The sequence below is a fragment of the Scyliorhinus canicula genome, chromosome 13 (assembly GCF_902713615.1).
Source record: "Scyliorhinus canicula chromosome 13, sScyCan1.1, whole genome shotgun sequence".
In the NCBI taxonomy this organism is placed as follows: domain Eukaryota; kingdom Metazoa; phylum Chordata; class Chondrichthyes; order Carcharhiniformes; family Scyliorhinidae; genus Scyliorhinus; species Scyliorhinus canicula.
In genome coordinates, this window is record NC_052158.1 from 11,327,657 (window position 1) to 11,469,632 (window position 141,976).

At 48.7% G+C, this 141,976-nt stretch overlaps 1 protein-coding gene across 1 annotated transcript; it reads right to left on the bottom strand.

Annotated features, from left to right (window-relative positions):
• Window positions 1-853: 853 nt before the first annotated feature.
• On the bottom strand, window positions 854-107,624 carry LOC119976479 (nuclear factor 7, brain-like). The gene is made up of 14 exons (XM_038817016.1): window positions 107,110-107,624; window positions 106,926-107,021; window positions 106,599-106,832; window positions 106,049-106,071; window positions 86,395-86,510; window positions 74,542-75,089; window positions 70,007-70,084; window positions 61,796-61,799; window positions 47,160-47,632; window positions 46,974-47,069; window positions 46,647-46,880; window positions 45,764-45,786; window positions 41,307-41,422; window positions 854-1,495 (listed from the first exon to the last, which is right to left on the bottom strand). Exons 1-14 carry the CDS (start codon window positions 107,518-107,520, stop codon window positions 945-947), a joined length of 3,003 nt encoding a protein of 1,000 aa, XP_038672944.1. The 5' UTR covers window positions 107,521-107,624; the 3' UTR covers window positions 854-944.
• Between the last annotated feature and the right edge of the window lie 34,352 nt (window positions 107,625-141,976).

Genomic DNA, 141,976 nt, shown 5'->3' on the forward strand with positions numbered 1-141,976 from the left:
ATTTAATGATGAACGATGTCAACTTGATATAAAAACTGTTTCTATTCCAGTGGTTCTCAGATTGTTTTGTTTAAGGAATCATTTTACAAATGTAATCATGGATCCCCCAGTGTAAATTATAATTCTATATAATAATCATAATAATCTAAAATGAATAGGTTCCATTTATAGAAAACATTAATAATGTTTTGATAAAACAGGTAATTACATACCAGTGAGTTAAAGATTATTCCTCTGATGAGGACAGGGATGAGACAAACCAGAGATAAATGATAACTGAGACTCCACTAACATTCTAGTGCAGCAACTGAACTGTTTTTCATCTGGTTAAACATTATCTGTCAATGTCTTACAAACCCCATCAGTTCACACATCATGGTCAATACAGACAGACTGTCAAATCATTTACATCAGTGTCACATCATTTACATCTTTAAACTGTCTCAAGGCAGCTTCCTGTTTTAATGTAAAAGAAAAACTCCCCGAAACCCGATGTTCCTTTATTCCAATTTAATTACAGATTACCCACTGGAACATGACATTCTGGACAATATTTACAGACCTGTACAAACCCAGTCCAGTTTGTTAGTGTTATTTAATCACACAAGGAAGTTACACGATTGAAACACGGTGAGAATTTGAAGTGAGTCAAACTGACAGATTTATCACAATTACAATAAGCAAACCAACTGAAGTTAATATGAACAGAGAATGATGGAAATACTCAGCAGGCCGGGCAGCTGGATAACGGCACTTACTCACTGCCTGAGCCCAAACTGAAGACAGTGAGTATCACAGCAGCAGCTGGTCTCCCGCCCCCCCCCCCCCCCCCCCCCCCCCCCCCCAGTTTGAATCATCCGCACCCCCTGTGACTGAGACCCACACCCAGCAGTTTACAGCCGGCAGGAAGCAGCGAGACGGTGTGAAATTATGGGATGGATCTGTTAGTGATCTTTAATCCCGCAGATTGTCAGCGGGGCAGAGGTTTTCCTGTCAATATTCCATCCCGGAAAGAAGATGGGAAAGATTCTCTCAGTGAAAGTGAGGGTGAAAGTGTGGAGATGGGACATGTTGTCCACATTGTAAAATGACACCTGTCCCCCCTCATAGTCCAGGAAAACCCCAATCTTCCCGGGATTCACATTCAGGGTGAGGGGGGTCCATGAGGGGGAGGTGCCGGCAAAATAACCAATTCCGGGAAACAACCCCAAAATCCAGAATCCAGACTCAGGGTTCAGGGAGATTCCCCCTTTCCTGTTCACAGACTCTCGGGCCACTCCCAGACACCACCAAATCTCACCCCCCACCTCCACCTCCCAGTAAGGACTCCCTGATGTGAATCCTTCTGATCCCAGGACACATTCCCAGAAATCAAACCTCTCCGGGGTGTCGGGGAGCGGCTGCAGTTTGTCTCCGAGTCTCACACTGGTTGGGTCCTCAGACAGGATGAGCCGGGGATTGGCTGTGTTCAGATCCAGAGTCAGAGAGGCTGGAGCTGGGGAAAGTTAAAATAACACAGTCAGTGATTTAGAGAGGGAGGGGGAGAGAAGAGAGAGGGAGGGGTAGAGAGGGACAAATGGGGTAGGTGAGGAAGAGAATGGTGAGGGGGCGGAGGGGTCAGGTTCAGAGGAGAGGAATCAGAGCAGCAGAGCCAGGGAGTGGGTGAAGGGAGAGAGCAGGAAAGGAAAGAGAGAGTGTGAGAATGGAGTGAAAGTGAGGCAGAAGTGGGTAACGGAAAACTGGAGGGTTTGAGAGTGTGGAAGCCGGATTACAGAGAGATTGGGAGAGGGTTGAGAAATAAAGGGTGTAGCAGGGAGAACAGGAAGTGACAGGTGTTGTGTTAACAACAAAGGCTGCTATTTCATAGATTATCATAGAATTTACAGTGCAGAAGGAGGCCATTCAGCCCATCGAGTCTGCACCAGCACTTGGAAAGAGCACCCTACGCATGGTCAACACCTATCCCATAACCCAGTAACCCCTCCCAACACTATGTGCAATTTTGGACACTAAGGGCAATTTATCATGGCCAATCCACCTAACATGCAGATCTTTGGACTGTGGGAGGAAACCGGAGCACCCGGAGGAAACCCACGCACACATGGGGAGGATGTGCAGACTCCGCACAGACAGTGACCCAAGCCGGAATCGAACCTGGGACCCTGGAGCTGTGAAGCAATTTGTGCTGTCCACAATGCTACCGTGCTGCCCGCGATTTGATGCAGTCTTAACTAAAGGATGCTCCAGACTTTGAAATGAGTTCAACGTGTTTATTGATCTATTGACACAGTTCTCAAATGAGTTCGACTCTCTAGAAACTCAGCCTTGTACTAGCTTGCTCTGAGCCACGTGCTGGGGTGTGATGCTGTTGATCACCCTGTCTCACTCTTTGATGTCAGTCTGTGGAAAGAGGCAGGGTGTGAGTGCAACACCGGGACGTGATCAGGGTTGGGCAGGTGTAAGGCTGGAAGCGTCGTCCGCAGGTTCATCAGCAGTTGAACTGTCGACATGCCAGTGGACAAGGGTGTCGCCCGGTACACCAGTAGTGCAAGGTGTATGTCAGAAACAGAGTCCAAGGCCTTGTGAATGAGGTGTTTAACGATGTGCACCCCTTTTTCCATTGGACTGTGGATAGTGCGGACTGGAGGTGACATGCTGAAATTGTAGCTCTTGGCAAACGTGGTCCAAGGTTAGCATTGACTTATTCCACGCGAATGGAATAAGTTTGTTGGCAAACGTGGACCATTCACGACTGTGGAAGCACGGGCCATTGTCGCTCATGACGGTGTTTGGGATGCCATGCCATGAGAATGTTTCTTTACACGCTTTGATGACAGTCTGTGAGGTGAGGCATGGCAGCTTCAGCACCTCAGGATAATTCGAAAAATAATTGATGATTAAGATGTAGTCGCACCATTCGCGTGGAATAAGTCAATGCTAACAGAGAGGTCTCTAGGTCATGTGGTTGGAGCGTCTCCTTGCTCTATGCTGGTTGGAACCTCTGACAGGTTTCGTAGCTCAGGACCATGTCCGTGATGTCCTGGTTGATGCCGGGCCAGTAGACAGCTTGCCGGGCCCTGCGGCTGCACTTTTCTACGCCCAGGTGAGCTGTTTGATCTCCAGTGGGTCACTGGGTGAGCTGACGGAGCGGGACGATGCATCGGGGATGATGAGCTCCTTGCCAGGTGTGTACGGCAAATTGAAATCATACCTCTGGAGTTTGAGCAGGATTCTCTGCAGGCGACGTGTCATGTCGTTCAGGTCCTTTTGGATGATGTGGACCATCCGTCTCGACAGTGAATGTCGGCAGGCCGTAGACATAATCATGAAATTTGAGGATGCCGGTGAGAAGACCCCTTCTCAATCTGCGCATATCTGGTCTCAGTGGGTGTTATTGCCCGTGACGCGTATGCTGCTGGTACCCAGGAAGATATGTCGCCTCTTTGAAGCAACACGGCCCCAATGTCATCCTGACTCGCATCTGTGGATAGCTTGGTCTTCCGGTCTGGGTCTCGGAAGGCCAGGATGGGTGCATGGTGAGCTTGGCTTTCAGCTCCAGCCACTCTGTTCGGTGCTCCGTCTTCCACTCAAAGGCAGTTGATATTTTCACCAGGTTGCGCTGTGGTATGTGTGGCCAAATTCGGGATGAACTTGCCAAGAAATTGACCATACCCAGGAAGCGCAGTACTGCCTTCTTGTCCTCAGGGTCTATCATTTTCTCGATGGCTTTGACTTTGTCTGTATCCGGGCGCACACTGTGTTGTGAAATCTGACCGCCCAGGAAATTCAGCGTGGATGTCCAAAAACAGCACTTGGACCTGTTTAGCTTGAGGCCATGTTCATGTATGCGTTGGAATACTTTCTTGGGTCACGACATATGTTCTTCTGATGTCATGGACCAGATTATGATATCGTCAATGTAGACATGAACCCCTTCTATTCCTTCCATCATCTGTTCCTTGATGCAATGGAATACCTCTGATGCCGAGATTATGCCAAATGGTATTCGGTTGTAGCAGAATCTGTTAAAAGGCATGTTGAAGGTGCAGAGCCTTCTGCTGGATTCTGCCATCTGAAGGTGTCCAACCGACACACACAAGCAAACTTACACTTCGAGATTATCCGCTCCAGGCTGAGAAACCCAGCCATATCGCTAACCCAGGTCTCCACATTCGGGGGTTTTGAGTCTCTCCAGATTAACAAGATCCGTCTCCGGGCTACCAGGGAGGCAAAGGCCAACACCTCGGCCTCTTTCGCTTCCTGCACTCCCGGATCCTCTGACACCCCAAAGATCGCTATTACTGTACTCGGCTTCACCCGCGTGTCCAAAACCCTGGACATAGCCCTCGCAAAGGCCTGCCAGAATTCTTTAAGTGCCGGGCATGCCCAGAACATATGGACGTGGTTCGCTGGACTCCCTGAACACCTCGCACAACTGTCCTCCACCCCAAAGAACTTACTAATTCTCGCCGTCGTCATGTGAGCCCGTTGCACCACCTTAAACTGAATTAAGCTGAGCCTGGCACATGATGAGGAGGAATTTACCCTGCCCAGGGCATCAGCCCACAGGCCCTTATCTATCTCCTCACCCAGCCCCTCCTCCCACATGCCCTTCAGTTCCTCCACTGGGGCTTCCTCCGCCTCCTGCAGTTCTTGGTATATGCCTGTCACCTTCCCCTCTCCTACCCAGATGCCAGACACCACCCTGTCCTGATTCCTACGCGGGGGTAGCAGCGGAAATGTCCCCACCTGTTTTTTGAGAAAGTCGCGGACTTGGAGGTATCTGAAGGCGTTTCCAGGGGGCAGCCTGAATTTCTCCTTCTGTGCCTCCAAGCTAGGGAAAGTCCCATCGATAAACACGTCTCCCATCCTTCTAATGCCTGCCCTGTGCCAGCTTTGAAACCCCCCGTCTATCTTGCCCGGAGCAAATCTATGATTGTTCCGTATCGGGGTCCAAACTGAGGCCCCCTCCACTGACCCCAGACCCTCAGTGCCGCCGTCACATCGGGCTTGTGGTGTATCACCTCAGCGTTTTATATGTTTCAATAAGAATACCTTTCATTCTCCTAAACCCCAATGGGTATCGGCCCAACCTGCTCAACCTTTCATCATAAAATAACCCCTTCATCCCAGGAATCAGGCGAGTGAACCTTCACTGAACTGCTCCAGATGTGACCGCATTAAGGATTGCTGCAGCAATAATTGTATATTTTTATATTTTATTGCAATAAACAACAACATCTCATTTACTTTCCTAATCACTTGCTGTATCTGTGGACTAACTTTTTGTAAATCTTGCACCAGGACACCCAGATCCATTTGCAGTTCTGCAGTTTCTCTTGACCCAATACCAGAGCAGATCCCCAAATTCATAACAGTCCGGAACAATAACCCCCAAATTTGGTTATTTTTTGGTTAAGGACCATTAAACCTTTTTGTTAGTTGACCTAGTAAGAGAATAAAGTCAGAAGATTCCAGGACTTGAAATCACCAAAAGCAATTTGCTATTCATGGGTCATCAAAGCAAACAGTCAATACTCGCTATCTTATACTCTCACATAAAAACAATAGGGAAACATCATTAACAAGAAAACTTTGCTGGAACACACCAAAAACCCTGGGCTGGATTCTCCGATTCTGAGACTAAGGGCTGGATTCTCCGATTGTGAGGTTAAGTCCGGAGGAAGTGTGTAGTTTTACGATGAAAAAACTCGGCAAAGCCCCAGCACCGATACTCCGCCCCGGTGAGGGGTTAGCAGCCGTGCCACGCTCGGCCTTCCCGGTATAAACACCCGGAGAATTGCCAGGTCCGTGGCCGCACATCTGCCCGGCGATGACCTGCAGTAAGTCGCGCTGTACAACATGGCGCCGGCCGCGCGCGGACCTGGAGTACCAGTTAGTGCCCCCCTGCACACCCCCCCCCCCCCCCACCCACCACCCTTGCACCAGCCCCGCTGACGCCTCCCCCGGCCAGCGGGACGGCTCCCTCCCCACGAATGTGACGGCGCTGGACACAGTCCGCAGCCGCAACGCGAGGTTGACGAAACCTCAGAGCACACGTGGCCCACGCAGTTGGGAATCGGTCCATCGGGGCAGAGTATCGGGGGAGGGACTTAGGGTGAAGTCCTGAGGCCGTGCCAACGGCGTGCGGCGTACTCATCGATCACGCCGCTTTGGAGGGGGCCGAGCATCCGAAAACAGGCGCCGCCACTGATTTCAGCGGCAAAAGGGATCCAATGGCTGATTACGATATCGGCGTCGGGCAATGTAGAATCCCGCCCTAAGTGTTGACACCAACGGAGAATCCGTGGACTTCCACGACAGAACAATCGGCGCCGCACCTGCACCGATTCTGCTGCTATTAAGGGGCTCGCACCGGCACCACGTGGAACACAATTGATTCTAATGGAAAATGGTGTGGGATTGGCCGGCTCCGATTTGACACTCAGGAGGCTGACAAGCTGCAGCCGCACAGAAACAATTCTCCCCCACCCCCGACACACACCATCCCAGCCGTGGAGGAGAGTAGGGCGACCCTTTACCCCGGCCCGGGAAGAAGGCTGCCAGCCGCCGCTGTTCGTCGTGCCTGGGTACAGGTGGCAGAGAAGGTCAGCGCCGGGGTCAACATAGTCCGGACCGGCCGGCAGTGCAGAAAAATCTGCACAACCTCCTCAGGGTGAGTAGGCAGCACTGTGCCCCTGGCATTACCCTGCCCCCCCAACCCAGGAGAAGGCCACACAAAAAGGCCGGGAGCGGGCGAGGACAGGAGGGGAACCATGAGACTTGCGGCCCCTCACCATGGCAGAGCAGAGGGCCCTGGTAGTGGCCAGCGGCCCGAGGAATGGGCGGTCGCCGAGGTGGAGTGCAGCCACGGGCGAGGAAGTGAGACCCCACTGAGTTGCAGATCCATGACACCTGTGTGAACACCACCCCCACTGCCACCCCCACCCGCACCCAAACCCCCACACCACCCTCACCCCCAACCACACCCCCCCGACCCGCGGTCTATTCATGCATTTTGACTAGTGTGTTGCAAGTCCTGCTGGGGATGGAGTGGGTCTACTTGGCGTCCCCCGCCCCCAGCCAGTGCCACAGCCGGAGCCCCCGAGTGAGCCGGGCAGTGATGGGAGCAGCTCGGACACCAGCCCTCCGGCCGACCCCAGGATACACCAGAGCTCGGGTCGGAGGATGACACTGACTTCCCGTCACAGCGTCTCCAACACCCTCCACCATCCCAGAGACACTCACCTCGGCTGGGCATGTTAGTGAAGAGGCTACTGAGGCTAAGGACGGGGTCGTGTTGTCTGTGGGCTTCATGTCGCACAATCTGGCTCAAAAGGATTTGCTGATCCTCAGTATGTCAGACTGCGATGATTTCACTGAACCGACTTCTTCTTTCAGGCTGTTGATCACAGAGCTCTCTCTCTCTCTCTCACACACACACTCTCTCTATCTCTATCTCTCTCTGTCTCTAATTCTGACTCTCACTCTCTCACACTCTTTGTCTCTGTCTCTGTCTCTCACTCTCTCGCTCTCTCTCGGTCTTTCTCTCTCTCTCTCTCTCTCTGTCTCTCTCTTTGTGTCTCTATCCCTCTCTGTCTGTCTCTCTCTCTCTCTCACTCTCTCTATCTCTCTCTGTCTCTCTGTCTCTCCCTCTCTCTCTGTCTCTGTCTCACTCTGTCTCTCTCTCTGTAACCTGTGGAAGATGAATCGTGAGCAGAGTCTGGAATGAATGATAATCTTGGAGCCTCTGCAGCAAAGAGCGAGTCATGCTGACTCTTCACCTCTTGGAGACCCTCTTTGATATTGACCCCGATCATCAGCAGCAGGAGCAGATTCTATTTGCTTTTCTCGAGTCCGGACATTTCCTTTTGTCTCTCTCACCATTGGAACATCTCTAAGGATGAACAACATCTCGATTTTCCACTGGACTGCTTCCCCAGGCACCAGGACCTCAAAGAGGAGTTTCAAAGGCTTGCTCTCTCTCTCTCTCTCTCTCTCTCTCTCTCTCTCTCTCTCTCCCCCCCCCCCCCCCCCCCCCCCCCCCCCCCCCCGGTCAGTGTGTTATACATGGGAATGGACCAAAGTTAATGAATTGAGTAAATTAAGCTAAATAACATTAATAACAATGTCCGAACAGGCCCGATTTTCCACAGATCCAACAAAGTCCAAGCTGCCCAGTGTAGACAAGGTGACCCTGGCTTCCCCTGATAACAAAGCTGGAGGGAGGGTGGGGATTGCTCCCTTACCATCCACCTTCAAGGCCATTCTGACCTGCCGTTTGCTGGTCCAAATCCAATCCTGCCTCACAGGCAATGACCCAGGTTCTTCAGGCAAAAACTCAGCGCTTACTTCTGACACCCTCCACATAAACTATTTGGAGTGATTTACGTTTCAGAATCTTCCAGATTAACACAGTAAACGGAGCAGTGAGGAGACCAAAATGACTCTCAGAACTTACTACCCAAATCCCACCAAACCCTCTGCATTTATGCAGCAGCTGCAAAATATGTATCCAGTGTTCCCACACTGAACACAAGAAGAAGCTTCATTGTCGACACAAACTGAAGACATTTGATGCAGATGGGAGTCAATACAATCTTGATCCTCCCCTGGATGGTGAAGCCCCACCCAGAGGAACAGTCTGTAGAATGGTTGAATCACTAGCCTGAAGGTGAGCTCTGGAAACTCCATCGGAAATGATGTGAGGAGATCATTTTCTCTGTGTCCTGCCCAATAAACTTTATCAATAATCTTTATTATTGTCACAAGTAGGCTCACATTAACATTGCAAAGAAGTTATTGTGAAAATCCCCTAGTCGCCACACTGCAGCACCTGTTCGGGTGCACAGAGGGAGAATTCAGAATATCCAATTCACCTAACAGGACGTCTTTCGGGATTTGTGGGAGATAATCTGAGGACCCGGAGGAAACCCACGCAGATACAGGGAGAACGTGCAGACTCCGTACAGACAGTGGCCTGAGCCAGGAATCGAACCTGGGACCCTGGCGCTGTGAAGCAATAGTGTTAACCAGTGCTGCCCCAAACAACATCATCAAAACAGAACACTTCATCATTCTCACAATGCTGTTTCTGGGATCTTGCTGTTCACAAATTAGTTTCCTCACTTCCTACATTACAAGAGTGACTTTTCCTCAACAATATTCCACTGGTTCGGGGCTTCCGGTTGCGGCTAGGTGGAGCTAAGCCGCACGTTCGGCAGCTCCCGCTAGAAACGGACTTTGGGGCTCTTTTCAGGGCCCCCAACGGCGCTTTTTCGATGAATCCCGACGTGGGAAGGGGCCTGCAGTAGATCCCCAGGGTTCTATGGTCCGGACCAGGAGTGGGGTGAGCAGAAAAGCGGTGGCAGCGCCTCTGGAAAAGCGGGGGAAAGAAAACAAAATGACGGCTGGTGGAGCCCTCGAGGAGTGGAGGCAGTGGGCAGAGGAGCAGCAGGAGACTATTCGGCGCTGCTTCCAGGATCTTAAGGTGGAGCTGCTGGAGTCGCTGAAGGCTACCACCGGTAAGCTGCTGGAGACTCAGACAGCCCAGGGGACCGCAATCCGGGAGTTGCAGCAGCAAGCCTCCGAAAGGGAGGAAGAGACCGCGGCCCTCGCGGGGAAGGTGGAGATGCACGAGGCGCTCCACAAAAAGTGTCAGGAGCGATTCGAGGAGCTGGACAACAAGTCGAGGTGGATGAATTTACGGATCCTGGGCCTGGCGACCTATGTGGTCATCTTACTGAACTCGCTGTTGGCTGCTGGGTCCTTCCAGGGGCCCCTGGAGTTGGAGGGGGCCCAGAGAATACTGGCCAGGAGGCCCAAGCCGAATAAGCCGCCGCGGGCGGTGCTGGTGCAGTTCCACCGGTTTGTTGACTGAGAGTGCGTGCTTCGGTAGGCCAAGAAGGATCGGAGCAGCAGGTGGGAGAACACGGTAGTGCGGATCTACCAGGACTGGAGTGCGGAGGTGGCTAAGCGGAGGGCCGGGTACAACCGGACGAAGGCGGTGCTCCATAAACAGGGTGTGAAGTTTGGCTTGTTGCAGCCGGCGCGTCTGTGGGTCACCTACAAGGACCGCCACAATTACTTTGAGTCCCCAGAGGAGTCGTGGGCCTTTGTGCAGGCCGAAAAATTGGACTCAAACTGAGGGTAAGGGATGGGAGTCTTGTATGTAAATGCAACTGTGTCTTTTTTGGAGGGAGGGTTCTTTGTTTCATGCGGGATGATGTCTTTGTGTCTTTTGGTGTGGGTCTGGTGGACGGGTTCGGGCAGGGAGGTGCATTGGGAGTGCGGGGAGCTGGCGGTGGGGACCGGCAATGGGAGTTGCCCTAGAGGAGGCGGGGTTGGGCAGGGCGAAAGCCCGGGCTTTCCTCTGGTTTCCCGCGCTGCGGGGTGAAAGGGGCGGGGTCGGGGCTGAGAAGCGCGGGCCTTTGCTGGTTGTTACTTTCCCGTGCAAGAGCCGGGGGGGGGGGGGGGGGGGGTCTGCTGATGGGCACAGAGGGGGAGGAGTAGCCCCACGTGGGGAGGGGTCGGAGGTGTGGCGGGAGTCACCGGGTCAGCAGAAGTTAGCTGGCTCACGGGAGTGCTATGGAGGGGGGGGGGGGGGGGGGGGGGGGGGGCGTAGCTAGGAGGGGTCCTAGCCTTGGGGGGGGGGGGAGTTGCTGCCGTGGGAACAGGCCGAGCGGGGGGCGCTGGCCAGTGGCGGGCAGGGGATGGGTTATGGCTAGTCGGCAGGGGAGGGGGACGGGAGCTCTCTGATCCGGCTAATAACCTGGAATGTGAGGGGGCTGAACGAGCCGGTCAAGCGGGCCCGGGTGTTTACGCACTTGAAGGGGCTGAAGGCAGATGTAGCCATGCTCCAGGAGATGCACCTGAAGGTGGCGGACCAGGTTCGACTGAGGAAGGGATGGCTGGGCCAAGTATTCCATTCAGGGCTGGATGAGACAAACCGGGGGTGGCTATCCTGGTGGGAAAGATCCTGTTTGAGGCGTTAAATGTGGTGGCTGACAGTGGCGGGAGGTATGTGATGGTGAGTGGTAAGCTGCAGGGGGAGCGGGTGGTGCTGGTGAATGTTTACGCTCCAAACTGGGACGATGCGGGGTTTATGCGGCGCATGTTAGGCCGCATTCCAGATCTGGAGGCGGGGGGCCTGATCATGGGGGGGATTTCAACACGGTGCTGGATTCCCCATTGGATCGATCCAGGTCCCGGACAGGCAGGAGGCCGGCGGCAGCTAAGGTGTTGAGGGGGTTTATGGATCAGATGGGAGGGGTGGATCCCTGGTGGTTTGCAAGGCCAAGGGCCAGGGAATACTCGTTTTTCTCCCATGTGCATAAGGCCTATTCCAGGATTGATTTTTTTTGTCCTGAGCAGGGAGCTGGTTTCGAGGGTAGAGGATGCTGAATACTCTGCCATAGCCATTTCAGATCATGCCCCGCACTGGGTGGACCTCGGGCTGGGGGAGGAGAGGGACCAGCGTCCGTTCTGGCGCTTGGAGGTGGGGCTGTTGGCAGACGAGGAGGTGGCCGGGAGGGTTCGGGAGTGTATCGAGAGGTACCTTGAGGTCAACGATAACGGGGAGGTTCGAGTGGGGACGGTCTGGGAGGCATTGAAGGCGGTGGTTATAGGGTAGTTGATTTCCATCCAAACCCATAGGGAGAGGGGAGAGCAGAGGGAGAGGGTGAGATTGGTGGGGCAGGTGGAGGGACTGGGGGCGCCGATTGAGCTGGAGGAGCTGGTTAAAGGGATATGGAGCATGCAGTCAGGGAAGGCACTGGGGCCGGATGGGTTTCTGGCTGAATTTTATAAAAGGTATGCGGACATGTTGGGCCCACTGTTGGTTCGGACCTTTGTAAAGAGGCAAGGGAGGGGGGCGCTTTGCCCCAACTATGTCACGGGCGCTGATTTCCTTGATCCTTAAGCGGGACAAGGACCCTCTGCAGTGTGGGTCATATAGGCCAATCTCGCCTATGTTGACGCCAAGTTGTTGGCAAAGATCTTAGCTACCAGGATAGAGTATTGTGTGCCGGGGGTCATTCACGAGGACCAGACGGGGTTTGTAAAGGGAAGGCAGTTGAATATCAACATACGAAGGCTTCTGAATGTCATTATGATGCCGGCTGCGGAAGGGGAGGCGGAGATAGTGGTGGCATTAGACGCGGAGAAGGCCTTTGATAGGGTTGAGTGGAGGTATCTGTGGGAGATGTTAGAAAGGTTTGGTTTTGGGGAGGGGTTTGTCAGTTGGGTGAGGTTGCTTTATGAGGCCCCGATGGCGAGTGTAGCCACGAATAAGAGGAAGTCGGAGTACTTTCGGCTGCACCGGGGGACGAGACAGGGGTGTCCCCTGTCCCCCTTGCTCTTTGCGCTGGCAATTAAGTCCCTGGCCATGGTGTTGAGGGAGTCGGGGAACTGGAGGGGCCTGGTGCGGGGTGGGGAGGAGCATCGAGTGTTGCTTTATGCGGACGACCTGTTGCGGACCCAGTGGGGGGGAATGCCGGAGGTGATGAGGATTCTCAGCGAATTTGGGGGCTTTTCGGGGTATAAACTCAACCTGGGTATGAGCGAGCTGTTCGTGGTGCACCCGGGGGGATCAGGAGGAGGGGATTGGTAGGCTCTCACTGAAGCAGGCAGGGAGGAGTCCAGGTGGCTAGGAGATGGGGGGCTCTGCATAAGCTCAACCTCACAAGAAGTTTAAGAGGTGGAATATGTTACCGCTGTCACTGGCAGGTAGTGTGCAGTCCGTCAAGATGACGGTGCTCCCGAGGTTTTTGTTCCTGTTCCAGTGCCTTCCCATCCTTATCCCGAAGGCCTTTTTTAGGAGAGTTAACAGGAGTATTACGGGATTTGTATGGGTGCATGGGACTCCGAGGGTGAGAAGGGTGTTCTTGGAGCGGGGTAGGGATAGGAGGGGGCTGGCACTGCCCAACCTCTGTGGGTATTACTGGGCTGCCAACGCAGCGATGGTGCGTAAGTGGGTAATGGACAGGGAAGGGGCAGCATGGAAGAGGATGGAGATGGTGTCCTGTGTGGGCACGAGCCTGGAGGCGCTGGTAACGGCGCTGTTGCCGCTCCCTCCAACGAGGTATACCACGAGCCCCGTGGTGGGGGCTACCCTCAAAATGTGGGGGCAAGGGAGACGGCATAGGGGGGAGGTGGGGGGCTCGATGGAGACCCCGATACGGTGGAACCACCGGTTTGTTCCAGGGAGTATCGATGGTGGATTTCTGGGCTGACACAGGGTAGGTATTAGGAGGTTGAGGGACCTGTTTGTGGATGGGAGGTTCGAGAGTCTGGGGAGATAGAGGGGAAGTTTGGGCTCCCCCCGGGGAACATGTTTAGGTACATGCAGGTTGGGGCGTTTGCCAGGTGGCAGGTGGAGGGGTTCCACGTGGGGTACGGCATAGGGTGCTCTCGGGGGTGTGGGTTGGAGAAGGGAGAATTTCGGATGTATACTGCATAATTGAGTAAATGAGGCCTTGGTGGAGGAGCTGAAGCATAAGTGGGAAGAGGAGGGCAAGACAGGTGTGCTAGGTGCTCGGGGAGCCCAGCGAACCACGCCCATATGTTTTGGGCATGCCCAGCACTGGGGGAGTTTTGGAAGGGGGTAGCAAGGACGGTAGAGCCGGGAGTGCAGGAGGCGAAAGAGGCCGGTGTTCTGGCCTTTACGTCCCTAGTAGCCCGGCAGAGGATCTTGCTTCATTGGAAGGATGCGAGGCCCCCAAGAGTGGTGGCCTGGATCAATGATATGGCGGGGTTCATTAAATTGGAGAAGGTGAAATTGTCCCACAGGACATCTTCCCAAATTGCAAACCCGTGGGAAAGTGGACAGTGATATTGTTGTGAAGATCAGCCCTCAGAATGGACTGGGCCTCTGAGCAAATTCACAGAGTGAGCAGCGGCTTCACTGGTTCACTACCTGCTCCATCAATGGAGTCACTCAAAACATCAACCTCACTCAATCCAAACTCCCTATTCTAGATTTAAAACTATACCTACTTTGATCGGTACTCTGTGACTGTATTAAACCTGTGGATTTTTACATTCTTCCTTCTGTTTTGACCCATGAACATTTAAATAAGATCACCACACTCCCTCCCTTATCCAGTGCAGACTCACAGTTTCTGCAGCCCCTCCTCTTGATGAAGGTGTCCAATTCCACCAACCAGATTCTCTGTCGTTTAATTATCATAGAGTTTACAGTGCAGAAGGAGGCCAATCGGCCCATCGAGTCTGCACCGGCTCCTGGAAAGAGCAGCCGACCCAAGATCAACACCTCCACCCTATCCCCATAACCCAGTAACCCCACCCAACACAAAGGGCAATTTTGGACACTAAGGGCAATTTATCATGGCCAATCCACCTAACCTGCACATCTTTGGACTGTGGGAGGAAACCGGAGCACCCGGAGGAAACCCCCGCACACACGCGGAGGATGTGCAGACTCTACACAGACAGAATACAACCTGGGACCCTGGAGCTGTGAAGCAATTGTGCTATCCACAATGCTACCGTGCTGCCCAACTTGTTTAACACTAGCTCTCTAATGTCTGGATGCCTTCCCGATAAACAATGATAAAAAATGTTCCCCAAAATGACAGACGGGACCAGTCCTGTCTCCTCGTCAAATTGGGTTTCCCATCCTGAGATTGGTGCTCTATTCCTCTGGTTATACAGATCCCTTCACTGCTTTGACACACGGAGCTGATGGCTTCATTTGGGAAGATGTCCTGTGGGACAATTTCACCTTCTCCAATTTAATGAACCCCGCCATATCATTGATCCAGGCCACCACTCTTGGGGGCCTCACATCCTTCCATTGGAGCAAGATCCTCCACTGGGCTACGAGGGACGCAAAGGCCAGAACACCGGCCTCTTTCGCCTCCTGCACTCCCGGCTCCACTGTAACCCCAAAACGGCTCCACTGTAACCCCAGACACTCATCCAGAGGAACCCACAGAGAGTAAAATATGAGAATGGAGAGGCTCCCGAGGATTAACAACCGACAAAGTGAATATTTAATCTGGGACCTTGGAGACCCTTTAGTCCCTTCACAACTGGATTTAAAATCAGGAAAATTAATAGAAGAGTTTTACCGGGGTTAATGGAGTTGATCATTTCTCTCCACGCTGTGTACTGTAAAGGGCCTTTGAACTTTCCGATAGACAGGGCGGCAGCAAATACTGAGAGTGTGCAATGGTCATCACTAATCCTGGATGTTAAAAAAATGGAATAAATTTATTTTTGTTAGAAGAATTTAGAACATATGCAAATGGTCACGTTTTCAGCATTTCTGATGATTGCGAAAATGTACAAAGTGGAATATTAATCACGTTTCTATAACTGAGAAAGGGATAACTTGGAAATTCAAAGACAGAGAATGGAAACCCCCATGTCCTGAAAAAGGTTCACAGTCTGATAACATATTAGTTACCGGGATATCACAAATCACAGGGGAAGAGAACCATTTAGCCTGTCCACTTGCTGTTTTACAAACAAAGTTTATAGAATAAAGACAAAGGTTGAAAACATCTGGAACTTAATGTTCAACCCTTAATAACTGATCCCACAACCCGCCGAGAATCCTGCTCTCCTCTACTGGCATCTTGAATATCTCTGATTTTAGTCACTCCCCCATTGGGAGCTGAACATTCAGCTGCCGAGATCCTCAGCTCTGGAATTCCCTCCCTGATCCTCTCCCTCTCTCTCTCTTTCTTCCTCAATCACTCTCTCTAAGATCCACCTCCGTTATCCGTATTAATATTTCCTCATGTGTCTCTGTCAATTTGTGATATTTAATGCTCCTGTGAACCTCCTTTAGACTTTATATTACATTAACGGCGCTATATAAATACAAGTCTTTGCTGTTGTTGTTGTTAAGGACACAGAGCCAGTTTATATTACAGAATAAAAATAGAACTCGTTCCCCCTTTAACGTCTGACTTTCTCGGGTTGCTCAGGCTCCATGCAGGGACATGGATGACCCATTCCTTGGATACATCAACCGTGCGGCTCTCTCAGGGTCAGTCGGAAGGTCACAGACACTAACAGCGAACATCAGGCAAGTGACCACTTCCAGCCTGGGAACCAGGTTGTATTATTTACGATTGTTCACCTGAAGAAGGAGCCGTGCTCCGAAAGCTCGTGTTTGAAACAAACCTGTTGGACTTTAACCTGGTGTTGTAAGACTTCTTACTGTATTATTTACCTGACATCTTGTCATTTATACAATGTTGTAGAACAGTTATGGAACATCTAATACTGTCTAATAACGGACATAAAGATCGTTATTATAAAATACTCGGCAGTGAACTATACGCCGCATTTTCATGGCCCGATGGACGACCATTTAAAGTTATGACAACCAAGAAATAAATCTAGAAGAACACTTTACTGAGTTATTGTATCAAATTGCAGAGTTTCAGTCAAGAGCATGTCCTACCTTCTCTTCCGACCAGCTTCCTTCTGAAAGAAATGAATGAGGAACAGTGAGGATGACAGTAACAGATTTCAGGAGGAGTTAGACAGGCTGGTGAAATGAACAGACTCAGAGCAGATGAAATTTCACACGGAAGTGGAAAGTGATGGATTTTGGAAGGAAGATTGTGGAGAGTCAAATAAACTGGAACTGAGCATCAGTCCCGCTCACAGACACAGTGACTCTCACACACCGTACCAGACACACCCACACACTCACAACATGGAACTGGAACTGGATTACAATGGGAGTTCCAGGAGAAAATTAAACTTGGGCAAAAAATAGATCCAGAAAATTTATTCTCAGGAGGTTAAAGGTATTCCCGGGAATCTGCAGACAGTTTGGGAGCCGTCAGTTCCCAACTGCAGAACCGTTCAGGAAGGGAAACAATTTCAGTTTAATTATGTTTATATTTATTCAGTAACTTCTATAATTAATTCGCAGTTATCACCAGTTACTTTGTGACTGTGAAGTTTCACTGAACTGACCCGCAATATCTTCCCTCACCTTCAGAAATATCAGCTCGTCTTTTTGCTCCATCTGTTTCTGCAACTTGTAGAGTTTCTCCTCAATAGAATTCAAATTCTCCTGAATCTCTCGAAGGTTTTTCTCCATTGGTTCTAGAAACCTCTCCTCTTCTTCCCTGAGATCTCTGAGTAAACGCTGCTCTTTCTCAGTGAGAATCTGGTGCATTTTACTGAACTCGGATGTGATGTGGGTCTGCAGACTGCTCGACTGTTCCTACCAATTGTAATGTGAAACATAATTAATGTCCCGCGATAAAGGGAACAAAACTAACCGAGATCCCAGAAAATCAGCACCTTACCCTAACTTCAGAAATCTTCCGTGTCTGTTTCAGTTCCGTTTGTAGAACCTCCGATTTCTTCATAGTGAGAGAAACTAAGGAAGATTTCAGCTGATCCTGGATTGGGAAATAAAATTACAGAATGAAAGTGTTAGATCATGAAAATGTGATAAAACGTATCGGTTTATAAAATATTTTCCCTTTTACCTTGTAGATTTCAGCAGCTTCTTTAATCTGCAGGAAGCGGTGCTCTCTGTGTTCCCCCGAATCTCTGCAAATCACACAGATCAATTTCTTGTCAGTTTCACAAAACAGCTTCAGTTCTTCCTGATGTTCCTCACAGTGAAGTTTACTTTCCTTCTTTTTCGGATTCAGCTTTAGTTTTCGAGTTTTCTCGGCCAGATTCCCGAAGGCCCGATTTACCGTGAGGTTTATTTCCGGAAATTCCTCTCTACATTTTGGGCAGGAGTTTACCTCCTTTTTTTTCCAACACTGGGAGATACAGGAGTGGCAGAAGTTGTGTCCACAATCCAGTGTTACCGGATCAGTGAAGAAATCAAGACAAATGGGACAAATTGTCTCCTCGGTCAAACTCTGGACCTGCTGTCTGAGAGCCATGTTCACACTCAGCACTTCCTGATTCAAACTGCTTTCAGTTTCAATCGGTTTCTGGAACATACCTCTTCATTCGCCTGGGGAAGGAGCAGTGCACTAGCTTTTAGTGTTTGAAACGAACATGTTGGACTTTAACCTGGTGTTGTAAGACTTCTTACAGTGCTCACCCAGTCCAAAGCCGGCATCTCCACATCATACAGTTTCAATGTTATTGCGCTGCTGACTCGCCTGAACAACTTCACGGAGTGATCAGGAGATTGTATCAGAGCATTTTAACTGTATTGCTTAAAACACACTGGTCTATTTCCTCTCGAATTTTTTTAGTCTTTGACTATGCAGTATTTTGGGAAACTTACACTTTAAATTACAGACGCACTTTATCCTCTTAATTTGAACACAACTGAATATCCCACTTCCTGATTGGACTTTACACTGACCCTTATGTACAGATAAGCAGATCTGGCAGCATCTGTGGAGAGAGAAACATAGTTTATGCTTGCAGCTGGGACCTTTCATCAGAACGGAGAAAAGTTAGAAATATTGGGATTAATGTCAGGGTGAGGATCAGATCCAGAGTCTGGATGAGGGTGAGGGTTAGGGTGAAGGTTACATGTTAATGTCAGATATTTTGAGGAAGTGAAGGGGATTACTGTTAGGGTGAGGGTTAGATGGTAATCTTATAAATGTTGGGAAAGTGAAAGGGGGAGGGTGGGAAGAAGAACAAAAGGGAAGGTCTGTAATAGGGTGGAGAACAGGACAGATTACAGGTTTCATAATGAAAGGCCAGAGGGACAAGGAAGAAAAAAAAGGTGAGACTAGAGAGGGTGTAAAATACATATTAGCAGCCTCTCAAATACAAAGTAAAGTAATTAAGAAAAAAAGTGAAAAATAAATAAACCAACCGAATGAACATGTGGAGAATGAGAGCAGAGATTGTGATCTAAAATAGTTGAACTCAGTGTTGTGTCAAGAAGGCTGTAAAGTGCCCACTGGGAAGATGAGGTTCTGTTCCTTGAGTTTGTGTTGAATTTTATTGGAACACTGCAGCAGGCCAAGGACAGAACGTTCAGAGTGGGTATAAGGTAGAGAATTAAAATCACTGGTGAGTGGGATCTCACGATCATACTTACAGTCTGAATGGAGGTGTCTGTAAAACACTCAGCCAGGCTTTGTTTAATATCCCCAGGGTAGAGGAGACACATCCTGAACAGCAAATACAGGATATTTAATTGAAATAAATATAATTAATCAGTGTTTCATTTGGAAGGAGTGTTTGGAACTTTACACAGTGAGAATGGTGGATGTTAAAAGGCAGGTTTTACACCTTCTGCGTTTGTAATGAAATGTTCTGTATGTGTTGGTGTAACTAAGTAATAAACTACCTGAAACGCTAACTGTGTTTGTCTCTCTACCGATGTAGCTCTGTCTCTTTGTCTCTCTGACCTGCATTTCCAGCATTTTCTGTGTTTATTTCAGATTTCCAGCCACGACAATATTCTGTCCTGGCTTTTCCCGGTGTCCTGGACCACACCAGCAACCACCCCACATTCCCCCACCAACCACCCCCTTCTCTTCACTCCAACTCTCAGCAAGCACCACCGAAGAGAGACTGACTGGTCATTCGTGTCATTATTACTTTGTGTGTTGTTTATGTGAGTAAAATATTTGCTGCGTTTTCATGTAAACTCAAACCTTCCACAGTTACAAAGAGCACGGCTGCCACCTGCTGACAGAATGTCGGTGCTGCAGGAAAGAATTCCCCATTAAAAACAGCCCGAGAAATGGGGAGTGTCTTTGAAGGTTCACAGACACGATGGGCCGAATGGTCTCTTTCCATTGTGACATCATATTGTGATAGTTGCGTCACTGAGATTCGGATCGGATCAAATCCACATTTTGAAAGTTGACTTAATTCAATCCCATTATTTGATTGTATGTTTGATGACCATCATTGGGAAAGGTCAGTTATAAACTGTCACGTTAATATACACAATGTTGTGACAAATGTCTATTCATTAGGATCACCTATTCCTGTGTCAGAGTTGATAAATGCGGAAGCTGTTTCTGGATTGTGCTACAAAAAATCAATCTGATTGACCTCTGGGCATTTTTGCACCAAGAGAACGATTTAAGTACAGGAATGGGAGAAAACAAGTGATTGGATAACTGAGGAATCGGATGGGATCGCTCTCAGTCTTGGCATCAAATCTCTGCTTTGGGAAGGTCTGCTGCAGTCCTCGTTTGTCGCTGCCTCTGGGTAAATATTTACAACGGGAATCTGTCTGCAAATATAGAGAACCCACACTACACCTGAAATACGTGTACAGTTCTGGTCTCCTTAATGAAGGAAGGAGATATTTTCCTTGCGGTGACAATGGTCTAGGCTGATTTCTGGGGAGATTGTTCTTGCAGAAGAGAATGAACAGTCTGTCATTGTTACAAAGAGCACCGCTGCCCCCTAGTGCCAGAGTCTATGTGTTGCAAGAAATAATTCCACATTAAACACGCCCATTAACATTTCCTGTCTTTGAAATATCACACGCAAAATGGACCGAATTGTCTTCTTCTATCCGGGATCACGCTATGATTCTGATACTGTACTTGGATCTGACCAAATCCACACGTTGAAAATTAATTCCGTCCAATCTAATGTTTGATGAAGCTTTCCCTGATCATCATTGGGAAAGATTAGCTGGAAAGTCCCACACTGAAATTCATAATCACGCGGAAATTATTTACCAATTAAGATTTTCCATCAATGTACCAGGTTCGATAACTGCTTTACTATTCATCTGGCTTTGATTTGAGCCACAGTAAACAATTGTGCCAACAGGGCGATTGTGGGTGGGTAATAAAAATGCTGCCCAGCCAGCAAAACCCGTGAGAAAATGAAAAGGGACCAGGTTTAACCCCTCAGGTCCCTGACCAGAATCCATCCAGCGCTGGGCTTCACAAGAACATTGCAGCAGGCCAAGGACGGACACGTGGACATCTGTGTAAACAGTGCCCTGCAGTAAAGTCTATGTAAACAGTGCCCTACAGTAAAGTCTGTGTAAACAGTGCCCTACAGTAAAGTCTGTGTAAACAGTGCCCTACAGTAAAGTCTATGTAAACAGTGCCCTACAGTAAAGTCTATGTAAACAGTGCCCTACAGTAAAGTCTATGTAAACAGTACCCGGCAGTAATGTCTATGTAAACAGTGCCCTACAGTAAAGTCTGTGTAAACAGTGCCCTACAGTAAAGTCTATGTAAACAGTGCCCTACAGTAAAATCTATGTAAACAGTGCCCTACAGTAAAGTCTATGTAAACAGTGCCCTACAGTAAAGTCTATGTAAACAGTGCCCTACAGTAATGTCTATGTAAACAGTGCCCTACAGTAAAGCCTATGTAAACAGTGCCCTACAGTAATGTCTATGTAAACAGTGCCCTACAGTAATGTCTATGTAAACAGTACCCTACAGTAATGTCTATGTAAACAGTGCCCTACAGTAATGTCTATGTAAACAGTGCCCTACAGTAAAGTCTGTGTAAACAGTGCCCTACTGTAAAGTCTATGTAAACAGTGCCCTACAGTAAAGTCTGTGTAAACAGTGCCCTACAGTAAAGTCTATGTAAACAGTGCCCTATAGTAAAGTCTGTGTAAACAGTGCCCTACAGTAAAGTCTGTGTAAACAGTGCCCTACAGTAAAGTCTATGTAAACAGTGCCCTACAGTAAAGTCTGTGTAAACAGTGCCCTACTGTAAAGTCTATGTAAACAGTGCCCTACAGTAAAGTCTGTGTAAACAGTGCCCTACAGTAAAGTCTGTATAAACAGTATCGCACAGTAAAGTCTGTGTAAACAGTGTCCTACAGTAAAGTCTATGTAAACAGTGCCGTACAGTAAAGTCTATGTAAACAGTACCCTACAGTAAAGTCTATGTAAACAGTGCCCCACAGTAAAGTCTATGTAAACAGTGCCCTACAGTAAAGTCTGTGTAAACAGTGCCCTACAGTAAAGTCTATGTAAACAGTGCCCTACAGTAAAGTCTGTATAAACAGTATCGCACAGTAAAGTTTATTTGAACAGTGCCCTGCAGTAAAGTCTATGTAAACAGTGCCCTCCAGTAAAGTCTATGTAAACAGTGCCCTACAGTAAAGTCTATGTAAACAGTGCCCTACAGTAAAGTCTATGTAAACAGTGCCCTACAGTAAAGTCTATGTAAACAGTACCCTACAGTAAAGTCTATGTAAACAGTGCCCAACAGTAAAGTCTATGTAAACAGTGCCCTACAGTAAAGTCTATGTAAACAGTGCCCTACAGTAAAGTCTATGTAAACAGTGCCCTACAGTAAAGTCTATGTAAACAGTGTCCTACAGCAAAGTCCTAGAATACAGTGCGCCGTTTTCATTTCCTTCTATAAAGTAGTTCAGATAGTGTTGTTGGGCTCATTCCTGGACTGGAAGGTTTAACATATAAGGAAACGGAGACCAGATTGGGTTTTATTCTTTGGGGTTTAGAATAATAAGAGGGGATCGTTTTGAAAAGTATAGGATACTGAGGAAGTTTGACCGAGCAGAAAGGAGATTTTCCCCATGGGGGAAATCAAGAAGTAGAAGCCATGGGTTCAAAGTAAGGGGTGATCCATTTAAGGTGGAGATGAAGAGGAATTTCTTCCCTCAGGAGTCTGTCAGTGTTTGGAATTCTCTGGCCTAGACAGCATGCGCCAATAGAACCCACTTTGTTGTGTTAAAAGTTGCAGCGAATTGTTTGCTTTCCCCCAGCTCCAGCCTCTGTGACTCTGGATCTGAACACAGCGAATCCCCGGCTCATCCTGTCTGAGGACCGGACCAGTGTGAGACTCGGAGACAAACGGCAGCCGCTTCCTGACACTACGGAGAGGTTTGATCCATGGCCCTGTGTCCTGGGAGCAGAGGGATTCACATCAGGGAGACATTACTGGGAGGTGGGGGTGGGGGAGAAGACCGAGTGGGAGCTGGGAGTGGCCCGAGAGTCTGTGAACAGGAAAGGGGGAATCTCCCTGATCCCTGAGGCCGGATATTGGACTGTATGGCTGGATTCTGGAAGCAACTATTTTGCTGCCACCTCCCCCACTGATACTCCTCTCAATCTGAGTGTGAAACCCAGAAACATTGGGGGGTTTCCTGGACTATGAGGGGGGACAGGTATCATTTCACAATGTGGACAACATTCCCATCTCCACACTTTCACTAAGAGAATCTTTCCCATCTTCAATCCAGGAGAGAATGTCGAAGAGGAAAACTTTGCCCCGCTGACAATCTGCGGGATTAAAGATCACTCACAGATCCATCCCATAATTTCACACCGTCTCCCTGCCTCCTGCCAGCTGTAAAATGCTGGGTATAGGTCCCAGTCACAGGTGGAGAGAGAAACCAGGTTAACATTCCGGGTATAGACCCTGTATGGGAACTGGGAACTGAAAGATCAGCAAGTACCTCTGTAGGGCTGGGGGAAAGAAGGAGAGCGAGAGAAGAAACAAATAGAAGCTCAATTGGAGACAGGAACTTACTGGGTAGAATGAGCTGTGAACTGCTGGAAGCCGGTGACCTTCCTGCCTGTAATGTTGCTCCACAGGCGGAAGGTGGCGATACATCACCGTGTTTGACATGAATCAGTTCAGTGATTCTCAAACTGGGGTCCGAGGAGTCTTTCCAGGGGGTCAATGAATAATTTCTCCAGAAGGCAAGGAAAAGAGTGAGCGGGGTGAGAAGAGAATAAGAATGGCATGTGATGTTGGGGTGCGAGTAGGAAATAATAGGACAAAATTCCAAGCGATCCGATCGTTGCAATTTCCCAGGAGTTAGTGTTCGTTCTGCATTGAGCAGCTGTCAATATTTCCACCCCAAACCTCCCGAATCCTCTCCCTTCTTCACGGTGATGGACATTTCACTGTCATGGTTTTCAGCGGTGAGTCTCACATTGACTTTCAGTAGGAGGGGAGGGGAGGGGAGGTGGGAGACCAGCTGCTGCTGTGATACCCGCTGTCTTCAGTTTGGGCTCAGGCAGTGAGTAAGTGCCGTTATCGAGCTGCCCGGTCTGCTGAGTATTTCCATCATTCTCTGTTTATATTAATCTCCAGTTAGTTTGTTTCCAGTAATTGTGATAAATCTGTCAGTTTGAGTTCAAATTCTCACCGTGTTTCAATAATGTAACTTCCTTGTGTGATTAAATAACACTGACAAACTGGACTGGGTTGTACAGGTCTATAAATATTGTCCAGAATGTCATGTCCCAGTGGGGAATCTGTAATAACATCGGAGAAAATGAAACTCGTGTTTATTGGTCATGTTTCCATTAAAATAGGAAGCTGCCGGGAGACGGGTTAAATCAGTGAATAGCGTGGGACTGCTGTGAATCCTGATTTCCAATCCATTGAATCGATTCGGTCTGTGTGAAAAAAATCAATTCAATGGATTGAAAACCAGCATATTCTAACCCCATTAAAAACAACCCAATTGGCATGTATTCGAATGTTAGTGGAGTCACAGTTATCATCTATCTCTGGATTGTCTGCTCTGTCTCATCACTGTCCACATCAGAGAAATAATCTTTAAATCATTAAAATATAGTTACCCGTTTTAATAAAAGTATGATTGAGCTATGTACATGAACTCCCTTCACATTATGCCTCGTGTTTACCATTACATTTTATATGGGTGGGGAGTTCACGATTGCTAATCCATTGCAAAGAGAATTTTCAACTTAGTAAATCTCAGAATCGCTGGAATAGAAGCAGTATTTTTTCTATAAAAGTGGTTCGGTCCGTAATTAAATTCAATCAGCAGAAACTAAACATGTTGTTTGTTTGATTGCAAATTTCTCCAGAGCTTGCAGCTAGAGCGAGGGCCCTATCCGAACTCAGGTGGGTGGTTTGAGCCGACAGCTGGAGTAAACAGTGTGATGTGAATTGGGACTAAAGTTTGCTCTGGTACTTCAGTCCTCGCCACCTCGGGTAGGGTTCCTGAGATGGGCAGTGGGAACACCCGCCTGTTACAGGGGCAAACAAATAATTAGTTCCGAAGGTGGTCAGTCAGCTTCTGTATCTGTACAAGCTCCGCGAGCGAGTTATGGAGAGATGATGCTTTCTGTCAAGGCCGGATCCTTCAAGTCAGCTCCACGTACAAGCGCTGTGCTCAGTGAAACATTCCCACCTACACTGGCCCAGAAACTAAAACAAAATACATCAGAAAGCTCATTCTGTCCAGTAAATTCCTCTCTACAATTGAGCTTCTATTTGTGTCTTCTCTCTCCCCCCTCCCCCCAGCCCTACAGAGGTCCTTGCTGATCTTTCAGAAATCTGAGAGGGGGATGGTGGAATCCTGCTCCAATCTTTCTTGGATACAACGGGCTGAATGGCCTCCTGTGCATTCCATACCGTGATCCGGATGTAACGGATCAAATCCACATCTTCAAAATTCCATTCAATTCCATAGTTTGATTATGATTTTATGGAGATCATTGAGAAAGATTAGCTAGAAATTGACACATTAATATCCGCAATGTTGTTCCGTTCAATTACTGAAACTTAAACAAAAGTATTTTTGAAAATTTCGTCCTTACTCCTGATTCTGAATCCTTCCATCTCACCCCTAACTCAGGGCCGGATTTTCAGAGCCTCCGCCTGGTGTAAACAGAGCGATAGTCGGCTGGAGATGACACTAAAGTTCCCACTGATGTTTCAGCCATGAGCGCATTGAGCAGGATCCAGGGATGGGCAATGGGAACACCCGCTTCTTTCAGATTGGAAACCTCTTAGAATAATAAAGTCAGACACGGCAGAAGACCATTCGGCCCCTCCTGCCTATTCAGGCTTTTTAGAGGGGCTGCCCAATTAATCTCACCCACTCATTTTTCGACAGACTTTTGACTTTCGAGTATTTATCCGGTTTCTCTGAGAAATCTGTTCTCGATCATTTCAGAAAATAAATTCCAAATCACATCACACTTCCAAAAAACATTTCCATTCACCTTTTACTCTGAATCTGTCGTTTTGTTCCCGACGCTTGGTAACTGAGGTCAGTTCCTCCTAATTTACTCCATAAACCCTGTTCACGGTTTCAAACATCTGTATTAAATTTCCCCTTACCTTTCTCCGCTAGAAATAAAACCTTGGGCTTCTCTGGGCTCTGCGCATCCCGCCTCTCTGAAACCATTCTAATCAATCTCTCCAAAAAGTTACTTTGTTCTCCATCCATTGATGGGATGTGGGTATCGCTAACATTTATTGCCCATCCCTGATTGATGTGGGTCTGAAGTCACATGTAGGCCAGACCGGGTCAGGATGGCAGATTTCCTTCCCCAAAGGACAATAATTCCTGCCATAGCCGCCCTCCTCATTCTGTCTTCAGCCAGAACCTACTCTCTCTCACATCTTCTAGTCTCTGTTCCCATGGCAATGTAGTTGGCTCTGCTTGTTGTTCTGTTTAGGTCAAAAAGCACAAAAGGAGGCCATTCAGCCCTCTGAGTGCAGGCATCACTTCTCTAGAGGAATTCAATTAGTCCTATCCTCTGTCCCAACACTATCTTCGAAGGTCTTTTTGATTCAATAATTTAAGGTTTTAATCTTTTATGCAGGTTTATTTCACTGAAATCTCCATCAATTTTCCTTGGAAATCAATACTTATCACTCACACTCCCATTTACAATCATAGAATTTACAATGCAGAAGGAGGCCATTCGGCCCATCGAGTCTGCACCGGCTCTTGGAAAGAGCACCCTACCCAACCCCCCCACCTCCACCCTATCCCCATAGCTCAGTAACCCCATCCAAAACTAAGGGCAATTTTGGACACTAAAGGCAATTTTATCATGACCAATCCACCTAACCCGCACATCTTTGGACTGTGAGAGGAAACCGGAGCACCCAGAGGAAACCCATGCACACACAGGGAGAACGTGCAGACTCCGCACAGGCAGTGACCCAAGCCGGGAATCGAACCTGGGACCCTGGAGCTGTGAAGCAATTGTGCTAACCACTATGCTACCGTGCTGCCCTAATGGGTTGCTCCTGAAATCACTCCTGCATCTTTTGCCCAATCCTTACATCTCTCTCTGCTCGTGATTGCAATATCATATTTAAGGAACAGCTTTTTTTGTTGACCTGACCAAAACCTGTCAGAATGATGCACACATTCATCACCTCTCCCCTGAATCACATTTTCTCCAGACAAATCATTCGGGTAAATCTGATTTGCTCCCTCACAAGAGCCCTCACATCCTTCCTCAGGTGTGGTGACCAGGATTAGCTGTAATATTCTAATGTTGGCTAACTTTTCATTTATTAGGTATATTATCTCTGACCATTCTTAATTCTCCCACTTCTACTACTACCTCCACTTTGCCACGACAATGGTGTTAACCTTTGTTAATACAAAGGTAAAAAAAAGTACAACAGTTAAAAACAAAACAACCAATCAATTTGGTCTGGTGCATTTAACATGTCCCAACATGCTTCACAGGAATTTATAAAACAAAACATCTAATTGAATCACAAGTGGAGAATAAGTTAAACCAGGTATGTGGATTACATTGGAGCTTTATATAATATATACATTTCTAATTAAGTATCTGTCCCAGTCAACCACTACAGTGAATGAAAGAGAGAACTCCCAGATACCCCAACACCCTGAATATAGAGATGTTTCATCTGGCTGCAGTGGCTGTACCCAAACAGTAGGTGGTGCAAGTGTTCCAGAGGCCGGGCCATCTTCAAATTCATTTGGAGATCCAAGATGGACCGGGTCCGAAGAGACATAATGTACAAGCTTCTAGATAAAGGAGGGAGGAACGTACCCAATGCCGCCCTCATCCTGATGGCCACCTTTGTGTGTAACTGCATCAAGCTGTGCGTAGACCCCGGGTATGCAAACACCAAGTGTCACTACATACTGAGGTTCTACCTGTCCCCGGTGTTACGAAGGATGGGCCTGGCCTCATTGCCGCGGAACGCTCCAAGCAGTTGGACCGTGCCGTACCACCTGTCCTTCGTGGAAATTTTTTTGAAGAAAAACACCTTTGACCACAAAGTAATGAAGCAGTGGTCAGCACGTAATGTCCTCGAGACCCTCAGAGAAAAGGAGACTGTGGAGGACGTTGGATGGTTCCCTGAGCAGACTGTCAGAGTCATCTGGCAGAATGCCTCATCACCAGAACTTTCAAACAAGCACCAAGACCTAGCTTGGCTGGTGGTGAGAAGGGCCCTCCCTGTCAGATTCTTCATGTACACCCGAAGGCTCAGCACCGTTGCACGCTGCCCTCGGAGTGGATGTGGGGAAGATGAGACAGTCACACACCTCCTTGTAGAATGTGCCTTTGCAAAGCAGGTCTGGAGTGAGATAGAACATAGAGAACATAGAACAGTACAGCACAGAACAGGCCCTTCGGCCCTCAATGTTGTGCCGAGCCATGATCACCCTACTCAAACCCACATATCCACCCTATACCCGTAACCCAACAACCCCCCCCACCCCCCCTTTAACCTTACATTTATTAGGACACTACGGGCAATTTAGCATGGCCAATCCACCTAACCCGCACATCTTTGGACTGTGGGAGGAAACCGGAGCACCCGGAGGAAACCCACGCACACAGGGGGCGGACGTGCAGACTCCACACAGACAGTGACCCAGCCGGGAATCGAACCTGGGACCCTGGAGCTGTGAAGCATTTATGCTAACCACCATGCTACCCTGCAGTGGTATCTGTCAAGGTTCATCCCGAGCAGCTCTGTAACACTGGACTCTGTGCTCTACGGACTGTTTCCAGGGACACACACCGAGACAAATATCAACTGCTGCTGGAAGGTCATCAGCTCGGTGAAAGACGCTCTTTGGTCTGCCCGAAACCTGCTGATCTTCCAGTGCAAAGAACTGTCCTCGACCGAGTGTTGCAGACTGGCACATTCCAAGGTCCAGGACTACGTGCTGAGGGACGCACTCAAGCTTGGGGCAGCTGCTGCCAAGGCGCAATGGGGGAAGACCACAGTGTAAGGTCTTACCAGCAAATGTACACCGAGGGGTTGGAAACAGTGTAAACCCCTCCGTCCGGGGTTCTTTTTTTCAATACCGCAATGTATGAAAGAAACAAAGTAATGTAAATATTTAAGAAAGAACTGTAACTTATAGTAGGATACGGGTGTAACGTTATCCCAATTGAATTGAAAACAAATGAATGTAACTCAGACGGAAATGTACAGTCAAGGCAATTTGAAATGTTCTGTAAAGATTATGATAAATTTTATGAATAAAGTATATTTTTTGAAAAAAAAGTGTTCCAGAGGCTGCCCTCTTTCCTCGGCCCTGTTTGAGTGCTGCACAGAACCTTTTGCCAAGTCCATCAGGAAGGATCCGGGTATGAGAGGAGTGACGATCCCAGGCAGCGGAGGCGTGCAAGTCAAAGCCTCCCTGTACATGGACGACGTCGCCGTCTTCTGCTCGGATCCCGCGTCTGTACGCAGGCTCTTGGACACCTGCAACCAGTTTGAACTGGCCTCAGGAGCCAAGGTAAACCGCGGCAAGAGCGAGGCCATGTTCTTTGGAAACTGGGCCGACCGGTCCTTTGTCCCCTTCACGATCAGGACAGATTACCTGAAGGTGCTGGGGATATGGTTCGGAGCGGCAGGGGCATGCACAAAAAACTGGGAGGAATGCATTGCTAAAGTAAAACAGAAACTGGGCTGGTGGGAGCAACGCTCCCTCTCCATTGCGGGCAAAACCCTGGTCATCAGGTGTGAGGTACTCTCGGTGTTACTGTACGTGGCGCAGGTCTGGCCCATCACTTGGACCTACGCCGCAACAGTCACCCGGGCCATCTTCAAATTCATTTGGAGATCCAAGATGGACCGGGTCCGAAGAGACATAATGTACAAGCCTCTAGATAAAGGAGGGAGGAACGTACCCAACGCCGCCCTCATCCTGTGTGCAGTTGCATCAAGCTGTGCGTAGACCCCGGGTATGCAAACACCAAGTGTCACTACATACTGAGGTTCTACCTGTCCCCGGTGTTGCGAAGGATGGGCCTGGCCTCATTGCCGCGGAACGCTCCAAGCAGTTGGACCGTGCCGTACCACCTGTCCTTCATGGAAAAGTTTTTGAAGAAAAACACCTTTGACCACAAAGCAATGAAGCAGTGGTCAGCACGTAATGTCCTCGAGGCTCTCAGGGAAAAGGAGACTGTGGAGGACGTTGGATGGTTCCCTGAGCAGACTGTCAGAGTCATCTGGCAGAACGCCTCATCACCAGAACTTTCAAACAAGCACCAAGACCTAGCTTGGCTGGTGGTGAGAAGGGCCCTCCCTGTCAGATTCTTCATGTACACCCGAAGGCTCAGCACTGTTGCACGCTGCCCTCGGAGTGGCTGTGGGGGAGATGAAACGGTCACACACCTCCTTGTGGAATGTGCCTTTGCAAAGAAGGTCTGGAGTGAGATGCAGTGGTATCTGTCAAGGTTCATCCCGAGCAGCTCAGTAACACAGGACTCTGTGCTCTACGGACTGTTTCCAGGGACACACACCGAGACAAATATCAACTGCTGCTGGAAGGTCATCAACTCGGTGAAAGACGCTCTTTGGTCTGCCCGAAACTTGCTGATCTTCCAGTGCAAAGAACTGTCCTCGACCGAGTGTTGCAGACTGGCACATTCCAAGGTCCAGGACTACGTGCTGAGGGACGCACTCAAGCTTGGGGCAGCTGCTGCCAAGGCGCAATGGGGAAAGACCACAGTGTAAGGTCTTACCAACAAATGTACACCGAGGGGTTGGTAACAGTGTAAAGCCCCTCGGTCCGAGTCTTCAATACCACAATGTATGAAAGAAACAAAGCAATGTAAATATTTAAGAAAGAACTGTAACTTAAAGTAGGATACGTGTATAACGTTATCCCAATTGAATTGAAGACAAATGAATGTAACTCAGATGGAAATGTACAGTCAAGACAATTTGAAATGCTCTGTAAAGTTTATGATAAATTTTATGAATAAAGTATATTTTTTGAAAAAAAAAGTGTTCCAGATTACTGCTTGATGTGTTTAGAGACATCCTTCACTGAGATGCACTATTTTAAGCAAACAGACAGACTTGACAACAGAAGCAGAGGAGATATGAAGAGGGTGGAATATGCAGCAAGTTATAATCTGTAAAACTCTGTTTGAAGGAGGGGGTAGCAGCTTCAACAGTAACTTTTAAAGGGAATTGAAAGGATATTTGAAGGTCAACATTATTGTAGGGCCAGCTGGACAGCTTTTCAAAGAGCTGGCATGGACAGGACGGGCTGTGTAATCTCCGACACGGTTTCCCATCTGAAACAGGAGGTAGATGCCGCTGTCCATTCAGAACCAACCCTCGGTGCTGAGGGATGAGGGGCCAGTGGAAGCATTCGCTTCACTTCAGGGTGAAAATCAATACGTTTGTACAGGGCAGTGTGGCACTGAAAACAGGCTGAGAAGATACACATAGGCCAGGAACAGAAACTGTCTCATGAGACCCTGGCTGGAAACGATACTGGCCATCAGCAAAAGCACCCAAATCAAGGCACAAGGGGCTGGTTTAGCACAGTGGGCTAAAGAGCTGGCTTGCAATGCAGAACAATGCCAGCAGCGCGGGTTCGCGGCCTCTCCAAACAGGCGCCGGAATGTGGCGAGTACGGGATTTTGACGGTAACTTCACATTGACAATAAGTGATTATTATTATTAAACCTGTTGCTGCTATATGGATTTTCATTACCAACTCCAAGTCTATGAATATGGAACGAACTTCCAGACACAGGTGATCAACTTTGCAGCAGGACGAAGAACAGACAAAAGAAGCCATCAGACTGCTCAATGAGCTGATGGCTGGTCAGACCAGTGGTGGGCAGATACATCTGACTCAATCCAAGCTTCCCAGCATAAGAAAGCAGCAGCGAACAGATCTTGAGCAATAACCTGGCAGTTGCCCAGGCACAACCATCGCAAGAAGAAAGGGCCCTGGGTCTAGAACCCAGAGAAGACATCAATATCGAGTGATCGCAGCCCGTCAGCCTCCTTTACTAAGTGCGGCTAAAACCCAAAGCTCAGCCGTGAGTCAGAGTCATATTTTCTTGAGGAATAGAATTGTGAATAAAATTGTGTTAAACTGTGAACCTGGTTTGTCCTTTGTTCATGCGCAAATAAGGGTCAAACTTAGCAAAACTTTTGAGTAAGTAAACTGGTCGAATACTTCAGAGGTTTTAAAGGTACAACAGCAGGAATTTCCTAAACAGGTTTAAACGCTAGAGTCTGGAGACAGCAGAAAATGAAACATACATTTTGCTTTCATGCTCTGATTTAATCAAGAAAAACATCAGACCTTTTTCAAATAAATCGTTTTTTTGTCCAGTTTAACAACAGCGTTGGGCAGTTGAACTATTTGAACCATCTGCACCCCCTGTGACTGAGACCCACACCCAGCAGTTTACAGCTGGCAGGAGGCAGGGAGATGGTGTGAAATTATGGGATGGATCTGTTAGTGATCTTTAATCCAACAGATTGTCAGAGGGGCTGAGTTTTTCCCGTCGTTATTAAATCCCAGAAAGAAGACGGGAAAGATTCTCTCAGTGAAAGTGTGGGTGAAAGTGTGGAGATGGGACATGTTGTCCGCATTGGAAAATGACACCTGTCTCCCCTCATAGTCCAGGAAAACCCCGATCTTCCCGGGATTCACACTCAGGGTGAGGGGGGTATCAGAGGGGGAGGTGGCGGCAAAATAACCACTTCCAGGCTCCAGCCCCACAATCCAGAATCCAGACTCAGGGCTCGGGGATTTTCCCCCTTTCCTGTTCACAGACTCTCGGGCCACTCCCAGACCCCACCAAGTCTTTTTCCCCACCTCCACTTCCCAGTAATGTCTCCCTGATGTGAATCCCTCTGATCCCAGGACAAAGGGCCAGGGATCAAACCTCTCCGGGGTGTCAGGGAGCCGCTTGAACATTGCCTGATAATGGAAGAATATGGAGCTTCCGAGTCTCACACTGGTCCGGTCCTCAGACAGGATGAGCCGGGGATTCGCTGTGTTCAGATCCAGAGTCAGTGAGGCAGGAGCTGGGGGAAAGTTAAAATAACACAGTCAGTGATTTAGAGAGGGAGGGGGAGGGAAGAGAGAGGGAGGGGTCGAGAGGGGCAAACGGAGTAGGTGAGGAAGAGGATAGTGAGGGAGGGGGAGGGGTCTGAGGAGAGAAATCAGAGCAGCAGAGCCAGGGAGTGGGTGAAGGGAGAGAGCAGGAAAGGAAAAATGAAAATTGAAAATGAAAATCGCTTATTGTCACGAGTAGACTTCAAATGAAGTTACTGTGAAAAGCCCCTAGTCGCCACATTCCGGCGCCTGTTCGGGGAGGCTGTTACGGGAATCGAACCGTGCTGCTGGCTTGCCTTGGTCTGCTTTCAAAGCCAGCGATTAGCCTTGTGAGCTAAACAGCCCGGGAAGAGAGGGAATGTGAGAATGGAGTAAAAGTGATGCAGAAGTGGGTGATGGAAAGCTGGAGGGTTTGAGAGTGTGGAAGCCGGATTACAAAGAGATTGGGAGAGGGTTGAGAAATAGAGGGTGTGGCAGGGAGAACAGGAAGTGACAGGGAGTGTAGGAGGGTGTGAGAGACTGAGGTGGAGGAGTAGAGACAGCAGGTTAGCAGGGAGAGTGTGAGGGTGAGAGAGAGAGTGCAGAGGAATAAATGCAAAAGTTGGAGAGTGTGAAAAAGAGATGAGGGGAGGTTCCCAACAGTAGGAAGGTGGGGGGGAGGGGGTTACTGGGAGGGTAAGAGAGAGAGTGGGGGAGAAAATGTACAAGATGGGATGAGAAAGAAAATGAAGGGACGGGGGAAATGCGAGGGGGGAGGGAGAGCGCAGGAGGAGGGGAGGGTGGAGGGAGAGGTATAGCGGAATGATGAAGGAAGAGGGAAGGAGAGAAATGGAAGAGAGAGTGTGGTTAGGCGGAAGAGAGAATGGAAGGGGCTGAGAGAGAGGGTGGGAGGGGGAAAGGAGATAGAGAGTGGGAGGGAAAGATGTTAGATTGAGCAGAGGGGAGAGTATGAGTGCGTGGCAGGGAGCGAGAGATTGTGGGAAGGGCAGAGGTAAGGAGAGCGGATATGAAGCAGAGAGAGAGCGTGTGTGGGAGTAATAGGCTGTGAGGAACAGGGGAGAGGGAAAGTGCAGATGGAGGGAAGGAAGGAGGAGAAGAGGGAGTGACCCGAGCCAGTCAGAGTGTGAGGGACAGGAGTGGACACAGTGAGATAGCAGGATAGTGGGGTGAGAGAGAATGTGAGAGATGGAGGAGAGATTGTGAGAAGGAGAGTGGGAGGGGAAAAGCAAGTTTTGGGAGAGAGGGTGAGGGAACAGAGGGAAGGAGAGAAAGAGCTGGAGAGAGAGCGGGTGATATTCCCGCTGAGCAGCGTTTCGATGTCACTGCACAGGTTGTACACAATCCCAGTCTGTAAGATACCAGACATAAATTACATTACAAGAACACAAGAATTAGGAGCAGGAGGAGGCCATTCGGCCCCTCGAGCCTGCTCCACCATTCAGTAAGATCATGGCTGATCCGATTGAATATATTTCATGACCCAGTCACCACTGCTCACTGGGGAAGAGAATCCCAAACACTAACAACCCTCTGACAGCAAACAAATTCTCCTCATCTCAGTCTCAAATGTCAGATCCCTCATTTTTAAACTGTCCCTTCATGCTCGACTCCTCCACAAGGGAAACATCCTCTCAGCATCCACCCTCTCAAGTCACCTCAGCGTTTTATATGTTTCAATAAGATCACCTCTCAATCTCCGAAACCCCAATGGGTATCGGCCCAACCTGCTCAACCTTTCATCATAAGATAACCTCTTCACCCCAGGAATCAGGCGAGTGAACCTTCTCTGAACTGCTTCTAATGTAATTATATAATTTAATAAATATGGAGACCAAAATGGTGCAGAATACTCCAGATGTGACCGCATTAGGGATTGCTGCAGCAACAATTGTATATTTATATATTTTATTGCAATAAACAACAAAAGAAATAGATAAACATGGTTAACAGGAAATCTTTGCGGTCACACACCAAAAACCCTGGGCTGGATTCTCCGATTCTGCGGCTCTGTCCGCAGGATCCGTCTGATCTTACGACCAAAAAGTTGCCGCCTCCCCCGCACCGATCCTCCGCCCGATGAGGGGCTCACAGCCTCACAGCATAAAGCCGCCGGCTTTACCTGCCAATACGGACGCAGAATTGCCGGGTCCGTGGCCACGCATGCGTACGCGGCGGCCGCTCTGCACAACATGGCGCCGGCTGCGCACGGACCCTGTCTGCCAAAACCTGCCGCCCGTAACCCCTCTCACCCCCCCCGGACCAGCCTCCACCAATCCCCCCAACCCCCACTGAAGCCCCCCCCCCCCCCCCCCCCCCCCGCCAGCAGAAAGGCTCCCCCTGCCCCCACCCCCATTACTGTGGGATGCTGGACACAGTCCGCAGCCGCCACACGAGGTCCCCGAAAGTTGTGAGGACACGTGTCCCACTCCGTCGGGGACTCGGCCCATCGGAGATGGAGCATCGGAGGAGGGCTTCAGGTAACGTCCTGAGGGCGTCCATATGGCGTGGGACGTACTCCTCGAGTCCGCCGTGTTTGAATGGGCGGAGCATCGGGAAAGCTGCGCCACCCCTGATTGCAGCGTAAAAATGGATTCTCCGGCCGAACGTGATTTTGGCGTCGGCAATCGGAGAATCCAGCCCTATAAGCGTTCACACCAACGGAGAATCCGTGGGCTTTCACGACAGAAACATCGGCGCCGCACCTGCACCGATTCTGCTGCTATTAAGGGGCTCGCACCGGCACCACGTGGAACACAATCGATTCTAATGGAAAACGGTGTGGGATTGGCCGGCTCCGTGATTGACACTCAGGAGGCTGACAAGCTGCAGCCGCACAGAAACAATTCTCCCCCCACACACCATCCCAGCCAACAAGATGGCTGTCAGGGGAGCGGCACCAAGGTTCACGGACGCAGAGCTCGAGACTCTCTTGGACACCGTGGAGGAGAGTAGGGAGACCCTGTACCCCGGCCCGGGAAGAAGGCTGCCAGCCAACACCATTCGCCGTGCCTGGGCGCAGGTGGCAGAGACGGTCAGCGCCGGGGGCAACATAGTCCGGACCGGCCGGCAGTGCAGAAAAAACTGCACAACCTCCTCAGGGTGGCCAGGGTTAGTCGGCAGCACTGTGCCCCTGGCACTAACACACGCCCTTCCCCACCCCAGGAGAAGGCCGCACACAAGTGCCGGGAGTGGGTGAAGACAGGTGGGGGACCAAGAGACTTGCGGCCCCTCACCATGGCAGAGTAGAGGACCTGGAAGTGGCCGGCTGCCTAGAGGAAAGGGAGGTCGCCAAGGTGGAGTTCGGCCACGGGTGAGGAACTGAGACCCCGCTGAGTTGCGTTTCCCCATGACTTGTGTGTGAACAAACACCCCCCCCCCCCCCCCCCCCCCCCCCCCCCCCGCCGCCACTTCAGAGGGCAGGCCGATCCCAGGCCGTCCAGACGGGTCTTCTGCTTCTGGAACCGACAGTCCCATCGATAGTGGAGATGCAGTCACAGAGCCAGGGACTACATGAGGGGATGTCGGTGAGCATCCAACACCTGCAGGCGCAGGTGGAGGAGTCCAACCGCGAGCAGGAGCAGGAGGTGGTGCCGACCATGCGTGTCACCCAGGCCAACACCGCGGTGGAGGCATTGGGGGCAAAGCTTCCATCTAAGGATCGGCATGCCCAAGGCCTGGGGCATTCTGTGTAGGCGCTGGCCGAGGCCCAGGACGGTTTGCTGCCCCACAGGCGACCATGTCCCAGAGCCACCTGGAAATTGCAGCGGCGTTCCTGAGCATGGCCCAGTCACTGCAGGCCATGGCTGGGAACGTCAGCAGCATTGACCAGTCACTGGCCAATGTGACGCAGACACAGAGGGAGGTGGCCCAGTCCCAGAGGGAGATGGCTCAGTCACTGGCTGAAGTGGCACAAACCCAGAAGGTGGTGGCACAGTCAATGGGTGATGTGGTGCAGTCCCAGAGGGAGATATCCACCTCCTGTGCTTTCCAGCCACCAGCTTGCAGACCCTGGTCGAGACCAGAGCGGACCTCGAGGACTGGCACTGCCAGGTGCCGTCATCCACCCCACATCTCCCCCATCCCCCCACCACCCCCCCCCCACCCCATCCCCCCCCCCCCCCCCTCCCCACCCCATCCCCTCACCCCTGGCCCCATCAGTCCCACAGTCCCAGCTCCTCAGCTGAGCTGCTGCCAACAACTGGAAGTGAAGGAAGGAGGTCCGTGGGGATCAGTGTGTGGGAGGGGTAGGAGAGAGAATGTGGGATTGAGGGGTGTGGAACAGCAGAATGGGGAGAGGGATGGGATGGGACGAGGGAAGGGAAGACAGTGGGACAGAGGATGTACAGGGAGAAGAGCATGTGTGAGATGGCGAGGAGAGAGCTGTGGGTGGTGGGCCGAAGGGGTGTAGATGGAGGGGAGAGAGGGCAGAGGAATGGGAGGTGAGGGAGAAAACTGCAGCGAAAGGGGAGGTGGCTGGCAGCAACTTCTGGATGAGTGGGAGGGCAGAGAGAATTAGGGAGCAGAAGGGGAGAGGAATAGAGGAATGGAGAGGGGAAGGGTCTAAATAGGCTGTGGGTGTGGAGAAAGCAGGGGTGGGAGACAGTGATGGTGAGTTACTTTCTTAAACCTCTGCAGTCTATGTGGTGTAGGTACACCCACAGTGCTGTTAGGGAGAGAGTTCCAGGATTTTGACCCAGTGACAATGAAGGAATGGCGATATATTTCCAAGTCAGCACAGTGTGTGGCTGAGAGGGGAACTTCCAGGTGGTGGTGTGTCCAGGTATCTGCTGCTCTTGTCCTCCTAGATGGTAGCGGTTGTGGGTTTGGAAAGTGCTGCCTAAGAAGCCTTGGTGAGTTTCTGCTGTGCATCTTGTAGATGGTACACTCAGCTGACTTTGTTTGTCCTTGTTAGAGGGACTTCATGTTTGTGGAAGGGGGAGCGATCAAACGGGCTGCTTTGTCCTGGATGGTGTTGAACTTCTTTAGTGTTGTTAGAGCTGCAGATAAGCTGACAAGACACTGGCAGTGGGGGGTTAACAGAGGTAATGGAGAGGTAGAACTAGAGTTATCTGAAAACTGTCCCTCTTTCTGTGGGTGAGGTTACTAAGTGGCAGCAAGTAGATCAGGAAAGGAGGTGATCAAGGATAAAATGTGTGAGAGTCTCCTAGGGAGCAGTATGGAGGTGAGAAGTGAAACTATTGCTGGAGATACTCTGGCTGTGATAGAATCGGCAAGTGTGGAACCAAATACAGACAGAGCAACAGAGTCGGACAATGGATAGTTTGGAGGAGAATGGTGGTGTTGACCATGTCAATGTTTGCAGAGAGGTTCAGAGGGATGAGGAGGGATGATGGATTATACTCGTTATGTGTGTCATTTATTGGGACCATTCTGGGCTGTGGTCGGGATGAAAATCTGGTTGCTGTGGTTCAAACATCCACGTGCAGAAAAATTGGACATTTATTTCAGAAGTGATCATTTCTGGAAGACTTTGTAGAAGAATGTAAGGTCAGAGAACAATTATAAATACAGAGGGATCAAGATTGGGGATTTTGAATTGGGGCTTAAAAATCTGAACAGGAATTTAACAGGAGGTGACAGCACAGGTACAAGATCGGAGAGAGAACACAGCCCTGTCTGACTCCAGATTTAACGGGAAAGTTTTTCAGTTTCAACACATTGATTGAAATTGTGGTATTTTCGTTTGGAGAGAGCAGTTGGATCCATTTGCAGATTTGCTCCTCAAACTTCATTTTGGAGAGCATATTGACCATGTGTGTGTGTGATATTCTGTTAAAGGCCTTCGCCTGGTCCAAGCTGATGAGGCAGGTGTCTACATCCTGACCCACATATAGGTGATTGTATCCCTGAGGAGCACAAGGCTATCAGAGATCTTCCTTCCGGACACAGCAGAGGTCTGATCAAAGTAGATCACCAACTCTAGAGCAGACTTGACTCGATTGATGACCTTGGGCAGAATTCTGTTGTCCATGTTAAGCAGTGAAATGTCACCAATTTCTAATTCCTCTCTCTCCCGTTCCACATGTTGACGTTGGCGCGTCATTGCAAGGCCCTCCCACAATGCTTCACCCCCAAGGGGCCGAATTCCCGACCGCGCGGGACAGGTGTGGTGTCAGCGGTCGAGAACCCAGCATGGCTGCTGAGGACTGTGACCAACATCGCTGGGGGTGTGGGGGTGTGGGGGGGGGGGGGGTGGCATGTTGTCTGAGGGCTTTTCTCTCTCTGTCTCTCTATCTCTCTGTCTCTCTCTGTCTCTGTCTCTCTCTGTCGCGTTGGGTCATTTCACGTTGGGTGTCTATGCTCCCCCCCTCCCCCGCCACCACCCCCTCCCCGCCCCTCCAACCCAGTTGCCTGCAACTACAGATGTTCAAGGTCTCTGTCAGGGGCACACGGGAGACAGGCGGGAATGTGGTGTGGTGAACATGGGAATGATGCTAAGTTAATGAATTGAGTAAATTAAGCGAAATAACGTAAATAACAATGTGCGAACAGGCCTGATTTTCCACAGATCCAACAAAGTCTGGGCTGCCCAGTGTGGACAAGGTGACCCTGGCTTCTCCTGATAACAAAGCTGGAGGGAGGGTGGGGATTGCTCCCTTACCATCCACCTTCAAGGTCATTCTGACCTGCCGTTTGCTGGTCCAAATCCAATCCTGCCTCATAGGCAATGACCCAGATTCTTCAGGCAAATTTGACACTCTCCACATAAACTATTTGGAGTGATTTACATTTCAGAATCCTCAAAATTTGCACAGAAATGGAGATCAAAATCACACACTATACTTACTACTCAACTCCCATTAATATTACCAAACCCTCTGCCTGGGTTATGTAGCAGCTGCAGGTATCCAGTGTTCCCACACTCAACACAAGAAGAAGCCTCATTGTCAACAAAACTGGAGACATTTGATTCAGATGGTGAGTCAATGCAATCTTGATCCTCCACTGGATGGTGATGCCCCACCCAGAGGAACAGCCTGTAGAATGGTCTAATCTTCTGAATTCTCCCTCAGTGTACCCGAGCAGGCGCCATAGTGAGGCGACTTTGGGATTTTCACAGTACGTTCATTGCAGTGTTATTGTGACACTAATAAAGATTATTATTATTTATCACTGGTCTGAAAGTGACTGCCAGAACACACATCCAAAATTATATTAGGAGTTCATTTTCTCCGTGACCTGACCAATATTTATACCACAAACAACATCATCAAACACAAAACTTCATCATTTTCACAATGCTGTTTCTGGGATCTTGCTGTTCACAAATTGGTTTTCTCATTCCCTACATTACAACAGCGACTGTTCCTCAACAATATTCCACTGGTTCGGAAGCATTTTGGGTCACGCTGCGGAGATGAGAGCAGTTTATAAGTTCAAGGTCTATTTTTCCCCTATTTTGTAATGATTTCTCTGTGACCAGGAGATGAGATTTTTCTTACTGCTGCTCACCGCTCTTTTCCCTCTCTCACCCCCGCTGTATATTCATGTCACCCCCACCTCCCTCACCAGACTCAGAGGAGGATTTCCTGTCTCCTGTCCCCTCCTCACAAACCACAGAACATCTTCCCACACTGCAAACCCGTGGGAAAGTGGACAGTGATATTGTTCTGAAGATCAGCCCTCGGAAATGGACTGGGCCTCTGAGCAAATTCACAGAGTGAGCAGCGGCTTCACTGGTTCACTACCTGCTCCATCAATGGAGTCACTCAAAACATCAACCTCACTCAATCCAAACTCCCTATTCTAGATTTAAAACTATACCTACTTTGATCTGGACTCTGTGACTGTGTCATTTTTACATTCTCCCTTCTGTTTTGAACCTTGAACATTTCAATAAGATCACCACACTCCCTCCCTTATCCAGTGCAGACTCACAGTTTCTGCAGCCCCTCCTCTTGATGAAGGTGTCCAATTCCACCAACCAGATTCTCTGCCGTTTAACACTTGCTCTCTAATGTCTGAATGCTTCCCGATAAACGATGATAAAAAATGTTCCCCAGAATGACAGACGGGACCAATCCAGTCTCCTCTACAAATTGGATTTCCCATCCTGAGATTGGTGCTCTATTCCTCTGCTTATACAGATCCCTTCACTGCTTTGACACACGGTGCTGATGGCTTCAGACACTCACCCAGAGGAACCCACAGAGAGTAAAATATGAGAATGGAGAGGTTCCCGAGGATTATCAACCGGCAAAGTGAATATTTAATCTGGGACCGAGGAGACCCTTTAGTCCCGTCACAACTGGATTTAAAATCAGGAAAATGAATAGAAGAGTTTTACCGGGGTTAATGGAGTTTATCATTTCTCTCCACGCTGTGTACTGTAAAGGGCCTTTGAACTTTCCAATAGTCAGGGCTGCAGCAGATACTGAGAGTGAGAGAGAGTCATCATTACTCCTGTATGTTAAAAAAATGCAATAAATTTCTCTGTTATATTTCAGAACGTACGTAAATGTTTTCAGCATTTTTGATGATAGAGAAAATGTACAAAGTGAAATATTAATAACGTTTCTATAACTGATAAAGGTGTAATTTGGAAATTCAAAGGCAGAGAATGGAAACCCCCATGTCCTGAAAAAGGTTGACAATCTGATAACAGATTAGTTACCGGGATATCACAAATCGCAGGAGAAGATGAATTGTACACCGCTATAAATAACATTGAAACAGAATACCCGGAGGCCTTATTCATCGTGGCCGGTGACTTCAACCAGGCCAACCTAAAGAATGTACTGCTGAAATCCCACCAACACTTCTCCTGTCCCATCAGGGGCTCCAACATCCTTGACCACTGTGACACAAACATCAACGGTACCTACCAATCCATCCCCACATTGCACTGCTGAAAATCGGACCACAAGACAGTGTTCCTTCTCCCTGCATACAAGCAGAATCTTAAGCGGGAGAATCAGGTTAAGAAGGTTGTGTAATGCTTGTCCGAGGCAATGGAAGAATCTATGTGACTGGGCGGCATGGTGGCACAATGGTTATGCACTGTTGCCTCACGCGCTAGGGACCCGGGTTCAAATCCTGCCTTGCTGGACTGTGTGTGTGGAGTTTGCACTTTCCCCATGTCTGCGTGGGTTCCCTCTGAATACTCTAATTTCCTCCCACTTTCCAAAGATGTGCAGGTTAAGTTGATTGGCCATGCTAAATTGTCCCTTAGTGTGCAAATGTTAGGTTGGGTTTTGGGATTGCACGGGGGTGGGCCTGAGTCGATTGCTCTTTCAGACGGTCAGTGCAAACTTCATGGGCCAAATGGCCTCCTTCTGCGCTGTAGGGATTCTATGATTCTATGACTGCTTGGAGTCAGTGTATTTGTCCTGATTCAAGAAGTCAACGGTCAACCTGGACAAGTATGTCACCACCATCACAGACTTCATCACTAAGTGTGTCGAAGATTGCGGGCCAAAGAAGGTAGCACGTGCGTTCCCCAACTGGAAACCTTGGTTTAACTGAAGTCCAGGTCAGAAGCATTAAAGACGGGCGACCCTGACCTGTACAAGAAAATCTATGAACGACCTCTGCAAAGTCATCAGGGCTGCCAAAAGACAATGCCAGACTAAGCGAGAGTCACAAGCTAATGACGGACTCTCGCCGGTTGTGGTAAAGCTTAAATATTATAACAGGTTCCAAGCAAAGCCGAGTAGAATCTCCAGCAAAAGAACACCCTTCTCTGATCAACTCAATGCATTCTATGCTCTTTTCGAGTAGGAAGCCAACAAACCATTGTCAACTGCCCCAGCAGCCTCGGACACACCCATACCGACCGACACAGCCTCAGGAGTCAGGGTGGCTTCTTGAAAGTGAACCCACGGAAAGCAACAAGTCCAAATGGAGTCTCTGGTCATGCACTCAGATCTTGGATGAACCAACTGGCGTGCGTGTTCACGCACATTTTCAACCTGTCCCTACTCTGTTCCAAGGTTCCGTACTTCTAGAAGATGACAACCATATGCTAAAGAAGAACCGGGCGACATCCCCAATGACTACCATCCAGTGGCCTTGACATCGATCATTATGAAGTGCTTTGAGAGGTTTGTCATCAGACACATCAGCTCCATACATCCGGACTGCCTTGATCCACTGCAATTAGCAAACTGTCACAACCAACCACTGCAGACGATATCTCCCTGGCCCTACACTCATCCCTGGAGCATCTCAGCAACAGAGGCTCCTATTCATTGACTGCAGCTCCGCCTTCAACAGCATAATCCCAGCCAAGCTCATATCCAAACTCCAAAACCTAGGAAGTGGCTCCTCCCTCTGTAACTGGATCCTTGACTTCCTGACCCATAGACCACAATGATACCTCCTTCATGATAGTCCTCAATACCAGGGCCCTGCAAGGCTGCGTACTTAGCCCCCTACTATACTCTTTGTACACACATGACTATGTGGAAACATTCGGCTCCAACTCCATCTACAACTTTGCTGATATGACCGTAGTGGGCCAGATCTCAAACAACGATGAGTTGTATGTGATAGAGAACCTAGAGGCATGATGCAATGACAACAATCTCTCTCTCAATGTCAGCAAAACTAAGGAGCTAGTCATCAACTTCAGGCAGCAAAGTGTTGAACACATCCTTGTCTGTATCAATGATGCCAAGGTCAGCATGGTGGCACCGTGGTTAGCATTGTTGCCTACGGCGCTGAACACATGAGTTTGAATCCGAGCCCTGGGTCACTGTCCGTGTGGAGTTTGCACATTCTCCCCGTGTCTGCGTGTGTTTCACCCCCACAACCCAAAAGATGTGCAGGCTAGGCGGATTGGCCACGGAAAACTTGCCCCTTAATTGGAAAAAAAAAATTGGGTACTCTAAATTTATAAAACAAAAAAACTCAATGATGCCAAGGAGGTGATGGTTGAAAGCTTCAAATACCTGCATGTACACATCACCAACAATCTGTACTGGTCCACCCATGTCGACGCTACAGCCAGGAATGCACAACAGTGCCTATAATTCCTCAGGAAACTGAAGAAATTGGGCATGGCCACATTGACTCTTCCAATTTATAATTTAAAACAAAAATAAATTTAAAGTACAGGAACCAATTCTGTATTTTTTCCAATTCAGGGGCAATTTAGCATGGCCAATCCACCCAACCTGCACATCTTTGGGTTGTGGGGGCAAAACCCCGCAGACATGGGGAGAATGTGCAAACGCCACACGGACAGTGACCGAGGGCTGGGATTCGAACCCGGGTCATCAGCGCCGCAGTCCCAGTGCTAAACACTGTGCCACATGCCACCCCTTACTTTCCCAATTTTTATAGATGTACCATAGAAAGCATTCTATCTGGCTGTATCATAGCTTGTTATGCCAACTGCTAGGCCCAAGACCGTAGGAAACTAAAGAGGGCCATGGACGCAGCCCAGTCCATCATGCAAACCTGCCTCCCATCCACTGACCCTGTCTACACCTCCTGCTGTCTTGAGAAAGTGGGCAGCATTATCAAAGCCCCTCTCCCACCCAGATTATTGACTCTTCCAATTTCTTCCATCGGGCAGAAGATACAAAAGTCTGAGAATGCACACTAACAGATTCAAAAACAGCTTCTTCCCTAATGTTAGCAGACTCCTGAATGACCGTCTCCTGGATTGACCTGATCTTTCTACACATCTTCTCTACAGTTATAGCACTGCACGCCATATGCTTCACCCAGTGTCTATGTCTATGTATTTACATTGTGTATTTATCATATGTCCTGTGTTTGACATGTATGGGATGATCTGCCTGGACTGTACACAGAACAATACTTTTCACTATACCTCCGAACACATGACAAACATCAACATTGTAGAACAAAGACAAAGGCTGAAAACATCTGGAACTTAATGTTCAACTCTGTAATAACTGATCCCCACAACCTGCCAAGAATCCTGCTCTCCTCGACTGGCATCTTGAATATTTCTGAATTTAGTCACTCCCCCATTGGGAGCTGGACCTTCAGCTGCCGAGATCCTGAGATCTGGAATTCCCTCCCTGATCCTATCTGTCTCTCTCTGCCTCTCTTTCTTCCTGAAACACTCTCTCAGAAATCCACCTCCGTCATCTGCATTAATATTTCCTTATGTATCTGTCTGTCAATTTGTGCCTTTTGACACTCCAGTGAACCTCCTTTAGACTTAATATTACAATTAAGGCACTATATAAATACAGGTCTTTGCTATTGTGGTTGTTAATGACACAGAGCCAATTTAGTTTTAATGTCTGACTCTCTTGGGTTGCTCAGGCTCCATGCAGGATCATGTATGACACACTCCTTGGATACATGGACCATGTGCCTCTCTTAGGGTTAGTCAGAAGGTCACAGATACTAACAGCCAACATTAGACAAGGAAACACTTCCAACCTGGGAACCAGGTTGTATTATTTCCCTGGTGTTATCTCTTATGCAAGATTGCAGGAAAGTTATATAAAATCTAAGAATGTACAACTGCTTCAAGAAAAGTTACTATCAAGCAGTTGTCATAGAATCATAGAATTTACAGTGCAGAAGGAGGCCATTCAGCCTATCAAGTCTGCACCGGCCCTTGGAAAGAGCACGCTACTCAAGACCCATGCCTCTACTCTATCCCCCTTTATGTTATGTGTGAATAATGAATGGAATTGTTGACGCCTGATGGACAAACCTTTAAAATTATGAGAACAAACAAAAAAGAAATCGATGAAAATATTTTATGGAATTATTTTAGCAAACTACAGAGTTTCAGTGAAGAACATGTCCTACCTTGTCTTCCGACAAGCTTCTTCCTGAAAGAAATGAATGAGGAACAGTGAGGATGACAGTAACAGATTTCAGGAGGAGTTAGACAGGCTGGTGAAATGAGCAGATGAGATTTCACACGGAAGTGGAAAGTGATGGATTTTGGAAGGAAGATTGTTGAGAGTCTAAACTGGAACTGAGCATCAGTCCCGCTCACAGACACAGTGACTCTCACACACCGTACCAGACACACCCACACACTCACAACATGGAACTGGATTAAGGGAGGCAGTGGCATAGTGGAATTGTCACTGGATTATTAAACCAGTGACCCAGAGTAATGCTCTGGGGACTAGGTTCAAATCCCTCCACAATAAATGGTGACATTTGAATTCAATAAAAATCTGGAATTAAAAGTCTAATGATGACCATGAAACCATTGTCAATTGTCCTAAAAACTCAGCTGGTTCACCAATGTCCTTCAGGGAATGAAATCTGTTGTCCTGACCTGGACTGGCCGATATGTGACTCCAGACCCACAGCAATGTGATTGACTCTTAACTGCCCCCTGAAGGGCAATTCGGGATGGGCAATAAATCTGGCAGAGTCTGCGATGCCCACTCCCATGAACAAATTTTTAAAAAGGTATTTCTTGGACAAAATTGAACTTGGGCAAAACAAAGCAAGTGTGAAGATGAAGAAAACTCATTCTTAGGAGGTTCCAGGAATCTGCAGACAGTGTGGGGGTGTTAGTTTAGAGACAACAGCAGAACCCCTCAGGATGAGAAACAACTTTCGTTTAATTCTGTTTCTATTTTGTCAGTAAATTCTATAGGTATATCACAATTATCACCAGTTATTTTGTGACTGATGTTTCACTGAACTGACCCGCAATATATTCCCTCACCTTCAGAAATATCAGCTCGTCTTTTTGCTCCAACTGTTTCTGCAACTTTGAGAGTTTCTCCTCAATAGAATTTAAATTCTTCTGAATCTCTCGAAGGTTTTTCTCCAGTGGTTCTAGAATCCTCTCCTCTTCTCCCCTGAGATCTCTGAGTAAACGCTGCTCTTTCTCAGTGAGAATCTGGTGCATTTTACTGAACTCGGATGTGATGTAGGTCTGCAGACTTCTCGACTGTCCCTACCAAATGAAATGTGAAACATGATTAATGTCCCGCGATAAAGGGAACAAAACTAACCGAGATCCCAGAAAATCAGCACAGGGAGACCTTACCCTAACTTCAGAAATCTTCCCTTTCTGTTTCAGTTCCGTTTCTAGAACCACCGACTTTTTCGCTGTGAGAGAATCTAAGGAAGATTTCAGCTGATTCTGGGATTGGGAGAGAAAATCACAGAATGAAAGTGTTAGTCCTTGAACATGGGAAGAAATTATCAGTTTAAGGAATTTGTTCGCCTTTACCTTGTGTTTTTTGACAGCTTCTTTAATCGGCAGGAAGCGGTGCTCTCTGTGTTCGCGCGAATCTCTACAAATCAAACAGATCAATTTCTTGTCAGTTTCACAAAGCAGCTCCAGTTGTTCCTGATGTTCCTCACAGTGAAACTCTTTCCGATTCAATTTCAATTTTCGAGTTTTCTCGGTCAGATTCGCTAAGGCCCAATTTATGCTGAGGTTTCTTCCCGGAATCACCGCTCTACATTCCGGGCAGGAGTTTATCTCATTATTTCCCCAACACTGGGTGATGCAGGAGCGGCAGAAGTTGTGTCCACAATCCAGTGTTACCGGATCAGTGAAGAAATCAAGACAAATGGAGCAATTTGTCTCCTCGGTCAAACTCCGGACCTGCCGTCTGGAAGCCATGTTCACACTCAGCACTTCCTGTTTCAAACTGCTTTCAGTTTCAATGCTATTGCGCTGCTGACTCGCCTGAATAACTTCACCGAGTGATCAGGAGATGGTATCAGAGAATTTTAATTGTATTGACTAAAACACACTGGTCTATATCCTCTCGACCTTTTTTAACTTTGAGTAGACACTATTTTGGGCATTTTGAATTCGAAAATAGCTTTACCTCTTAATTTGAACACAACTGAATATCCAATTTCCCAACTGTACTTTACACTGTCCTTTATGTATACATTGAATTCTCCTGGAGCTATTCGCAAATGATCATTGGCTCCTCAGGGTTTACTTCAATTATTTTCCTTTCCCAGTTTTGTCCCGTTTCACCCCAGAACTGTCTTTCACGGTGAGCATCTTTCCCGGAGATTCTCTCTCTCGCACAGGCTCGGCTAATCTTCATGAATTCGGCCTTTTCAATCCGGGTGCGAACTCCCAGCCACATTCCTGTGTGTTTAACCAGATAGACTTTAACCTCTAACTGCTCATATCACTCAGATCCCGACAGAATCCATTGTCTATGAGATTCAGCGATATTTAACAAATCCAGGCAACCCTATTCCCAGAATGGGTTCCTATGGAATCTCCCTCTCCCAAAGTCTGTCTCCATGGCGACATGAATCACGCGGCCTTGTATTCAACCGGTTCTGAATTGCGCTCCCAAAGCAATCTGATTGCCCTCTGCGCGTTTTTTTTTTGCCCCAAAAAACGATTTAATCTCAGTAATGTCAGAAAACAAATAATTGGAGAATGCATCGGATTTTCAAAATTAAGTTGATCCAATTCTGTGACCATCATTAGGAAAGATTCGCTGGAAAGTCCCACACTGAAATTCACAATCATTCCGAAATGATTTGCCAATTAAGATTCTCCATCAATGCACAAGGTTTGATAGATTCTTCACTATTTACCTGGCTTTGATTTGAGCTACAGAAAACAATTGTGCCAACAGAGCGATTGGAGGTGGGGAATAAAAATGCTGCCCAGCCAGTAAAACCCGTGAGAAAATGAAAAGGGACCAGGTTTAACCCCTCAGGTCCTTGAACAGAACTACATCCAGCAGCAGCCTCCTCCCCCTGTCTCAACTTCTTACTTTGAGCAGCTTCTCCTGGATCTCAACACACTTCATCCAAACAAAAGGCACTGCTATGGGGACCTGGGTGGATTCTAGTTATTGTTTTACAACATGTGCTGTACTGTTCTACTGTTCTATATAGAACATTCCTTGGTCCAGTCCTACTCCCTCCCTCCCCCCTCTTCCTCTCTTTCACACCAGTTCCCGCTTCCCCCCATTCTCGGTGTCTGACTTTCCCGCGGCTTCTGTCTCACACGTTAAGATGCTCATTTTCCCATCATCTGGATCAGGTTTTTGCACCCCTGAAATATATTTCCTTCAGTAACTCTCAAATGTTCAGTGTTTTTTATTAGCTGTTGGGTAGCCTCAGGACTGGATTTAAAAAACCGCTGCTTCGGCCCCGGAAATCCCATCTGACAATAAACTTGGTGATAATTTGGAGATGTTTCCTGTGTGTTTTGGGCAGGAATGACGTGAACAGAGGAATAAGAAGATGAAGAGCACAATGTAATGTTGCAGTGTGGGTGTGTATCAGTGTGTGTAATGTTTGAATGGAGCTGGCGAATCAGTGGGACTCAGGATGACAGAATGTGGCGAGAAACTTGAATCAGCTGAATTTGGGACATTGTCACTTTCTGAAGCCCGGGGCTCCGAGGCCTTTCCCGCGCTCCCCTCCCCAACTCGCGTGCTTCCCACCACATGATGCTATGCTGAGTACAGCCCCCCCCCCCCCCCCCCCGGTGACACTTCCTGATCCTCCAATCAGTGCCGCGCTTCTTCCCGCTCTCTCTCTGACTCGGGCTCCTCGCGCTCTGACCTTGGGCTTGGAGGTCAGCGCGCGGCCGGAGCTTTTCCTCCCGAGCGGCCGCTTCCCCCCTCAGCCGCATCGTGGGCGCTCATTAAACTCTCCCTTCCGTACGAGGCCAACAGTTCCTAATGGGATGTCCAGTTTGACTCCATTCCATGGCCTCCTGAGAGTTTGCACCAAGGATGCAATGAGAGGTCTGGAGCCCAGTGCTCCTCGAGGAAGCCAAACTGAACATCTGCCCGAGCCGGAGCAAAGAGCTGAATTCCTGAGGTGGAGTGAGAGTGACTGCCCTGAACATCAAGGCAGCATTTCACCCAGTGCGGCATCAAGGAGCCCCAGCAAAACCCAACTCAATGGCAATCAGGGGGAAACTCTCCATTGGTTAGAGTCTGGATTATTTCTCCAGGAACATTACCATCAAGCTGCTAAAGTCCCTTTTCTGGAAAGTCCAGCCAGAGGATCCATCCTTCCAGCACCTACCCTGGGTCAAACCCCGTGATAAGTTGGTGTTTTAGTTGAACTCCGGGGAACAGATGCTGAATCTATTCATTCTCTTCTCAGGGAACAATTTTCAGCTGAAATCAACTTTGAAAATGTGGATTTGATCCGATCCGAATCTCAGTGACGCGACAATCACAATATGATGTCACAATGGAAAGAGACCATTCGGCCCATCGTGTCTGTGAACCTTCAAAGACACTCCCCATTTCTCGGGCTGTTTTTAATGGCGAATTCTTTCCTGCAGCACCGACATTCTGTCAGCAGGTGGCAGCCGTGCTCTTTGTAACAAAAAATGACTTGAGTTGACACATGACGAGTCTCAACACATCCCAGAAACTTACTGCATCCGCAATGAATTACTCACAAGTACAGGAGCCGCCTATAGGAAAATGCAGGAGCACCTTTATACACAGCAAGATCCCACAGAGCGATAAACAGATACATAAGAAGTGAACCCCTGGTGATGCTGGTTGAGAGAGGAATGTTGTCCAAGACATCGGGAGAACTCCCCTGCTCCTCTTTACCGTGGGATCTGAAACACCCACCTGAGATTTAATATCTCTCCCGACGGACTGAGTTGGTCGGACGAAGATAGGAACAGGAGTGGGCCATTCAGCCCCTCGATTCTTTTCGACCTTTAGAGTAGATCATAGTTGAGTTTGTCCCAACTCCATTTACCCACATTAGCTCCATAACCCGTGATACTCTGGGAAGCTCCAATTGTCCCAGCATCTGCGGGTGGAGAGAGTTCCACATTTTTCCTTCACTAAAAGTGGAGATGACCTTTTTCTGAAACCTGAAACATTAATTCACTCAGCGCCCTTATTGCTGAGTGAGAAGAGAGTGGGATCGATCCCACTCCACACACGTCAGCACATAACCGGAATTGGAGGGATCTCGCTGATCTCAAATCAGCTCAGCGACCCCAGGAGCGGTGAAAGAAACTTTGTTCTTTGCTTCCCAGCAGATAAAACTGAATCTCACATTTCCCTCCCCTCTAAAGATTTTGTCTGTGCGACATAGAATATTCCATCAGAACATAAGAACACAGGAATTAGGAGAATAAGTCGGCAATTCAGACCTTTGAGCCTGCCCCGCCATTCAATCAGATCATGGCTGATTTCCCAAAGTCTAACCTGTGACTACACATCAGACCTGGTCCTTCGTGCACTTTGGGACGTCAGAGAGTGGTGTAAGATGCTACATAAATGCAAATGTTTCTGACTCATAAATAAGATTGAAGGTTATAGGTTAAATACCTCTAAACAGAGGGCAGCACGGTGGCCTAGTGGTTAGCACAACCGCCTCACGGCGCTGAGGTCCCAGGTTCGATCCCGGCTCTGGGTCACTGTCCGTGTGGAGTTTGCACGTTCTCCCCGTGTCTGCGTGGGTTTCGCCCCCACAACCCAAAAATGTGCAGAGTAGGTAGATTGGCCACACTAAATTGCCCCTTAATTGGAAAAAATAATTGGCTAATCTAAATTTATATTAAAAAAAAGTCCCTCTAAACAGGACTTCCGGTGGTGGCGATGACGTAGGAAGCCACACATTTGGGAGCTCCCGTTTTAAACGGACTTTTCAGTTCTTTTCAGAGCCCAAAACGGAAATTTTTCGACGTCTCCCGGTGGGGGAAGGTGTGCTGAACGACTTTCCCCGCAGTCCATGACTCGAACACGGAGTGGAAAGGGGGAAAAATTGGCAGCAGCTCCCCAGAAAAAACGGGGGTAGGAATCCAAGATGGCGGCCAGCGGAGCTCCAGAGGAATGGAGGCTGTGGGCCCAGGAGCAACAAGCTGCTCTCCTGCGCTGCTTTACAGACTTCAAGGCTGAGGTACAGAGCTCTCTGCAGGAAACGAACAGAAGGCTGTCGGAGATTCAGACGACCCAGGGTGCTGCCATCAAGGAGTTGCAGACGCAGGCCACTGAACGAGAGGAGGAGGCCGTGGTCCTCGTGAGTAAGGTGGAGGGGCACGAGGCACTCCACAAGAAGTGGCAGGAATGCTTCGAGGAGCTTGATCACCGCATGAGGCAGAAAAACCTGCGGATCTTGGGCCTTGCGGAGGTGTCGGACCTGACAACCTACGTGGCTACGATGCTGAACTCGCTAGTGGGGACCGGGTCTTTCCATCTGCCCTTGGAGCTGGAGGGAGCACGCAGAGTACTGGCCAGGAGGCATAAGGAGAATGAACCCCCGCGTGCGGTGCTGGTGAGGTTCCACCGGTTCAGTGATCAGGAGTGTGTGCTGCATTGGGGCAAGAAGGTGAAGAGCAGCAAGTGGGAGAATGGGGTAGTACGGATCTATCAGGATTGGAGTGCAGAGGTGGTTAAGCGGCGGACCGGATTTAATCGGATGAAACAGGTGTTTTACAGGAAAAAGATAAAGTTCGGAATGTTGCAGCCCGCCCCTGTGGGTAACTTATTCGGACCGGCATTATTATTTTGATTCCCCGGAGGAGGCGTGGGCCTTCGTGCGGACGGAGAAACTGGACTTGAACTAGGGGTTGGGGATTGCGGGGTCGGTTGTAATATTTTAGTGCTGGATTCTGCTGTTGCTGTGTTCTCTTTTTTTTGTACTTTTAAATTTTGATATGGTTATTTATGGGGGTGTTATTCTGTTATTTTTTTTGCTGTGTGGCATTGTTTGAGTTTTGTATCTTGTGGGGAGGGTCGGGGGGTTTGTTGTATTCTATGTCTGGTTGGGGGTATGGAGTGGGGCTGGTATTTGGGAGCTGTGTCAGAAGGGTGTGGTGGGGCAGTGCAAAAGTGCGGGCTTTCCTCTGGTTTCCCGCGCTGCGGGGCTGGGGGGGCGGAGACAGTGACGGGGGAGACGGGGCCTTAACTGGTTCTTCCCTGTGCTGGAGCGGTGCCTGGAGGAGGGATAGATTGGGGGATGATCCCACTTTTGGAGGGGTCGGGTTATTGGCGGGATTTCCGGGGTCAGCAGAAGTTAGCTGACCCACGGAAGTACAATGGAGGACGGTTCGCGGCTGGGAGGGTTCCTAGCCTAGGGGGAAGGGGAATACCGGGTTGCTGCTGGTAGGGTCAGGAAGGAGCTGGTGGGGGCTGGGGGGGGACAGAGGTGAGGTGCTGTCGCTGTGGGGACTGGGTCGGGCAGGGGGTGCTGGCCTGGGGCGGGCAGTCGACGGGCTTTGGCTAGTCTACGGGGGAGGGGGGGCGGGACGCCCTCTGATCCGGTTGGTCACCTGGAATGCGAGGGGGTTGAATGGGCCGGTGAAGCGGTCGAGGGTACTGGCTCATCTGAAGGGGCTAAAGGCAGATGCGGCAATGCTTCAGGAGACCCACCTGAAGATGGCGGACAAGGTCCATCTGAGGAAGGGATGGGTGGGGCAGGTTTTCCACTCTGGGTTGGATGTGAAGAACCGGGGAGTGGCGATTCTGGTGGGGAAAAATGTGTTGTTTGAGGCATCGGAGGTGGCGGCGGATAAGGGGGTTAGGTATGTTATGGTTAGGCTACAAGGAGAGAAGGTGGTACTTGCTAGTGTAGCCACCTAAAATGGATGCTGAGCTACAAAATAGGTCAACCGCTAAGACTGCTGGGAAACAGACAGTTTAGCCAGAACAGCAGTCTGCAAAGAGCAGTTTGCATTCTGCAGCAGCAGAAAACCAGTTTGGGCTCAGGTGAAAAGACCTTAGCTAGGTGCAAATGGCAAAACGCTTTGCATGCTAATGAGGCGATCAGACTTGAACACCCACACAATAGATACATTTGGTTCTGAATGGACACATTCTAATCAAGGCCCAGACATCGAGGCACCAGAAACCTCCAAACAAAAGGACATAAGAAACGCCCCCTCCATCACGGAGACCCCCTCGCATTGGGGAATTAATCCAGTATCGATAAGAAATTGATCCAATAGGTAGAGCCCGCCCGAGAAGAGGGAAGGACAATGGAACCCCTATAAAAGATAGGGACCTCGTGTTGTCCGGTCTGTTTTTGTGCTCCGACTACCTGTGATCCTGAACTTGACTCCTGACTCCAGCCGTTGAGCACCAGCCGCCGAACCGTAAGTGCCAGTACGACGCTCGCTACGCGAACTAAGCCCGCTAGAACCCCAGTGACCAGAACGCTTGCTGAAGGTTGCAGCCTCAAGACCAGGACGAAGGCCTCGTTCCCTGACCTTGCCTGTTCCTGTTAGATAAGTATTCTGATTACTTTAGTTTAGTCATAGCTTAGTCTCTTAGTGTGTGCATGAATATTTATTATTACTGTATAATAAATATTATCGTTTGGACCTTACTAATCGGTGTATCGTCTTTATTACTTTGAACTTGACCTTGGAATACTTGTGACGTTGTCTATACGGCAACTGGCGACTCCTAAAGCTGAATAATTACATACAACAGAGCCTAGTAGTGTTAAGCACACGTCGAATACGGAGGCGTGTTAATACACTCCAATAAACGCGTTTTACGCCCATAGTAAAACGTGCAACACTAGTGTGTATGCCCCAAATTGGGACGATGCGGGCTTTATGAGGCGTATGTTGGGACGGGTCCCGGATCTGGAGGTGGGAGGTCTGATCATGGGGGGAGGGGACTTTAATACGGTGTTGGATCCTTCACTGGATCGGTCCAGCTCTAGGACGGTAGGAAGCCGGCGGCGGCCAAGGTACTGAGAGGGTTTATGGACCAGATGGGTGGGGTGGATCCATGGAGGTTTGTGAGGCCGAGGGCACGCGAGTACTCTTTCTTCTCCCACGTACATAGGGTCTACTCTCGGATAGACTTCTTCGTGGTGAGTAGGGGACTGATTCCAAGAGTGGAGGAGGCCGAGTATTCGGCCATTGCAATCTCCGACCACGCTCCGCATTGGATAGACTTGGAGATGGGAGGGGTGCGGGACCAGCGCCCGTTGTGGCGGTTGGATGTGGGGTTGTTGGCGGAGGGGGAGGTGTGTAGGAGGGTCCGGGCAAGTATTGAGGGGTACCTCGAGGTGAATGAAACGGGGGAGGTTCAGGTGGGGATGGTCTGGGAAGCCCTGAAGGCAGTGATTCGTGGGGAGCTGATATCCATCCGGGCACACAGGGAGAGGAGTGAGAGGGATAGACTGGTGGGAAAGATGCTGGAGGTAGACAGGAGGTAAACAGAGGCACCAGAGGAGGGACTGTTGGGGGAGAGGCGCAGCCTGCAGGCTAAATTTGATTTGCTGACCACTAGAAAGGCAGAGGCACAGTGGAGGAAGGCACAAGGGGCAGTGTACGAACATGGTGAAAAGGCGAGTAGGATGCTGGCTCATCAGCTCCGCAAGCGGGATGCGGCTAGGGAAATTGCTGGAGTGAGAGATAAGAGTGGGAATGTGGTGCGGAAGGGGATAGAGGTGATTGAGGTCTTCAAGGACTTTTACGGGGAACTGTACCGGTCGGAGCCAACGGGGGAGAGGAGGGGAATGGAGAGGTTCCTTGACGGGCTTTCTTTCCCGAAGGTGCAGGAGGAGAAGGTGGAGGGGTTGGGTGCGCCGATTGAGCTGGAGGAGCTAGTTAAGGGGATCGGGCAGATGCAGTCAGGGAAGGCTCCGGGGCCGGATGGGTTCCCGGTGGAATTTTATAAAAAGTTTGTGGACCTAGTGGGCCCCTTGCTGGTGTGGACCCTCAATGAAGCATGGGAAGGGGAGACTTTGCCCCCGACGATGTCGCGGGCGCTGATCTCGTTAATTTTAAAGAGGGACAAGGATCCCAGCAGTGTGGTTCATACAGGCCCATATCTCTCCTCAACGTGGATGCTAAGGTGCTGGCAAAAATCCTGGCCACCAGGATAGAGGACTGTGTGCCACGGGTTGTGCACGAGGACCATACAGGTTTTGTGAAGGGAAGGCAGCTGAACACGAATGTGCGGAGATTGTTGAATGTCATCATGATGCCGGCAATTGAGGGGGAGGCAGAGATAGTGGCGGCGCTGGATGCGGAGAAGGCCTTCGATAGAGTGGAGTGGGGGTACCTATGGGAGGTGTTGGGGAGGTTTGGATTTGGTGAAGGGTTCATTAGATGGGTAAGGCTGCTATATGAGGCCCCGATGGCGTGCGTGGCCACGAATGGGAGGAGGTCGGTGTACTTCCGGCTTTACCGAGGGACCAGGCATGGTTGCCCCCGGTCCCCCTTGTTGTTTGCACTGGCAATCGAGCCGCTGGTGATGGCGTTGAGGGATTCAGAGAGGTGGAGAGGCTTGGTGCGAGGTGGGGAGGAACATAGGGTGTCGTTGTATGCCGATGACCTGTTACTATATGTGGCGGACCCGGTGGGAGGGATGCCGGGGGTGACGGAGTTGCTAGCTGAGTTTGGGACCTTTTCAGGTTATAAATTAAATTTAGGCAAGAGGGAGATGTTTGTGGTGCACACCTGGAGACCAGGAGGAAGGAATTGGTAGGCTCCCGCTTAGGCGGGCAGGGGAGAGCTTTAGGTACCTGGGGGTGCAGGTGGCCAGGGACTGGGGGACACTTCACAAACATAATTTCACCAGACTTGTAGATCAGATGGAGGAGGAGTTCAAGAGGTGGGACATGCTGCCATTATGTTGGCGGGGAGGGTACAGTCCGTCAAAATGACGGTGCTTCCAAGGTTCTTGTTCCTCTTTCAGTGCCTGCCCATCTTATCCCCAGGGCCTTCTTTAGGAGAGTGACTAGCAGTATTTTGAGCTTTGTGTGGGCACGTGGGACTCCGAGAGTGAAGAGGGTGTTCCTGGAGCGAGGGAGGGATAGAGGCGGGCTGCGCTGCCCAACCTTCTGGGGTACAATTGGCCGGCCAATGTGTCAATGGTGCGTAAATGGGTGATGGAGGGGGGAGGGGTGGCATGGAAAAGAATGGAGATGGCGTCATGTAGAGGTACGAGCCTGGGTGCCATGGTAACAGCGCCGTTGCTGCTCTCCCCTAAGAGGTTTACCACGAGCCCGGTGGTGGCGGCGACCCTAAGAATCTGGGGACAGTGGAGACGGCATCGGGGGGGAAACAGGGGGCTCGATGGAGGCTCCACTGGGTGGCAACCATCGGTTCATCCCGGGGAACAAGGATGGGGGATTTAGGGGGTGGCAAAGGGCGGGCATCAGCAAATTGAGGGACCTGTTTATTGGCGGGAGGTTTGCGGGCCTGGGGGAACTGGAAGATAAATTTGGCCTTCCCCAAGGGAACATGTTCAGATACTTGCAGGTAAAGGCGTTTGCTAGGCGACAGGTAGAGGGATTCCCCCTGCTGCCCTCGTGGGGGACGATGGACAGAGTGCTTTCAGGGGTGTGGGTCGGAGAGGAGAAGGTGTCTGACATCTATAAGGTAATGCAGGAGGTGGAGGAGTCGTCAGTGGAGGAGCTGAAGGCTAAATGGGAGGAGGAACTCGGGGAGCAGATAGAGGACGGGACTTGGGCGGATGCCTTGGAGAGAGTCAACTCTTCCTCCACATGTGAGAGGCTTAGTCTCATCCAATTTAAGGTGCTGCACCGGGCCCACATGTCCGGGACTAGGATGAGTAGGTACTTTGGGGGTGAGGACAGGTGCACCAGATGTTCGGGGAGTCCAGCGAACCACACCCATATGTTCTGGGCATGCCCAGCACTGGAAGAATTCTGGAAGGGGGTGGCGGGGACGGTGTCGAGGGTGGTTGGATCCAGGGTCAAACCAGGGTGGGGACTCGTGATTTTTGGAGTTGCGGTAGAGCCGGGAGTGCAGGAGGCGAAAGAGGCCGGTGTCCTGGCCTTTGCGTCCCTAGTAGCCCGACGAAGGATTCTGCTACAGTGGAAGGATGCAAGGCCCCCAAGTGTGGAGGCCTGGATCAGTGACATGGCGGGATTTATAAAATTGGAAAGGGTCAAATTTGCCCTGAGAGGATCAATACAAGGGTTCTATAAACGATGGCAGCCTTTTCTGGACTTCCTGGCTCAAAAATAGGTATCTTGGTCAATAGCAGCAGCAACCCGGCAGGGGGGGGGGGTTCCTTATTGTTGTGTCTATTCTGTAACTTTATATTGTGTTAATTTGCGTTCTTGTTAAAATGCTGTGTTGTTTCTGGAGGTGGGGCGAAGGTTTATGATTGTTAATATTATTGTTATTTTTGGTATTTTACTATGGTGCATTATTGTTGTATGAATTCAAAATTTTTCAATAAAAATTATTTCAAAAAAAAAAAATCCCTCTAAACATCTTCTCAGTCCCAGTAATCTAACATCTCTCCTTGACATTTATAGTATTTTGTGTTTTAATGTGAGCGGCTGCTGTCATGAACACAATTCAGTTTCTGCACCTGGATCTCACACCGAGTTTCCCAGAGGGTTTGTAATCGGCAGCAAGTTCAGACTGGAGAAAAATGTAATGAAATCTCGATCCCACCCATCTCCACCTCCTCCCTCTGTCTGTCTGTCTCTCTCTCTCTCCAGTGTCAACATTTCTTGGAGCTCAAGCCGTCCCAGTTGGATTCAGTTCCTCTTCGTGCGCTAACACTGTTTCCCCCTCACACTGTGCTAGGTTTCATGTTCCTGTGTGAGACACTCAACTTATTTAATCAAATTAGTTATTGCTATAATTCCCCCAAATATTGCAGTGAAATTCATCAGGAAATCATGGAACTGAAGTTGCTGCTGTGGGAAAGTAGCAGGTAAAATGCTTGAGTCTATTATAAAGGATGTAACAGGACACTTCGAAAATATCAATGGAATTTGACACAGGTGAACATGGATTTCTGAAAGGGAAATAATATTTGATAAACCTCCTGGATTTGTCGAGGATGTAACCAGCAGAATAGGTGAAGGAGAACTAGTGGATGTGGCAAATTTGGCTTCTCAGAAAGTTTTTGATAAAGTCCCGCATAAGAGGTTAATGTGGAAAATTAAAGGACATGGGATTTGGGTTAACATTGACATGAATTGAGAATGGGTTAGCAGACAGCAAACAGAGAACAGAAATAAATGGGTCTTTTTTTGGAGTGACAGGCGGTGACTGTGAGGTGGCACAGGGATCAGTGCTTGGACCCAGATTTTCATCATATATCGTCTTCAGCAATCACTCGGTAACAAGTATCATTGTCCACCTAAAAAGTTACTGGTCATGGGTTCTGTGGGTCGTTGAGTGGCTGAAGAGCCCGATCCTGGAGCCACACCTTCAACCGTACACTTTGCGTTATTTCCAGGAAGTGGGATCGGTCCTGGGATTCTAAATCTATGGTATTCCTTTCTCCGGCTCCTCTTCCAGTTCTCCTCTTGGCATTGGGTGTCCTCAAATAATTGTTTCCCATCAATCAGGAGCTTCCTCCAAGTCGGTCTCTTCTGAGCAAATCTCCCAGGTGTTGTTGTCTCTGTTGCATTTCTTTAGGGAAGCCCAATGAGGAACCAAATGTCATATTTCCATGTTTACTGATAACACGGAACTTGGTGGGAATGTGAGTGGTGAGGAGGATGTGAAGAGGCATCCAGGCTGGAATGGGTCAAATTTGCCCTGAGAGGATCAATACAAGGGTTCTATAAACAATGGCAGCCTTTTCTGGACTTCCTGGCTCAAAGATAGGTATCTTGGTCAATAGCAGCAGCAACACGGGGAGGGGAGGTTCCTTATTGTAGTTTCTATTATGTAACTTAATATTGTGTTAATTTGCATTGTTGTTAATATGCTGTGTTGTTCATGGAGGTGGGGCGAATGTTTATGATTGCTAATATTATTGTTATTTTTGGTATTTTATTGTGGTTCGTTATTGTTGTATAAATTCAAAATATTTCAATAAAAATTATATTTTAAAAAAAGAGGCATCAAGGCGATTTGGACAAGTTGAGTGAGTGGGCAAATACATGGCAGCTGGAGTCTAACGTGGATAAGCGTGAAGCTCTCCACTTCAGTAGGAAAAACGGAATGGCAGATAATTATTGAAATGGTGACAGATTGGGAAACATTGATGTACAAAGGGTCCTGTAATGTTGTTGCACAGTCGGAAGGTAGTGGATAATCACCGTGTTTGAGATGAATCAGTGCAAACACCTTTACTGCCGAGCCCTGTTATTAAAGTATAAAACAGAAGCAGCATCTACTCTGAAAAGAGGGTTTGATGTGTTATTACATCCCAGAAGCCTCACCAGGACCTCACGGTGGTAAAGGACAGGCGGTGGGGAAACTCCACCACTGAGCACTCAACACCGTAATCCTTCCTTTTGGGGAAAATGTATCAGTCAACCACTGAGATCACATTGATGGAGAAATTCTGGCCCACATCTCTTATCTCCAACTCTCTCTCCTGTCGGTTTTATAAATAAATTCCACAGGTGAATCATTACTGTCTGATTTACTTCAATTAGTTAGCAAATGTTTTCAACTTTCCTCATGTTCCACACATTTCTTACTCTTTAGTAATACAAGTGTGCTGTGGTGGACGGCTACGTGGAATTGGGGAGCTTGTGATTTGCAGGGGGTGAGTGGATATCTTGGGAGGAAAGGTTAATCGAGGCGGCATCTTGGCACAGTGGTTAGCACTGCTGCCTCACAGCACCAGGGACCTGGTATCCATTCCAGCCTTTGGTGACTGTGTGGAGTTTGCACGTTCTCCCCGTGTCGGCGGGGGTTTCCTCCAAGTGCTCCGGTTTCCCGCCACAGTTCAAAGATGTGCAGGTTAGGTGGATTTGCCATGTTCAGCATCTGATGATGTGCAGGTTAGGTGGGGTTACAGGGATGGGGCAGGGCAGTGGGCTGAGGTAAGCTGCTCTTTCGGAGGTTCGGTGCAAACTCACTGGGCCAAATGGCCTCCTTCTGCACTGTCGGGATTCTGTGGAGGTTTGACCTGTATCCACTGAAGATTAGAAGACTGAGAGGAGAACCTATTGAATAATATAAGATCCTGAGGGGACATGATGAGGAGGATGGTGAAAAGATGTTCACACTCAGGGGAGCGACTTGCACTCGGGTCACAGTTTAAAAATAAGGGGTCTTCCATTTAGGACTGAGACGAGGAGAAACATTTTCTCAGAGGGTCGCTCGTCTTTGAAACTCTCTTCCCCAGAGAGCTGTGGAAGCAGAATCATTGAATATCTTAAAGACAGAAATAGACAGACGAGGGAGTAAAAGGATAATCGGACACAGACAGGAATGTGGAGTTAAGTCCACAATCAGATCAGTCACAATCTCATCGAATGACAGAACAGGTTTGTGGGGCTGAATGGCCGACTACTGATTTGTATGTTTTTATGTTCCTCATCTCAGTCCTAAATGACTTTCCCCTTATCCTGAGGCTGTTTCCCAATGATTGAAATTCCCAGCCCAGAATCCTGTATGTTTCAGTGGGATCATCTCTCATTCTCCTAAACTCCAGAGAGTTTTGGCCCAATTTACTCAGCCTATTATCACAGGACAACCGTCTCAGAGCAGGAACCAACTGACTGAACCTTCACTGTGCTGACTGATCAATCGCTGAGAGCAAAATGTTTCTTTCCTCTCTTCTTTCTGAAACATTTTTCATTATTATTTACATTCAAATCCAAGAATCAAATAAAAGTCACCATTTCATTTATTTCTCATTTTAAGTTAGTCGGAATAATATTTACGTTCTTATCTGTTATTCAGTAGATGTGGTCACTTGAGGAGTTTCTGGGTTAAATAAGAGAACAAGAAAAGATCTCAGTCCCGGGTTTGAGAAGGTCTCTGACACGTCTCCATTCTCCATACTGGGTGCATCCTTTAAATGCTCCCAGAGACAGACTGCCTTCTGCTGGGATTGGCTGATAGTCTTCTTCACTAATTATGTAAATATTAAATATTTAATAACAGAAAATAAAACAATCACTTCAATCTGTTACTTTATAATGTTGCTCAGTTATGTTTGGAGAACGTGCCGTCAGATGTACTCTCCTGAAATAAACAAAAACACAAATGTTAACACACAGTAAACTGATGGCCGTCCACAAATAGAGTAAAAAATCCTCGACTTTCCATTGTGAAAGAAGACGAGAGTCAATAGTAAAATGTTCAGCAAATTGCTGATCTCAGCTGCCAAGAAGCTGAAGGGAAAGTTTTGGGACTTGGACAGGAGTGGGTGTGAATTAATGGAAGGAAGCGATTGGAAATCTAATTAGAAAAGGTGGGTAAATAATACAGGAATAATAGAGTAAAGGTTCAGTGAAGTGGATGGGCTGGTGCTCAATACTGAGGGTGAATCACTGGAGAACTGTGACAGGGATTTTTACCGACAGGCACAGGGTCAGCAAGACACAGAAATAAGTGCTGGGGAAACCCAAACACAGAAAATAATAGAGGATGTACTGACGCCAGGAAGAACACTTGTAAAGACAGCAAGAGAGGCACAACAATGTGAAACCACAGGAACAGGAGGAGGCCATTCAGCCCCTCGAGCCTGTCCCATAACTCCATTAAATCAAGAGACCCAGCTGTGGAGAAGGTGATAGTTCAGAACCCAGAGAACGTGGTTAGGATAAAGGTGGAGTTGGGAAGGTGCAGGGAGATTCTGGCTGTGGGTAGTGATTGAAGATAAATGACAAAAGGTACTAAGGTCCTGTACAGCTGAAGGAGTAAATGACAAAGGAAGAAATGTTGGGAATTATTCTGGAAATGAGACCCAGACCTCGCAGGAGTGAAATGAGGAAATATTTCAAGTTAAAGAGGGTGGTAGAAGTCTACAACTCCCTTCCCCAGATGGCAACTGATGCTGGATCAAACTGAGTTTCAAATCCGAGATAGAGAGATGTTTGTCAAGCAAAGGTTAATGGGAAAGGCGAGTATCTGGAGTTAGATCGTAGCTCAGCCAATGTCTCACTGAAAGACAGAACAGGTTTGAGGGTTAAATACCTCCCGCTGCTGTTCTTTCAGGAGAAATTTGTATTTTGATGTTTGTAGGAATATTTAGGGAAAGTTTCAGAAATTAAACTAATCTCAGAAGTTTATTTAAATTCGAAAGAATCATAAGAATAACATTGCAGCTAAGTGGCAAATAATCTAAACAGTAAACACTGAACTAATAAATAACGATAATGAGACACATCATTTCCCACCGTCAGGATGACCAGTGAAGATAGTCTGTCCTCTCCCACAGTCGATCACTGGTGAATTTTAAAAGCTAGAACTTCAAGAAGCTCCGTTAACAGCTCACCACTGACGTGAACACGGTTAACAGGGTCCTGAGTGTTCTCCTTGTGTCGACATTGCTGTTGGCATCGCAACTGCACATCTAAATACTTTTTCAATGTTATGAGGGTCTCTGCCTCCACCATGTTTTCAGGGAGTGAGTTCCAGACTCGCACCATCGTCTGGGTGGAAAGGTTTTCCTCACATCTCCTTTGAACCTGCGTGGCAAAACTTGGTTCCAACTCCATCTACAAGTTTGCTGATACGACCATAGTGGGCCGGATCTCGAATAACGACGAGTCCGGATACAGGAGGGAGATAGAGAACCTAGTGGAGTGGTGTAATGACAACAATCTCTCCCTCAATGCCAGCAAAACTAAAGAGCTGGTCATCGACTTCACAAAGCAAAGTACTGTACACACCCCTGTCAGCATCAACAGAGCCGAGGTGGAGATGGTGAGCAGTTTCAAATTCCTAGGGGTGCACATCACCAAAAATCTGTCCTGGTCCACTCACGTCGACGCTATCACCAAGAAAGCACAACAGCGCCTATACTTCCTCAGGAAACTAAGGAAATTCGGCATGTCCACATTAACCCTTACCAACTTTTACAGATGCACTTTAGAAAGCATCCTATCGGGCTGCATCACAGCCTGGTATGGCAACTCCTCAGCCCAGGACCGCAAGGAACTTCAGAGAGTCGTGAATACCGCCCAGTCCATCACACGAACCTGCCTCCCATCCATGGAATCCATCTACACCTCCCGCTGCCGGGGGAAAGCGGGCAGCATAATCAAGGATCCCTCCCACCCGGCTTACTCACTTTTCCAACTTCTTCCATTGGGCAGGAGATGCAGGTCTGAGAACATGCACGAACAGACTCAAAAACAGCTTCTTCCCCACTGTCACCGGACTCCTAAATGACCCTCTTATTGACTGACCTCATTAACACTACACCCTGTATGCTTGAACCGATGCCAATGCTTATGTAGTTACATTGTATATCTTGTGTTGCCCTATTATGTATTCTCATGTATTTTCTTGAATTTTGTTTAATTACCTTTTCTTCCATGTACTGAATGATTTGTTGAGCTGCTTGCAGAAAAATACTTTTCACTGTACCTCGGTACACGTGACAATAAACAAATCCAATTCAATCCAAAACCTTCTGCCAATTACCTTAAAGCTATGCCCCCTGGTCATTGATCCCTCAACCAAGGGAAAAGTTATTTCCTGTCCACCACCCATCCCCTTCATAATTTTATACATTTCAATTATGGTCCCCCTCAGTCCCCTCTATTCCAAGGAAAACAACCCCAGTCTATCCAATCTCTCTTCGTAGCTACGGTACACAGCACGGTAGCATTGTAGGGCAGCACGGTAGCATTGTAGGGCAGCACGGTGGCATTGTAGGGCAGCACGGTGGCATTGTAGGGCAGCACGGTAGCATTGTAGGGCAGCACGGTAGCATTGTAGGGCAGCACGGTAGCATCGTGGATAGCACAATGGCTTAACAGCTCCAGGGTCCCAGGTTCGATTCCGGCTTGGGTCACTGTCTGTGCAGAGTCTGCACATTCTCCCCGTGTGTGCGTGGGTTTCCTCTGGGTGCTCCGGTTTCCTCCCACAGTCCAAAGATGTGCAGATTAGGTGGATTGGCCATGATAAATTGCCCTTAGTGTCCAAAATTGCCCTTCATGTTGGGTGGGGTTACTGGGATAGGGTGGAGGTGTTGAACTTGGGTCGGGTGCTCTTTCCACGAGCCGGTGCAGACACGATGGGCCGAATGGCCTCCTTCTGCACTGTAAATTCTATGATCTCCAGCCCAGGCAACAGGCTGGTAAATCCCCTCTGCACCCTTCCAATGCGATCACATCCCTTCTGCAATGTGGATTCCAGAACTGCATACAATACTCTAACTGTGGCCTAATCAATGTTTTATACAGTTCCAGCATCGCCTCCCTGCCTATTAAACTCTAAACTTCGCCTGATAAAGGGAAATATACCACATGCCTTGTTAACCACTGTATCCACCTGCCCTCCTACCTTAAGAAACCGGTGTACATGCACACCAAGGGCCCTCTGATCCTCAGTACTTCCCAGGGTCCTGCCATTTATCCTGTATTCCGTTGCCTTGTTTGTCCTGCCCAAGTGCATCACCTCACACTTATCCGGATTGAACTCCATTTGCCACTGTCAGCCCATCTGACCAGTCCATCTATATCCTCCTGTAATCTAAGTCTATCCTTCTCACTAATTACTGCCCCACTAATTTCCGTATCATCCGCAAACTTACTGATCAACCCGCCTGCATTCAAGTCTAAATCTATGTGTAAACCACAAACAGCAACGGCCCCAACACTGATCCCTTCGGACCCTCCTGGCTTCCAGTCAGGAAAATACCCCTCGCCCATCATCCTCTGCTTCCTGCCACTCAGCCAATTCTGGATTAAATTTGCCAAATGTCCTTGGATCCCATGGGTTCTTACACAATAAACGGTAGAACTCTTGTGAGTACTGACAGGCAGAGAGATCCGGGCGTGCATGCGCATCGATCACTGAAAGTGTCAACGCACGTGGATAAAGTGGTGAAGAAGGCATACGGCATGCTGGCCTTCATCGGTCGTGGTTTCAATATAAAAATTGGCAAGTCATGTTGCAGCTGTACAGGACCTTAGTTAGGCCTCACTTGGAATATTGTGGACAATTCTGGTCGCCACACTACCAGAAGGATGTGGATGCTTTGGAGACAGTACAGAAGCAGTTTACAGGGATGTTGCCTGGTTTCCAACTCCATCTACAAGTTTGCTGACGAAACGACCATAGTGGGCCGGATCTCGAATAACGACAAGTCAGAATACAGGAGGGAGATAGAGAACCTAGTGGAGTGGTGCAGCGACAACAATCTCTCCCTTAATCCCAGCAAAACTAAAGAGCTGGTCATTGACTTCAAGATGTACACATCCGTCAGCATCAACGGGGCCGAGGGAGAGATAGTTAGCAGTTTCAAATTCCTTGGGGGTGCACATCTCCAAAAATGTGTCCTGGTCCACCCAAGTCGACGCTACCACCAAGAAAGCACAACAGCACCTATACTTCCGCAGGACACTAAGGAAATTCGGCATGTCCACATTAAACCTTACCAACTTTTGCAGATGCATCATAGAAAGCATCCTATCTGGCTGCATCACAGCCTGGTATGGCAACTGCTTGGCCCAGGACAGCAAGAAACTTCAGAGAGTCGTGAACACCGCCCAGTCCATCACACAAAACTGCCTCCCATCCACTGACTCCATTTACAACTCCCTCTGCCTGGCGAAAGCTGGCAGCATAATCAAAGACCCCCTCCGACCCGGCTTACTCACTCTTCCAACTTCTTCCATTGGGCAGGAGATACAGAAGTCTGAGAACAAGCACAAACAGACTCAACAACAGCTTCTTCCCCACTGTCACCAGACTCCCAAATGACCCTCTTATGGATTGACCTCATTAACACTACACCCTCTATGCTTCATCTGATGCCAGTGCTTATGTAGTTACATTGTATACCTTGTGTTGCCCTATTATGTATTTTCTTTAATTTCCTTTTCTTCCCATGTACTTAATCATCTGTTGAGCTGCTCTCAGAAAAATACTTTTCACTGTACCTCGGTACACGTGACAACAAACAAATCCAATCCATGGAGGGCATTAGCTAGAGGAGAGGTTAGATAAACTCGGTCTGCTCTCACTGGAACGACGGAGTTGAAATGCGATCTGATAGAGGTCTACAAGATTATGAGTGGCATGGACAGACTGGACAGTCAGATGCTCTTTCCCAGGGTAGGAGAGTCAAGTATTCAGGGACATGGTTTTAAAGTGTGTGGGGAAAAGTTAGAACAAATGTCCGAGGCAAGACTTTTTACACGGAGGGTGGTAAATATGTGGAATGAGCTGCCTAGGGAGCGGGTACGATAGGGCATTTAAGAAACATCTAGACAAATATATGAAAGGGTGGGAATGGAAGGATACGGACTCCCTAAGTGCAGACGGTTTTAGTTTAGGCAGGTACCATGGTCGGCGCAGCTTTGGAGGGCCGAAGGGCCTGTTCCTCTGCTGTATTGTTCTTTATTCTTACCTTCGGGATCAGTCTCCCATCTGGAATCTTATCAAAGTCCTCGCTGAAGTCCAAGTAGATTACGTCAGATGTATTGCCCTCTTTGAAAAATTCAATAGTTGGTCAGACATGACCTCCCCTTAACAAAACCCATGCTGACTTTCTTGATTAATTCCTACCTCTCCAAATACAGATTAATTCTGTCTCTCAGAATTACCTCCAAGATGTCAGACTGGCTGGTCTGTAGTTTCCTGGTTTATCCATTCCTCCCTTGGTGAATAATGGGACCACATTGACTATCCTCCAGTCCTCTGGCACCTCTCCTGTTGTTAGAGCAGAATTGAAAATTATCGGCAGCACCCCTATTTCCTCCCTTGCCTCATTCAAAAGTCTGGGATACATTTCATCTGGCTCCGGATATTTGCCAATTTATAAGTCTGCCAGACCACTCAGAATCTATGTCAACTTCTTTTTATCACAGTCTTTCTCCCTGATTTCTGTACCCGCACCGTACCTCTCACTCGCGAACACTGACACAAAGTATTAATTTAGAACCCTACCTATGTCCTCCCGCTCCACACACAAATAACCATTCTGGTCCTTAATGGGCCCTATGCTTTCCCTAGTTATCCTTTTACCCTTAATGGATTGTAAAGCAACCAAGGATTTTCCTTTATTTTACCTGCCACTATCCTTTCATATTCTCTCACCTATAAAGTTCCCACTGGCACATTCTACATGTCTTGAGGGCTTCTGCTGTTCTGAGCCCTCGCTATCTACCATAAGCCTCCCTTTTACTTTTTACCCAAAGCCGTACATCCCTCGAAATCCAGGGTTCACTGGATTTGTCAATCTGGTACAATTATTCACTGGATTTGTTGGTTCCACCCTTTTTCTTTATTGGAACATGTTGGCCCTGCACTCTCCCCATTTCCTTCTTGAATGTGTCCCACTGTTCAGTCACAGATTAATCTAAACTTGTCCAGTCCAAGTCCACTCTGAACAAATCATTTCCGATCTTATCAAAGTCGGCCTGCCCCCAGTTTAGAACTTTGATTTCAAAATAATTTCCTACCTGCTCTTTCAAACATGTCCTGGCACCTTCAATTACATGGACACTAAGGTCCCTCTGTTCCTAAACCTCCTTTACAGTTTCTCCCTTTTGTTAGGCTGTCTCTCTATATTCTTCTTACCCAAATAAATCACTTCGCACTTCTTTGAATTGAACTTAATTTGCCACTTGTCTGCCCAATCCAATATGTCAATGTTCCTTTTGAAGTTCAAGATTATCCTCATAACAGTCGGCAATGATTCAAATCTTTGTGTCATCTCTAAATTATGAAATCAAGCCCGAGACACTAGTGCCTCAATCATTAACATATATATCAGAAATAGCAAGGGTCCCAACACAGACCCCTGGAGAGCGCCATGGTAGCACAGTGAGTAGCACTGTTGCTTCACAGCTCCAGGGTCCCAGGTTCGATTCCCGGCTTGGGTCACTGTGTGGAGTCTGCACGTTCTCCCCGTGTCTACATGGGATTCCTCCGGGTGCTCCGGTTTTCTCTCACAAGTCCCAAAAAATATGCTGTTAAGTAATTTGGACATTCTGAATTCTCCCTCCGTGTACCCCAACAGGCACTGAAATGCGGCGACTAGGGGCGTTTGTGCCGGGGAGGCGGGGTGCTCTTTATGAACTCCATGCTTTCTCTTTAAGTCCATAACAGTGCACTTGACAGCAAGACAGTGAATCACTATTAAGAGTGGGGATCCTGGCTAAATGTTCCCATTCTTAAACTAGGGATACTGAGGCTAACTTTAGTACATCAGCTCAGGACAAATCAAACTTATATTTTTGGAGTTCCAATCAGTCTGTTTCATGTCACAGACATGGAGTCTTTAGTGGAGGTGGAACAAGAAACAGCAGCAAAGAATTTGAATCCACTTTCTCAGACTAATTCTGTCCATTGTATTTCTTCATTTCTTTTAAAAGAGAATTTTTCCTCAAACTCCATGAGTGTAAAAGACACTGAATCGTTCTGACACAACATTCTGTACAGTTCAGGGCAGTGAAAACTCCTAAAGAATGTGTTCTTTATGATTCAGGTGTTGTGAGAAAGACATTCCCCCTTCCCCACACAGCCTCAATGAAAAGGAAGCCCCTCTTACCTGGGCCTGTTACCGGGTGGACAATTCCTCCTTCTCCCAGTATCAGCTCCCAATCTGATCTCCCACGATCACGTGCCAACGCACGTGGATAAAGTGGTGAAGAAGGCATGCGGCATGCTGGCCTTCATCGGTCGGGGTTTCAATATAAAAATTGGCAAGTCATGTTGCAGCTGTACAGGACCTTAGTTAGGCCTCATTTGGAATATTATGTCCAATTCTGATCGCCACACTACCAGAAGGATGTGGATGCTTTGGAGAGGGTACAGAAGCGGTTTACAAGGATGTTGCCTGGTATGGAGGGCATTAGCTATGAGGAGAGGTTAGATTAACTCGGTCTGCTCTCACTGGAATGACGGAGGTTGAGAGGCGGCCTGATAGATGTCTACAAGGTTATGAGTGGCATGGTCAGAGTGGATAGTCAGATGCTCTTTTCTCAGGTAGGAGAGACAAGTACTCGGGGAAATAGGTTTTAAAGTGTACGGAGAAAAGTTTACACAGAGGGTGGTTAGTACATGGAATGCGCTGCCTGGGGAGGTGGTGGGGGCAGGTACGATAGTGGCATTTAAGGGACATCTAGACAAATTATATGAAAGGGTGGGAATGGAAGGATACGGACTCCCTAAGTGCAGACGGTTTTAGTTTAGGCAGGTACCAAGGTCGGCGTGGCCTTGGAGGGCCGAAGGGCCTGTTCCTGTGTTGTATTGTTCTTCGGTCTTACCTTCGTTATCAGTCTCCCATCTGGAATCTTATCAAAGTCCTCGCTGAAGTCCAAGTCTATTACATCAGATGTATTGCCCTTTTTGAAAAATTCAATCAAGTTGGTCAGGCATGACCTCCCCTTAACAAAACCATGCTGACTTTCTTGATTAATTCCCACCTCTCCAAATACAGATTCATTCTGTCTCTCAGAATTACCCCCAATATGTTAGACTGGCTGGTCTGTAGTTTCCTGGTTGATCCATTCCTCCCTTGGTGAATAATGGGACCACATTGACTGTCCTCCAGTCCTCTGGCACCTCTCCTGTTGCCAGAGCAGAATTGAAAATTATTGCCAGCGCCCATATTTTCTCCCTTGCCTCATTCAAAAGTCTGGGATACTTTTCATCTGGCTCCGGATATTTGCCGATTTATAAGTCTGCCAAACCACTCAGAATCAATGTTAACTTCTTTTAATCACAGTCGTTCTCCCTGATTTCTGTACCCACACCGTCACTTTCACTAGCAAGCACTGACACAAAGTTTTCATTTAGAACCCTACCTATATCCTCCCGCTCCACACACAAATTACCATTCTGGGCCTTAATTCTTTCCCTAGTTACCCTTTTACCCTTAAATGGACTTGTAAAGCAACTCAGGATTTTCCTTTATTTTACCTGCCACTATCCATTCATGTTCTTTCACCTATAAAGATCCTTTTTGCACATTCTGTACACCTTGAGGGTGTCTGCTGTTCTGAGCTCTCGCTATCTGTCATAAGCCTCCATATTTCTTTTTACCCAAGGCCGCTCCAAATACAGATTAGTTCTATATCCCTCGAGATCCAGGGTTTACCCTTTTTCTTTGTTGGAACATGTTGGCCCTGCACTCTCCCTATTTCCTTCTTGAATATGTTCCACTGTTCAGTCACAGATTAATCCAAACGTCTCCAGTCCAAGTCCGCTCTGAACAAATCATTTCTGATCTTATTAAAGTCGGCCTGCCCCCAGTTTAGAACTTTGATTTCAAGATACTTTCTTAACTGCTCTTTCAAACATGTCCTGGCAGCTTCAATCACTTACTTATATGAACACCAAGGTCCCTCTGTTCCTAAACTTTCTTTATAGTTTATCCCTTTATTTTAGACTGTCTCTCTGAATTCATGGGTTTCCTCTGGTTGCTCCGGTTTTCTCCCACAGTCCAAAGATGTGCAGGTCAGATGGATTGGTAATGCTAAATTGCCCTTTGTGTCCAAAAAAGGACAGGTGGGATAGGATGGAGGTGTGGGGATAGCATGGAGGTATGGCCTTAGGTCGGGTGGTCTTTCCAAGGGCCGGTGCAGACTCAATGGGCCGAATGGCCTCCTTCTGCACTGTAAATTCTATTATGATTCTATGATGATTCTTAACAAAATGATTTACTTCACACTTCTCTGAATTGAACTTAATTTGCCACTTGTCTGCCCAATCAAATATATCAATGTTCCTTTTAAAGTTCAAGGCTATTCTCATCACAGTCGGCAACGATTCAAATCTTTGTGTCATCTCTAAATTATGAAATTAAGCCCTGGACACCAGTGTCTCGGTCATTAACAGACATCTCAGAAAGGCAAGGGTCCCAATACAGACCCCTGGAGAACTCCACTAAAAGCCTTCCTCCAAACTTCAAAAAGCCATTGATCACAACTCTCTGCTTTCCCTGTCATCTAGGAATATTTGAACTTTAAAAGAAGTAAAGAGATTTCCCCTTCTACGCTATGGGACACACTGAAACTAATCGTTACAGAGTGAGGCACAGGGAGGCGGAAGTTGGCGGACACCATCTGAGAGGTGGACCGCCAAAACTCGATCAATCAGACACCAGAACTGCTGGCAAGGAGGAAGATGGGAGTTTGGGTTTCTGTGCACAGAGAGGGCGGTGCGCTGGCTGCAACATTCATGCTGGGGGCGGGAGGGGTGCTCTTTATGAACAGGGCACTTGACAGCAAGACACTGAATCACTATTAGGAGTGATGTGGAGATGCCGGCGTTGGACTGGGGTGAGCACAGTAAGAAGTCTTACAACACCAGGTTAAAGTCCAACAGGTTTGTTTCAAACACGAGCTTTCGGAGCACGGCTCCTTCTTCAGGTGAATGGAAAGGCTTGTTCCAGAAATGTTTATATAGACACAGTCAGAGATGCCCCGGAATGCGAGCACCTGCAGGCAATCAAATCATCAAAGATGCAGAGAGAGAGGTAACTCCAGGTTAAAGAGGTGTGAATTGTCCCAAGCCAGTTCAGTCGGTAGGCCTCTGCAAGTCCAGGCTTGTTGGTGGGGGCCGAATGTAATGCGACATGAATCCCAGATCCAACCGGGACCAATCCACCTCCGTATTACCCGGAAACCCGCCTCTCTCAATCCTGGTGTTGAGGACGAGCGACCAATCCGCTTCTCCAAACCAGTAAACCCGCCTAATTTGCTGACTGACTGGAATCTTAACCAATCAGCATTCCTACTGCTCGGAAACCCGCGTCTCTGACTTTGAGTGACGCGACCTCTGCCCAATCCGCTTCCCTATTCTCCGGAGACCCGCCCCCACACAGTGACAGACGCAAACAACATGTTGAGTTTCTGCTTCTCGGATGTAATGATGAACTGTGTAAACTTTGAGAAAAACAAGTTTTCTCAGATTGTTTTGTCTTGTTTAAAGAATAATTTTACAAATGTAACCATGTACCGTCCAATGTAAATTATAATTCTATATAAGAACCACAATATGAACAGGTTCCATTCACAGAGAACATGAATAATGTTTTAACAAAACAGGTCATTACATACTAGTGATTTCAGGATTATTTATCTGATGTGGACAGTGATGAGACAGAGCAGACAAACCAGAGATAAATGATAACTGAGACTCCACTAACATTCTAGTGCAGCCACTGAACTGCTTTTCATCTGGTTAAACATTATCTGTTAATGTCTCACAAACCCCATCAATTCACACATCATGTTCAATACAGACAGACTGTCAGATCCGTGTTCACAGCAGTGTCACATCATTTACATCTTTAAACTGTCTCAAGGCAGCTTCTTGTTTTAATGTAAAATAAAAACTCCCAGAAACACGATTTTCTTTTATTCCAATTTTATTACAGATTCCCCACTGGGACATGACATTCTGGACAATATTTACAGACCTGTACAAACCCAGTCCAGTTTGTCAGTATTATTTAATCACACAAGGAAGCTGCATTATTGAAACACGGTGAGAGTTTGAAGTGAGTCAAACTGACAGATTTATCACGATTACAAGAAACAAACCAACTGGAGATTAATATAAACAGAGAATGATGGAAATACTCAGCAGGCCGGGCAGCTGGATAGCGGCACTTACTCACTGCCTGAGCCCAAACTGAAGACAGTGAGTATCACAGCAGCAGCTGGTCTCCCACCTCCCCTCCCCTCCTACTGAAAGTCAATGTGAGACTCACCACTGAAAACCATGACAGTGAAATGTCCATCACCGTGAAGAAGGGAGAGGATTCGGGAGGTTTGGGGTGGAAATATTGACAGCTGCTCAATGCAGAACCAACACTAACTCCTCGGAATTTAGACAAAGTGCAACAGTTAAGATTGTTTCATTTCATTTCCTCTCTTGTGTTTCTCTATCATTCTCTCCCACTGTCTGGAAAATTATTTTTGAACCCCCTGGAAAGACTCCCCGACCCCAGTTTGAGAATCACTGAACTGATTCATCTCAAACACGGTGATCTATCGCCACCTTCCGCCTGTGGAGCAACATTACAGGCAGGAAGGACACCGGCTTCCTGCAGTTCACAGCTCATTCGACCCAGTAAGTTCCTCTCTACAATTGAGCTTCTATTTGTTTCTTCTCTCTCCATCCTTCTTTCCCCCAGCCCTACAGAGGTACTTGCTGATCTTTCAGTTCCCAGTTCCCATACAGGGTTTATACCCGGAATGTTAACCTGGTTTCTCTCTCCACACCTTTAAACACTTCAGGCTGTCGAATGTTTTGTTCATTTCCAACCCCTGGTTTGTGAGTGTTTCTGATTCTCCTGCCTGTTCCCTATTGATTTTGGTTCTTTTCATTTTGAATTTTCCTTCGTACTTCCCTGGGTATTATTGAATTTTCCTGCTCTTGGATTTTCTCCTTTGTCATTTCCTTGCCATTGGTGATCAATCTCACCCTAGTTCCACTTCCCTGCCCCTCTTAACGTTCAATTTCCCACCTGGAGTCCCGGAGACCCTTAGTTTATTTCGGTCTGTGTTTTAATTCTCCACCGTCCCTGCGCTTTCATTATTCTCCATCATCTTGGGGATTTTAATCAATTTTCCAGGAGTCACTGGAAAAGTTACCGCGTGTTTGTTGCTCCTCACCGAGTAAGGAAACAAAAAACAAAATGACCAAAACATTATTGTCACTCAGCTGTAATCACCCTGAGCTCAGGAACCATTTGAACCATCCGCACCTCCTGTGACTGAGACCCACACCCAGCAGTTTACAGCTGGCAGGAGGAAGGGAGATGGTGTGAAATTATGGGATGGATCTGTTAGTGATCTTTAATCCCGCAGATTGTCAGCGGGGCCGAGTCTTTCCCGTCGTTATTCCATCCCGGGTTGAAGATGGGAAAGATTCTCTCAGTGAAAGTGAGGGTGAAAGTGTGGAGATGGGACATGTTGTCCGCATTGTAAAATGACACCTGTCCCCCCTCATAGTCCAGGAAAACCCCGATCTTCCCAGGATTCACACTCAGGGTGAGGGGGGTCAGTGAGGGGGAGGTGCCGGCAAAATAACCAGATTCGGGAATCAGCCACAAAATCCAGAATCCAGACTCAGGGCTCGGGGAGATTACCCCTTTCCTGTTCACAGACTCTCGGGCCAGTCCCAGCCACCACCAAGTCTTCCCCCTCACCCCCACCTCCCAGTAATGTCTCCCTGATGTGAATCCCTCTGATCCCAGGACACATTCCCAGGGATCAAACCTCTCCGGGGTGTCAGGGAGCCGCTGCTGTTTGTCTCTGAGTCTCACACTGGTCCGGTCCTCAGACAGGATGAGCCAGGGATTCGCTGTGTTCAGATCCAGAGTCAGAGAGGCTGGAGCTGGGGGAAAGTTAAAATAACACAGTCAGTGATTTGGAGAGGGAGGGGGAGGGAAGAGAGAGGGAGGGGTAGAGAGGGGCAAACGGGGTAGGTGAGGGAGAGGATAGTGAGGGAGGGGGAGGGGTCAGAGGAGATAAATCAGAGCAGCAGAGCCAGGGAGTGGGTGAAGGGAGAGAGCAGGAAAGGAGAGAGGGAGTGTGAGAATGGAGTGAAAGTGAGGCAGAAGTGGGTGACGGAAAGCTGGAGGGTTTGAGAGTGTGGAAGCCGGATTACAGAGAGATTGGGAGAGGGTTGAGGAATAGAGGGTGTGGCAGGGAGAACAGGAAGTGACAGGGAGTGTAGGAGGGTGTGAGAGACTGAGGTGGAGGAGTAGAGACAGCAGGTTAGCAGGGAGAGTGTGAGGGTGAGAGAGACAGTGCAGAGGAATAAATGCAAAAATTGGAGAGTGTGAAAAAGAGAGAGGGGATGTTGGCAACAGTAGGAAGGTGGGAGGGAAATGGGAGGGTAAGAGAGAGAGTGGGGGAGAAAATGTACAAGATGGGATGAGAAAGAAAGTTTAGGAGGTCGGGTCGGAGGATGACACTGACTTCCCGTCACAGCGTCTCCAACACCCTCCACCATCCCAGAGACACTCACCTCGGTTGGCCATGTTAGTGAAGAGGCTCCTGGGACTCTCTCTGGTGCTCAGCACACAGCTGACCCGGTACAGCAGGTGGAGGTCGGAGCCCCCGAGGGGGAGGACGGTCGGAGGGCCGACCCCAGGGACTAGCTGCCGTCCAGTCGGGTCTGGGGCTTCTGGAACAGACAGTCCCATCGATAGTGGAGATGCAGTCACAGAGCCAGGGACTACATGAGGGGATGTCGGTGAGCATCCAACACCTGCAGGCGCAGGTGGAGGAGTCCAACCGCGTGCAGGAGCAGGAGGTGGTGCTGACCATGCCTGTCACCCCGGCCAGCACTCCATGGGTGGCGTCCGCAGTGGAGGCATTGGGGCGATGGTTTGGACTATGGATCGGCGATGCCCAAGTCCTGGGGCATTCTGTGCAGGCGCTGGCCGAGGCCCAGGACAGGGTTTGCTGCCTCACAGATGACCATGTCCCAGAGCCACCCAGAGGGAGATGGTCCACTCCCTGTGCTCCCTGGCCTCCAGCATGCAGACCCTGGTCGAGACCAGAGCGGGTCTCCAGGACTGGCAGTGCCAGGTGGCGGGGGAGCCTCAGGGGGTAGCTCCGCTCGCACCCCAGTCCCATGGAGAAGCCCAGGGGCCATTGGGCACACCGAGGGAGGAGGAGCTGATGAGGCCCATGTCGGTGACTCCCGCAGGGGAGGTGCCGGATCACAATAGCACCTCGGACTCCCCCCTCCTGTCCCTGGTGTATCTGGTGGGCAGCGGGCAGAACATGGCGGCACCACGCCACCTGGGACACCTGAGCAGGGGCCGGGCCCATCCAGGCCCGGTTTCTCCAGAAGACGCCGGCCAACAGGGACCCAGGTCGAAGGGCAGGAGTCACAACAGGCCGCCTCCACTCCTGCTGTACCCTCTGGGGACCCACCTAGACATAGTGTTAGGGCCCGCAAGGCCAGAAAAGTAGACACCAGTTAAGTTGGCACGGGTGCAGGGCACAGTTTAGTTAGAGGGTTGAGGGAATAAACCTGTATATATTTGTTCACAATAAACACCTGTTACCACTGTTACAACCTGCCTCGGTGCTCCGTCTGATGGGTGTGTGGGGTGGGCTAGCCTGGGCTGGCCGGGGGTGGGGGGTGGAGGAATGGGTGAATGTTGGGGGGATCTGGGGTATGGTGTGAACCCTGTGGGTGGCCCGTGATCCCCACCCTCCTCACCTCACCCTGACCGCTCCGACCACCGCCACCCCAGGGATTCGATGGGACCGTGTGTAGGAATGACCAGCTCACAGGCAGGGATCACCCAGGTGGACGGTGGAAAGTGTTACCGTGGGCAGGAGTCAGACATTGTCATACGATGCAGAGCAGCAGAGCTCATCGCAGAGCGGGTTGTCATCATCCTCCATCCCAGGGTCCCCACCCCGCGGTGCAGCAGGTATGTGTCACGGAGGGGGCTGCAGGTGGGGGGTATGGGGGGGGGGGGGGAGGTGGGAAGTGAGGGGGTTGGCTGTTGGGATGCAGTGTCCGTGCCCCTGGACAGTTCCCCTCCCCCCCAACTTGTTGGCTGTCAGCGGGTCCCGTGCTCGTAGGCCCTGGTGCACACGTCATGCTGCCTCCCACACCTGCCTGGGCTCCATGTCCTGGCCGCCCTCACCCTGCCCCGCTTCCTCCTCACCTGATGAGGCCTGGCGTTCCTCTTCCTCCTCCAACACATCTCCCCTCTGCTGTGCGATATTCTGGTGGATGCAGCAGGCCGACATGGGCGACCCTCTCAGTGTCATACTGGAGGGTCCCTCCACAGCGGTCCAGATACCTGAACCACATCTTCAGGAAGCCAAAGCACCGCCTGGTCACACCGCTGGTCGCTGTGTGCGAGTCATTGAAGCGGGTCTCCGCATCGGTCTGTGGCCTCCGGATAGGAGTCATCAGCCAAGACCACAGCGAACCAGAGGCGTCTTGCTGACTGCCCGGCTACCGGGCACAGACGTGTACGATGCGCAGCTGTTGGTCACAAACCAGCTGCATGTTCATCGAGTCAACCCCTTTCGGTTTGTGTACAGCGGCCTGTTATCCTCAGGTGCCCGTAGGGGGACATGCATCCCGTCGACCACCCCCTGGACCCGGGACATCCCGGTGATGGTGGCGAAGGCCGCTGCCCGGGCATCCTGGTGGGCTCAGTCCACATCGAAGTAGATGTATTGATCCGCCTGGGCATATAGGGCCTCCGTGACGGCATGGATACACCTGTACACCGAGGTCAGTGAGATCCCGGACAGGTCCCCACTCGGCGCGTGCAAGGACTCCGTGGGGTAAAAGTTCAAGGCAACCATCACCTTGGGGGCGGGTGTCATACCTCCACGGAATGCCCGGTCCGGCAGCTCCTCGAATGACAGGCGGTGCCGGTAGACACGAGGCCTCATGTGGTGCCTCCTTGGGACCTCCTCCTCCTCGGCCGGTTGGACAGCCGGCTCTCCAACCTGGGCGGCTGCCCTCTGCCCCTCTGCTGCCCGCTCCGCTGCTGCCTGCTCCGCTGCTGCGCGCTCCGCTGCTGCCCGCTCCGCTGCTGCCTGCTCCGCTGCGGCCTGCCCCTCTGCTGCCTGCTTCGCTGCTGCCTGCTCCGCTGCTGCCCTCTGCCCCTCTGCTCCCTGCTCCGCTGCTGCCTGCCCCTCTGCTGCCCGCTCCGCTGCTGCCCGCTCCGCTGCTGCAGCTTCCTCCTCCTCCTCGAGGAGCTCCCGCTCGTACAGCCGCAGGGCATCCCCCAGGACTGCGGCGACCAGCAGGAAGGCCACCATTGCTGGTTGAATTCCAATATCCAATATGCCATTTGCACTGCGGGATCCACCCCCCCATCTCCCTCCCCCATCCCCTCACCCCTGGCCCTGTCGGTCCCACAGTCCCAGCTCCTCAGCTGAGCTGCTGCCAACAACTGCTGCTCCCAGCTCCTTAAACTAAACACAACTGAACACAAACTGTTGTTCACTGACCCTTGAGCTGACCTGTGACCTCCCATCAGGGTTCAGCCTCCTGCCCTCAGACAGGATCTGAATGTGTCAACCCTCGGGACATTCTGAACCTTAAATGTTACAATCTCCAGTCAACTCAAAGGTCTCTCCCACAGGTGTTCCTCACTTAAACCAACACAAGACAATCTCCAGAAATATATATTTCCTCACCCTCTCCATGTGATTAATATCTTGGGCTGGATTCTCCGATACTGAGGCTAAGTGTTGATGCCGTCGTGAAAACGGTGGAGTTTCATGACGGCATCAACGGGCCTCCAGGTGGAGCTATTCACCGGCCCACAGGGGCTAGCACGGGCGGAACGTGAAGCACCCGGGGAGCGGCCGCCGATACGCCGCGGCTGCTCATAACCATTCTCCCCCTCTCCCCCCCCCCCCCCCCCACACACACACACACACACAGACACAGACACACACACAGACACACACACACACAGACAGCGTCGCAGGCAAGATGGCCGCCAGCAGAGCAGCTCCGCGATTTAGGGACAGCGAGTTGGACCCCCTCCTGGACGCCGTGGATGGGAGGAGGCTGGTGCTGTACCCCGGGCCGGGTCGCAGGCTCCATTGTCCGGTGTGCCTGGGCGGAGGTGGCAGACGCCGTCAGCGCCGTCTGGGTGGTGGCCCGGAGTGCAGACCAGAACAGGAAGAAGCTGCACAACCTCCTCAGGGCAGCCAGGGTGAGTACCCAGCACTGTGCCCCTGGCACCAACCCCCCTACCCCCACACACATGTGACCCACCACCCACACCCCTCAGGGGGTCAGTCGCAAGCCCACCTTGACCCACATGGCTGCACCCACCCATGCCAGCCGCAATGGCCGGGGCGGGCCGGAGGAGAGGGAAGTTGCTGATGCGGAGGTCGGAGGCGCGCCACCAAGTGAGAGCCCCCTACATGTATGCGGCCCTCACCCCACCCCACCTCGCCCCCTACCCCCATCACCCCAACCCCCCTCACCCCACCCCCATCACCCCAACCCTCACTCCAACCCCCCTCACCCCACCACCCGCACCCCAACCCCCCTGACCCCCCTCCCTCACCCCACCCACTCACTACCTGATGCCTCACCCCCGTCCGTCTGTCTGACCATACATGCTGTCTTGTGTCTGGCAGGACCAGCCAGCGATGGTCCCGGTCCAGCCGGTGCCCCCCCCTCCCCCAGCCAGTGCCAGGGCCGGTGCCCCCCGCCCTCAGCCAGTGCCAGGGCCGGTGCCCCCCCAGGGACCTAAGCACCGACGGGGAGGGCAGCCGTAACAACAGCCCTCCGGCCGAAACGAGCCAGGAAACCACAACCCAGGAGACCCCGGACTTCGGGTCCGATGAGGAATTTTCCGTCACTGCAATCTCCCAGACCCTCCACCATCACCTCGTCTGGGCTCTTTAGTGAGGAGGCTTCTGGGACACTTACCGGTGTGAACCACACAGCCGCTCCGGTACAGCAGGTGGAGGGAGGAGCAGCCGAGGGGCCGGACAGTCGGAGGGCAGCCCGGCCCCAGCAACCAGCTGCCACCCAGATGGGTCCCGGGTTCCTGGAATATCCACTCCCACCCATAGATCAGGTGCAGTCAGAGAGCCAGGGACCAGAGAAGGGGATGACGGCCGGCTTCCAGCCCCTGCAGACGCAGTTGGAGGAGTCCAACTGTGTGTAGGAGGAGGGAATGGTGCCAGTCGTGCGTGCTACCCAGGCTGAAACCGCACGGGTGGCGTCTGTGGTGGAGGCACTGGAGGCGAAGGTGTCGGACATGGGTCAGGCTGTGCAAGGCCTGCGGCATTCTGTGCAGGCGGGGGCCATGGCCCAGGACATGGCTGCCCACTGACAGATTGCAGCGGTGCTCCGCAGTGCGGCCCAGTCTCAGCAGGCCATGGCTGAGAGCATCGGCACCATTGCCCAGCTGCTGGCTGGCATCACAGGGATGGCCACTCCCTGAGCTCCATGGCCAGACCCTGGTCGATACCAGAGCGGGCCTCCAGGAATGGCAGCGCACACCCACATCCCATTGAGAAGCCGGGGTCCATCAGGCACCCCGAGGGAGGAGGAGGTGCTGGGGCCCATACACTGCAGGGGAGGTGCCCGTAACACCGCAGCACTTCAGACACCCCCCTCCTGTCCCTGGTGCATCTAGTGGGCAGCAGGCAGAACAGGGCGGCAGTACGCCAGCCGGGACGCCCGAGGAGCAGCCTGGACCACCCAGGAGACGTGCGCCAATGGGGACCATCATCACGGGGCAGGGGTCACAGCAGTCCACCTCCACCCCTGCTGTACCATCTGGGGAACCACTTAGGTGTAGTGATAGGGCCCATAAGACCAGAAACATAGACACCAGTTAAGGTGGCATGGGTGCAGGGCACAGCTTAGTTATAGGGGCTCGGGCACAGACTGTATATACCTCTGCACATTAAACACATGTTATCACCGATGAAAGCTGCCTCTGGTGCTCTGTCCGATGGGTGCGGGGGTGGGGCGGTAAGTGATGTCCACTGTGGGTGAGGGGTGGTGGAAGAGTGTGTCCCAGTGGGTGAACCATACACCCCCCCCCCCCCCCAATCCCGCAGACGTCCCCATCACCCCGTCCCCAGTGATACGACAGGGCCATGTGATGGACTGTCCAGCTCGGACGCAGCGATCACCCAGTTGGGAGGTGCTACTGCAGGGGTGGGCAAACTACGGCCCGCGGGCCGCATGCGGCCCGCCAAAGGTCTTTATGCGGCCCACCAAGTCATTAAAAAAATATTATTTTTTAAGGTTAATGGGGGGGGGGGGGGGGCTGTTGGGTTACTTACTGGTATAGGGTGGATACGTTGACTTGAGTAGGGTGATCATTTCTCGGCACAACGTCGAGGGCCGATATGTTCTCTATGAGGCGCCCAGAATCATAATCGGGTGAAGTAATTATTTTACTTAATATACTATGCGGCCCTTTAAAGTTGTGAATTTCTGAATGTGGCCCTTGCACGGAAAAGTTTGCCCACCCCTGTGCTACTGTGTCCATGAGTCAGACATTGTCTCACGATGTGGAGCTCGGAGCTCATCGCAGAGCGGGCTGACATCATCCTCCATCCCGTGGACCAGACCTGGCAAACCAGTGCCCCAGGAATATATATAATGGAGGGGTGGTGTGCATGCGAGTGGTTCGGTGGGGGGGGAGGTGAGTGTTCGGTGATGGGGAGGTGAGTGTTCGGTGGTGGGGGAGGTGAGTGTTCGGTGGTGGGAGAGGGGAGTGTTCGGTGGTGGGAGAGGTGAGTGTTCGGTGGTGGGGGAGGTGAGTGTTCGGTGGTGGGGGAGGTGAGTGTTCAGTGGTGGGGGAGGTGAGTGTTCGGTGGTGGGGGAGGTGCGGGTTCGGTGGTGGGGGAGGTGAGTGTTCGGTGGTGGGGGAGGTGAGTGTTCGGTGGTGGGGGAGGTGAGTGTTCGGTGGTGGGGGAGGTGAGTGTTCGGTGGTGGTGGAGGTGAGTGTTCGGTGGTGGGGGAGGTGGGGGTGGTCGGTGGTGGGGGAGGTGAGTTTGTTCAGTGGTGGGGGAGGTCGGTAGTGAGGGGGTGCGGTAATGTGGTGCCCATGCCCAGCAATCCCCCCCCCAGTTCAGTTGGTGAAGTGTGTATCGACCAAAGCATCCCACGCTCGCTGCCCCTGCTGGTGGCGTAGTGCAGCCTCCCGTGCATGCCCCGCCCATTGTCCCTCTGCCCCATCTCCTCCTCGTCTGACAAGGCCTGCCCTGCCTCCTCATCCTCCTCCAGCACATCGCCCCTCTGCTGCGCGATGTTGTGGAGGAAGCAGCAGACCACAACAATGATGCCGGCCCTCCTTGCCTCGTACTGGAGGGCCCGTCCAGACCGGTCCAGGTACCTAAAGCGCATCATCAGCGCCCCGAAGCACCTCTCCACATACCCCTGGTAGAACAATGGGCCTCATTGTAGCGGTTCTCCGCGTCGCTCTGTGGCCTCTGTATAGGCGTCACCAGCCACGAGCGCAATGGGTAACCCCTGTTGCCCAGCAACCAGCCCCGCAGCTGGGGGGGGGGGGGGGGGGGGGGGGGGGGGGGGCGTCCCTCGAACATGCCGGGTATGGATGATTGAGCCAAGATAAACGAGTCATGCCCACTGCCTGGGTACCGGCTGCAGGATCTTCATCTGGTGGTCACAGACCATCTGTATGTTCATGGAGTGGTGCCCGTTCCTGAACATCGGCCTCTCATCCGCCGGTGCCCATAGGGCGACATGCACCCCATCGATGCCCACCTGGGGTATCCTGGCGATGGCAGCGAACCCCGCTGCCCGGACATCCTGGTGGGCACGGTCCACAGGGAACTGAATGCCGGGGCATACAGGATGTTGGTGACGGCACGGATGCACCTGTGCACCGATGCCTGTGGGATGCCGGACAGATCCCGACTCGGCGACTGGAACGACCCCGTGGTGTAAAAGTTGAGGGCGACCGTCACCTTGATGGCCACCGGTAGCGGGTGTCCTCCCCCAGTCCCATGCGGTGCCAGGTTTGCCATCATGTGGCAGATGTGAGCGACGGTTTCCCGGCTCATCCGCAGCCTCCCCCTGCCGGCCCGGTCCGGGAGTTCCTGACGGCGCCGGTAGGCGTGGGGCCTCCTTTATCACCACCAACTCCTCCTCCTCCTTCCCCTCATCCCGTTCCTCCTCCTCCTCCCCCTCGTCCCGTTCCTCCACCTCCTCCCCCTCGTCCCGTTCCTCCTCCTCCTCCCCTCGTCCCGTTCCTCCTCCTCCTCCCCCTCGTCCCGTTCCTCCTCCTCCTCCCCCTCGTCCCGTTCCTCCTCCTCCTCCCCCTCGTCCCGTTCCTCCTCCTCCTCCCCCTCGTCCCGTTCCTCCTCCTCCTCCCCCTCGTCCCGTTCCTCCTCCTCCTCCCCCTCGTCCCATTCCTCCTCCTCCTCCTCCCCCTCGTCCCGTTCCTCCTCCTCCTCCCCCTCGTCCCGTTCCTCCTCCTCCCCCTCGTCCCGTTCCTCCTCCTCCTCCCCCTCGTCCCGTTCCTCCTCCTCCTCCCCCTCGTCCCGTTCCTCCTCCTCCTCCCCCTCGTCCCGTTCCTCCTCCTCCTCCCCCTCATCCCGTTCCTCCTCCTCCTCCCACTCGTCCCGTTCCTCCTCCTCCCCCCCGTCCTGTTCCTCCTCCTCCCCCTCGTCCCTTTCCTCCTCCTCCTCCCCTTCATCCCTTTCCTCCTCCTCCTCCCCCTTGTCCCGTTCCTCCTCCTCCCCCTCCTCCCCCTCGTCCCGTTCCTCCTCCTCCCCCTCGTCCCGTTCCTCCTCCCCCTCGTCCCGTTCCTCCTCCTCCCCCTCGCCCCGTTCCTCCTCCTCCTCCCCCTCGTCCCGTTCCTCCTCCTCCCCTCGTCCCGTTCCTCCTCCTCCCCCTCGTCCTGTTCCTCCTCCCCCTCGTCCCGTTCCTCCTCCTCCTCCCCCTCGTCCTGTTCCTCCTCCCCCTCGTCCCGTTCCTCCTCCTCCTCCCCCTCGTCCCGTTCCTCCTCCTCCTCCCCCTCGTCCCATTCCTCCCCCTCCTACCCATCGCCCCGTCCCCTCCTCCCTCCTCCCCCTCGTCCCGTTCCTCCTCCCCCTCGTCCCGTTCCTCCTCCTCCTTCTCCTCCCCCTTGTCCCGTTCCTCCTCCTCCCCCTCATCCCGATCCTCCTCGGCCTGTCGGGCAGGCGGCCCTCCAGCCTGAGCGGTTGGTACCTGCCCCACTGCAGCCCGCTCCTCTGCTGCGGCCTCCGCCACCTCTCTCAGCCGCCTGCGCTGACGCTGCCACAGGGCTGCATGCAGGGCAGCGGCCCCCGCCACGGTGGCCAGCGTCGCTGGGTGGTGCCCAAACATTATGATCTGCAGGGGGTGAGGGGACACAATGTTACCATGGCCATACACCCATGCACAGCCAGGTACCTTGGGCTACATGGTGGCCACGGTTGGCACCGCGCAGCCGAGCCACACATGTCCCCCACCCCGGCCCATCGCTGCCCGCTCCTGGCGCCCGTCCCCGCTGCCAGGGCTACCGTTTGATGCCACTGCCTCACTGGGGGCTGCCGTCGGTGTGGCCCTGGGTGGTCCCCCTGTGGGTGTCGCCGGTTGGGTTGGGTGGCCAGGGAGGGGGGTGGGCACTTACCCATACGGCCGTTAACTCTGCGTTCACCCAGGGGCACCAGGGTGGGTGGGCACCAGGATGGCCGGCATAATGGCGCCCGTTGCATGATCACCGCCCTGTCATGTCGGAGGCTTCCCAACTGCTTGTCCTGTTTTCCTCCCCCTTCCCCTCTCCCACTGCAGGAAACACGGCCGGTGCCCGTTACGGGAGCTCGCAGTCCCCCCGCGCCAACTCCTACCTCCTCCCACCGCCGCATCAGCCAGCACACCGGCATTGCGATTTTTTATACGTGGTTAGAACCACGCCGTCGGGACTTCGGCCCATCCAGGCCGCAGATTCGCTCAGACCCGGAGAATCGGTTGTCGAGGCACCTATTGCGAATCCGTCATTTTGGGGTGACCGGAGAATCGGAAATCGGCGCCAAACCAGCATCAAAGCCGGTTTGGGTATCAGAGGCAATTCACCGGCCGATCGCTTTTCGCGATTTCGGAGCGGTGTTGCGGAGAATCTAACCTCATGGGCGGGATTCTCTGAGCCTCTACGCCGAAATCGTGATTGGCGCGGGGAGCAGAATGGCCGTTAACACTGAAATCGGCACCGGCTCAGGGTCCACGATTCTCCGGTCCCTGGACAATCGCTCGGGAGTCTCTCGCGTGCGAACTACGCAGCGCGGGTAGGAGGCCATTGACAGAGGCCCCACCACGATTCTCTGTGAAAAACTGGCCGAGTTCCCAATGGCGTGGTTCTAACCACCTATCGGCCGAGGGGAACGTCCGGTGGTGGCCTCGGACTCAGTCCACGGCCGCCCTGGTGGGGGGTGGGGGGATCGTTCACCGGAGGCCCTCATGGACGGCAAGGGGAGCGATTGTGCGTCACAGACCCGCGGGCCTGCGCGATCTCAGGAGTTCCTTCATTTCTGCTGCCACTCTGAGGTGCAAGTCAGCCATGTCCCACTGGGCGGCCAGCGTTCACTGGTTCACTACCTGCTCCATCAATGGAGTCACTCAATAAATCAACCTCACTCAATCCAAACTCCCTATTCTAGATTTAAAACTATACCTACTTTGATCTGGACTCTTACATTTTTACATTCTCCCTTCTGTTTTGAACCTTGAACATTTCAATAAGATCACCACACTCCCTCCCTTATCCAGTGCAGACTCACAGTTTCTGCAGCCCCTCCTCTTGATGAAGGTGTCCAAATCCACCAACCAGATTATCTGCCGTTTAACACTTGCTCTCTAATATCTGAATGTCTTCCCGATAAACGATGATAAAAAATATTCCCCAGAATGACAGACGGGACCAGTCCAGTCTCCTCTACAAATTGGGTTTCCCATCCTGAGATTGGTGCCCTATTCCTCTGGTTATACAGATCCCTTCACTGCTTTGACACACGGTGCTGATGGCTTCAGACACTCACCCAGAGGAACCCACAGAGAGTAAAATATGAGAATGGGGAGGCTCCCGAGGATTAACAACCGGCAAAGTGAATATTTAATCTGGGACCTTGGAGACCCTTTAGTCCCGTCACAACTGGATTTAAAATCAGGAAAATGAATAGAAGAGTTTTACCGGGGTTAATGGAGTTGATCATTTCTCTCCACGCTGTGTACTGTAAAGGGCCTTTGAACTTTCCGATAGACAGGGCGGCAGCAGATTCTGAGATTGAGAGAGAGTCCTCATTAATCCTGGATGTTAAAAAAATGCAATAAATTTCTCTGTTAGAAGATTTTACAATGTATGTAATTGTTTTCAGCATTTTTGATGGTCGAGAAAATGTAGAAAGTTAAATATTAATCACGTTTCTATAACTGAGAAAGGGATAACTTGGAAATTCAAAGGCAGAGAATGGAAACCCCCATGTCCTGAAAAAGGTTCACAGTCTGATGACAGATTAGTTACCGGGATATCACAAATCACAGGAGAAGAGAAACATTTAGCCTGTCCACTTGCTGTTTTACAAACAAAGTTGGTGGAACAAAGACAAAGGTTTAAAATATCTGGAACTTAATGTTCAACCCTTAATAACTGAGCCCCCAACCCACCGAGAATCCTGCTCTCCTCTACTGGCATCTTGAATCTCTCTGATTTTAGTCACTCCCCCATTGGGAGCTGGACCTTCAGCTGCCGAGGTCCTGAGCTCTGGAATTCCCTCCCTGATCCTCTCCATCTCTTTGCCTCTCTTTGTTCCTTAAACACTGTGGTCATTTTAAACTCATACTGCAGTCAAACCTCAGGAAGTCTGTTGTTCGTAGCCCAGATCGAGCCAGTCTTTCCGATACCGGGAGTATCCACTGTTACCTTATATGGGAGCAGGTCATGTGCAGCCCACACCACCAGAGATGGGACACCTGGGGCGGGCTCAGGTGGCCTATCAAACAGTCATCAAGCGGCCCATTGGCTGCTGGGACCCGCTCCCGAGATCTTATTGGCTCGAATCCAGAAAAGTTTCTGGAAAGGCAGGGAGGGGAATAAAAGTAGGCATCTCAGAGACACCAGAAGCAAAGGACTAGCAGCAAAGACTCGAAGCAAAGACTCAGAGCAAAGAGTCGAAGCAAAGACTGGGTGTGTGAGGTGACCCTGACCAGGCCAAAAGGAAGCAAGAAACAGCTAGCGAGAATCACCTTTGCAAAGAGGAACCAGAGGGACTCAGGGATCGGATCTACAACTTACCAAACCACCTTTTTGGGTAATATAGTCGAATCCTGGGTGTTTCTTGTTTGTACAGTGGGTAATTTATGGTTTATTTAATAAAGTGTGTTGCATTATATCCATGTCCGTACTTTGTTCCAGTCATAAATGAAGACATCTGGGTAAACTTTAATTAAAGAGCTGGTTGAAGTTTCTGAATTGGACATTATGGCACCTCAGACAGTCCTTCGATAAGAAGCGATACGTTGCTTCGAAGTCACCTTCAACCCAGTATTCTCCAACACTCTGTCTGAGCCTGAAATAAGAGGACAGATTGTCCCACCTAATGGCCAGTCTTAAGAGAGTGAAGGACTAATACAGTTTCGACCAGCTGATTGGGCCATAATCCAGGAGTCTGGAACGTGAGGAGTACAAACTTTAGAAAAGATAGATAGATAGAGAAATACAGCACAGAACAGGCCCTTCGGCCCACGATGTTGCGCCGAACTTTTGTCCTAGGTTAATCATAGAATTTTGGACAATTTTTCATGGCCAATCCACCCAACCTGCACATCTTTGGACTGTGGGAGGAAACCGGAGTACCCGGAGGAAACCCACGCAGTCACGGGGAGGATGTGCAGACTCCACACAGACAGTGACCCAAGTCGAAATCGAACTTGGGACCCTGGAGCTGTGAAGCAATTGTGCTATCCACAATGCTACCATGCTGCCCTTAAGAAGTTAACCTACACTCCATTATTCTACCCTAATCCAAGTACCTATCCAATAGCCGCTTGAAGGTCCCTAACTTTTCCGACTCAACTACTACCACAGGCAGTGCATTCCATGCCCCCACTACTCTCTGGGTAAAGAACCTACCTCTGACATCCCCTCTATATCTTCCACCATTTATCTTAAATTTATGTCCCCTTGTAATGGTGTGTTCCACCCGGGGAAAAAGTCTCTGACTGTCTACTCTATCTATTCCCCTGATCATCTTATAAACCTCTATCAAGTCGCCCCTCATCCTTCTCCGTTCTAATGAGAAAAGGCCTAGCACCCTCAACCATTCCTCGTATGACCTACTCTCCATTCCAGGCAACATCCTGGTAAATCTCCTTTGCATCTTTTCCAAAGCTTCCACGTCCTTCCTAAAATGAGGTGACCAGAACTGCACACAGTACTCCAAATGTGGCCTGACCAAGGTTTTGTACAGCTGCATCATCACCTCACGGCTCTTAAATTCAATCCCTCTGCTAATGAACGCTAGCACACCATAGGCCTTCTTCACAGCTCTATCCACTTGAGTGGCAACTTTCAAAGAACTATGAACATAGACCCCAAGATCTCTCTGCTTCTCCACAATGCCAAGAACCCTACCATTAACCCTGTATTCCGCATTCATATTTGTCCTTCCAAAATGGACAACCTCACACTTGTCAGGGTTAAACTCCATCTGCCACTTCTCAGCCCAGCTCTGCATTCTATCTATGCCTCTTTGAAGCCGACAACAGCCCTCCTCACTATCCACAACTCCACCAATCTTCGTATCATCTGCAAATTTACTGACCCACCCTTCAACTCCCTCATCCAAGTCGTTAATGAAAATCACAAACAGCAGAGGATAGAACAGTACAGCACAGAACAGACCCTTCGGCCCTCGATGTTGTGCCGAGCAATGATCACCCTACTTAAACCCACATACCCGTAACCCAACAATCCCCCCATTAACCTTACACTACGGGCAATTTAGCATGGCCAATCCACCTAACCCGCACATCTTTGGACTGTGGGAGGAAACCGGAGCACCCGGAGGAAACCCACGCACACACGGGGAGGACGTGCAGACTCCACACAGACAGTGACCCAGCCGGGAATCGAACCTGGGACCCTGGAGCTGTGAAGCATTGATGCTAACCACCATGCTACCGTGAGGCCCCTAATAGTTGCGGGACTTGAAAGAACTTTGTGGGCGGGAATTTAGTGGAAACCAGACCCTTATCCCGATTGTTTTCTCCCTCCACCCCCACCAAATTCTAGCAGAATAGTGATGGCCAGTCGTGCCGAGTTAGTTGATGTCCTCCATGTATATAAAAACAGGAAATGGCCCAAGTGGGTACAGTGGGGCGAAACCCCTAAACCAGATCTGGGATCCTAAGGAGAATATTGCTGGAGTCATACTCAGCTTCTGCTCTTCCTTCCTTCTTTGGGGTTGTTGCTGGTGATGGCCACTGTTGTGGTCGGTCGTCGTAAATTTAATCAAATTAAAGAACACAAGGATAGCTAAATAATAAGATTACAGCAGGACCTAGTGGACGCTGCTGGATGCATTCACCAGCTAGAAGCCGAGGTAGCAATGAGAGAGGAGAGGAACCGTGTCAACCTCATACATATGAGTGAATACCAGGCCCAGTGTGACAAGGCCCATCAATAAACACAGCGCGCTAGCGGTGAGAAAGATGCCGCTGTTACCCAATTAGAGGAACTGAAATTAAAATGCAGCGACCCGCAGGATGCGGTAAAAGTCTTACACTGAACAGTGAAAGAAAACAGGAGCCGCGCTGTGGACCATACCAAATGCCTGTGCGGGATAGGCAGATTACAGTCCCAATTGGCAGTTACAGGAGTAATGTGCACCTTCACCACAAATTCCAGGGACAGTGACCCAGGGGTAGAATGGCAGCAACTAGAAGAGGATGCCTCTGACTAGTTGTCGGCAAGGCCCACTGCCGACTGGGCGGCCCCTTCCGCGTTCCAAGAGGTAGAACCAACTGCACCTCCTGAACTTGCCCCAGAACCGACCCCCGTCTCAATGAATCCAGTCACCACCCGCAGACAGGACGGACAGAACCCCAATGTCACCTACATAGCGCCCTACACGGTGACTCAGCTCACTGACATTGCAAAAGCGATTAGGGTGTTCGAACCCACCGGGGACACAAACGCTCCTTTCGAGAACATCGGCCAATACCGTGTCCTAAATGGGTCAGACGAGGCAGAGGAGGTCAAGCTCATCCTCCTGTGCCTAAGTCCCGCAATCCGCTCTGCCCGACCCAATCCCCAAAATGTAGCAGGGGGAACCTTGCCCCAAATGAAGGCGGCTGTTCTGACTGCCATAGGATGCAATAGAGACGACCGAGCGAACGGCCTCAACAATTGTCAGCAAAAGCAAGGGGAACATCCGACAGCGTTTGTAAGTCGGCTGTGGAACCAGTTTATTGGGGTTTCCGGTTCACTAAACAGAGCCTAACTAGATCCACATCACCCATCCACATGGATCCGGACCCTGATAGCCCATGCCACGCACACCAGTCGCAAAGCATGCGAGAATTACGACCCTGAAGACGATCCACACAATGGCCTGGGCTATCCGGAAAATGACTCGCGCTTGGGAGTCAAATAGATGAACACCCCAAAATTAAAAATGAATCCCATCTGCCCCAACTGAAATCCCAGCCCGGTGTAGCGAAACGTGGGGTGAGGTAGAATCAGGGGACCAGTAGTCCCCAACTACCCGCCGCCATATACCCTGCTGATCACCGATGCAGGGAACCATAAGCCCACACAGGACATACGCCCAACCCCAGATGCAGGGTACCATATACAGCTGAGCCCAGAGGCCCACAAGTACATTGTTACAACTGTGGGCAACACAACCATTTCGCCCGTGACTGTAGGGCACCAACCAACTACCAAAAGACCATAAGACATCAGAGCAGAATTAGGCCATTCGGCCCATCGAGTTTGCTCCGCCATTCATGTCTGATATTTTCTCATCCCTATTCTCCTGCCTTCTCCCCATAACCCCTGATCCCACACGACCGTCTCAGTGATTCCCCAATGATGGACCCTGACCCATGCCCCTCGAAGGACTGGCCCGACAAGCCACCATAACCTCGCTAGAAAACTCCGACATTCCCTTTAACCTTTATCCCCAATTAGAACACGGACCTGAAGCATGACGGTGCCCGGCCTCACCGACTTGGGTGTGTAACACCAAATGGGATAGTGTAGGGAGACCCCCTAGTACAAGGAGAGGTTGGAGTCCGCCTCGCTGAGTTCCTTTGGGACACAGGGTGGATCCTGCACTGCTCTAAACACAACCCGAGACCTCAACTGCACATGGCATACCTGGAATACAATCATATTAAACAGTTTTACAGGCCACCCACAGGAGGGTGCGGAAATTGATCTGCTAGAATTTCGATTAGGAAACCTGGTACGTCACCATCCCGCCATCTTAGTGAAACTCCAGCCCGAAGCTGAACATATACTGGGATCTGATCTGATGAGAAAATGCAGTTTATCATTCGACCCGACAAATTCTTGTATATGGCGCATGCCGGCTACCCGCGGTCCACAGTCAAGGTGGCCACCGACAGATACATAGACCGAATCTTTTGGAGAATTATAGATCAGCCCCACAGCAATGACGGAGGACCCTGAAGCACAGGGTATATTAGCCAAACACACACAGGCATTCGCCAGTCACAAACATGACTGCGGCCGAATAACAGGGGAAGTAATCATAGAAGGTCCTGACCCTCAACCCCAAAGCAAGCCGAAGGGGAAGTGGCCAAGGTCATTAGCAGTTTGTTAACACAAGGAGTCCTGCGTCCTGTTGCTTCCATTAACAATTCCCTCATATTGCTAGGAAGGAAACCGGACAGTTCCTGGAGGCTCACCATTGATTATCAAGCCCTAAATCAGACCACCCCCATCTCAGCCTCCACAGTGGCGACTAGTCCAGAAGCCATGATGAAACAAGCCCCACACGCTCAATTTTTCACAGTTTTGGACATCAGTAATGGCTTCTGGTCAATTCCCTTTGATCAACACTGTCAATACAAATTTGCCTTCACATTCCAGGGACAACAGTACACCTGGACCTGTCACCACAAGGTTTTCATAACTCCCCCTTCATATTTCACCAGCACTCAGCAAAGGGCTTGGAGGGATTCTCCAAACCAGAATGATTGGTACAATACGTAGATGATCTCCTCTTACAGACTGAAACAAGAGGGGAACATCTCGGATTATTGGACGAACTGCAGAACCTCCTCACTACATTAGGGTTAAAGGTAAATCCCAAGAAAGCCCAGATCATGAGACCACAGGTCTCTTCCTTGGGTACAGCAGTGACTGAGGGAAAGCATGAGGTAGAAAGGAAGCGAATCGAGTCTGTAACACACCTTCCCTTACCAAAGGACATGAGCTCGCTACGTTCGTTTTTAGGCTTGGTGGGTACTGCCGGAACTATATCAACGGTTTCGCCACTAAAGCCGCTCCCCTGTCCGAACTCTAATGAAAAATCACCCCATGGGTCTGGACTATGCGACACACACAAGCAGTCTCAGACCTCAAACAATCCCTTGCACAAGCCCCTGCCTTCCAGATACCCAACCCTGAACTGCCCTTTGCTCTTGAAGTAGGGCCGACTGACAGCACACTAGCCACCGTGCTCCTCCAAAAACTGCACGGACGACTGGGCCCAGTAGCCTCCGCTCCCCGCATGTTAACACCGGGGGAACACAGCTTCACAATATGTGAGAAACACCGACTATCGGTCTTTTGGGCAGGACATCGTTTAATTACATAGTCACCCTAAATCCCCTCACCATCCTCACTGAACATACCCCGATACAATTGCTGCTGAACAGGCGGGTAAAGGACGGGGCAGTCAGCCAGAACAGGATAGCAAGGTGGACACTTATCCTCCAAGGCCAGGACATTGTAGTGAAACATACCGGCACCTCCACCTTCCTGGCAGACAACATAGCGTATAGAGGGGGAGCCTCACAAATACCTGATTCCTGCAGTAAATGGGTGGAGGAAGCAGGGGAGCCAGACAGACTCAGAACAGCTTAAAGATTTATGTCGATGGATCCTCCATGGTGGAGGACGGAAACAGGAAAACGGGATGCAGCATCTATGTGGAGACCACAAAAGCAAGCCCCTGAGGGAGATAGGCTGAAAACTTCCTGCACACATGGGTACCCAGGCTGCAGAGCTCGCAGCAATAGCTTACATAGTCAGCCACCCCGACCTGTTTCCCACGCCAGCAGGCATACATTCAGATAGTGTGTATGTCTGCAACAGTTTAAGGGATTTTATGTCCCTCTGGGCAGCAAGGGGATTTATCTCGGCGGATGGAAAGCCTCTGCCATCAGCCCCACTATTGAGATTCATTCTCCAGACCACCCAAGGCAGACAGTATGGAATAATAAAAGTCAAGGCCCACCACTGCACCTCCCCAGTTGGGAATGTCAGAGTGGATGGATCAGCCAAACAAGGTGCCCGGGAGCGAGAATTTTATTTTTTTTTAAAATAATTTTTATTGAAATTTTCAAAAAATATCAACAACAGAAAAAACATTATTCACAGCAACAAAAAGAAAAACATAATAACCCTCAAACCCGACCCCCCCTCCCCCCAGTAGCTACAAAAAGAAGAAATATATAAGCACCCAGCATATTCAATAAACACAGATACACATTTACACATTCCTCCCCTCCCCCGAAACAACCCCCCCTCCCGGGTTACTGCTGCTGCCGGCCTATTTCCCTACCGTTCTTCTAGGAAGTCAAGGAAAGGCCGCCACCGCCTAAAGAACCCCTGTACTGATCCCCTCAGGGCAAATGTCACCCTTTCCAATTTGATGAACCCCGCCATATCATTGATCCAGGCCTCCACGCTTGGGGGCCTCGCATCCTTCCATTGAAGCAAAATCCTCCGCCGGGCTACTAGGCACGCAAAGGCCAGAACACCGGCCTCTTTCGCCTCCTGCACTCCCGGCTCCACTGCAACCCCAAAAATTGTGAGTCCCCAGCCTGGCTTGACCCTGGATCCTACCACCCTCGACACCGTCCTTGCTACCCCCTTCCAAAATACCCCCAGCGCTGGGCATGGTTCGCTGGGCTCCCCGAGCACCTAGCACACCTGTGTTTGCCCCCGAAAAACCTACTCATCCTCGTCCCGGTCATGTGGGCCCTCTGTAGCACCTTGAACTGTATGAGACTGAGCCTCGCTCAGGAAGAGGAGGAATTCACTCTTTCCAGGGCATCCGCTCACGTCCCCTCCTCAAACTCCTCACCCAGCTCCTCTTCCCATTTACCCTTCAGCTCCTCCACCGAGGCCTCATCCACATCCTGCATGACGTGGTACACGTCCAAAATCCTCCCCCCTCCAACCCACACCCCAGAGAGCACCCTGTCCCGTACCCCACGTGGGGGCAGCAGAGGGAACCCCTCCACCTGCCGCCTGGCAAACACCCTAACCTGCATGTACCTAAACATGTTCCCCGGGGGGAGCCCAAACTTCCCCTCCAACTCACCCAGGCTCGCAAACCTCCCATCCACAAACAGGTCTCTCAACCTCCTAATACCTACCCTGTGCCAGCCAAGAAACCCGCCATCGATGCTCCCTGGTACAAATCGGTGGTTCCCCCGTATCGGGCTCTCCATCGAGCCCCCCACCTCCCCCCTATGCCGTCTCCATTGCCCCCAAATTTTGAGGGTAGCCGCCACCACCGGGCTCGTGGTATACCTCATTGGAGGGAGCGGCAACGGCGCCGTTACCAGCGCCTCCAGGCTCGTGCCCACACAGGACGCCATCTCCATCCTCTTCCATGCTGCCTCTCCCCCTCCATCACCCATTTATGCACCATCGCTGCATTGGCCGCCCAATAGTACCCACAGAGGTTGGGCAACGCCAGCCCCCCCCCCCCCATCTCTGCCCCTTGTCACCCTCGGAGTCCCATGCGCCCATATAAATCCTGTAATACTCCTGTTGACCCTCCTAAAAAAGGCCTTCGGGATAAGGATGGGGAGGCACTGGAACAGGAACAAAAACCTTGGGAGCACTGTCATCTTGACGGACTGCACCCTGTCCGCCAACGACAGCGGCAACATGTCCCATCTTTTAAACTCCTCCTCCATTTGCTCCACCAGCCTAGTGAGGTTAAGTTTGTGAAGGGCTCCCCAGCTCCTAGCCACCTGGACTCCCAGGTACCGAAAGCTCCTCCCTGCCCTTTTCAGTGGGAGCCTACCAATCCCCTCCTCTTGATCCACCGGGTGCACGATGAACAGCTCACTCTTACCCAGGTTGAGCTTGTACCCAGAAAAGCCCCCAAATTCCCTAAGAATCTTCATCACCTCCGGCATTCCCCCCACTGGGTCCGCCACATATAGCAACAAGTCATCCGCATATAATGACACTCGGTGTTCCTCCCCACCCCGCACCAGACCCCTCCAATTCCTCGACTCCCTCAACGCCATGGCCAGGGGCTCAATTTCCAATGCAACGAGCAAAGGGGACAGGGGACACCCCTGTCTCGTCCCCCGGTACAACCGAAAGTACTCCGATCTCCTCCTATTCGTGGCTACACTCGCCATCGGGGCCTCATATAACAGCCTCACCCAACTGATAAACCCCTCCCCAAACCCAAACCTTTCCAGCACCTCCCACAAGTACCCCCACTCAACCCTATCAAAGGCCTTCTCCGCGTCTAATGCTACCACTATCTCCGCCTCCCCTTCTACCGCCGGCATCATGATAACATTCAGAAGCCTACGTTTATTGGTGTTCAACTGCCTTCCCTTCACAAACCCCGTCTGGTCCTCATGAATGACCGCCGGCACATAGTCCTCTATCCTTGTGGCCAAGATCTTCACCAACAGCTTGGCATCCACGTTTAACAACGAGATCGGCCTATACGATCCACACTGCAGGGGGTCCTTGTCCCGTTTGAGGATCAAGGAAATCAGTGCCCGTGACATAGTCGGGGGTAAAGCCCCCCCCTCCCTTGCCTCATTAAAGGTCCTAACCAGCAGGGGGGCCCAGCAGGTCTCCGTACATTTTATAAAATTCAACCGGGAACCCATCCGGCCCCGGCGCCTTCCCCGACTGCATGCTCCCTATCCCCTTGACCAGCTACTCCAGCTCAATCGGCGCCCCCAGCCCCTCCACCTGTCCCTCCTCCACCTTTGGAAATCTCAGCCTGTCCAAAGAATGCCCCATTCCCCCCCCCCCCCCCCCCCCCCCCCCCCCCACCATGGGTTCAGACCGGTACAATTCCCCATAAAAGTCCCTGATGACCCCATTGATGTCTACCCCCCTTCGCACCACATTTCCTCCCCTATCCTTCACTCCACCAATCTCACTGGCCGCGTCTCGCTTACGGAGCTGATGTGCTAGTATCCTACTCGCCTTCTCCCCATATTCGTACACCGCTCCCTGTGCTTTCCTCCACTGCGCTTCCGCCTTTCCGGTGGTCAACAAGTCAAACTTGGCCTGAAGGCTACGCCGCTCCCTCAACAATCCCTCCTCTGGAGCCTCTGCGTCCACCCTCACCATCTCCCCCACCAACCTCTCCCTCTCTCTTTGCTCTCTCCTCTCCCCATGGGCTCGGATGGAAATCAACTCCCCTCTAATCACCGCCTTCAATGCCTCCCAAACCGTCCCCACCCGGACCTCCCCATTATCATTGGCCTCTAAGTACCTCTGGATACACCTCCGAACCTGCCCGCCCACCTTCTCATCTGCCAACAGTCCAATCTCCAAGCGCCAGAGCAGGTGCTGGTCCCTCTCCTCCCCCAGCCCAAGGTCCACCCAGTGCGGGGCATGATCCAAAATGAATATGGCCGAATACTCAGCATCCTCCACCCTCGAAATCAGCCCCCTACTCAGAACAAAAAAATCGATCCGGGAATAGGCTTTATGCACGTGAGAGAAAAATGAATACTCCCTGGCCCTCGGCCTCGCGAACCTCCAACGATCCACCCCTCCCATCTGATCCATAAACCCTCTCAGCACCTTAGCTGCCGTGGGTCTCCTGCCCGTCCTGGACATGGATCGATCCAATGGGGGATCCAGCATCGTGTTAAAGTCCCCCCCCCAATATCAGGCCCCCGCCTCCAGATCCGGAATGCGGCCCAACATGTGCCGCATGAAACCCGCATCGTCCCAGTTCGGGGCATAGACATTCACCAGCACCACCCGCTCCCCCTGCAGCTTGCCGCTCACCATCACATACCTCCCGTCACTGTCAGCCACCACCTTTGACACCTCAAACGACACCCTTTTTCCCACCAGGATCGCCACCCCTCGATTCTTTGCATTCAGCCCTGAATGAAACACTTGGCCCACCCAACCCTTCCTCAGTCTAACCTGGTCCGCCACCTTTAGGTGCGTCTCCTGGAGCATAGCCACGTCCGCCTTCAGCCCCTTCAGGTGCGTAAACACCTGGGCCAGTGTGACCGGCCCATTCAGCCCCCTCACATTCCAAGTTATCAGCCGGATCAGAGGGCTCCCTGCCCCCTCCCCTGCTGACTAGCCATAACCCATCCCCTGCCCGCCCCAGGCCAGCCCCCCCCCCCCCCCCCCCCCCCCCCCCCCCCCGCCTCGGCCCGCTCCCCATGGCGGCAAACCCCCACCCCGGCCCCCCCTGCAGACTCCAGCTCCTTCCTGGCCATTTCAGCAGCAACACGGTGTCCCCCCCCCCCCCCCCCCCCCCCCCAGGCTAGGACCCCTCCCAGCCACGTTACTCCCTCCATAGCACTCCCGTGAGCCAGCTAACTTCTGCTGACCCCGGCAGCTCCCGCCACACCTCCGACCCCTCCCAACGTGGGGCTACTTCTCCTCCCCCAAACCCATCAGCAGACCCTCCTCCTCCCCATCCCGCTCTCGCGCAGGAAAAAGGCCCGCGCTTCTCAGCTCCGACCCCGCCCCCATCCACTCTCAGCGCGGGAAACAGAAGAGAAGCCCGCGCTTTCTCCCTGCCCGACCCCGCCCCAGGAAAAACAGACCGCACTCCACCCGCCCTAGAAACACCACACAACCAGCTTAAAACAGCATAAAACAGCACAAAACAGAAACCCTTCCCACCAAAAGTTAACAGTTATTTACAAACCCCCGACCCTCAGTCAGAGTCCAACTTCTCGGCCTGCACAAAGGCCCACGTCTCCCCCGGGGACTCAAAATAAAAGTGCTGGTCCTTGTAGGTGACCCACAGACGTGCCGGCTGTAACATGCTAAACTTCACACTCTTCCTGTGGAGCACCGCCTTCGTCCGGTTGTACCCGGCCCTCCGCTTGGTCACCTCTGCACTCCAGTCCTGGTAGATCCGCACTACCGTGTTCTCCCACCTGCCGCTCCGCTCCTTCTTGGCCCACCTAAGCACGCACTCTCGGTCAACGAACCGGTGGAACCGCACCAGCACCGCCCGTGGCGGCTCATTCGGCTTGGGCCTCCTGGCCAGTATTCTGTGGCCCACCTCCAGCTCCAGGGACCCCTGGAAGGACCCAGCGGCCATCAGCGAGTTCAGCAAAATGACCACATAGGCCCCCAAGGTCTGACCCTTCCAGCCCCTCCGTGAGGCCCAGGATCCGCAAATTTTTCCGCCTCGTCCGGTTCTCCATCTCATCGAACCGCTCCTGCCACTTCTTATGGAGCACCTCATGCATCCCTACCTTCACCGCGAGGGCCACGGCCTCATCCTCTCTGTCGGAGGCTTGTTGTCGGAGCTCCCGGATCTCCACCCCCTGGGCTGCCTGCGTCTCCAGCAGCTTGTCCGTATTCGCCTTCAGCAAGTCCAGCACCTCCACTTTGAGCTCCCGAAAACAGCGCTGGAGAGTCTCCTGCTGCTCCTGCTCCCACAGCTTCCATTCCTCGAGGCCACCGCCGGCCGTCATCTTGGTTTTCTTCCTCCGTTTTTCCTTAGGTGCTGCCACCGCTATTTTGCTGTCCCCACTCCTGGTCACAACCATAGGCTCCTGGGGATCTGCTGCAGACACCCGTCAAGCAAGTACCGTTGGGGGCCCTTAAAAGAGCCCAAAAGTCCTTTCCTGGCGGGAGCTGCCGAACGTGCGGCTTAGCTCCGCATAGCCGCAACCGGAAGTCACGGGAGGGAGAATTTTGGCAACCACCCGTCACTGAACGCACTGAAGCTGTTAGTGTCAGTCAGACCAAGGTCGAAGATCTGAAACAGGCCCAAAGCAGTGACTTGGGCCTGAAACAGATTCAGGAAGGGGTATATCCCGCCCCCTTTGACAAATGGAGGGGTGCCATCACCGTCCAGGACGGGCCAGTCCTCAAGGATGGCAGATACGCGGTTCCCACCAGAGACCAAAATCAAATTATTTTCCAAAATCATGTGTCCAGGGTCATCAGCGAGCGGGGGCCACAAGCGAACAAATCCTAGGATTGTGCTGGTGGCCGGCGCTAGAACAGGATGTGCGACATTATGTCAACAATTGGATCATCTGCACCCAAAACAACCCTGATAAATATGCCCAAAAGGCAGAACTCAGGCACACCCGCCCAGTAGAGAGGCCCTGGACAAACCTCCAAATTGACTACATCGGTCCTCTACCACCCAGTACAGGGGCAGACAGGTACATCCTGGTCATTGTGGATACCTTTAGCAAGTGGGTAGAGGCTTTTCCAACCCGCACCAACACTGCCAAGGTCATGGCTGACATCCTAGAGCATCACAGATTCATTAGGTGGGGTCTGCCCCGCAGCATTGACTCCGACCAGGGCACTCACTTCCAGCCCAGGTAATGCAGCGGGTGATGGGACTATTTGGAGTAAATCAGCAATTCCACATAGCATACCGCCCCTAATCCAGTGGCATCATAGAGAGAATGAACCGCACTCTGAAAGACATGATCCGCAAGACGGTTCAGCAGAACAACCATTCCTGGAATAAAGTCCTGTCCTTTGTACTCATGATAGTGAGAAACACTGTGTCTAGTTCCACCGGTTTCACTCCCCACGTCTTAATGACTGGGTGACCGAGGCGGGGAATCGAACCTCTATTGGGGTTGGATTTATCAGGGCCCGAAGTCAGGCCCTCACCCAGAAGAATGGCATCAAAGGGATAATACAAAACTTACAGGCAGCTAAACAGGCAGCAGGGATTTAGGTGGGCAAACGGAAACAGCAGAGCAAGGCCTACTTCGATGGGAAAGTAAATCCTGTTGAGTACAAGGTGGGACAAAAGGCAATGCTCCGAGTTTTCCAACCAGGCACCTTCTTATCCCCCAGATACGTTGGACCCTATCCGGTGACAGATGAAACGAGGTATTGGTGGGCCCCAAGAAAGCCGGATGGTATCATATCAACCAGATGAAGGCACTTGGCTCGCAGCAGAACTTCCACCATCACCACGTCACACTAGAGAGGATCTTCGAGCCCCCAGAACCTCTTAACCCACACCCTGTACTCCAGGAATCGAACTTCCACCCTATACCTCCAAAATAGATTCCGACATGCCCGGTCCCAGCTCCGATTCACCGGACGTCAGGAAGAAGGCCTCGTTTGAGGGAACCTCAACCAAAAGGACTCCGGGAAACCAGATAAGGTCACATGCTATGGCGTCCCTGGTACAGAGACCCACAGAACCGCTTGACCCTGCACTCACTACCAGAGGTGATAACGCAGCAGGTTCCCGGCAGCCGAAGCCGACCCATGCAGGTTCCCTCCGCTGAGGAGGAATCAGGACATCACGGTCCAAATTGTAAATAGCTTTATCCGTCCACTCCACGCATCAGCCAATTGCAAAGTGCTTTTATCCGCCCACATTGTATTGTTTCCATCATCTCCAAACGCACCACAGTTTGGTTGTGGGGTGAAAAATGTAATGGTACTGATTACTGACTAACCCTTCATATGACTATTGGGCCTTTATTATTAATTTACTTATTTCTTTGGTTATTTTTAAAAAACAAAAGGGTCATCCGACATTCCAGTAAATAAAAGGGAAAAGAGAATCAGATATTAATAAGAATTAACCGGTGTTAACTTGATCCCCCAGAACCACATTCTGTCACAGCTGGATGTTACAGAACTCATACTTATGATAGTGTATCCCATCGTCCGAATATGTCCGGTGGAAGAAGGCATTCCTACAACACCTGGACTCGGCAATGACCATCCAACATCAGGAAAGACTCAACAATCAAGAACATTGATGTGATGTTTCTTAATTTTTAAAATTATTTTACTTCATTTCAATTTGTTGTGATTATTGTGGATTGGGGATAATACTGTAAAACCCGGATTCAGGGGACATGCTCATTCAGATGGTTTGTAAGGATTGTGTAATCCGGTTCGCTGACGCTCACTGGATCAAGGGGAGGGAATGTGGTCATTTTAAATACATACTGCAGTCAAACCTCAGGAAGTCTGTTGATCGTAGTCCAGATCGAGCTAGACTTTCTGTATATACTGTATCTAGAGAGTATCCACTGTTACCTCATATGGGAACTGGTCAAGTGCAGTCCACACCACCAGAGATGGGACACCTGGGATGTGCTCAAGTGACCTGTCAAATGATCATCCAGCCGGACCATTGGCTGTTGGTACCCCCTGTCGAGACCTCATTGGCCGGAAGCCAGAGAAGTTTCTAGAAAGGCGGGGAGAGTGTTAAAAGTAGGCATCGCAGAGACACCAGAAGCAAAACACTAGCAGCAAAGACTTGAGCAAAAAACTAGCAGCAAAGACTCAAAGCAAAGACTCAAAACAATGACAAGAAGCAAAGACGCGAAGCAAAGACTTGAAGCAAAGACTCGGTGTGTGGGGTGACCCTGACCAGACCAGAAGGAAGCAAGAAACAGTGAGCGAGAATCACCTTTGCAAAGAGGAACCAGAGGGACTCAGGGATCGGATCTACAACTTACCAAACCACCTTTGTGGGTAGTATAGTCGAATCCTGGGTGTTTCTTGTATGTATAGTGGGTAACTTATGGGTTAACCATATTTAATAAAATGTGTTGCATTATATCCATGTCCATACTTTGTTCTACACAAAAATGAAGACATCTGGGTCAATTTTAATGAAGGAGCTGTTTGAAGTATCTGAATTGGACAGATACAACACTCTCTCTATAATACACTTCCATCATCTGTATTAATATTTCCTTATGTGTCTCTGTGTCAATTTGTGCTATTTAACGCTCCTATGAACCCCCTTTAGACATTACATCACATTAAAGGCGCTATATAAATACAAGTCTTTATTGTTATGGTTGTTAAGGATACAGAGACAGTTTATATTCTAGAATAAAAATAGAACCCGTTTTGCCTTTTAACATCTGACTTTCTCAGGTTGCTCAGGCTCCATGCAGGGACATGGATGACCCAGTCCTTGGATACATGGGCCGTGCGGCTCTTTCAGGGTCAGTCGGAAGGTCACAGACACTAACAGCCAACATCAGGCGAGTGGTCACTTCCAGCCTGGGAACCAGGTTGTATTATTTGCCTGACATAGATATATAGAAGGTAGGAGCAGGAGGAGGACCTTTGGACCCTTCGAGCCTGCTCCTCCAGTCATCACGATCATGGCTGGTCATTCAACTCAATAGCCTAATCCTGCTTCTCCCCATAGCCTTTGATCCCATTCTCCCCGAGTGCTATATCTAGCTGCTTCTTGAACATATTCAATGATTTAGCATCAACTACTTCATGTGGTAATGAATTCCACAGGCTCACTACTCTTTGGGTAAAGAAATGTCTCCTCATCTCTCTCCAAAATAGTTTACCTTGAATCCTCAGACTGTGACCCCTGGTTCTGGACACACTCATCATTGGTAACATCTTCCCTGCATCTACCCTGTCTAGTCCTGTTAGAAATGTATAAGTCTCTATGAGATGCCCCTAATTCTTCTGAACTCCAGTGGGAACAATCCCAACCGAGTCAATCTCTCCTCATATGACAGTCCCGCCATCCCTGGAATCAGTCTGGTAAACCTTCGCTGCGCTCCCTCGAGAGCAACAACATCCTTCCTCAGCGAAGGAGACTAAAACTGCACACAATACTCTGGGTGTAGCCTCACCAAAGCCCTGTATAATTGCAACACATCCCTGCCTCTATACTCAAAACCTCTCGCAATGAAGGCCAACATACCATTTGCCTTCTTTTCTTTTAATAAACATTTTATTGAGGTATTTTTGGTATGACAACAACAAAATAAACAATGTATATGAAACTATGAACACAGTGCAAAAGCCGTCTCCCTCCTTTACAGGTCCCACCTTTATTAACCCCCTACTCTAAGCTAAACTAATCCCCCGCCCCTTCTGCTGATGATTAATTTTCCGCGTAGAAGTTGACGAACGGATGCCATCTCCGGGCGAACCCTAACAGTGACCCTCTCAAGGCAAACTTGATTTTCTAAAACTGAGAAAGCTAGCCATGTCCGATAGCCAGGTCTCCGACTTCGGGGGCTTTGAGTCCCTCCAAGCTAATAGTATCCATCTCTGGGCTACAAGGGAAACAAAGGCCAGAACGCCTGCCTCTTTCTTCTCCTGGATTCCTGGGTCTTCCGACACCCTGAAAATCACCATCTCTGGACTCGGTGTCACCCTTGTTTTTAACACTGTGGACATGACATCTGCAAACCCCTGCCAGAATCCCCTAAGCTTCGGACATGCCCAGAACATGTGGACATGGTTCGCTGGTCCTCCCACACACTTTACACACCTGTCTTCCACCCCAAAGAATCTGCTCATCTGGGCCACTGTCATGTGAGTCCAGTGAACAACCTTGAATTGTATCAGGCTGAGCCTGGCACATGTTGTAGACACGTTGACTCTACTCAACGCGTCTGCCATAGACCATCCTCTATCTCTCCTCCCAGCTCCTCCTCCCACTTGTGCTTCAGCTCATTGGTCTGCGCTCCTCTGACCCCATAAGTTCCTTGTAAATATCAGAGATGCTCCCTTCTCCTACCCACCCTCTGGAAACTACCCTGTCCTGAATCCCCCTTGGTGGTAGGAGTGGGAAGATTTATACCTGTCTACGTAGGAAGTCTTGCACCTGCAGGTACCTGAATTTGTTTCCCTTCGCCAACCCAAACTTCTCCTCCAGCGCCCTCAGTCACGGAACGATCCCCTCTATAAACATATCCCCCATCCTCTCAATCCCTGGTCTCCTCCATATCCGGAACCCCTCCATCCATACTTCCTGGAGCAAACCGGTGATTATTGCAGATTGGGGACCAGACCGATGCTCCATCTTCCCCCATATGTCCCCTCCATTGCCCCCAGACTCTCAGAGGTGCCACCACCATGTGGCTGGAGGAGTACCGTGCCGGCGGGAACGGCAGAGGCACCGTTACCAACACCCCCAGACTGGTGCCCTTGCATGAAGCTGCCTCCATACGCTCCCATGCCGATCCTCCCACACCCATTTCCTGATCATGGCTATATTCACCGCCCAGTAATAGTTACTAAACTTTGGCAGCACCAGCCCGCCCTCCCCCCGACTCCGCTCAAGCATTCCCTTCCTTACTCGCGGGGTCTTGCCCGCCCAGACAAAGCCAGAGATCACTTTGTTGACCCGTTTAAAAAAGGACAGTGGAATAAAGATGGGGAGACACTGAAACATAAACAGGAATCTCGGAAGGACCGTCATCTTCACCGGCTGCACCTTCCCAGCTCGTGACAACAGAAACCCGTCCCATCTCCGAAAACCGTCCTTCATTTGGTCTACTAGGCCGACCAGATTTAATTTATGCAGCCGGTCCCATTCCTGTGCCACTTGAATGCCTAGATACTGAATGCTTCCCCCTACTAATCTAAACGGCAGCTCCTCCAATCACCTCTCCTGTCCCCTCGCCTGGACCGCAAACATCTCACTTTTCCCCATGTTTAGCTTATACCCCAAAAATCGGCCAAATTCCCCTAGAATCCTCATGATTTCTTCCATCCCTCTATTGGGTCCGATACATACAGAAGCAGGTCGTCTGCATAGAGCGGGACTCTGTGCTCCACCCCCCCCCCCTCCCCGGACCAACCCCTGCCAGCCCCTTGAGCCCCACAGTGCAATTGCCAGGGGCTCTATGGCTAGCGTAAACAACAGAACAGTGCAGTCTAAAATAGTCCAATGTTGTCCTATTCGTCCGTACGCTTGCCACAGGAGCCTGATACAGCAACCTGACCCAGTCAATAAAGCCCCTGCCCAAATCCGAACCGTCCCAGTGCCTCCCACAGATAATCCCATTCTGCCCGATCAAAAGCCTTCTCTGCATCCATTACGATCACTACCTCCACCTCCCTACCTTTTGGGGCATCATGATCACGTTTAATAACATTCTCATATTGGCCACCAACTGCCTAACCTGAACAAACCCCATCTGGTCCACCCAAACTCTGACATCACTGCAGTAATATGAGCAGACAGACATTTCTTAAAGTGACATTCTCATGACACACCCCACTATTTACTGCCTGCCAGTTTGAAAAGGACCCATTAATTCCTACTTTTTGTTTCCTCTTTGCCAACCAGTTTTCAATCCACCTCAATATATTTCCCCCAATCCCATGAGCTTTAATTTTGCACAATAATAATAATAATTTGCATATCTTGTCATTTATATAATATTGCAGAACAGTTACAGAAAATCTAATACTGTTTAATCACAGCCATAAAGATAGTTATTATAAAATACTCGTCAGTGAACTAGAGGCGGAGTTTTCATGGCCCGATGAACGGACATTTAAAGTTGTGACAACACCAATAAATAAATCCATAAGAACACTTTACTGAGTTATTTTACCAAACTGCAGAGTTTCAGTATAGAACATGTCCTACCTGCTCTTCCGACAAGCTTCCTCCTGAAAGAAATGAATGAGGAACAGTGAGGATGACAGTAACAGATTTCAGGAGGAGTTAGACAGGCTGGTGAAATGAGCAGACTCAGAGCAGATGAGATTTCACACGGAAGTGGAAGTGATGGATTTTGGGAGGAAGATTGTGGAGAGTCAAATAAACTGGAACTGAGCATCAGTCCCGCTCACAGTCACAGTGACTCTCACACACCGTACCAGACACACTCACACACTCACAACATGGAACTGGAACTGGATTACAATGGGAGTTCCAGGAGAAAATTAAACTTGGGCAAAACAAAGGAAGCTTGAAAATCAAGAAAATTTATTCTCAGGAGACTACAGTTATTCCCAGGAATCTGCAGACAGTGTGGGAGCCGTTAGTTTAGAGACAACAGCAGAACCGTTCAGCATGGGAAACAATTTCAGTTTAATTCTGTATTTTTTTCAGTAAATTCTATATTTATTTCACAGTTATCAGTCATTTTGTGACTGGGAAGTTTCACTGAACTGACCGCAATATATTCCCTCACCTTCAGAAATATCAGCTCGTCTTTTTGCTCCATCTGTTTCTGCAACTTTGAGAGTTTCTCCTCAATAGAATTTAAATTCTCCTGAATTTCTCGAAGGTTTTTCTCCATTGTTTCTAGAATCCTCTCCTCTTCTTCCCTGAGATCTCTGAGTAAACGCTGCTCTTTCTCAGTGAGAATCTGGTGCATTTTACTGAACTCGGATGTGATGTGGGTCTGCAGACTGCTCGACTGTTCCTACCAAATGTAATGTGAAACATAATTAATGTCCCGCGATAAAGGGAACAAAACTAACCGAGATCCCAGAAAATCAGCACAGGGAGACCTTACCCTAACTTCAGAAATCTTCCCTTTCTCTTTTTGTTCCGTTTCTAGATCCGCCGATTTCTTCACAGTGAGAGAATCTAAGGAAGATTTCAGCTGATCCTGGGATTGGGAGAGAAAATCACAGAATTAAAGTGTTAGAGCAGGAAATGGGACAAAACTATCAACTTAGAAATTGTTTTCCCTTTACCTTGTAGATTTCAACAGCTTCTTTAATTGGCAGGAAGTTGTGAGATTTGTGTACACGCGAATCTCTACAAATCAGACAGATCAATTTCTTGTCAGTTTCACAAAACAGCTTCAGTTCTTCCTGATGTTCGTCACAGTGAAGTTCACTTTCCTTCTCTTTCGGATTCAGCTTTAATTTTCGAGTTTTCTCTGTCAGATTCGCCAAGGCCCGATTTATCCTGAGGGTTCTTTCCGGAAATTCCTCTCTACATTCCGGGCAGGAGTTTACCTCCTTCTTTTCCCAACACTGGGAGATACAGGAGCGGCAGAAGTTGTGTCCACAATCCAGTATTACCGGATCAGTGAAGAAATCAAGACAAATGGGACAAATTGCCTCCTCGGCCAAACTCTGGACCTGCCGTCTGGAAGCCATGTTCACACTCAGCACTTCCTGATTCAAACTGCTTTCAGTTTCAATGTTATTGCGCTGCTGACTCGCCTGAACAACTTCACCGAGTGATCAGGAGATTGTATCTGAGAATTTAAATTGTGTTGACGAAAATACACTGGTCTATATCTACTCGAAATTTGTTCAGCTTTGACTATACACTATTTTGGGCAACTTACACTTTAAATTACAGAAGAACTTTATCCTCTTAATTTGAACGCAACTGAATATCCCACTTCCTGATTGGACTTTACACTGACCCTTATGTACAGATAAGCAGATCTGGCAGCATCTGTGGAGAGAGAAACATAGTTTATGTTTGCAGACAGGGACCTTTCATCAGAACAGAGAAAAATTGGAAAAATTGGGATTAATGTCAGGGTGAGGATCAGATCTAGGGCCAGTCAGGATAAGGGTGAGGGTTAGGGTGAGGGTGAAGGTTACATGTTAATGCCAGGCGTTTTGAGGAAGTGAAGGTGATTACTGTTAGGGTGAGGGTGAGGATTAGATGGTAATCTTATAGATGTTGGGAAAGTGAAAGTTTGAGGGTGGGAAGAAGCACAAAAGGGAAGGTCTGTAATAGGGCGGAGAACAGAACAAGTTAAAGGTTTTATGGTGGAAGGCCAGAGCGAGTGGTAAAGGACAAGTGAGAAAATAAAAGACGTGACGAGAGTGGGTGTAAAAGACATACTAGCAGCCACTGGAATACAAAGTAAAGCAATTAAGAAAAAAAGTGAAAAATAAATCAACCAACTAAATAAACATGTGGAGAATGGGAGCAGAGATTGCGATCTAAAATGGTTGAACTCAGTGTTGTGTCCAGGAGGCTGTAAAGTGCCCAATGGGAAGATGAGGTTCTGTTCCTTGAATTTGTGTTGAACTTTATTGGAACACTGCAGCAGGCCAAGGACAGAACGGTCAGGGTGGGTGGAAGGTAGAGAATTAAAATCACTGTTGAGTGGAATCTCACGATCATACTTACAGTCTGAATGGAGGTGTCTGTAAAACACTCAGCCAGGCTTTGTTTAATATCCCCAGGGTAGAGGAGACACGTCCTGAGCAGCAAATACAGGATATTTAATTGAAATAAATATAAATTAATCAGTGTTTAATTTGGAAGGAGTATTTGGAACTATACACAGTGAGAATGGTGAGTGTTAAGGTCAGGTTTTGCACCTTCTGTGTTTGTAATGAAATGTTCTGTCGGTGTTGGTTGTAACTAAGTAATAAACTACCTGAAACGCTAACTCTGTTTCTCTCTCTACCGATGCTGCCTGACCTGCATTTTCTGTGTTTATTTCAGATTTCCAGCCACGACAATATTCTGTTCTGACTTTTCCCGGTATCCTGGACCATACCAGCAACCACCCCACATTCCCCCACCAACCACCTTTCATTCCACCTCTCAGCAAACACCGCCGAAGTGAGATTAACTGGCCATTCGTGTCATTATAACTTTGTGTGTTGTTTCTGAGTAAAATAGTTACTGCATTTTCATATAAACTCAAATCTTCCACAGTTACAAAGAGCACCGCTGCCACCTGCTGACAGAATGTCGGTGCTGCAAGAAAGAATTTCCCATTAAAAACAGCCCGAGAAATGGGGAGTGTCTTTGAAGGTTCACAGACACGATGGGCCGGATGGTCACTTTCCATTGTGACATCATATTGTGATTGTTGCGTCACTAAGGTTCGGATCGGATCAAATCCACATTTTCAAAGTTGACTTAATTCAATCCCATGATTTGATTATATGTTTGATGGCCATCATTGAGAAAGATCAGTTACAAACTGTCACAATGATGTGACAGATGTCTACTCATTAGGATCCCCTATTCCTGTGTAAGAGTTAGCAAATGCTGAAGCTGGTTCTGGATTGCGCTACAAAAAATCAATCTGATTGACAACTGTGTGCTTTTGCACCAACAGAACGATTTAAGTACAAGAATGACAGAAAACAAGTGATTGGAGAACTGAGGAATCGGATCGGATCGCTCTCAGTCTTGGTATTAAATCTCTGCTTTGGGAAAGTCTGCTGCAGTCCTGGTTTGTCGCTGCTTCTGGTGAATATTGCAACGGGAATCTGTCTGCAAATATAGAGAACCTACACTGCACCTGAAATACGTGCATAGTTCTGGTCTGCTTCATGAAGGAAGCAGATATATTCCTTGCGGTGACAATGGTCTAGGCTGATTTCTGGGGAGATTGCCCTTGCAGAATTGAATGAACGGTCTGTCATTGTTACAAAGAGCACCACTGCCACCTAGTGGCAGAGTCTCGGTGCTGCAGGAAATAATTCCAGGAAACAAAAACGGCCATTACAATTTACTCTGTTTGAAATATCACACGCAAAATGGGCCGAATGGCCTTCTTCTATCCTGGATCACTCTATGATTCTGATACTGTACTTGGATCTGACCAAATCCACACCTTGAAAATTAATTCCATCTAATCTAATGTTTGATGAAGCTTTCTCTGATTGGATTGGATTGGATTGGATTTGTTTATTGTCACGTGTACCGAGGTACAGTGAAAAGTATTTTTCTGCAAGCAGCTCAACAGATCATTCAGTACATGGGAAGAAAAGGGAATTAAACAGAATTCAAGAAAATACATGAGAATACATAATAGGGCACCACAATATATACAATGTACTACATAAGCATTGGCATCGGATGAAGCAGACACGGGTGTAGTGTTAATGAGGTCAGTCCATAAGAGGGTCATTTAGGAGTCTGGTGACAGTGGGGAAGAAGCTGTTTTTGAGTCTGTTCGTCCGTGTTCTCAGACTTCTGAATCTCCTGCCCGATGGAAGAAGTTGGAAAAGTGAGTAAGCCGGGTGGGAGGGATCCTTGATTATGCTGCCTCGGCAGCGGGAGGTGTAGATGGAATCAATGGATGGGAGGCAGGTTCGTGTGATGGACTGGGCGGTATTCACGACTCTCTCATCATTGGGAAAGTTTAGCTGGAAAATCCCACACTGAAATTCATAATCACGTGGAAATTATTTACCAATTAAGATTTTCCATCAATGTACCAGGTTCGATAACTGCTTTACTATTCATCTGGCTTTGATTTGACCCACAGGAAACAATTGTGCCAACAGAGCGATTGCGGGTGGGGAATAAAAATGCTGCCCAGCCAGCAAAACCCGTGAGAAAATGAAAAGGGACCAGGTTTAACCCCTCAGGTCCCTGACCAGAATCCATCCAGCGCTGGGCTTCACTGGAACATTGCAGCAGGCCAAGGACGGACACGTGGACATGATAGCAGGACGGTGATTGAAATGGAAAGTGGCAGAGAGATCTGGGTCCTGCTTGCGGACGGAATGAAGGTGGTCACTCAGTGACGCCCCTTTCCAAAATGGTGAAGCTGACACCTCTTCATTCTTCCTTAAACGTGGTTTCCCACTGTGGTTGTCAGGGCTTTCAACCGAGTCTGACCATTCTCCCACAACTCTGCTCTCACCCCTTCCCCCTTGTTCACACTTTTCACCCCACCAGCCTCCACCCGCAAAGAAACATCCTCCGCCACTTCCGCCAACTCGAGCTTGACGCCACCACCAAACACATCTTCCCCTCACTCCCCTGGCAGCATTTCACTGGGACTGTTCCCTCACGGATACCCTGGTCCAGTCCTCCATCACCCCAACACCTAATCCTCTTCCCAGGGCACCTTCCCACGCAATTGCAGAAGGTGCAACACCAGCCCCTTTACCTCCTCCCTACTCACCATCCAAAGGTCTAAACACTTTGTTCAAATGAGGCAGCGTTTCATATGCATCTCCTTCAATCTGATCTATTTCATGTGCTGCTCCCAATGCGGTCGACTCTACATTTGAGAGTCTAAACACAAGCTGGGTGACTGCTTTGCAGAACCTTTGGTCTGCCCGTAAGCAGGAACCAAACTTTCTCGTCTCATTTCAACTCACTGTCCTGCTCCCAGTCCACATGTCCCTCCTTGGCCTGCTGCAATGTTCCAGTGAAGCCCAGCACAAACTGGAGGAACCCTCTGGACTAATCATTGAGTTCAACAACTTTCGACTGTGAACTCCCTCCTTTACCTTCACCCCATTTTTATTTCTATTGATTTATTTTCATTTCTTCCATCGATCTGTTTTTCCCCATTGTCCCCCTTTCCCGGCCCCCACCCCACTTGGGACATCTGTTCCCTCTTCCTTGTTGTCCTTTGACACACTGCTTAGCAGTTCTGCCATTAACATTCTAATCTCTTTGTGTGCGAATATCAGCACCTTTCTTCGCCTTGATCACCGCCATTTATATTCCCATTGCCTTTCTGTCCACGATATCTTTATCGCTGGTCCTCTATCCAGCCCCAAAAGGTGCACCCCCAACCCCAATTTACATCTCGACAATTTTGAGAAAGAAATCCAGACTCGAAACATTTGCTCTCTTCTCTCTCCACATATGCTGTCAGACCTGCTGAGATTGTCCAGCTTTTTCTGTTTTTGTGTCTTTAATGGTCACCTGTTGGGCCGTAAAACAGCCGCCTGACAACTAAACTTGGTGATAATTTGCAGATGTTTCCTGTGTGGTTGGGACAGGAATGGTGTGAACAGAGGAATAAGAAGATGAAAAGCACAATGTAATGTTGCAGTGTGGGTGTGTATCAGTGTGTGTAATGTTTGAATGGAGCTGGTGAATCAGTGGGACTCAGGATGACAGAATGTGGTGAGAAACCTCAATCAGCTGAATTTGGGACATTGTCACTTTCTGAAGCCCGGGGCTCCGAGGCCTTTCCCGCGCTCCCCTCCCCACTCGCGCACCCGCTTCCCACCCCGTGACGCTGTGCTGAGTACAGCCCTCCCCCCGCTGACGCTGGCTGATCTTCCAATCAGATCCGCGCTTCTTCCCGCGCTCTCTCTGTCACGGGCTCCTCGCGCTCTGATCACTTCAGCTGAAATCAACTTTGAAAATGTGGATTTGATCCGATCCGAGTCTCAGTGATACAACAATCACAATATGATGTCACAATGGAAAGAGACCATTCGGCCCATCGTGTCTGTGAACCTTCAAAGACACGCCCCATTTCTCGGGCTGTTTATAATGGGGAATTCTTTCCTGCAGCACCGACATTCTGTCAGCAGGTGGCAGCCGTGCTCTTTGTAACAATGAAAGACTCGAGTTCACAGAGTCTCAACACATCCCAGAAACTTACTGCATCCGCAATGAATTACTCACAAGTACAGGAGCCGCCAATAACGAGAAAAAATACAGCAGCAACTTTATACACAGCAAGATCCACAGAGCGATAAGGAGATGGATGCGAAGTTAACCATTTTTTGGCGATATTGGTTGAGGGATGAATGTGAGAACTCCCCTGCTCCTCTTTACCGTGGGTTCAGAAACAGCCACTTGAGGCTGCCGTGGCCTTTGTTGAATATCCCACAGGAAGGACTGGTGGGAGGAAGATAGGCACAGGAGTGGGCCATTCAGCCCCTCGAATCATTTCCACCTTTAAAGTAGACCATGGTTGGTGACTTCTGGTAGCTGCCATGGTGTGAGTGGTCGCACATTTGGCAGCTCCAGCTCGAGGCTACTTTTTCGGACCTTTTCCCCGTTTGTAGGGTGGATGTTTTGTGGAAAAAAGGTGTATGGATGACTGGAGAAAAGTTTAACCACTGGTGGGGCTGGTGGATGGATCCACGGATCAGAAATGGGTCGAGAAGAAAGGAGGAGTTGGAGCAAGAGAATCTTTGTGCGACACAAGGCAAGATGGTGGAGGGTAAAGGGTCTGTCTCGCCTGCCCAGTGGCCTACGGAGCAACCGGTGGAACTCTTGAATGAAAAGTTTAGCCGACAGAGGAGGGAGGCCCAGGAGGACCGAGCCAAGGTGGTGGAGCCGTTAACAGCAGGAATTGACCGTGTGGAGCAGAGGATGGAGTCCCAGGGCCAGGCTATTCGGAAAGTGGAGGAGGCGGAGGGGGAGTTCGAGGGGCAGCCGCCTCGTTGGTGATGAAGTGGGTCTGATGGGAGAGACCCAAAAGTGGTTAAAGGAGAAGGTCGTTTGTTGGAGAGCTTTGTTCCTTTGAGATGTTTTGTTGCTTTCAGTGTGAGTTCACTCTTTTTTCTTTTTCATTGTTATTTGTGAGGTGTGCGAGGGGGGGGGGAGGGGAATCGGGGGTGGGTGTTGGAGGCCTTCTTTAGGAAGATTAATGCATTGATCTCGGGGGTTGTGTGGGCAGGAAAGCCCCAGGGGTGAAGAAGGTGCTGCTGGAGCGGGGATGTGGGGGAGGGGGGGGGGGGGGGGGCAGGCTGGCCTTGCCAGATTTGATGAACGACTACTGGGCAGCAAATATAGCCCTGGTCAGGAAGTGGGTAGTGGGCACGGGGTCTGTGAGGGAATGGACACTAGTTTAGGGGCATTATTGACAGCGCCTCTGCCATTTGCGCCGACCAAATAGTCCATACGTCCATTAGTGGCAGCAGCCCTCAGGGTGTGGGGACAGTGGCAGCAGTACCTGAAGCTGGAAGGTGCCTCAGTTTGGGCTCCAATTTGCGGGAATTACAGATTTGTTCTAGGAGGGCTGGGCGTGGGGTTCCCGGCGAGGCGGCGGACGGGGATTGAGCGGTTTGGAGACTTATTCTTCGGGGCCAGCTTCTCGAGCTTGGAGGGACTGGGAGAGGAGTATGAGATGCCCAGTGGGAATGGGTTCCGGTACATACAGGTGCAAAACTATGTGAGGAAACAGGTGCCGTCCTTTCCTGACCTGCTGTCACGGGGTTGCAGGACACGGTGGTGTCAAAAACAGGAGTCGGTGAGGGCAGGGTGTTGGAGATTTACAAAGAATTAATGGACAGGGCGCCCCCAATAAGAGAAGTTCAGTGAAAGTGGGAGGAAGAGCTGGGAGGGTGTTGGAAGCTGGGTTATGGGAAGAGGCTCTGAGGAGAGTGAACGAGGCTTAGCTTCATTCAATTGAAAGTAGTCCACAGGGCGCATATGACGGTGGCCAGAATGAGGTTTTATGAGGGGGTGCAGGATAGGTGTGGGCGGTGAGCGGCTCGGAACGTGAATCGTATTCACACGTTCTGGGCCTGTCTGAAGGTGGAGGGGTTTTGGCCGGGGTTCACTGATGTGATGTCTGAGGTGCTGAGGGTGAAGGTGGTCCTGAGTCCAGAAATGGTGATTTTTGGAGTGTCGCAAGACCTGGGAGTCCAGGGGGTGAGAGAGGCCGATGTTTTGGCCTTTGACTCTCTGGCTGCCCGGAGACGGATCCTGTTGGGATAGAGGGACTGGGGGCCGCCGAACCTGGAGGTATGGGTGAGCAAGCTCACGGAATTCCTTTGGTTGGAAAAAATCAAGTTCGCCTTGAGAGGGACTGTGGAGGGGTTTGTCCAGAGATGGAAACCGTTTATCAACTTCTTCAAGGAGAGTTAAAAGTTATCAAGGAGAGAGGGGGGCAATGAGGAGGGGGGAGATTTTGGGGTTAAAAAAGGAGGCAGAGTGAGTGCAGGATAATGACAGGAAGGCTGGGGCGCGGGCTTGTGGGTTATTTATTTGTTATGTGATTTCCTGTTTGTTCTCGATTGGCTTTGGTTGTGTTTGATTATATATATAAATGCCTTAATAAAAACATTTAAAAAGAAAAGAGATAGCAGAGCAATGGGGAGAGACAGATTATGAGAGATGGAGGAGAGATTGTGAGGAGAGTGGGAGGGGAAAGGCAAGATTGTGGAGAGAGGGAGAGGAAACAGAGGGAAGGAGAGAAAGAGCTGGAGAGAGAGTGGGAGGGAAGTGATATTTCCGCTCAGCAGCGTTTCGATGTCACTGCACAGGTTGTACACAATCCGAGCCTGTAAGATACCAGACAGAAATTACATTACAAGAACACAAGAATTAGGAGCAGGAGGAGGCCATTCGGCCCCTCGAGCCTGCTCCACCATTCAGTAAGATCATGGCTGATCTGATTGAATATATTTCATGACCCAGTCACCACTGCTCACTGGGGAAGAGAATCCCAAACACTAACAACCCTCTGACAGCAAACAAATTCTCCTAATCTCAGTCTCAAATGTCAGATCCCTCATTGTTAAACTGTCCCTTCATGCTCAACTCCACCACAAGGGAAGCATCCTCTCAGCATCCACCCTCTCAAGTCACCTCAGCGTTTTACAGATTTTAAAAAAACTTCATTTTTATCGGGCAGCATTTATTGCCCATCCGTAAGTTCCCTTGAGAAGATGGTGGTGAGCTGCCTTCCGGAATTGCTGTAGCCCCTGAGGTGTAGATACATCCACTGGTCTGTTCGGGAGGGCATTTAAGATTTTGACTCAGGGACAGTGAAGGAACGACTGATATATTTCCAAGCCAGGATGGTCAGTGACTTGGAGGGGAATTTCCTGGTGGTGGCATTCCCATGTGCCCTTATCCTTCTCAATGGGGGTGGTCGTGGGCTTTTTAATACAAATCTCTATTGTCACAAGTAGGCTTTGTTGTTAAATTGTCCACAACCATTCACGGTTGGATGTGAGAACTGTAGAGGTAAGACCTGATAAGTTGGTTGTGGGATTTCCTATCTCTGTCCATTATTGCTGCTTGTGCTATTTGGCACGCAAGTAGTCTTGTGTTGTAGCTTCACCAGGTTGACACACCATCGAATCTCGACAGTAGGAGGCTATGTGGCGTGCAGAAGGAGGCCATTTGGCCCATCGACTGCATTGATCCACTCTATACCTGTAATCCCGTAATTTAAACTTTACATCCCTGGACAGCGTGGGGTAATTTAGCATGGTCAATCCACCTAACCTGCACATCTTTGGACTGTGGGAGGAAACTGGAGCACGCAGAAGAAATCCATTCCCGGCACGGAGAGAATATACAAACTCCACGCAGACCATGACCCAAGGCTGGAATTGACCCGGGTCCTTGGTGCTGTGATGCAGCAGTGCTAACCACTGTGCCACCCATTTATAGGTATGCCTGGGTTTGCTCCTGGCATGCAGTCTTGCAATGTTCATTGAACCGGGTTTAGTCACTTAGTGGTAATGGAAAAGTGGGGCAGATGCCATGACATGAGGTTTCAGATTGTGGTTAACTAAAATTGTGCTGCTGTTCACCAACACGCCTCATGGATGCCTAGTCTTGAGTGGCTATTTTGCAGGCTGGTAGTGCCACACACTCACCACCTGCCCCAGTCTAGTCCTTTAGGATTCGATCGGACATTCAGAGTATATCCCGGGATCCGGAGAGTATTTAAGGTGACCTAATCGAGGCCTACAAAATGATCAGAGGGTTAGATAGGGTGGACAGCGAGAGCCTTCTCCCGCGGATGGAGGTGGCTAGCACGAGGGGACATAGCCTTAAATTGAGGGGTAATAGATATAGGACAGAGGTCAGAGGTGGGTTTTTTACGCAAAGAGTGGTGAGGCCGTGGAATGCCCTACCTGCAACAGTAGTGAACTCACCAACATTGAGGGCATTTAAAAGTTTATTGGATAAGCATATGGATGATAAGGGCATAGTGTAGGTTAGATGGCCTTTAGTTTTTTTTTTCCATGTCGGTGCAACATCGAGGGCCGAAGGGCCTGTACTGCGCTGTATCGTTCTATGTTCTATGTATGTCTGGGAGTTTATTCTGTGAGTATGACTATGTCAGGCTAGTCTGTAAAACAACTTTTCCAATCTTGGCACAAGCCTCCAGACCTTACTGTTCTTTTTGAAGTGGGCAGTTAAGAGCCTGGAGTTATTGTAGGCCAGACCAGGTAAGGACATTAGTGAACCAATTTCTATGACAATTAGACTTTGAATTTCCAGATGTTTTCATTAGTTTATATTCCAAAATCTGCCACGGTAGGATTTGAACCCTGGGATTATCCTGGGTCCCTATTATTAGTCTCGCGACAATACCACTGCATCACTGGCTCCCTGATTGGTTGTGAGGTGTAAAGCTTAAATAAGAACACTCAGATTGGACATCACAAACAGTCAGAGATGTGAGGGAGCTCGAGTGAGCCTCTGGTCACCGGGTTCAGAGGAAATGTGGGCGGAGTCTGCTCCATGAAGAGATAGGGAGGCTTCCTGAGAGCAGGGAAGACATTTTAATGTGAGGCTTCTATATTAACCAGGATACTGAAAAGGGGATTAATGTTTATAAATGTGAGACATATAGTGCTTGTTAAGCAGATGAGGTTGTGGTTTGATTCAAGTGAATATTGTGGACAGATGCTGAGGTATCCAAATCTTTCTGACTGGGTTCCATTGTAGCGAAATCTTTGACCAATCAGCTCTAAAAAGAAACTGACGCTCAGTGAATTAGAGCAGGCGACACAGAATTGACAGAATACACTGGCAAAGATAATAAATAGTTTGAGCCGTGTCACCTGTAATTTACTCCAACCAAGTGCAGACTGTGAGACTTCAAAATTTGCCAGAAATCAAAATAATAATTTTTTTTTGGAAAATCTTTTTGTTGGCTTTTCTTATATTTATAAACAGTTGTTGTGTATATTACATTACATTTTGTAATAAATGTGAGGTTATCCACTCCGTTAGCAAAAATAGGAAGACAAATATTTGAAAGTGTGTAAATTGGGAGAGGTGGATACTCAGCGAGACCTTGATGTCCTCGTGCATCAGATGCTGAAAGTAAGCATGTGGGTAGGACAGGCAGTAAAGAAGGCAAATGGTATGTTGGCCTTCATAGCAAGAGGATTTGAGTACAGGAATAGAGATGTTTTACTGTAATTGTATAGAGAATTGGTGAAGCCCCACCTGGTGTATTGTCTGCAGTTCTGGTGTCCTTATCTGAGGAAGGATTTTCTTGCTATCAAGGGAGTACAGGGAAGGTTTACCAGGCTGATTCCTGTGATGGTGGACTTCATATGAGGAGAGACAAAAACGGTTAGGATTATATTCATTGGAGTTTAGAAGAATGAGAGGTGATCTCTCAGAATTTCTAACAGGATTAGACAGGGTAGATTCAGAAAGAATGTTCCCGATGGTGGGTCAGTCCAGAACTAGGGGTCATAGTTTGAGAATAAGGGGCAACCCTTTTAGGACTGAGGTGAGGAGAAATGTCTTCACCCAGAGAGTGGTGAATCTGTGGAATTCACAACCAATCTGTGGAATTCACAGAAAGTAGTGGAGGCTAAAACATTGTGTAATTACAAGAAGGAATTAGATATAGCTCTTGGGGTTAAAGGGATCAAGGGATATGGGGCGGGGGTGGGGGAAGCGGGATCAGGGTATTGAACCTGATGATCAGCCATGATCATAATGAATGGCAGGGATGGCTTGAAGGGCCGAATGGCCTCCTCCTGCTTTTATTTTCTTTGAGGAGTCATATTGGACTCGAAACATTAACTCTGTTTCTGTCATTAGCACTGCTGCCTCATTGGGACGATGACCTGGGTTTGATCCTTGCCCTGGGTCATTGTCCATGTGGAGTTTGCACATTCTCTCCGTGTCTGCATGGGTCTCACCCCACAACCCAAAAGATGTGAAGGTTAGGGGAAATGGCCACGCTAAAACTCCTCTTAATTGGAAAAAATAATTGGATACTCTAAATTTCAATAAACGCTCTCCACAGATGTTGCAGGACTTGCTGAGTTTTTCCAGCATTTCCTATTTTCTGAAAGCAGAAAGCAGTGCTAACTGAAAGAATTACCCTTTCAAAGTCCAAAAAATGGCGACTAAGACTGTTAAAGGGTCATAGTTTTGATGGGCCGAGTGGGCTCTTTCTGTCTTTATCACACAAGGATAATTATGTGTTCTTAGACTTGGGTCTGATCAAATCCGGATTCACAAAGTCGATTCATTAAATTCCATTGTTTGGTGATATGTTCCCAAGGGCGTTCAGGGTCTTCATACCTTTGTCCCTGGCCTGAGGTCTAGTGACCCTCAGGTTAAACCAGCACCAATCAGCTCTCATTCGCAAAGAGGAGAGCAGCCCAAGGTCCTCTGGGACTCTGGGAATTTCATTTCTTTCCAGTGGACAAGATTAGCTGGAGAATGTGACATTCATATCTACAATTATGCAAGAATAATGTTTATGTATTAAGGCTCTGCATTACTTAATACATGTTGCATTATTGAGCCATTTTGAAATCCACTCTGTAAACCAATATATTTGTCATCGCGGCAGTGCTGTGCTAACAAACGGATTTGACAATTGTAATGGTGGAGAACAAGTGGTTGGTGAAACGGAAGGGAAAATGCTGGTAAATCTCATCAAGTCTGGCAGCATCTGTAGGGAGAGAAAAGAGCTAACGTTTCGAGTCTGATGACTCGTTGTCAAAGCTAACAGACAGAGAAAGTGGGAAATATTTATACTGTGGAGTGAGAATGAAAGATGGGTCATAGCCACAGAAACCCAGGGAAACCGGATGCTAAGGTCACAGAAACCAAGGGGAAAGAGTGTTAATGACAGTCCCCAGAGAGGACAAAATATGTGAAAAGTCAAACAGCAGGGAAACTAACATCAGAGGATGAACTGTAGGTGTGGGGGGAGGGGAAGGGGGAAGCAAAGAGGAGAAAGGTGCAGGAAAGGTGGATAAGATTGGCGGGGGGGGGGGGGGGGGGAATTAAATGTATATTAAGAAAGAAAGAAATGGTAAAAGACAGTTAAAATGAAATGAAAACAAATGGGTCGAGGTGGGGCTGATCATCTGATGTTGTTGAATTCTATGTTCAGGCCGGAAGGCTGTAGTGTGCCTACCTGGAAGATGAGATGTTGTTCCTGCAGTTTGCGTAACGCTTCACTGGAACATTGCAGCAGGCCAAGAACAGACATGTGGGCATGGGGGCAGGGTCTTTTGTTAAAATAGCAAGCAACAGGAAGGTCAGGGTCCTGAATGCACACAGACCAAAGATGCTCTGCAAAGTGATCACCCAGTCTGTGTTTGGTCTCTCCGATTTAGAGGAGACCACATTGGGAGCAGCAAATGCAGTAGACCAAATTGGAAGAGATGCAAGTGAAACGCTGCTTAACCTGGAATGAGTGTTTTGGGCCTGGAATGTTAAGCATGGAAGAGGTAAAGGGGCAGGTGTTGCACCTTCTGCGATTGCATGGGAAGTGGGTGGTGAACTCAGGAACTGAACAGGATCACTGTCAGTCTGGTTATCGAGACTCTGGCTTGTACAGGTCAACTCCAAGCAGCTGCACTCCTGGTTTGTCATTTAATCTGGTGAATATCACAAAGGGATTCATTCTGTGGGAACCTTCAGATTTTAGTTCAACTCCACAGAGGGTCGTTGGGTCACTGAATCCATAAAATCGAGTCTGACCTCCGTGTTTTCCATCTAAAGTGTGTTCCTATATAAATATTACTGCTCAGTAACTGAGTTCACTGTTAACTGTTTGTTGTCTTTGATCTAAAATGACATCTACACGTCTCTCTTTCAAACAGCCATTTATGCGTAGCTCTGGGAATGTAGTGTTAGTTGCTCCTGACAGGAATTAGGAATATTGTCATTCTGCCTTTTCCAGCTTTTCAGACTCAGCGTTGAATTCATGAAGTTCAGATTCAAGGGACAACAGAAGTCACTAGATTCTGCCATGAAACATTCCGCAATATTCCTGAAGATTTATTCCCCAGAAATTGCCACGCCCCAAAACGAGCTGCTCCAGTCCGGGTACAACACGCAGCAATGTGGAGCATTGCCGAGCTTTGTCCTGTGTAGGTTAAAAAAACAGGACCCAGCCAATGACCACACAATCAGTGCACTGCCGATCATCAGTGAAGTGATGGAAAGGGGTGACCAACAGCGCCACCACCTGGCATTTACTCAGCAGTGACCTGCTCACTCATGCTCAGTTTGTGGTCTGCCAGGATCACTCAGCTCCTGACTTCATTGCAACCTTGTTTCAAACATGACAAGATAATTCAACTCCAGAGGCGAAGTGAGAGTGACTGCCTTTCATCAAATCAACATTTGACCAGTCTGGCATCAAGGAGTCCCGGAAAAATTGGAGTTAATGGGAATCAGGAGAAAGGCCAGTCATCACCCTGATTTAGAAATATATCGTCGTCCCTTCACTGTGGCTGGGTCAAATTCCTGGAACTATCTTCCTAACAGAACCTACACCACATGGACTGCTGCGGTTCAAGAAGGCAATTTACCATCACCTTCTCGAAAGAATTAGGGATGGGCAACGTTCCATGACAAATCAAAACGAAACATTGACCTTGGCTTGAGCTTCCTGCAGTGTAGGGGTGAAAATGTTTAAAACCTTCCCGTGAAGCATCTTGTGATAATTCTCCATGTTAAATAATTAACATAAAAGTTGTTGCTGTCTGCCTAACCATCAGGAACCACCCTCGGGCTGTGGAATGTGTTAATTCAGTACAGGCTGGGGAAGAGGGAGTAAATCCTGGGATCTCACTTGGTCTCTGTGCAAGGCTCAGGGTCAAATGCAATGGGCCCATTATTAACTGAGATTATCTGCCACGGGTTCTAAATAAAGTCGAGTTAACCTGAGAATGTGAGGCATTCGTCCAATCTCGATTTGAGAGTTGAGGCTTGTCGAAGGCTCGGTATGAGAGACATGGGCTGGTTTAGCTCACTCAGCTAAATCGCTGGCTTTTAAATCAGACCAAGCAAGCCAGCAGCACGGTTTGATTCCCGTACCAGCCGCGCCAGAATGTGGTGACTACGGGCTTTTCATAATAACTTCATTGAAGCCTACTCGTGACAATAAGCGATTTTCATTTTCATTTTTTCACATATTGACTGAAAGACAATACCGGATGTACATCCACACAGTCCGGTTATATACTCTATTTACAGCACAGATAAAGGCGATTTGACCCAGTTTCTCCTGCCAGTGTTTACGCTGCAGGCGAGACTCCTCCCACCCATTTTCATCTCAATCCATGTCCTTGTGCTCCTGTCTCCTTCATGTGTTTGTCTCGTTTTCCCTTTAATGCATCTCGGATATTGACCTTAACCACTCTCTGTGGCAGCGAGTTCCACATTGTCACCACTCCTCACAGATAATTAACAATAACTATGTGTTTGCCTTGCCTGTGATACTCACAACACGTGGACAAATATGAAAATGTTCTCCTGAATTACCTCTTGGATTTATTTTCTTAAAAAAACAAACTCTTCCCTCTATCTCAGTTCAAACACATGGACTATACAACCTCCCTCCCTCTACATACTTCTGTCCAATGTTTTCCACACTTTTTATCCAACCTCGATTCTAAAAGATGATAAAGATTCCAAAGGGCTATGAAGAGTTATTAAGAATTCAGGCTGAATCTTCGAAGTGTGCTCTCCTCACCTGGGTGGTGCATTTGTTATCCTGGTTGTTATGGAGACTGTCACAGGGCCAGGCCGCTGGTGATGTAACACTTTCGCTTCTCCAATGGGTGAGCAGGTATTGGGTGGACCCAGATATTGTCCTTCCCACTACACACATTAGAATTAGAATTCGAACAGTACAGCACAGAACAGGCCCTTCGGCCCTCGATGTTGTGCCGAGCAATGATCACCCTACTCAAGCCCACGTATCCACCCTATACCAGTAACCCAACAACCCCCATTAATTTAGGACACTAAGGGCAATTTAGCCTGGCCAATCCACCTAACCCGCACATCTTTGGACTGTGGGAGGAAACCGGAGCACCCGGAGGAAACCCACGCACACACGGGGAGACCGTACAGACTCCGCACAGACAATGACCCAGCCGGGAATCGAACCTGGGACCCTGGAGCTGTGATGCATTGATGCTAACCACCATGCTACCGTGCTGCCCATTTGTGCTGCACATTGTGCTGTCACCATTTGGAATCTGGCCTCCCCAATTCCGCGGATTGGACATGATGAGGACTAGACCCCCCCCCCCCCCCCCCCCCCCCCCCACTACAAAACCAACCCCAAACACTCTAGTCACCAAGGCTCAGATCTCTTTCCCTGCCCCGGGACAACATGAAGAAAAGGCCGCATTACATTAAGCCTGGAGCCATCATGGGAAACAAGTTGTGCCCAAGCTACCATTACCGTGGAGAATAAGCCGGACACCCTCCCAACCTTCCACTGCGATGTGGAGCAGGTCCGACCCTCTCCTCACTCCATCGAGGCACAGGCCCTTTGTCACACATAGCCCCTCACCTGGGACAATACTCAGCACCCAGCACCCCTTCAACATGTGAAACAGACCATGCCTCAACTTCAGTTTCTGCAGAGATGGCAGGCCAGGCCTGTCCCAGTCACCACGATGAACAACAGGCCGCATTCCTACACCCAACCCGAGCATCACCAAGGGGAATAAATGACAGATCTTGCAACCACTTACCCAGTCTCGACACAGCTATGGGCCCGTCCAACATTGTTTCCATAACAGCAGAAACCAACTCTCCTCCCTCCCCTTACATGCTCCCCCCCACACCCTCCCAAGCACACCCTATCCCAACCCACTGTAAATCTGAAATGAAATTAGCAAACTGTGGAAACTTTCTATTTCTCTCTTATATGAATGAATCGAATAATTTGTGTTACAGGATATGTCAACATATTCCTAAACTGCTGTCTGAACTTTGTCTGGGTCACGGCATAGATACATGTGTTTGTGCAACAACTCAGGAGCTGTAACATGAAGCCTAATTCCAGCACAAATTCATCCAGATATATTGACACATACCCCAAAAACTGCATTCTGTTCCATATATTAAACACCATAAGTATTGCCCATAACAATATGAAATTCGCTGAGATAACAAAGAGTAAAATGATGGATTTTTTCCTGTTCTGCATCTCTGGATCTTCGGGACATTCGCCACTATTGTGAGCCCGGAGTCTCCTGCGGGCTCTGCTGTTCACTACAATGTATCTGATGGTGAAAATATTGAGCACTAAAATCAGAACAAAAGGGACTGCCGAGGTTAAAATGGAATGAATGAACTCAATTATTACCCAGACTGGAGAATAATAAGTAGACCAAACGAGGTAACAAAACCAGGGGACATTACCAAGCTGGTACCGACCTTGTAACGTGAAATACCAGGTGATGTTCTTTGAAAAGCTCAGCACAGTCACTGTTCCCAGGAACAGAGCCGCAGTTTTCTCAGTGCAATATTTATTTTTGAGTTTCTGGCAACAAATGGCCACAAATCGATCAAAGGTGAAAATGACAGTGAACCAGACAGAACAGTCTGTGGCTGCAAACAGCAATACGGCGTGGATATTGCATATATTAATGTGGGCCACAAAAGAAAACTGTTCCTTATAAACAATTGGAATGTGCCTCAATATCAGGTCCAGAATAATAACCAGTAGATCCGCCACTGCCATTGCCACCAGGTACCGTGTAACACAATCGGAAAGACCACACTTTCCCCGACAAAGAATCACAATCGTCATTACGTTAACTGTCAGGAAGGGAAATAAGCAGGAAATTACACATCAAGTTTGGATAAGGTTAGCTGTCTGACCGATGCCTTACTGAAAATTTCAAATGTATGACTATATCCAGTGATGTCGTGAAATCGCAATACCTGGTAGATCAATAAGGAAGGCCAATGATAGGGATGAATGTAGGAGATATTAACTTATAAAATTATATTGAAATATTTCATCTTAATGTTGCTCATTTTCCACCTCTCCCTGCTTTTTGACTGATTTAAAAGCTTTTCCACCTCTAAGGCTCTCTATTCTGGTGAAGAGTTACCGACTTGAAACATTATCTCTGTTTCTGTTTTCTCCACAGACTTTGTCAGACCTTGTGAATGTTTCCATTTTTTCTCCGCGTAGACCAGGTTTCCAGCACCCACAGTGATTTGCACTTGTGTAAAAAAACTATGGAATGAGGGATTCTGACAGGCAGCTTGGAGTTCGTTTACTTCAAAACAATGTATCAAACTGAATCCAGTGAAAAGTCAATGAAATGAATCTTCATAATCGTTACTAAGTTCACCCCAATTAAGGGAAACTACGCTGGGGTTGGGAGTAATAACACATCAGAGAAGTAAAGGGGTGAGGTTTGTCAATTTGTTATATTCGTTAATGGATCTAATTAGCTCCCCTGTGACAACGCTTTCTGGTAGAAAAAGGGTTTAATTTGGATCATCATAATGAGTAACAATGAGTAAAGCAGATTCCTAATTCCTCCCCCCATACTCAACCCATTAAATGTTGATGAATATATTAATAATCGACATTAGTTAAGTGTTTTGATGATTGAAGGGTTTTCGTACTGGAAATGAAATGGGGCTCAGCACCAGGACCACTGCTCTACCTCGTACACATTAATAGTATAGATTGCAGCTTACAGGGCTCAAAGTTTCAGAGCACCCCCATCCCACCCCCTTTCCTCATCTTTATAGACCCCCACCCCTCTCGAAAGGACGCTAAAGAGAAAATAGGGATTTGCAATAAATATTGGCTTGCACGATAATGTCCACAGCAACGATGCTCATAACAGAACCTGCAGAAAAAATATCCAGAACAATTGTACTGACTTTCCGATAGCAGCGATATGCAGAGAGCACAGCTCTTACAAACTGCGTGCCTAAATAACGCTAGAGGGCGTTTTTTGTGCTGCTGAGTACATTGTTTGCCGAGCCTGTCAAACACAAGCACTCAGTGAACATGGCCATTGCTCGTTTCAAAATATCTGTTAAATCGTCAGAAGACATGCTGGGCATGCCAGAAGTGGCGGCAGCGATTTTTGAGGCTCGAAGTGCCAGACTTATGCTTCTATGGAGTCCAAAATCATGGCCAGATGGAGGTACAGGGGGAAAGAGATTCCTTTTGGATAGGGGGGTCATTTAAGACTTAAAGGAGTAAAAGTTGTGAGACTATACCAAATAAATAATTGGATGAGATAATTGGAGAGATCAGGCTATAGGCGGAATAAAATAAAGTAAAACATATTTAAGTTGCTGTGTTGCCTTACCGGGAACCGACTGAGAACACAAAGACATTGGGTGACTTGTGTCCTGGTATCAGTTTGGATATAGGTAGCAGATTTTTGGTTGGGTTGCGGTTTTTGAAGGTTTGCACTGTAAGTACAGTGTTCCATTAGACAAAGCTGGGTGTAGCAGCGGTATGGAGGAGGGTGTATATAGTTAATGGCTGAAGAACAGAGAGATATGATGTGGTGATATTAGGCGTGATTAATGATGGAACGGATATGGGCGGCAGGGCAGAACAGTGGTTAGCACTGCTGCCTGAGAACGCCAGGGACCGGGATTCAACTGCAGCCTCCGATGACTATCTGTGTGGAGTTTGCACTTTCTCCCCGTGGATTTCCTCCGGGTGCTCTGGTTTCTTCCCACAGTGTATTAGATGGATTTGCCATGCTAAATTGTAATAGTACCGAGGTTGGCTTACTGGGTTACAGGGATGGGGCGTGGGCCTGGGTGGGGTGCTCTTTCCTGAGATCGCAGCGGACTTGATGGGCCAATTGGCCTCCTTCTGCACTGTAGGGATTCTATGATCTTTTATAAAATCTAGTTCAGAGTCTGATGTTGGTGTGAGAATGGCTTTCAGTCAGGAACAGAACTGGAATGGGAACCACAGAAAGAGGTTCAATATTTAATTCGCAAGAACAGGATCACAGCAAATATGATTTGCGGAGATTATAGCTGGAAATAGAGACTGACCAATGTCAGTAACAGAAGGAAATAGGTGAGAAAATAAACACATGCAATTTTTGACTTACCTGGAAAGCCAGAAGCATCAAGGAATAGAGTGTAAATTACAACATTAATAATAATAGTTAAACATGGATTACACAATTAATAGCTGGAGTGAACACCTTACCAGGAACAGCAACTATGGCCAGCATGGGGTAGTAAATGTACTGAATCAGTAGAAGTAAGTAATATAATTTCATTTTTGATGGTATTTTCCTGTAAAGATAGTCAACCTCCCAAAATAAACTCCTGTCTATTTCTGTCACATTCCAGTCTATTGTTTTCATACCCTGACCCAGCGTTGTCACATTCCAATCTACTGTTCTCAGATTCTGATCCATCATTCCATCATTCCAATCTATTGATCTAAGATTCGGATTCATTGTTGTATCATTCCAATCTATAGTTCTTAGATTCCAATCCATTGCTGCACTGTTGCAAATTGTTGCTCTCAAATTCCTCTCTATCCTTGTTCTCGCTCTGGAGCAGTTGATGCCTGTTAGTGCAAGAAGGGGTGCATCGTCTGACACGATGGAATGACATATCGAAATCAGTCTCATAGTAATAGAACAAGAAAATTCTCCAGTGACACAGTTGCAGTCCATGGAGACTGACATTGATTCCAGTCATTGAACAAACAGGGTCATTAACTGAAGATCAGAATTTCTGCCACCTATGCTCTGGTCAACTTTGTGCACTTTTTTTTGCTTCTTTGTTAAACGCTTTACTTTCCATTCCAAACCTTACTACAGTATACAGCCATTTAAACCTCATCTGAAGACTTGCTTCTTGCTTCTTTATTTCTCCCCGTTGCTATTCTCTTTATTTCTTTTACGAATAAAATGAAAAAAATCTCTTCTGTCCCTATTCTATAGCAACCGTTCACTTCTGATACCCCCCACCAGCCCCGCCTTTCACTCGATCAAAGGCTGTTATATTTCTAACTTCCCTCAGTTCCGATGAAGTTTACAGAACTGAACCATTCAATCTGTTATTCTCTTCACAAATCTGCTAACTATGTTCATCTCTTTCTGGTTTCATTTCAGATTTCCAGCATCTGCAGCATTTTACTTTTGAATTAATGTTCCGTTAATCCTCTTTAATCCAACGTTTCTTGTTCAACAATCAAATGGGACATTACCCAGTCTGAAGGAGATATATGGGGGTTTCTGAGGGATTCTGGTTGGAATAATAGAGGAACTGGTCAGAATATTTCAATTTCCCTTTGAAGGGAGTGGTCTCAGAGGATTGGAGAGTTGCATATTAAACCCTGTTCTTTTTCTAAGAAGGATGTACTACACATTGTAGCCACAAGCCAGTCAGTCTGAAGTTTTAAAAATACTGGGAAATGTTTTACAGGGTGTGTTATGTGCTCAGAACTGGAGATAATTTTAAGTAAGTTTCATGTGTGTTTGTGCGTTTCAGAAGAGAAAGCTTTAAGTTTTAGTTTAATTTATTTATTTTTCTAATTATGGGTTAGAATCTGAAAACTGGTATCTAGTTTGATTTTTGAGTGGAGCCAGCAGGCATAAGAGAATGTTTGTGTGCCTGCGTTTTAATGATCCCTTGAGTGGGAGCTGCGATATCAAGGGGTGAGTGGTTTATGGAAGTTTAAACAAAGTAGAAATATTCTGCTGTTGCTTAGCAACAGAAGGTGTATAGACACAGGCAGAAGCAGAACAGCAGGTTTAGTTTAGTGGAAAGAAGTTGCGAGGAGGAGCTGGACGCAGGAGTAGATTTCTGGACTGCAGAAATAGATTTCCCATCTGAACTGAAAGGTCCCATTATCAGGGAGTGGGACAGAAAGTGGGTTCCAGGGGGACCTTGTATTAAACACCAACATGCTTATATATGTAAAATCATATTTGAGATGAAGGATTCGTTCATTAAAATACATCTTTATCAAGTACATAATTTATTATTTTGGGGAAGGTTTACCAGCTGACACCTATAATTCTGTTCAATAGCCATTCTGAAGTTTCTAAGCAAATAATCAAAGTTTATCAAGATGGACTCCAGCCTGCAGTCTGACTTGTCCATTTGTGATATCAGGAGGTTACACATGGGGCAAAATAATCTGTCTTTTCTTTGCCACAGGTACATAGATTGATAGAACCCCTGCAGTGCACCGACCCTCTGAAAGAGCGTGCTACCTCGGCCCACACCCACGACTCATACCCAAAACCTCGTACTCCCACCAAAACTTTTGGACACTAAGGGGCAATTTAGCATGGCCAATTCATCTAACCTGCACATATTCAGACTGAGGGAGTAAACCAGAGCACTCGGAGGAAACTCAAGCAGAAATGGGGAGAATGTGCAAATTCCACACAGTCACCCAAGGTCAGAATTCAATCAGGGTCCCTGACTCTGTGAGGCAGTAACACAAAACACTGTGGCACCGTGCTGCCCACACATGTCGAATAATATAAACAATGTAACCTCTGCATTCCGGAAATCTATTTTTTGAATAAACGAGTTGTACGGAAATGTTTTGAGCCAACCCAAGCAACTCATGGCATAATTTTTGTATCGCCGTTTGGGAGAGGAATCATGCAATATGCAGTTTAAATAAGTAACATATTTTTTATGCCCCAAATCTTTAATCGCTTCAGGTAAATATTTATATCTTTGGTTGTTTTCAGCTTACCCAATTGTGGTTAGCCAGAAAATAAATTCAGAAATAACTTGATCACAAGCATTCTGGACTTCATATTTTTGTGCTAGAAAAATGAGTTATATTTTTTTTTTGTTCTTAGGGTGTCAGTGGCGAAGCCAGTATTTGTTGCTGTCGTTAATTGCCCTTGAGAAGGTGGTGGTGAGCCATCTTCTTGAATGGCTGCTGTCCATCTGTAAATATGCAGTGCATTGAGCTTTGAACAAAACTACAATCTTAGGCTGCAAATACCAACTGGAGTGCAAAAGCAAGGAGAATGTGACTTAGTCTCAGAGTGAGATTGGGGTATCATACACGGGACGCTTTGACATTTCTAATCTATTTTATATATAATCAACTAATTTTACCAGTACAATGCTGTTCAAAATATTTTTTGTCCTACTTAGAATTTAAAAAGTTGGTAAAATATATATATAAATGTTCTTGATAAATATAAGTTAATAAATGAGAAGAAGCTAGCATTTGGAAATGGAAAATCATGTCTCACAAACCTAATCTAGTTGATTGATGAGGTAACAGCGAGGATTATTGAGGGTAATGTGATTAATTCCATGCATGTGGACTTTCCAATGATATATAAAGGCCATTTAATAGACTTGTCAGGACATCTTACATCGATGAACTATAGAGGCAGCAATGATGAGGGGTCAGCAATGTGGCACTGCTGCCTGACTGCACCAGGCACCCGGGTTGAATTCTGGCCTTGGGTGACTGTCTGTGTTGAGTTTGTGCACTCTCCCCGTGCCTGTGGGTGCTCCGGTTTCCTCCCACAGTCCAAAGATGTGCAGGTTAGGTGGATTGTCCATGCTAAATTGCCCCTGAGTGTCCAAAGGTCAGGTGGGGTTACGGGGATAACGTCGGGGAGTGGGCCTGAGTGATCCTTCAGAGGGTCAGTGCAGAGTCGATGGGCCAAATGGTCTCCTTCTACTGTAGGGATTGTATGATCTGGTATGATAATGGTGTGCAATATAAATCAGAGACAAGTGATGGAATATGGTTGTTCCGACTGAAGGGGAGTTCACCAGAATCGGTATTTAGAACCACTGCTCATTTTGACATTAATAAAATATATACTTAAAGATAGAAAAGGCATAATTCCAATGTTTGCAAATGACAGGAACACCAAAATGTAAACATTGAGGGCTGCAACAGGTTTCAGGAATGATCAAATGTGGTGAGACATGGCGGATAAAATTCAATACAGGGAAAAGAGGAGACAATATACACAAGACGAGGAAATTTTAAAGGGAATGTTGCAACGGGGATATGTACACATCTCTCTGGGAGGGAGACATTGGTTAAGCTCATTGAAAATACATTCAGGGCATCTGACTTTATAAATAGAGACATGGAGTGAAACAAAGCAAGAGAACTAAACTAAAGCTTTAGAAAACATTGGCCATCCCTCAGCTGCTGAATTGTATCCACATCTGGGCATTATAGATTGGAAAGATGTCAGCTCCTTGGAGAGAGTTCAAGGGACGTTTACTCGGACCATGCCACAGGTGAAGGATTTCATTTTTAGAGGAACTGAATGTTTGCTCCTGAGAACTGATTGTGCAAAGGGAAAATTAAATAGACGCGTTCAAAATGTTGAGGGTTTTTGCTGAGTAAGGCGAAACTCTTCACGCTGGGAGAAGGGTTTGCAACAAGATTTATAATAATTGGTAAGATTGCCACAGTAACCATCAAGAGAAGATCTTTAATACAGCAAATGTCACAACCTGGAATATACCGCCGGAAGACCTGATAAAAGCAGGTTCAATACTTTCTTTAAAAAAGGAACTGGATAAATACTGGCTGGGGACGGTTACATACTGGATATGGGGAAGGAGAAGACAAAAGGGACAAAATATAAACCTGTCACACAGCGAGCTCGACCATGATGGGCCAGCTACATTCTATGCAGGCTTCCCATTCTCCAATTCCCTGGTAACAGTATACTTTAAATCTTAACTCATATTTTTCATCTTTTCATTTTTTTCAATAGCAGTTTAGCAGCTTTTGATTATAATTAGCTTCCTGCTAAAAGCTATAGCAAGAGCACAAACACAATGCGCTGATGGGCTAATTGTAATGCAGAAAGTTTGTCAAAGAAGGATATCCCGCTCTGATCACAGACCTCTCCTGGTTTCAATCAGGGAAGTAAATAATCGTGGTTTTCATCACAATTTTATTTCATGCCTATTTGTTCTCAGGACATGGTTCTCGGGATATATTCTCAGAACACTGACAAGGTCAGCATTGCTTCACTAGGCTGACTAACCCGGAGAACATTGGTGGTTATCCTGTATTCCTGCAGTCCGTAATTCTGCTGCAGAATTCAGCTCCTGTAATTCTGCTACAGGAAGTATTTCAGACGTCAATGCAGACCGTCCCGCACAGGGATGACGGGTGACCGGGTCTCAGTGTGAGTTAGACTAAGAGCAACAGAGTTTAGGATGCCTGGAGGTCAGAGGAGGAGGATGATCCCAGGCTGTCCAACTAACCATTGGAATGATCCCTGAGGCACAACAGAAAATCTTTCTGTTAGTTAACCAATCCAATATCCATCCATCAACACACTGAGGACAGGCACCAAAGTGGCTACATACAGATTAACACACCCTCCTTACAGCCCTATCAAACATTCCTAGGGCAATTACAATATGTGTTAGATACAGAGCGAAACTCCCTCTAATGTACACTGTATCATCATACACACATAGAACATGGATCAAATACATTATAATGCTCCATCTACAGAATTTGACCCAAAACACCCAGGACTGTTAGACACGATTTGATGTGGAGTAAATTTAATCCTTTGAGAGGTTCAGGAGGAATTTTAGGAAAATCTTTTTTACCCAGAGGGTGGTGACAGTCTGGAATCCCCAGCCTGGGAGGGTGGTAGAGGCGGGTTGTTGAATAAACACTTGGCACGTCTTAACATTCGAGGCTCTGGGTGAAGAGCTGGCAAATGGGATTAGGATTGGCAGATCAGGTGCATTTCAAGCTGTGGTGCAGACTCGATGGGCCGAAGGGCCTTTTCTGCACTGTATTTTTCTGTGACTCTTTGATTCTATTTAAACTTTCCGAGGGGAGGTTCAGCTCAGGTTCGATACAGAGTCAAGCTCTCTTTACACAGCCACATTAACTAAACCCTCCATTGTTACATCAAGTGTTAGATTCAGGGACAGATTACGGAGCTTATTATGAAAGTGACAATCGGTGTTCTTTGTTGCGAGTGTGATAGGTGGCCGCAGGTTCCTCTGGGAGAGATGTTCTGGAGGGGTAAGTGGACAATGGTGAGACCGGTTTCACCAAAGTAAATGGCGCAGGAGTGAGAAATTAATAATTGAAACTGTTCTCTGGTTATGATTTTATCAACAATATTGGAACCTGATGAGCCTCTCCACCTACTCCAAGCCCATTCCTTTTCCGCCCTGACATCTAAATCCGGCGACAGATACAGAACAGGCAGACCGCCCAGCCAATATGTATTTTCCATCAATCTTCACTCCATCCATTGACTCTAACATCTCCACTTCTGTCAATATTTTAATAACAATGTCATCATTATTAAATACAGATACAAAATAATCAGAAAGGCTTTTAACTTGCAGGTGGCCTCTGAGAATATATAACTCTCCTATCCATAAGAGGCCCCATCCTACCTCTCAGTCCCTGCAGACAAGTTACAGGCTGAGTGAAGAATGTGGTTTTTATATTAGTTCTCATTCTATTCTTACATAGACTTACTTAGAATTTACAGTGCAGAAGGAGGCCATTCGGCCCATCGAATCAGCACTGGCTCTTGGAAAGAGCACCCTACCCACGGTCAACACCTCCACCCTCATAACCCAGTAACACCACACAACACTAAGGGCAATTTTGGACACTAAGGGCAATTTATCATGGCCAATGCACCTAACCTGCACATCTTTGAACTGTGGGAGGAAACCGGAGCACCCGGAGGAAACCCACGCACACACAGGGAGGATGTGCAGACTCCTCACAGACTGTGACCCAAGCCGGAATCGAATCTGGGACCCTGGAGCTGTGAAGCAATTATGCTACCACAATGCTACCGGGCTGCCATTATTCTCATGATCTCACTTTGTCAGTTCCATTTTCCTCCTGACTTCCCCTCCCATCTTATTGTATTTGACCCGCTTCTCGCTGGAGGAGAATCAAAGGACATTCGCCTCTTCTTGTTGCATCATATTCTCTATTTCCCTCATCATCGGAGGAACCCTGGCTTTCATCCTCCAACCTACTGACCGTGGTGTACAGCCGTTTGTTTAATATCTTCTCCTTATTAATATTTAGTGTTCAAGTGCATCAATTGCCCTATATTTCATTCTGACTCGGACATCACCGTCTTCCTTGTGAAAGACCAATGCAAAGTATTAATTTAATACTCTATCCATCTCCGCTGTCTTCATGTGTAAATTCCCTTCTCTGGTTTGTAATGAAGGCCATTTCTGTTTTTACTTTCATTCTGCTATCCCCATGATGGACTAGAGAAGTTTGTATGATTCCCATTTCTGTTACCAGCAGTGTTTTTTCACACTCTCTCTTTGTTTCTCTTCTGTATTTTCCATTTTCCATTGGACTTTCAATACTCAGCCTGGTTCTCACATGTCCTGGCGTTTGTGATTGGCCTTCAGCTCCATCACTTTCGACATCCAGTGAGCTCTGGTGTAATAGTTCTGTGCTGACAATATTTCATTCTAATATTACAGGGTCATATATTTCTCCCTCTCATCCAATGAAATGCTGTAGTTTGTCCCTCGTTCTTTTCCGTAGCTAATGTAATCTTAATGATTCAGTGATAACTGTCCATGGCATGTACCCCTATTCACACTTGATCCAATTGACACATTTCATTTCTCCAGAATGCAGCGTCTCATTACTGATATTGATCAAGAAAATACTGTTTAACACGTCACAACCTTAGATACCTTTTACACTGCCATCATTCTGGTCTGTAATAGGTGTGAGGAAGCCAAAGGCAGTTTTAAGTGCTTTATATTTGTATGGGTAAACATTAGAAATGTGCAATTGCTTTAGGTGCGTTTTGTAAATATGTTTTATTGCCAACATGTATCAAGACAGGTTACAACGCACAATCACCCTAGGAAACATGCTTACCAGCAAACAACTATGCAGTCTGTATAATTTATTTCCTCTTTTTCAGCCTCCCCTCCCCCTCCCACCCTCCCCCCTCCCCCGCGAATAACAGCTCCTGAAACCCGGTCACAAACACCCCCTACCTTTTCTCAACCACCTCTGCAGAGCCTATTGACTCATATCTTATCTTCTCCAACCGCAGGACGTCATACAGGTCACCCAATTAACTGCTACCCCCGGTGGTGATGCTGACCGCCACTCCAGTAAAACTCTCCGCCGCCGTGTAATCAGAGAGGCGAAGGCCACAACATCGGCCTTCCGCCTCTCCATGAGCTCCGGCTTCTCTGAAACACCAAATATCGCCTACAAAGGTCCGGGTCCACTATCCTCCTCCACTATCCTGGCTAAGTCTGCGAACACTCCCGCCCAGAATCTTCCCAATTTTTCACAACCCCAAAACATGTGCATGTCATTCATTGGCCCCCGCCCAAACCTCTCACACCCAGCTGCTACCTATTGGAATAACCCACTCATTTTCACCTGAGTCATATGCACCTTGTGCACCACCTTAAACTGTATCAGGCTCATCCTTGCACAGGAGGAGATATCTTTTACCTGACGCAGTGCCTCACTCCATACTCCCCAATTGATCTCCCCTCCCAACTCCCCTTCCCATTTCTCTTTGATCTTCACCACCCGCTCGCCTCCCTGTACCCCCCCCCCCAACCACCCCCCAAGCCACTTGTGCATATCCCCAATTCTTCCCTCCCCTTCCACAACAGCAGTCGCACCAGCAGGGAGTATACCGGCAACCTAGTGAACCCCTCCTGACCTATCACGCAAAGTCCGTAACCTGCAGATAGCTGAACTCGCCCCCCCTCGGCATCTCTACCCTCTCCCTCAGCTCTTCCAAACCAGTGAACCCTTCCTGCAAATTCAGATGCCCCACTTTCCTCCACCTCCTGTATACACTATCCATCCCTCCTGGCTCAAACCCATGATTCTCACACAGCGGCATGAACGCTGACATCCTTTCCACCCTAAAATGCCTCCTCAACTGATTCCACATCTTCACCATGGACTGCGCCACTGGCCTGCCTGAACACCTACTTGGAGCCATTGGCAATGCTGCAGTCACCATACCCTTAAATTAGATCCCTTACAAGTTTCCTCCTCCATCCTCACCCACAGTACCCGTTCTCCTGCACACCACCCCCACATCTTGTTCACATTCACTGCCCAATAATAATGAAGCAAGTCCAGCAAGGCCTCTCCCTCTGTATCCGGGGCCCCCCAATCCTCGGCACCCTAACCGCCCACAAAAAGTCCATAATGATCGTGTCCAATTTACGAAAAAAGACCTTTGGTGTAAAGATCGGGAGAGCCTGAAAAATAAACAACAATCTCGGCATAATATTTTCACCACTTGGACCCTCCCCGCCAACGTCAACTGCAGTGCATCCCACCTCTTCAGATCCTTCCTAGCTTCCTCCAACAGCTTCGCTAAGTTCTACTTATGGAGCCCCGTTCCACATATGGAGCCCCGTCCATTCACTCACTACCTGAATCCCCAAATACTAAGCCTATCACTGGCTACCGTAAATGGCATCCCCCTAAATTTGCCCACCTTCCCAGTTCATTCATCGGGAAAATCTTGCTTTTTCCTACATTCAGTTTATCCCTCGAGAACCCTCGAAACACCCCAGCAGGCCCATAGTCCTTCCCATACTCTCCGGTGGATCCGAAACATACAGCAACAGGTCATCGTCATAGTGCGACACCCAATGCTCCCTCTGTCTCCTCATAATCCCCTGCCACTCCACTGACTCCCTGAGAGCCATCGCCAATGACTCTATGGTCAATGCAAACAGTAATGGCGAGAGCGGGCACCCCTGCCTCATAACCCTGTGTAAGTCAAAGTTCCACAAACTCATATTACTTGTCCTCATAATCACCTTTGGTGCCACATACAGCAACTGTACCCATGCCACAAATCTCGGCCCAAATCCAAACCTTACCAAAACCTTGACTTTAGTTGCATTTAATTTCATGTTTCTGATTGGGATCGATAGTTCCATTCATGCTTTTAAAAAGTGTTTGCGTGTGTGGAGGTTGGTTAAGTTCCAACTGGGTTTCTATTGAACTTAGAGAGGGCTAAGGTGTGAAAAATTAATATACCAACAGGCGTTGATTAGCAATTGTAAGCCACTACCTGAATATTAGTTATCTTATCAAATTTGCTAATTATCTACAATCTTATTCTTCTGCTTATTATGCATGGTTCCACAATTAAATGTAATCTTATTCTCCCGAAAATTACTTATTAAGTAATGTGATTATCAATTGTAACTTGATTCTCCTGCGTATTTGGTATCATGTTGAAACTAATAACTAACTGTAGCTTACAATGGCAGACACACAATACCAGCACCATTTCAATAAATAACTGTCTTGTAATGCAAACTAACTGCAAATTTGTTATCAACACAATCTTACAATTTACTGCAACAAACTCGGTCTACTGGTTAACAAGTCTGGTTCATAAATTGCTGCAAAATAAATCTCCTGGCCTAATTATTGGTTATCAAGCCAGATTTCATAACTGTCTTTAACTTTCTATCTTCTCCTTTTGTTGTCATGTCTAATTTAATATTCAATTGTAATTATTTTGCACTATTCATTTTTAAAAATATGTTTACATTGAATCTAACTTTATACTGTGCTCAATTTCAAAACATGGGAATAGGAAATGTTAATTTAATCTCTGGAGTATTTTCTGCCATTTAATGAGATCAGAGTTGCCTAATTTTATAAACCCATTTTAATCTATACGCTAAGCACTTGCAGGTAACAAAAATCTCTCTGCGATCTCGCATTTTCAATTGATGTTGCATCATTTTCTGGTTTTTGGAGAAATTCTATTATACTTCACTTGAATAAATGTTTCCCAATTTCACTCCTGAAAGTCTTTCAACTAATTTCTAGATGATCTCTCTAATCTTTGACTCCAAACTATTTGAAATAGCTCCATATCTATCCTAAATGTTTCCCGTAATGCGTTGAAATAATTGGTGAGAATACACAACCTCCTGAATTATAGGACTACAACTTTAATTTCCATAACCTCCCCAGATAATTTAACCCTTACACTCCATGGTATCATTCTGGTCCATCTCCTGCCCTCTCTCGAAGGCAAATATATCCTTCCTTTATTGTGTTGTCCAGAACTGCTCATGGTAGTCCTAAACTACATCCCCAAGGTCGAGTCTCTCTAATAAAGGAAACCATCCTTTCAGAATCCACACTGTCAAATCTCAAACAGAGTGGCATCATGCAGTAAGTTAAAAAAAATTGAAATTTCAGAGAGGTCAACACCATTTAATTTTTATTTATGTTGTTGGACATTTCACAACTTGTCCAGAGTTTACTCCTTCGGCCATTTTTTGCAGTCCAAAAAGGAGAGACAACAATTCTTACTTGAAATTATGAATTGACTTTACTGTATTTTAAATAAATTCATGTGATATTGGCATTGCTGGCTGGGTCCGCATTTACTGCTCATCCCTAAATGCCCTTGAACTCAGTGGAATGCTGAACAATTTTAGAGGATTTTTAAGGGTCAACCATAGTGCTGTGAATTTGAGTCATGTGTCGGTCAGTCCAGGTTAAGGGGCGGTGGGGTGGAGGGAGGGGGGGGGGGGCTGCGGTCAGATATCCTTCCGTCCAGGGCATTAGTGAACCAGATGGGTTTCAGGACAAATTGCAATGGTTTCATTGTCATCATTAGTCTTTTAGCAGCAGGGTTTTTTAAAAAACATTTTAAAAATGACAGGCGAGTGCAAAATTAGAGACCAGTCTGAAAGTCAGGTCAAAACAATAAAATAATCTCTGTCAGGGGTAAAATATTCACACGAAGGCCTGAGTATAAGTTTAAAAAAGCAGTTTATTATGTCAGAATTCTGGGTGACAAGATCTGGGGGCTCAGCAGCCCCTGACAGCACCTTATCCCACTTGAGCTAAGGCTCGCATGGGTTCATGTACAGATACAGAAGCAAAATCAGTTCGTAATCTCATTTACATACAACCAATCACCTTTATTCGCATCACAATCATTACATGCAATTAATTAGACCTAATTAGTCCTCCATTATCTCAGTCAATGCCATAAATGGTTATTAGGTTGTAATCTATTGCCTCTTCCTGTTGTTGTTAAGTTCCCAGGTCCGAGCTAGCTGGGCAGAACAGAGTTATCTTAAGGCATTTAGTCCTTGGGCAAAGTTTGTGAATAGTTCATTGCCTTTGGGTCAGCACCTGGCGATGAATCATTTGTTTTGCACACAGGACTGTCTTTAGGACCAAACACAGAAAGCACATCGGGCTACGAAGTTAGCTACAATTTGCAACAATTAGCTATAATGCAAACAGCAGGTTTCCCACGAACATGTCCCACAGCCATATAATGTGAGAACAGAATTGAATATCATGTGAGAGCTATATAATGTGAGAGCTATATAATCTGAGAACAGAATTGAATATAATGTGAGATACAGAATTTTCTTACCAACAATCTCCATAATTCCAATTTAAATTGGACCAATATTTAATTTACTTAACAGAATTCATATAATCTCTAAATACAGAAGGAGGCTATTCGGCCAATCGAATCTGCACCAACCCTCGGAAAGAGCACTCTACCTCGGCCCACTCCCGCCCTATCCCCATAACCCAATGCTTTGCTCATGGCCACCCCACCTAACCTGTACATCCTTGAACATTAAGGGCAAATTTTATCACAGGCAATCCACCTATAGTACAAATATTTGGACTGTGGGAAGAAAACTGAGCACCCGGAGGAAACCCCAAGTAGACACGGGGAGAACGTGGAAACTCCACACAGTCAACAAGGCCGGAATCGAACCCGGTCCCTGGGACGATGAGGCAGCAGTGCTAACCACTGTGCCACATAACGGATGAAGTAAAGAAAGCAGCACGTGCTTACAAAAACAGTCAGTTACGTCATTGCTCTTCAGTGCTGACAGTAAACTATGGAAGGAAATATGTTGCCGCAAACAAAACTACATCTACGTTGATCGCAAATTTCTAAATTCTCATCATAACAACCGCAAAACATAAATGCTATTTTAAGGCAAACTGTTTCTGTTTTGTTGTTGCACAATTGTACCAATAAAAATGAGCCTATTTATATCTGAATATTTAGTACAATATGGAAAGTTAAAAGTCTTTTTCTACTTTTACGTACCCGACATTAAATTCAAACAGCATAAACTCGATATATTCACACTTTCATTCAACTTAGAAATATTGATCCCTGTGATCAGTTGTGAACTCAGAAATTGCCTCATCTTTACTTGTTCCTCACGGACATAAACCAAAGGAATATCTATAGTTCAAACCAATTCAAAATTAAAGCATGATATAAAATACCTCATTAACGATGCATAACTGTAGATAAAATAATGACCACACTTGCTTGCTTATAGAAAATACATTGATTACATTTTTTGACATAATACGTGATCATCAAATGGAAAACTAAAGCAAGTTAAACAGCTTTTTGCTCTTTCATCTCTCAGAGCGCGCACGTCTAAACACTGTGTCAATTTCAGATCTCATTTGCAACTCGTACCGTTTTCCTCTGGTTATGTACCTGGGTCCGTTGTGTCTCCAGTAATCTCTCAGTTCACCCTGAATGTTTCTGGACTGTAACTAAGTTAGTTCTCTGCATTTAGTTTAAACGTTGATTTAAAACCTCCTGCACTCTTTGCCTGGCTTCGTATTGTTTCAGTACATGTCGTCCGCTTTATTACAGTGACTGACTTTGTTTGCATTACCAAATATAAACAACTTGGTTCCCAAATTCTAACAATCTCCGCTATTATTATTTGATAGCAGAGGCCATCACAAGCTCCAGAGTGACACTCCAGACCCTCCACACGGCGGGGTTACCCCTGACCCTGGAAAACTCCAAGGTTAATGGGGGTGGGGGTGGGAGAGGGACTGATATTAACCACAATGCTACCTCGATCAGGCCTCACGCGGACACAGTTTGCATGTTTAATCAAATTGCATCTTCATCTTTTTAGGCTTTCTATCCGTGCTACAGGCATTGCGTGCAGTTGGGCTAAATAAGTATCCCCTTTCCAGATCTCTCGTTCATATATCGAGGCAGGGTTAAGTTCTCACATTCGCACATTTAGACACAAATGCTTAAAGAAAAAGACGTTGGGACGGATTTCTATTTTCCATCATGTCAAAAAATTAGAGCCCTTGCTACCTGAAGCAGAGTGACACAGGAGCTGCCGAGTTGCGCCTCAGCATCCCAGGGTTTCGAATGGGGAAAGGATCCGTTTCTTCACATATTGGATAACTTGCCATTTGCTGCACATTTTTTGGGTTTGATTCCGTCTTGTTTTCCGCATTAACTGCTGATTAACACTGTCTAAGCTGAAACGGGAACAAGAGCAGACCATTCAGCCCCTCGAGCCTGTTCCGCTAATCAATTACATATTTTAAAATGTGCATCTTTACTGCTCCTGACTTGGGTCATAAAAGGCTCGATTATAACGTTCTCAGATGACAAAACAATGGGAGGATAAAGGAGTACAGCGATTATCATCAGCAGGGCATTGTCAGAGAGGTTCAATGGTCAGAGAAGTAGCAGATTCCATTTAACTTCAGGTGAAATTAAGTTTGGAAGACAATGTGGAGAAGGAAGGCAAAGTAAATTGTACAGTTGGAAAGGGGAGGTGGAAGAAGGGACCTGGTGGCGGAAATTAAAAAATAATTGGCGGTGGGAAGACAAGTTGTTCTGATGCTGAATATACAATAGCCTCCGCTTTACTGATGGACACAAAACAAATAAATTATCTTAATTTTTCCTAAATCACTGACTCGATAGGCCATTGGTTGGTATTGTTGGCAACATTAGGAGAAAACAATTTAGACAGAGATTAAGTATTCCACCAGGAATGTGGGAATCCAGTCACATACCGGAAGCAGTGAAGCTCCCTCCTCGGTTTATGACCTTC

Bases quoted from the DNA above. Each gene is read 5' to 3' on its own strand.
- LOC119976479 (XM_038817016.1), bottom strand. From the start codon at position 107,520: ATGGCTTCCAGACGGCAGGTCCAGAGTTTGGCCGAGGAGGCAATTTGT. The intron at 107,022-107,109 runs GTAAAGGGAAAA...TCCCAATCCCAG, and splicing joins AAGCTGTTGAAATCTACAAG to GATCAGCTGAAATCTTCCTT. The intron at 70,085-74,541 runs TAACAGATCCAT...TTTTTCAAAAAG, and splicing joins TCTGCGGGATTAAAGATCAC to GGCAATACATCTGATGTAAT.